General features: G+C 46.3%; 3 protein-coding genes across 4 annotated transcripts; 1 reads left to right on the top strand and 2 right to left on the bottom strand.

Moving 5' to 3' along the window:
- Positions 1-691: 691 nt before the first annotated feature.
- On the bottom strand, positions 692-48,280 carry smg1 (SMG1 nonsense mediated mRNA decay associated PI3K related kinase). Of its 2 annotated transcripts, none has more exons than XM_029123131.2 (65): positions 48,013-48,280; positions 46,340-46,518; positions 43,071-43,226; positions 42,721-42,857; positions 42,310-42,368; positions 40,987-41,200; positions 39,875-40,000; positions 39,116-39,188; positions 38,766-38,863; positions 38,511-38,684; positions 37,913-38,134; positions 36,846-36,947; positions 36,425-36,706; positions 36,093-36,223; positions 32,656-32,817; positions 32,321-32,439; positions 30,581-30,668; positions 30,356-30,457; positions 29,489-29,629; positions 29,177-29,400; positions 28,778-28,974; positions 27,996-28,157; positions 27,417-27,571; positions 26,649-26,794; positions 25,967-26,299; positions 25,700-25,844; positions 25,354-25,504; positions 24,287-24,407; positions 23,757-24,011; positions 23,449-23,550; positions 23,181-23,360; positions 21,926-22,070; positions 21,661-21,799; positions 21,326-21,565; positions 21,030-21,210; positions 20,695-20,856; positions 19,527-19,756; positions 18,011-18,165; positions 17,239-17,461; positions 16,875-17,121; positions 15,422-15,492; positions 15,184-15,342; positions 13,589-13,834; positions 13,178-13,316; positions 12,945-13,054; positions 12,047-12,265; positions 10,532-10,725; positions 9,948-10,120; positions 9,337-9,616; positions 8,883-9,155; positions 8,421-8,655; positions 7,365-7,591; positions 6,862-7,021; positions 6,443-6,632; positions 5,969-6,261; positions 5,430-5,639; positions 5,193-5,330; positions 4,860-5,012; positions 4,592-4,771; positions 4,246-4,473; positions 3,812-4,035; positions 3,597-3,697; positions 3,108-3,284; positions 2,831-2,937; positions 692-2,724 (listed from the first exon to the last, which is right to left on the bottom strand). In XM_029123131.2, the coding sequence occupies exons 1-65, from the start codon at positions 48,087-48,089 to the stop codon at positions 2,647-2,649; spliced, it is 11,100 nt and encodes a 3,699-aa protein (XP_028978964.2). In that variant the 5' UTR covers positions 48,090-48,280; the 3' UTR covers positions 692-2,646. The 2 variants fall into 2 exon arrangements, with proteins under 2 accessions (XP_028978964.2, XP_028978965.2); XM_029123132.2 differs by having other exon boundaries at positions 40,987-41,197.
- A 10,970-nt stretch (positions 48,281-59,250) lies between these two features.
- On the top strand, positions 59,251-65,282 carry clec19a (C-type lectin domain containing 19A). Its single transcript, XM_010904380.5, has 5 exons — positions 59,251-59,403; positions 60,465-60,642; positions 61,379-61,472; positions 62,834-62,966; positions 63,346-65,282. Exons 1-5 carry the CDS (start codon positions 59,316-59,318, stop codon positions 63,420-63,422), a joined length of 570 nt encoding a protein of 189 aa, XP_010902682.2. The 5' UTR covers positions 59,251-59,315; the 3' UTR covers positions 63,423-65,282.
- A 3,272-nt stretch (positions 65,283-68,554) lies between these two features.
- Positions 68,555-106,010, bottom strand: syt17 (synaptotagmin XVII). Its single transcript, XM_029123032.2, has 11 exons — positions 105,727-106,010; positions 99,989-100,006; positions 94,346-94,494; positions 89,844-89,989; positions 89,028-89,271; positions 86,568-86,721; positions 85,615-85,758; positions 85,199-85,273; positions 84,285-84,405; positions 82,898-83,053; positions 68,555-74,660 (listed from the first exon to the last, which is right to left on the bottom strand). The coding sequence occupies exons 1-11, from the start codon at positions 105,739-105,741 to the stop codon at positions 74,464-74,466; spliced, it is 1,419 nt and encodes a 472-aa protein (XP_028978865.2). The 5' UTR covers positions 105,742-106,010; the 3' UTR covers positions 68,555-74,463.
- Between the last annotated feature and the right edge of the window lie 15,886 nt (positions 106,011-121,896).

Here is a 121,896-nt window from a genome sequence, read left to right as displayed (position 1 = left end):
AGACAGAGTCGATCTCTCGGCTTATACAGCACTTGACTTGGCATAAAATAAGTGCAGCAATGGACACATTGCACATCAGACAATGCTCATGAAAATGTATGTTAATAATTATTGTTCCATTAAGGTAGCCTACAACCCAGACGGCTCTTTTGCCTAAAAAAAGGGAACCGGAACGCTATTCGCCTAAAATAAGGAATACCGGTACGCAATTCCAGACCAAGTCAAGCACTGGGCCGGTTAAAGAACAAGAGAGCAGACTCAGCTGCTTAAAGAAAATCCCATCAACCCCGCCCTGCGCTCTCCTGTGGACATCTTGTAGCGAAGATTAGCCAAAACGAGCAAAACAAGTGTTTAAAACAATTTCCAAAATTTAGATTTTGCAATACAGCATCTTAATTTTTTTTTTCCTTTAGTAATTCAGAAGAGCAGCAAGTGTCTTAATTTTTTTCTAAATTTCAATAAAAATATTACATGTACTTCCAGTCGAGGCATACATTGTCTAGGAACCTGTATTAACGTTACTCCTGAATAAAAATAACATTGAGATTGAACTACTACTGTCCATCAAATTGTTCAAAAAAACGTTCCAATTACATCACTGATGAAATTAAAAGAATGCTATTCTAACATTTTATACATACAGTTATTCACAACTACAAATGTGTATGTTCTGCAAAAAAGAGACACAGGATCTATTTAAATCTAAGTTTATTTCAAACAAAAACCAATAAAATCTTTTAAGAATGAACAGTTTGTTACCATCACCAAAAACATCTATTCTGTTTACCTATGTTATCCGTTCCTCTCACTAAAAAGGTAAAACTGGAAGGTAAGTAAAGACCAGTAAAATGCCAAGCTATACGGAGTTGTCTATACATATAGGGAGATAGAAACAATTGCTAGCATCAAACACGTCAAAAAAAGGGCAACAATCTAGCATAAATGTTTTTTTTTTGTTAATAAACAAGGGATAAGGAGAGAAACCTACAATACAACAGATGAATAAAGATGCACACTTGAGATTTTTTTTTAAATATTTCCCTCTCAGGTCAAAGTTTGTATCACAAACTGTGCAAGGTCCTCCATTTAGGGCTCTGCTTCTCCACGAACCAGCAAGGACGCTTGACCAAAGTAGTGAAGTGGATAGGAGACGGGGTGAGCAATCAGTCGCTTTTCAGATAATTATCCATCATTTTGCCCACTGTTGTCTTTTCAGTCAACCCTGAAAGAAAACCCATCCACCCACCCAGCCAATGAGATCAATGTGTGACATCACTAGTGCCGAAACACAGTAGGAAAAGAAACCAACAGTAAATCTTATCCAAAGAAAAAAAAAAAAAACCCATCTCCATTAGACAATCTATTTTTAATGACAAGTTTTTGCGACACGTTTTTTCAAAGGAGGTGTAAAATAAGCATACATTTTCATCTTAAGGTCATGATAAACGTGTATTATGAGACAACAAAGTCTGATTCACACGGTCCTAAATCCTGAAATAATACTTCCCTTCTCAGGGTTCAGATGGAGTCCATTACACGTATAGATTCTCCCCTGCCCATGTGACCCCTGCCCATGTGACCCCTGCCCATGTGACCCCTGCCCAAGCACAACGCACGCAGCTAAGCAGCTGGCCAATCAGAATAACCCCCATCCGGGAAGAGATTCCTTCAAAAACAAGAGCAGCCAATGAGCTCTGCAGACGACCCCGGGCAAATCTGACATCTCCCTGCACCCCTGAACGAGGTTACACCGGCTCAGCTGTTAAAGCGGGCGAGACTAGAGCGATGAATCCGTCGGGTGCCCGTGAACACCGCGCCGGCCCGTTTCCGGTGCACGCCTCTGCCAACCCCCCCCCCCCCACGTGAGCGAACCAATCAGGCAAGAGTTTTCTCAAATCAACAGTGGGGTGGGGGGGGGTTTCTCATCCGTGAAGAGGTCTGTGGAGGTCGGGTGATGTGGAGGGCAGGCGAGGATGTTTTGAAGACAGGGTAGAGATTGAGGGATTTATCATGACGCCGGCCCGATTCCACCGCCCCCCTCCCCGTTCCTAAACAGCTCCCGCCCCCATACAGACAGGACGGTCAGGTCGGGTTGCAGAACAACCGCGGAACAGAAGACTGCACAGTGACCCCCATGAAGGCCGCAGAGTGACCCCTTTGCCGGGTTGTGTTGAGCTAGCCGAGTCCATTGCCATGTGGCAGGTTGGGTTGGACTGGGGTTTCTGCCAGCCAATCAGCCGGTCAGGCTGAGACAGTTGGGTGGGATTGGGGATTCTGCCAGCCAATCAGCCGGTCGGGCTGAGACAGACCAGACAGCGCTAAAGCCGCCATTATTACAGGGGTACGGAGTCCCACGACGGGCCCCTGGGAGGTAATACAGGGGGGAGGGGGGTATCTAAATGGTCCCCCCCTCCCCTTCTCCCCCTCCCTTCCCTCCCCACCAGTGTGCAACACTGCCGTGGCCGCCGTCCTTCCTTCGCCAGCCAGCCAGGCCCAGACAGACACACCTAACCCCCGTGGGAACAGGTGAGCAGCGGGTCATGGAACGTGTCTGGGTGTCTGGTGGTCCGGTTGGATGTCTAACCCCTCCCTCAGCGAGGCTCTGTGTCCTGGGGACCAAAGAGGTGCACCTCAGGCCGACTCCGCTCACACCCAGGCCGTCCAGCCCTCGTACAGCTGGGACAGGTTGTCCACGCTGGTGGCCTCCTTGATCACGTAGTCCACCTGAGGGGGGGGGAGGGGGGGGGGGCAGAAGGACAAGGTTGTTTGACGGAGATGCGGGGGAACGAGTGTCGCTGTCAGCAGAGTATGGGAAAGCGCCTGCGCCCACCTGCTCAGTGACGCTCATTCTCCTGTTGGGGTCCACATCTCGTCCCTCCAACTTGGCCTTCACCCTCTTCCACACGCTCACCGCGTACGAGTTCCTCTCCTGGACCGCTGTAGTGCAGACACACAGACACACACACACATCAGAGAACAGCTACTGTACTTGGGAAATTTAAATGGAAACAGCGACTACATCTGCCCTTGCGCCCACAGGTCTAGAGGTCATCCGGACCGCAGTCTACACAAAGCTTTTGATGGAGGTTAAATGTAAAGGGTCACACCTCGTCCCGTCTTTGGGTCACGTACAGCACGTTTAGGGCTGGGATTCAGACCCTTGCTGTTCATCATCTGAGCACTGGGAGGCGTGTCCGCTGGGGTGGCAATGTTACGGGGGAGGGGCTTGCGTGCATTCTGGGACATGGAGTCAGGCTGAGTCTTCACACCGCTGCATCTTACTGCTGTAGAGAGGAGGGCGAAAAAGGTTGTAACTTCACAAGGAATGTTGGTAGTGAAAGAAACCTTAATTTACATCTGAATAACTGCGAAGTGGAGAAAGACTTCATACTCCAACATATTTAACATGAAAGTAGTTAAGAAGTTGAAGGGGGAAAAAAGCAGGTGTTTACTGACAGACTGAACAGAAATATTAATGTTACAAAATGAAGGAAAGGGCAGGTAATTCCGTGTTTAATGCAGTAGTTTCATCCAGGGCCTTCGGGAGCCCTCTGACCCCAAGCCCGGTAGAGAATAATGAGAGACAGGTTGTTTACCTGCAGCGAAGCTCGTCTGACCTGCAGAGGTGGGACTGGAACAGTCTCCGCCTCTTTCCGTCACCAACGGAGATGCAAAGCTCACCAGACCGTTATACACACTGCAGAGTGACACAACAGGAGGGTGGGGACAGTCAGTAAGGGTATGCATGCGCTGGTCTGTGTGTGTGTGTTTGTGTGTGTGTGTGTGTGTGTGCGCGCGCATATTCACACACTTCTGGCTCTGCGTGTGTAGCTCCTTAAGGGTGCCAGGTATTTCCTGCAGCAGCTCCACCCCCTCCTGATTGGCCCCTCCCCCTCGGAGCTGGCCAGTTGCCTGGACGACGGTGAACAGCACAATCTGCACGTTGTCCTGCCAAGCCTTGTATTCCGACAGAAACTGGCGCACGCTGCCCTCGTAGATCACGTCCTCCCCCTCGGCCAACGTGTTCTCTTCGTCCTACAGCACAGACGGATGAACAGAGTCCAGGTTAAGCCTTTGTCGTCGCGACACGGACATTCATTATTGGTTACAGGTGCAACTACCAAGTGACTTCAAGGGACTTGGTAGATTCATGAAAATAAATCAGGGCATCAACAGTTTTTCTAAATAAATGACCAGACTGGCCGTTCAGGGCAGCCATGTTGTCAGTGTGTTGGCGGGACTGACCTTGGCCATGGCCCTGAGCAGATGTTTGACGTCGGCCAGCTGGCGGTTGTGACTGGACAGGATTCCCTTGATGGCGTCCACCAACAGCTGCAGCGTCTCGGTGGCCGCATCCAGCTGCTGCTCGCGCTCCTCCTGCACAGCCCCCTGGGAGGCCAGCTCCTGCTCCAACAGCTTCTGGGCGCAGGCCAGCCAATCGGGGCTGCCGATGGGAAGCTCCAACGCCGGGCTCTGAAGGACAGACGTGGAGACTACTCAACGACTAGCACACCATTACAAGGTCCCGTAACGGTGTTACGACCAAGGCCCCGTAACGGTGTTACGACCAGGGCCCACAGTCGGGACTCACCAGTCTGTTCAGCAGCTGTAACTCTATGGGGGAGACGGTGGTGTTGAACTGGGCGGCGTAAGAGCAGGTCTGCTGGCACCTCTTCAGAAGGTCAAACAGGGCGGTGTCCATGCTCAGGGCCTCTGGGGTCCGTGTCCTCAGACCCTCGAAGTTCAGAATGGTGCTGCACAAGAAGGTCACCTGGCAAACGAGAGCCACAGCATTAGGTAACGGGGGCGGCGCCGGAGAGCGCTAACACAGAGGGGGATCGCAGCTCGGTGTGGAATACCTGGCTGGTGCGCTGGTTCTCCCTGGCAACGAGGGTGCGGCGCTCCGCCATGGTCAGCTCAAAGTCCTGCAGCACCGGGGCCAGGGCAGGGTTGGCCCCTCCGGCCCACTTCAGACGCTGCTCGATACTGCCCTCTAGAGACGCCAGCTTCTCCTGCAGGGAGGATAGGGAGGGTGAGGTTCAGGTTTAGATTACAGGACCATGTCAGGGAAAGATCAATATCTAGACAGTCATTTCCAACCGCTTAGTCTCTCAACATTCAAACGCTGGTGACTTAACCAACCAGGCCCTAGAACCAACCAGGCCCTAGAACCAACCATGAAATGTACTAACCTGTACAGCAGCAATGGCCGCCTCGTCCTGGCTGAGTTTGTAAAGCTTCTTCTTCATGCTGCTGAGGATGATGGAGCGAGGAGGAGGAGTCACACTCATAGGCTGGGTCCTGGGTCCTAGAACATCCTCATGCTGCCACTGGAACACACACACACAGTGTTAACGCACGCACACACACACAAGCGCACACTCACACGCACGCACGCCGGTTAGGACACATCAGCCCCTCCCTCTCACCTGGAACATGGCGATGTGTAGCTGGGTGCGTTGCAGGGACACCTTGGCAGCATCCAGGCTGGCCTCCAGGCGCTGGAGCATGTCCAGCTTCTTCCAGGCAGCGTCGTAGGAGGAGGCCAGCACCGTGGCCCTGTTCAGCAGCAGCTGAGACAGCCGGCCAGCAGCCAGACCCTGTTCCAAGGTCTTCTTACATAGCTCGTCTAACGACACCTGGAAGAATGCAATAAGTCCAATAGTAATGTAGTAGAAATAATAATGCAGTATTAACTGAAATAATAACGCATTCACAAGTCTTCTGACAACTCATCTATAGATAAGTGGCATTGATAATGATGACTATAAACATCGGAGACATTCGTAAGTACAGTTCTCTGGGTCCTACAATGGGAATAACAGAAACAACGTATTTGTAAGACGGGCTTGGCAGCTAACCAGACCACCACTAGCTAGCTTGGCGTGGGGAGCCAACGCTACAACACACTGACAGCGTAATTAACGAGGCCAGGGCGTCAACACATAAGGGGGTCCCCCCGTCCTACCTTGCCGTCCGCCCCGAAGTCCTTGGCCTCCACCTGCGCTATGAGGTCCAGCCCGAGGGCAGACAGGGTACTGCACAGCGCCAGGCCCAGAGCCTGGGTGGGCAGACCCATCAGCAACTGACGCACAAACTCGGCTGTGAACGCCTTGATGGGCCGTGTCATCTGCTCCTCGCTCACAACCACGCTGGGCGCCGCGCCCGCCGCAACCCGGAACAGGGGCTTCCCGGCCAGGCCGCCGACTGCCACGGGGCCATTGGAGGGAGGCTGGTCTTCGATGGCTGGGGGGCACGTCCCTGGTGAGGGGGTGAGGTGGGTGAGTCAAACTCGCCATTTACTATTATTATGCAGACACTTTTAAAAGTGCATTTAAAAACCCCCTTTCCTACATGAAGCCACAGTTCTATGTATTGCGTTTCTATGCACAGGCGACAACTTCCAGTCCGGTGAGACAGAAAACAGGCGTGTCTTTCTCACCGGAGAGCGTCTGGGCGTAGGACCCACAGAGCCTGAAGAACTCCCGGATGGTGTGGAGTCGGTTGAGGAAGAAGATCTCTTCCAGGACGTGCCTGTGAGGACCGCTGTCAAAGAAATGCGCCTGGGCAGACCGGGCCTCACGCATCACGTCCACCTTGCGCCAGGCCGACGGAATCTCCATGGAACCCAACTACAGACGGAGACGTGGGCGGGGCTTAGTAACAGCCACGCCATAGCACAGTTCCAGGAAATAATTGACAAACGACCACCTGAAAACATGCCTGCCACTCGGCCCGAATGTCTCACTGATTCCATCCAAAGCCAGGTCACATGGGAGCCTACACATTCACACTGGAATTGAACTGTGCCTCAGCAGGAGAGCGGCACATCCCTGGTGACACCCAGGGAGCCCGTTTTACCTTCTCGGTGAGCTGTCCAAAGGCCGTTTCCAGCTGGGCGAACATCCCGTCGAAAGCCACCAGCAGCATCTGACCAGCGGACATCTTGGGCGTGTCCCGCCCTGTCCCGTCCAGACTGCCCCGAGGCTGGATCAGCTCAGAGTACTGGGCCCGCAACATCCTACGAACAGAACGCACAGCAGGCACTGTAAGAGACCATGCCCGTTTCATCCTGGGTGCAGTGTGCGCAATGTGCCCTCGAGCAAGGAACACCACCCGGAGCAAATAACTGACATGAAATCTACTGGCTGGTTAGGTGATCTGGAATGCAGGCAACTGTTTAAAATGTCATGAAATGTGATGCTGCGAGCCCCCTCCATGTCCAATGGCCACAACACTAAGTTGACACATTAACACGCGGCTTTGGTTTTGCGACATCACAGTGGAACCGATGAGAAGCCAAATCACAGTGAGAACGGTCATTTTCTCGGGTGCCCCCCGCCACGCTCCCCAGCCCCCCTAACCTTGTGACGTGGAGGCAGTGCGTGTCCGCCTCATGGTCCAGGCCCATGGCAGCGCTGCCCAGGTGGGCGTGAAGGGCCTCGGCCAGCCCCTGGAGGGAGACCCCGTCCGCACACTGCTCCACCAGGAGGTCCAGCTCCGACAGCATGGCCTCCAGGGTGACCTCCCCCTTCAACATGCAGCGCAGGGCCTCGGGGAAGATGATCTGACGGAAGTTGGTGTTCAGCTCCTGGAGGGAGGGAGCAGGATGACAAATGGATGAGTACTGCAGGAGGGAATGACTGAAGGGATTGGGTCCCTCTCCGCCAAGCCCCACAGGAGAAACATGTAATGCTTTGACTTCCCATGTCAATAAATGATCACGAACAGGAAGCCCTTTTCAGGGTATCTGCAGGTTTCAGGACATTCAATTTAAGACTTAAGACATTCTTAATGCCACTTCGAATTCAATACAAAAACGTACAACATCTGTGAAGTATTTTTTGGACAACATTCCAAACCCAGCGTCACCAGAGAATTGTTGTTACTAGGGTAACCAACACAAACTCAGCCGCGGTAGCTATCGTGTGTAAACCCGGGTTCAGTTGTGGCTTATCACGGTCTGTCTGTAAGTGCCTGTACCCACAGGTGTTTGAGCATTAAGCCTACTTCTAACAATAACGTTACTGAATGTACTCTGTGAGACTGTCGTCTTTGATGCGATCCAAACAGAAATCCTGTGGCACCTGTGGGAAGTTGAACAGCCAATGTCTACTATGTTGCTAGCTAAATAACCTAGCTTGGTACTAGCTCCCCACAGTGTGGAGAAAAGCAGCCAACCGTCACGGGTCTGACATCTAACACGCTGACTGAAATCGTGGCTCCCCTCTGTGTGCACACATTTTCTGCATCACCTATTGACAGTTGTAACAGAACTTAATTTTCTGAGACCTTTAAAAGGATGAAGAATTTAAGACTTTAGGCCTTTTATTTAAGGACCAGCGGATACCCTGCTTTCTCCTCCATGGGCCTATAAATGCATAACATCATTGAGGAGAGTTCCCAGACCCCACACCCACCTGCAGACAGGTGTAGACGGCGTTGGCCAGGTAGACTGCCTGGGCGGTTTCCTGGGGCGACGGCAGGTCCAGGTCATGTGGGAGGAGCTGACAGCGGCCCAGCAGTTGGACCAATGAGGTGACGTTGCCACTCATGGAACACAGCTCCTCCAGGAACCAGGCCCCGTCGCGAGACGTCAGCTCCACCAGCTGCTCCCCCGCCGCGGCCGCCGCCCCCTCCATCACCAGGTTACGCCTACAGAGAGGAGGGGCCGACCGTTACACATTAACACATGTTCAAGTCGTTCAGAAGAAGCAGTTATCCAGAGAGACTGACTGCAGCGAGAACATTTTCAGACTGGTGCCTGTGGGAGTGGAACCCACAACCTTGGCGTTACGGGCGTCACGCTCTTATTGAGCTACACGGCAGCCAGGCAGGCAGGCAGGCAGAGACAGACACAGACCAACCCCTCCTGTACACACCTGGTCAGAGCACACAGGGCTGAGGCGATGATGGCTGCCAGGCCGAGGGAGCCCTGTTCGGGGTTCTCGTGGAGGAAGACGGCAATGCAGCGCTCGATCTCCTGCAGCTGCTCCTCACACGCGTGCGCCGTGGCCCCCTCGGCCTTGACCCGGTCCGCCTGGCGCAGGACACGCGTGTTGGTGTCAGCAGCCTGGTGCTGAAGGGCCAGCTCCACACTGGACAGGAACTGACACAGCACCGGGGAAGGCTGGGGGGCAAACTGGACCTCATACCTGGAGCAGGAAGAGGGGAGGTGGAGTAGAGTAGAACAGGAGGAGGTTAAACAGGAAACATCCACTAAAGAAACATCATGGATCAAAACATTCAAATGAGCAAATCAACTGAAGCAAAGGGACAGAGACCAGAGGAGCAGAGAGGAGGAGAGAGAGGGAGAAACATCACTCCAGAACTCACTGCCGGTAGATGAGCTGGCAGCGGTCCATGGTCATGTCACACAGGAGCTCCTCCATCCACTGTTTCCAGAGATGGGCCCTGTGGCGCAGCAGCACGGCCCGTGGGTACAGCAGGGCCACGGTGGCGTAGCTGTGCAGCTGCTCCAGGCAGCTCCGCAGGGCCCCACGGCGCTGCTGCAGCAGGGAGCTCACCTCTGCCTCCAGGCTTTCGCACTGGCTGATAAGGTGGGCCTGGCCGGCGTTCTGCAGGAAGGCGGTTGCCGGGACGTAGCTGGGAGGGCCTGGGGGGGGATTCGCTCTGTTTTATTCTCTGACTTTGGCTCGGGTTTCATTCTCATTTAACAGGTCTAGCTAAACCACACATGCTAATTTTAAAATCTAAGTGGTGACTGGCAATTTAGTACCCTTTAAATAACAACTTCCACGAACCTCAACAACTTAGCCGTTATGCCTAAAATTAACCCAACTGTAATACCAGACCTTTAATGGCTTAATGAACTTAATCCCAATCCTAATTCTAAACCTAAATTTAACCCCAAATAATGTACAGCGTCTTGTTAAAGTGAGGAGTGGCCAGACATTCTGGGTGGTTTTCCTGGTTCCCCCACTGACCCAGGTCGATGGGGCTGCTGATGTCCTGCAGCAGGCTGGCCAGCTGGGTGGCCTCCAGGCTGGAGAAGGCGGCCCGGTACTGGGACATCCACTGGTCCAGGTCGGCTTGTTTGCCCTGGATCAACTCCTGGACCGTCCGCTGACGAGACGCCAGCTGGGTGTGTTCAGAGTACCTGAGGGGAGAGAGACGGCGCTCAGCAAGTCGTTGAGCACCAGAACACAGAGGCAGAGAGGGGGGCGGTGCTTGAGAACAACCAATCACAGACGCAGCCAGGGGAAACCGTGGCCAATGGAATGATCTACAGATGAGTTTGTTTATTACATGAATGAGTCAATCTGTAGTTTTCTGCACTGTAAGGCTACAATGTTGATTACAGCTGGGGAGTCACACAGCTCCTTCAATAAGGCATAGGTTAGAGGTCAGAGGTAACCTGTGTTCCTGGGTGAGTGTAAGGGGAAACGTAGGGTCAAAAGTCAGCTACCTCTGCTCCAGGGTGAGTGTGAGGGGAAACGTAGGGTCAAAGGTCAGATACCAATGCTCCAGGGTGAGTGTGAGGGGAAACGTAGGGTCAGAGGTCAGCTACCTCTGCTCCAGGGTGAGTATGAGGTGGTCTGAGCGGCTTTCCGCCCCCTCCAGGAAGCTCTTCTCCTCCTGCAGCTTGGTGATCATCTGCTCCCCCTGGCAGAGCAGCTCCAGCAAGTTGAGGTACTCCTCCACCGCGGCCTCCACCTGGGGCAGGACCGCCAGCATCTCATCACGGTTCTTAAACCAGTTCACCTGAAGGGAGGGAGATGACAAGAGCCTTGTTACTTCAGCTCCACACTTTATATTATGAGGGGCCCCATTCCCTAGATCACTGTGGGATGTAGGGGCCCCCATTCCCTAGATCACTGTGGGATGTAGGGGCCCCCATTCCCTAGATCACTGTGGGATGTAGGGGCCCCCATTCCCTAGATCACTGTGGGATGTAGGGGCCCCCATTCCCTAGATCACTTGGGGATGTAGGGGCCCCCATTCCCTAGATCACTTGGGGATGTAGGGGCCCCCATTCCCTAGATCACTTGGGGATGTAGGGGCCCCCATTCCCTAGATCACTTGGGGATGTAGGGGCCCCCATTCCCTAGATCACTTGGGGATGTAGGGGCCCCCATTCCCTAGATCACTTGGGGATGTAGGGGCCCCCATTCCCTAGATCACTTGGGGATGTAGGGGCCCCCATTCCCTAGATCACTTGGGGATGTAGGGGCCCCCATTCCCTAGATCACTTGGGGATGTAGGGGCCCCCATTCCCTAGATCACTTGGGGATGTAGGGGCCCTATTCCCTAGATCACTTGGGGATGTAGGGGCCCTATTCCCTAGATCACTTGGGGATGTAGGGGCCCTATTCCCTAGATCACTTGGGGATGTAGGGGCCCTATTCCCTAGATCACTTGGGGATGTAGGGGCCCTATTCCCTAGATCACTTGGGGATGTAGGGGCCCTATTCCCTAGATCACTTGGGGATGTAGGGGCCCTATTCCCTAGATCACTTGGGGATGTAGGGGCCCTATTCCCTACATTACATCAGGGGTTGTCAAACCTCTCACCACAGACCGGCAGCCATGCCATGTTGCTGTTCTTTTTCAGAGCTAGGACAACCTGACTCAACATGCGAACTCATCACCACTCCTCCGATTATGGGCTACAAACAAAAATGTGAACCACCAGCCAGATGGTTCGAGACCCGCAGCACTATATAGTGTTCTGGTAACGCAGTGCAGTTGACACCCTCTCTGTGACTGGTTGTTTAATATCGACCATGTTCCCATCCAAACAGGAATACACACAACGAACCAGGTCAGTCTCGGCCGACTGTGTTGACAAAAAGCAATAATGGGAGACCACTGAGCCAAACATATGACATGTTGGGTGTGCCAATCAGTCGGTCAGGTTTTTAAATATTTGTGAAAACGTTCACCCCCAACCCAACAAGGTCACCACAAGAAACCCTACCAAGTGGACGGTCAACGGCAGAAATGCAGTCCCGACCCAGACCTGTGAATTCCTCTTTAGAAAACAGAGTGGCATTTTAACTGTGTGCGTCGGTGTCCCTCTAACCTTAATCTCAGCGACGCGGGAGGAGAACAGGGAGCGTGTGATGTCTCTCTCCATCTCTCTCTTGCTCTGCTTGTTCTCGGCCTGCTGACCTCCTCCTCCATACACAGCGCCGGCGAACCCCACCTCCCCTCCGGCTGTCCAGTCAACCAGCGGGTCGTACACAAAGGCCTCCAGCAGGGTCAGCAAGGTCTCCCGCCCACGACGCATCATCTGAACCACCTGGCCAATCAGAGAGGAGTTAGCGTCATCTAGACAATTTCCCCAAGTGAGAGATAGATTTGAATGTGATTAAAATGTTTCATAAACCTTTCAAAACATTTGAACAATTAAAAGATGTTTGTAAATTAGAGATCTTGTCAGTTATAAATGAGGGCAGCTCAAAGGCTGAAAACTCAAAAAAGCAAGGCTGTAAACGGGAAATCCATCCCGAACCTCACACACCGGTGACTGACACTGAAAACAAGATGTGAAAGTATACATGATTAGATTTGCATTTTCTACATCCAGATGTGTTACCAAGAAACCGAAACTAACATTATTTAAAATCAATTGAGCCAAAAAAAAAGAAAGAAAAAACAGTGTGGTTTATGGACTGGCGAGCTGGCCAGATTAGTTCATACCTTAACAACCAGGTCGCTGGAAACTCATCTCTTAAAAAGTCAGTATCAGCAAGTAGCGATGGGGAAGAGGCATCAGTCATTGAATGTGTCGCGACAAACAAACTGATTTATTTTAGGATTTCAGGGGTGTGGATTACTCCTTTAAGGCATTTCATCAGACAGCCAGCCAGTAGAGATTTAAACAACTATCTGACCAAGTGCTCGACCACCAACAAACACCCCAAATCCTCTCATTAACCTGACATACGCAATGTCAGCGGTCCAAATCCCGCCTTTACCTGTTCACAGGAGAGTCTGAAGACGCCCTCAACCCCGGTCACGCCGAGGGCTGCCTCGATGTTGTGAGTCATACGGAACGGAACCTTCTCCGGCACTCGCAGGCTTTTCCCTGGACACACAGAGAACCATCACACACGGGCGGGACAAAGACAGCACATCCACTGATCCACTTATCTAAACCGGGAGGTTGCTTGGTCGAATCCCCCAAATATCAAACCAACAAATGTTTTACCTTTCTCAAAGCACACGTTGTAGTCAATGTGCACCACCTCTCCTGTTGTCATGTCAATCAGCACGTTGTCAAGGTGGCGGTCGCCGAGGCCGATGATGTAACCCACCATGGACATCACGGCGGTGGACCTGGCGTAGGACTGATAAGGCAGACCGCTCGTTTACGGTTAGCTGGCAACCAAAGGTATCTGGCAACATTCCTCCCAAACAAGGTTTCCCCAACGTTTATTCAGACATTTAGACAAACCAAGCATGTCCTTTCTTTCACCGTGGTCCAGTCAGAAAGCCCTAGAAAGGTGGACCCATGGAGGTGGGTACACACCCACAGCATTATCCTCTGACCTCTACTCCCCTGGCTGACAAGCATATTTGGTCCCAATAAATCCTGCCCATGTGACCTTTGACCTCTCACCTGTGTGACCCTCCACCACTCGCTGGGTGTAGTGCAGGAACACCACAGCTCTTTGGCGAGAAGATTGGGGGGAGTGGCCTCCATCAGCTCCTTAAGCACGTCCCTCATCACACTGAGCGGCCAGTCACGTCGCGACACTTCCAGGCTGAGCCCCACCGCCTTCAGGGCGGGGCCAATCTTGCTGTAGTAGAGCTCACTGGGGCGTGGCACCAGAGGGAGTGGCTGAGGCTGGAACGAATCCTGAGCCTGGAAATGAAAGTAGAGAAGGAGTGGGATGGAGGAAGGGAGGAGAGAAGGTGACAGAGGAAGAAAATAAACCAAGTAATGTAAGGGCAGCAGGAAGAAGGCCTACGCACAGTGACAGAATATATACGGGTTGTGTTTACTGAAGAAGGCCTACACACGCTGACAGAATATATACGGGTTGTGTTTACTGAAGAAGGCCTACACACGCTGACAGAATATATACGGGTTGTGTTTGCTGAAGAAGGCCTACGCACGCTGACAGAATATATACGGGTTGTGTTTACTGAAGGCCTACGCACGCATACAGAATATATACGGGTTGTGTTTACTGAAGAAGGCCTACACACGCTGACATAATATATACGGGTTGTGTTCACTGAAGAAGGCCTACGCACGCTGACAGAATATATACGGGTTGTGTTTACTGAAGAAGGCCTACGCACAGTGACAGAATATATATACGGGTTGTGTTTACTGAAGAAGGCCTACGCACGCTGACAGAACATATACGGGTTGTGTTTACTGAAGAAGGCCTACGCACGCTGACAGAACATATACGGGTTGTGTTTACTGAAGAAGGCCTACGCACGCTGACAGAACATATACGGGTTGTGTTTACTGAAGAAGGCCTACGCACGCTGACAGAATATATACGGGTTGTGTTTGCTGAAGAAGGCCTACGCACGCTGACAGAATATATACGGGTTGTGTTTACTGAAGGCCTACGCACGCATACAGAATATATACGGGTTGTGTTTACTGAAGAAGGCCTACGCACGCTGACAGAATATATACGGGTTGTGTTTACTGAAGGCCTACGCACGCATACAGAATATATACGGGTTGTGTTTACTGAAGAAGGCCTACGCACGCTGACAGAATATATACAAGTTGTGTTTACTGAAGAAGGCCTACACACGCTGACATAATATATAGGGGTTGTGTTTACTGAAGAAGGCCTACGCACAGTGACAGAATATATACAGGTTGTGTTTACTGAAAAAGGCTTATGCATGGTGACAGAATATATATGGGTTGTGTTTACTGGTTTTATGAAAACACTAAACACAGCAGCCTTCCTCTACGGTTTTGGATGGTATACAGGCACAGCAATGTCCTCTAAGTTTCCTTTGCGCTGAAAGTAAAACAATATATATTGCAGCTTTAAGACAAACAGCAAAACTTCAAAATCGCAGCATGTAACGCAAATAGAAGTAAGGCCACTTTTAGAAAATGAAACAGAATGGCTGGTTAGACGGGTCCCAGTTAACCAAACACTGTCAGATTTTGATGTTAAATGACTGTATATTGGTTGTATATTCTACTCTGACGCACACAGACACACTCACCTTCTGCGCCTGCAGTACAGCCTCTCTCTGCTGCCAGCGCTTGTAGAGGCCAAACAGAGGAGTGGCCCCGTCCACCCACTGGATGAGGCCTGAGCGAGTGCCCAGTGGGGTGACGGAGTAGTGACGGGCGTGGAAGTGGGGGTACTCCTGTTGGTTGACCTGGAGACAGAAACACAATTACTTCAGATATGAACACTTGGAATGAAATTACAAGAACAATGAATCCAACGGGTCCTACCTTGGTGAACATGGTGTTGACTATAGACAGGAACTGCATGATGCGTTCATCTAGATGGAGGTCCTCCAGACCTGAGAGAGAGAGAGTCAAGGAGACAATTATATGTCTTCCTCTGTTCCTGTCATACGTGGTGTCCCGCAGGGTTGCATCCTGGGGCCAATCTTGTTGTCTGCATATGCTCCATTAGGTAGTATAATTCATCAGCATGACATTTCGTTGTTATGCAGATCATGAATTGAGCAAGTTGTGTTCTGGATAATTGCCTGGAAGACACTACAAACTGGACGTCCAATCATTTTCTTCAGTTAAACACTGATGAAACAGAGGTTTTAATTATTTGCCCCCTCATCTATAATAAGAAAATAAAATAAAAAATAAAAACTGGTAGTTTCTGTAGTAGATTCCATGAGGAGGCTACTGTATAAAAGCTGCAAGGCTAGACAGTGCGGTTAAGTTTAAATGCTTAGTCGGAGGCACGTGAAAAAAGTAGTGTTTTTAACCTGGATAAAATTTGGGGCACGTCTAAGATCTTCCGGTAGTTTTTTCCAGTTGTGTGCAGCATTAGTGCTAAATGCAGCTTTGCCATGTTAAGTTTGGACTCTGGCTCTGCTAGCTGACATGAGTTCATGGATCTAAGAGCCCTGCTCGGTTTATATTCTTCAAACATATCAGAAATGTAGTCAGGGCCTGAACCATTCAGCGATTTATAGACTAAAAGCACCAATTTAAAATCTATTCTATAACTGACTGGAAGCCAGTGCACAGATTTAAGAACCGGAGTGATGCGCTCTGAATGAGCTCCAGCTGTTTTACCCAATTAGTCAATACCCAGTAAGTCCCTAGGCAAACTCCAAGTTGTAGAGAATTCAGCAGCCAGACTTCTTCCAAGGACTATATCAAGGTCTCATATAACCCGTGTTGGCAGCGCTGCATCGGTGACTGCTGAATTTCAGAGTAGATTTTAAAATTCTACTTATCACTTTTAAGGCACTACATGGTCTGGCACCTGATTACATTAGTGACATGCTCCACCCATACTGCACCAGATCAGCTGTAAAAGGACTTCTGGCTGTCCAGGAGTCTAGACTGAAAACTAAAGGGAACAGGCCCCTAGACTCTGGAACAGACTACCACAGAATGTCAGAGATGCTACGTCAGTGAATTATTTTAAATCTTACCTAAAATCTCAATTTTATAAGATGCTTTCACTAATTTCATCATTGTGATTTTAGATTTTTACTTCCTACATTTTATTTAACTCTTTGTATATATTTTCATTATTATTTTAATGTATTTCTACTTCTACTGTGTGTAAAGCACTTTGTGAAATGGTACTAGAATAGCACTATACAAGTTATTTTTATTATTATGGACAGGCTAAAGTGGGGGACAGGCTAAAGTGGGGGACAGGCTAAAGTGGGGGGGGGGACACATGGAAGGAGTGACTTGGTACCTTTGAAGAGGTAGGGGTAGTTGCGTCCATCAGAGCCCAGGAAGTGGAGTTTCTTGGGCTTGGTCTTGGTGGGCAGGATGGAGATGGTGTTGCCCACGCTCTGGATGGTCAAGGCGTCGGTCGCAGACACCTCGCCCGGCAACGCCATCTCCGTGGCCGTCATGGCAGCTAGGCGGGGGCTGATCTCATCCAGGCGGAGCAGGTAGCTCGCCCTCTTCTGAGCTCTCTGCTGCAGACTCAACATTATCTGCGAGAGAGGCACGTGATTACCCCTCACAGTGTGACCAGGACTTTATTTAAACACCATTATCCCTCAGTGCCACCATTTAAATCCAATCTAATCGACACCCATTCACCCACCCACCTGTTTGAAAGGGATCCAGCTGCTGGCTGGGTTGGCCGGGTTGTGGGGGCTCTTCAGTCTCTCCAGCGCCGCGGTGATGGCGTCCCCGTAGGTCTGTTGGAACCAAGTCTCGTGTGGTGTCTCGGCCGTTGCCGCGGTGATGCTCCTCACGTGGTCCAGGGCAAACACCACGGGACGCATCAGTGCCGAGTGCTTCTCCCGCATGATGGCCACCTTCTCCTCCCTGACGGAAAGAAACCCGACAAAGACCCCTCCGGTCACTACATGTACACCGCATTTACAGGGAGGACCGCCAAGAGGAGACAGAACTGGAAGGACAGGCTGAGAGCTGGAGGGAGGGAGGGATGAGAGCTGGAGGGAGGGAGGGATGAGAGCTGGAGGGAGGGAGGGATGAGAGCTGGAGGGAGGGAGGGATGAGAGCTGGAGGGAGGGAGGGATGAGAGCTGGAGGGAGGGAGGGATGAGAGCTGGAGGGAGGGAGGGATGAGAGCTGGAGGGAGGGAGGGATGAGAGCTGGAGGGAGGGATGAGAGCTGGAGGGAGGGAGGGATGAGAGCTGGAGGGAGGGAGGGATGAGAGCTGGAGGTTTCAGGACAAATCCACCGGATGACTCAAAACACCACACCGTTATTCTGCTATTGATGTGGACAAGCTGTCATCCTGTGAGTAGTCACTCTTAACTTGCGTATGAGCTTCACAAAACCCAGCTCTGCACTTTGTGCAGTCTAGGAGAGCGTCCGCGTGCGTGCATGTGTGCGTGTGTAGAAGACTCACTTGCGTAGCGTGTTGTTGTTCTGAACCCTCTTGACCTCATCCTCCAGCTGCTGAATCCTGCGCAGGACGTGCATGTGCTGCTGCTGTAGGACGCCCAGCCACAACTCATCCCAGAGCAGAGTGACACGCCTCAGCTCCCCCACCAACATCTGGACCTGGAGAGGGGACAGATATCAGTGCATGTTCAAATCCCTGCAGCACAAAAAGAGCAGGAGATGTAGTCGTAACACCCATGGTGGAGGCAGGGTTAGGTAGGGGACTTTATAAATGTAATCCATTACAGTTACCTGTCAAAACTTCTAATCAGTAACTGAAAAACATTGGTTGTGTAAACTATTCCACCCTCTTGACTTTCTCCCCCTTTTATTACATCTTGGACTTTGATAATTCAATAAATAAAAATACATTACTTAAAAAGCCTTCATTCAAAACGCAATACCCCAAAATGACAAAGCCAAAAATAAATTAGTGCCAGTTTTTTTCCCTTAGATTTCTCTAGGACTGTGGCAAATTAAATTGGACATGTAGTAATTTCTGAAAAAGGGGTATTCACATCTAGGGCCGGCTCCAGGCGTAAGCATCACTGCTAGGGAGCCCCAAATTAAACCTTGCTTAGGGCCCCCAAAAGGCTAGAGCCGGCACTCTTCACATCATTGTGTACAAAGACCAAGACTATCCTTAAGAGTTTCAAGCATAAATCGAGTAGTCTGATGTTTTGACCCACAACCACCAACATTGTAAAAAGCCTTCAGAAATCTGTGGGGTCCACATGCACTAACAGGAGCACCGGCAATTAAATAGAGAACAGAACCTGCAATAATTAGGGCCAACAGCAATTCATTTCTAAACACAATATTCATGAATAAACTGAGATTGACTTTAAGATGAGAATGCAGGTGTTAATGTCATCAGCATCCAATGATAACCAATGATCTGACTGTTCTGAGGTCCAGAACAAGCAGAATCACAAGACCTACATGTATGCAGTTCATGGTGTTGGCATCAAATGGAAATGATGACAGGTTATCCCTGGGCTGAGTGCTTGTCAACACCTGTCCTCCTTAAATATAGTGATACATTCCATAAAATGTTTTGTCTTGAAGGCAGCGCCATGTTACAGCAAATAGTAGCCTACACCCCTAAATTCCAATCAGACATGAGAAAAATATAAAATAGCAGGTATAGCCTACTTTTGTTTTGAGAAATATGCGTTGGTAACAGATCACAATACCACATTATCTATGGGTATGCTAATGTTAACGCGAAGGCATACGCAGTTTTTTTAAACTACCAGAAGATCTTAGATTTACCTTTTTTAACTTTTTTTTTATTTAAAAGTTATCCAAGAAGTAATCATATATATTTTCAAAAAAAGTCTAATCTGATGCCAATATTTCTGTATTTTTGTTGAATCCATTACTCCTGAACCCTGGTTGGAGTAGGAATTTCACTGTAACACCCGAATGCAGGAGACAAAAGGGGAGGGGCTATTAAACTCGCCAGGGGACATATTTACCTGTAACACCATAGTGGGGTTGGCTGCAGACAGTTTGTCCACTATCTTGCTGTAGCAGTCGTGCATCATGGCCTGGTCCTGGCTAGAACACAGAGCAGGAAACTCCTCCCCCTGCCCATCCTCCTCCTGGGAGGTGGGGTTACTGCCCAATGGCTCCTCCCCTTCCTCACATAGTCCATCCTCCTGCATGCTGCCTAGGAAGGTGGGTAGGGCCGACGGGAGCTTGTTGCCTGGGGAACAAAGACATGAGGGTGACTTAAGAGCAGGATTTCTGCATGGTTTAATCAGTAAAATGACTTAAGACCTTTTTATGATCATTATGATTTGAATTTATGACCTACACGAATTACGAAAAATAACTATGAAATAAATTCCTTTCTAAAGTTTTTTTTTTATTAGTGATTTTTATTTTATTTTATCATTGAAAAGTAACATTGTAAATTAACAATTATTTTATGGCATTACTTTCCAAAATAACAAGTCAGTCAGTGTCTATCTACATTTTTCTCAGTACGTCCCCTTTAATGGTGATCTCCTCCTCAACCTTTTTCAGCTCAGCCAATTTCTCAAAACTGACGGATCGCCTGCACCTGCTGCAGGCCTTTAACAGCAACGATATGCTTTTCCGATTTAGCATGCGACTTCAAGGCTTTTAGGCCTAAACTAGACAGCTCCAATGCCTTCTTACACAGAGTGCAATAGGCTTGATAACGATTGTTTGAGACGGGCTTGAGCCAACTACTAAACGCTACGTCTTCGAGCCATAGATCGGTAAAGGTACATTTTCCCATTGTGATCGCAAGGATGATTTCAGTTAAACTAAGCAGTGACTCGGTATGATACAGTACGTTCGAGTTCGCGCTGGGTTTCTTTCGACAAGTCTGTTTGCTGCACTGCCGCATGGACCTTGTAGTTCTGGGACGCTGTGATACCACTTAGATTCCTCAGACAGAACTACAACAGGTGAAACCAATGAATGCCATTGCCGCCGCCAGCGCATTTTGATGGAAGAACAAATGAATGGACGAGCATATAAATTTAAGACGTGGCTAAATGTAATTTATGACCTTGTATGAAAAATCCGGACGTTTTTATGACTTTTTATGACCCAGCGGAAACCCTGCAAGAGTAATACAGCACAGTGAATACAGTGGGTGCGTGCGCGTACCTGCGTTTTGTGCCTCCCCTCCGAGGGAGAGCGACCCCACAATAGCGGGGTACAGGATGAGGTGCGGGGAGTCGTGCGCCACGCGACACAGCAGGCTGCAGATGCTCTGTCTGATGTAGGCCTCTGGGTGGTTCAGACGGGAAAACAACTGGGGGATGATGCCTGGAGGGGATGACAGAGGGAACGACAGTTCAAAGTCACAACTGCAGACGATCAAAACACTCCTGTCTGTCTGTCTCTCTCAGTCCGTCCGTCTGTGTGTGTGTGTCTCTGTGTCCGTGTCTCTCTGTCCGTCCGTCCATCTGTGTGTCTGTGTGTCAGTGGGCTCCTGTTACCTCTCCAGGGGGCGGTGGGGGTGGAGGCGAGGCCAAGCTCGAGCCCCTCCCTCAGCTCACCGGCATGCTTCACCAGCAGCCGCAGCAACCGCAGCGTTGCCATGACGATGACGTCATCGTTGCTCTGCTTGCTGCTCTGACTGGTCAGCAGCAGCTTGGGGTCGTCCTCATCCACAGGCACCTGGCAGAGGGGTCATGGAGGAGGGTGGATGTGGGGATGCAGGAAGAGGAGAGGCAGTGAGGGGCAGATCATCTGGAAGCATAGAAAACCCCTCAGAGGTCAGACAGACGCCCACCTGTCCCGCGTTGAGTTTGAGGAAGGTGAAGTAGGCCCGGCAGGAGACGCGGTACAGACTGAAGATCCGGTCCACCACCCTCCTCCAGACCCGGATCAGACCGTCCGTCACCCCACCCTGGGGCTCGGCGGGCCCCGGCTCCAGCTGGCCCAGCCAGGGACAGGCCGAAAGCAGTTGCCTCCAGATCACATCCACCATGTCATCCTCCTCATCGTCCTGCTGAAGGGCCAGGTCTTCATCCTGTGGGGTGGGGCACAAAAACGTTAAGCACGCGTGCACGATAAATATAACGTGGTCAGAAGTCAGACATCACCACCTGTCCTCAGACATGGTACCTGTATTCCTGCAGGTCTACACATGGCCTGACCCAGGATGCTGAAGATGCTCTCCTTATCCTCCTCACTGGTGCATTCTGGGAGAAGCTCCTCAATCTCCTTCTTCTCTCCTGGGAGAAGGGGCACCCCTTCTCCTTGACTGGAAGGAGGGAGACGGAGGGAGGAGGGGGGAGACGGAGGACAATGTTTTTATTGAAACGTCACCGGTGTGGTTGCCAACACAGAGGCGAGACCATGACAACCCCCTGTCGCCGGGGTAACGCACCTGGCGTTGTCGACCACCTTCCGCCCCCAGCGATAGGCCCAGCTGGCGAGGGCGGCCCAGGACTTGGCCACATCCGGAGCCTGACTGGTGGACAGCTGGTAGAGCTGGCCCAGGACGAAGTCCGCTTCGCCGACACCGACACTCACTACAGGGGAAGGGGGGGGGACTTGACAGTCATATCCATATCCACGTATCTATATCCACGTATCTATATCCACGTATCTATATCCACGTATCTATATCCACGTATCTATATCCAGGGTTTTTCCTGCCTCAAAATTAGGCAAAGGTGGTACGAAACCCCCATGCTCCACCCACTGTGATATATTTTATAATATATCTGGATACACTCTGATCTGCCCTGTTGTCCATGTCCACTTGAGCAGCTAATGCACACTACCATGTCCTCCCTAATAGAATAGCAACCAAAAGTCAAGCAATAAATCTACTCATTACATATTAACATGACAAATATTTGATCTTTTAAAAATGTATTTTCTAATGTTATTTTTGTACATATGTAGGTTTTTACCCTCAAGTTTTTCGTTCGCCTCTGCCTGTCCTGAAAACATTTAGCCATTGAGCATCAACTGTTTATTAGAAGATATAGGAATCACAAAATGAATGAAATCACTCAACAATCATAGACAATATTATTGCCGTCTATTTTCGTTGTTGTGCTGTAAAATTTGACTTGCATTAAAAACACATCAGATCTGTAGGTCTAGGTATTACAGCCTTTGTTTTTTCCTCCTTCCTAGCCTTGAAGCCACATCATTAATCTCCCTCTCTCAACCTTCTTCAGCTGTAGGCTACTTGGCTATGCTGCTTGCATCCAGCGTCTTCACGTTCATATATTTATATTGCTAGTGACTTAAATATGTTAACTGTATATTGCATATAAAACGTTGTTGGGGACAGTAGCCTACAAACCCAAATCTAATCGTCATTTCACCAGTCACCTTTGTCTCGTGAACTCTGGAAATAACAACAATCCTGACACGCCCAGTGCAAACAGGACCTGACCAGTCCGGCAAAGTTGACAGAACATGGTGAGTAAACTGCAAAATCTGCATTCTGAAGGGAAAATATTTTCTTTTTACGGTCAAATTCGCTGCAATATTTCGGCGGTAGGATAACTAGCATGAGCACAAATTCATGTTTTACCATGCCGACACACAGAGGCAATGCGAGATTTTGGGAAGGAGGGCGCCTATAAATGGTATACGCAGGAAAACCTGTGTGTGTGATGTACCTGTGGTCTCGGCAGTGATCCGGGTCATTCCCTGGTCCTCCAGGGGAAGCTCCAGGAGAGCTGTGATGTTACGACAGAGGGGGGGCAGGGCAGCAGTCGCTGGGGTCACAACTACTGACCTCTTCACCACCTGTTTGAGCTGCGGGGTCAGGTCCTTCCAGTCTGCCAGCAGCCACTTACCTAAACACACACCCCACGCACACGTTAAACAACAACAGTTACAGTCTGTGAGATTTCAACCGCTACGTCAGACGAAACCAGGACTCACAAAGAGTGAGGACGGAGCGACAGGCGGCGCGCTCACACTTCCCTGAGCGACAGTAAGACAGAGCACAGGAGCTCAGCATCTCCATGGCCGCCAGGGACTGACCTGGAGAAGGAGAACAGGAAGTGAAGAGAGGGTCAGGGGTCAGCAGCAGTTCTACAACCTTGCTGTTTTTCAGAATTTTCCACACACACGCACGCACGCACGCACGCACGCGCGCAACCTAAGCAGACACTTAGGGCCCCCGACCTCTGGGGTAGAGGGGACCCCAAAAGGCTCGAGCTGGCGGCGAACCAACACCACTCACTCACCAGCAGAGCAGAGAACTTTAGCCTTTTCTATTTGTAGTTCCGGCCCCCATTTCTCCCCCACAACTCCCTCAAGCGTTAAACGCCTGAAGGCTCGGTTCAGCCCTTCCTCTCCTCCTTCGTCATCGTTTTCATCCTCATCCTTGCTACACTGGCCCAGCAGCCGCGTTGCCAGGGCGATGTTGCCTTGTTTCCGGGCAAACTTGACAGCCGTCAGACACAGTTCCATTAGGTGACCGTCCACCAGGACAGAGGAGCCTGGGGGGGGGGCACAAACACACATTCAGGCTAAGCCCAACAGTGGCATGGAGGTTCTAGTAACGTTCTAGTGGACCAGTGCCACTGTACCATATGAACATGACGAGATGGAGCCAACTGTGAGTTCTGTGACACGCTACAGCCCTCGGACGCACAACACATAATGCGTCACATTCAGAGTACATAATGCGTCACATTCAGAGTACATAATGCGTCACATTCAGTGGGGCACCATTACTAAATGAAGAGGGAATCCCGGACTATCAGTTAGATACCTTTGAGCTTGAGCAGTAGCTGTCTCTGGTAGATGGTGTATCTGAGGGCGTGGAGCCACGGCTGGACATCCTGCTGTTTACACCTGCTGAGAGCCTCGCTGTACAGGGGGATCAGACAGTCCTGGGAAGGGGACCAGGGGTTAGGTCAGTGGTTCTCAGCCTTTTTGGGCCAGTGCCCCCTATCCATTAACCAGGTCCCTTACCAACCCCCATCAAATAGGATGTAGGCTAATTGCCCTGAATACTAAGGATTATTATTGTTGTTACTATTGTGAGCATCAAAAAAAGCACATAATTGAACAACAATCAGATGTATTAGTCTCCCAGGGAAAAAAAACAGCAGCTCATCAGAAACCGCTAGCAATTTAACATTCAAATCTTAATAGAACAACAGCCAATCAGAAATGTCAAATAATATCAAGGGGTAAAAGCAGAAGTATAATTTTTTTTAGGTTTTTAAATTATATCCTTTGAAAGTTAATCCTTCTGCTTTTCCTCTTGAGAAGTGTTAGCTTGTGATGCAGTCAGGTTTTGCGGTCATGTCAACTCAGCCACTTGTATTGAACAGTGTTTCAATGTGCGTCTGGATGCTGGACGCCAAGTTTCTCTCAGGGGAAGTCTGACAGCGGAATATCCCTCTTAAGAGAAATAAATTCTTCCACGGGTAATACCAAGGAGGAGAGCGTTCATTTCATAGTTGACACAGTAAACACCATGAGGTGAAATTTGATGGATGTCCGAGTATCATCTCTTTCCTGTGAAGGCAGCACGGAGCTGCGCCACAAGAAGCAGACAGAAACACTCAAGACAAGAAGAGTTACGATACACCGTCTCTGGCAGGTTTTAATGTTGCAGACCACAGTTATTTGCAAGTGGTTGAAACTTTGACCACGTATTGTTGTGAATCTACAGTATAAACTCTCCTTAAAACAACCAGAATAGCACCAATTAACTTATTCTATTGCGTTTAGGCTTTAGTTAAATAATGCCCAAATGGGAATCAAGTATTTCCAGGTCAGTTTGGGCCCAAAAGCTCCCTAGACGAGTAGTAACCCAAGGGTGTTCACCTCCTGGCCACTGACGGAGTTCTCCATGGCGGAGCAGCAGTGCAGCTGCAGGGAGGGCAGGGTGGGAAGCCCGTCCGAGAGGGCGAGCGTGGAGAGACGGAGCGGACCCAGGGAGATTCGACCCGTCTGCTTCAGGTACCGAACCAGCGTGCTGCAACACCCACACACACAATTCATGAATAGATTCTACATTACTCCTAATACTTATCGTACAGTACAGCATGTTTGTTCATCGAGCCGAACAATGCAGCTTTGTATCGCACTGAACGCAGCCCAGAATGTCAAAACCGTGTACGCCACGTGGCCGAAAACAGCTCTTTAACACATTAACCAATCAGGGACTCACTCGGATGTGGGCGTGACCTTCTGTTCCTGCTCGTGATTGGCTGCGGTGATTGTCGCTACGGCGCATCGGAGCAGCTGCACCTCGATGGCCTTTTGCAGTTCAGACGGGCCGGGGCTCAAGACGGCCGGGAGGAGACGCTTCAGGTCTGACGGAGACACACACACACACACACACACACACTCTCTCTCTAAACGCTGAATCAAAACTACCCGGGGGGGCAGGTCCGTCAGAAACACCCCACCTCTCCACACCTCCCCCACTACACACCTAGTTTATCCTTGGAGCCTGGAGTGGAGTTGGGGGGGCCAAAGTCCACCCGCTCTCCTGCCAGGAGCTCCAGCTGAGCACGGCATTCTGGGAAGTCGCCGTCCTCGAAGCGGCTCAGAGCACGCACGTAGTTGAAGTCGGTCTTCAGGTGCACGTTCGCCGTTGCTGGGTTACTGGAGTTCTTCTTGAGGGCTTGAATGCTAGCCTGCCACTCCTGCACTGAGGACCAATCACAGAGGGCCACATAGCACTGGCACGCCTTATTGGCCAGGAGGTTCAGAACATCTGGGGAACACTCGCTGGATTTGAGGAGAACAGTCCTCCTACCATCCCCTGAAGGAAGAGAGGACAGACCATTACTTGGGTTAACACCAATTAGCTTGCTGAAATAGATTGTTCATGTTCCTGCACACAGTCCAGACAACAAATGTTATGTTCTGTCGTAATAATAAAATATAGCTGAGCTTGTTGTTAATAATAAGAGGACAAGTGTTAAGCATCATAGTTCAGAGGAATCATGGTAAATCTAGTCTTGCTCAGGGACAGAATGATGAATATTTTTACTTGTTGGCTCTAGGGTTTGATAGAACTGGTCAGATGCTCTAACCACTAATCTATCTGCAGGCCTCTTCATAAGATGCATCATATCACAACACACAATCATGTGTTTGTTTTCACCCACCGTTGCTGGTGTGTTTAGGGCTGGCGGTGTTGGAGCTGGAGGCCCCGGCCAGTTTGAGGAGGGAGCGGTCAAAGCCCTTGATGGAACAGTCCATCCCCGTCACAGCACAGAGCTGCTCCTGGTACTCTACTGCGGCCTTCTCAAACCTGGAGAGAAGGGTGAGGAACGGGGGAGGGAATGGAGAGGGTTGAGAGACAGGGGAGACAGATGTCTTTGGTATTTGACATTCTGTATGTAATCATTTTTAAACATTGGAAAACAATCAGAAGTCAGACGGTCCCACAGCCAGTCGACCCCACGGCGGCCTCCAACAGCCAGACAGCCAGTCGACCCCACGGCGGCCTCCCACAGCCAGCCAGCCAGTCGACCCCACGGCGGCCTCCCACAGCCAGCCAGCCAGTCGACCCCACGGCGGCCTCCCACAGCCAGCCAGCCAGTCGACCCCACGGCGGCCTCCCACAGCCAGCCAGCCAGTCGACCCCACGGCGGCCTCCCACAGCCAGCCAGCCAGTCGACCCCACGGCGGCCTCCCACAGCCAGCCAGCCAGTCGACCCCACGGCGGCCTCCCACAGCCAGCCAGCCAGTCGACCCCACGGCGGCCTCCCACAGCCAGCCAGCCAGTCGACCCCACGGCGGCCTCCCACAGCCAGCCAGCCAGTCGACCCCACGGCGGCCTCCCACAGCCAGTCAGCCAGTCAGCCCCACGGCAGCCTCCCACAGCCAGTCAGCCAGTCGACCCCACGGCCACTGAGTCAGTGCATTCTTACCTTCCTTCTGCCTGCAGTGCTACAGAAGTGAGCCAGGCCAGACTCTTGCCAGTGTTGGTGAGACTCCAGGCTGCTAAACCCTGAATGGCCTCAGGGCAGCGCAGCTCACAGAGAGCCTCCACCAACATCATCAGGGGAACCTCCAGCTCTGGACCCTGTTGGAATATAAAGCACACTTCAACTGGGTCCTAACAGGCATCCAATCACATCAGAGCTAGCCAGAGTGTTGGTCAGTGGCCCTAGAATTAATATCATATGTAGTGTATGTATATATTATGTTATACAAGCTGTACACTCACTACTTTACAGTGTAGCAAAGTGTCATTTCTTCAGTGTTGTCACATGAAAAGATATAATCAAATATTTGCAAACATGTGAGGGGTGTACTCACTTTGGTGAGATAATGTGTGTGTGTGTGTGTGTGTGTGTAATATATATATATAAAAATAATCACATTATTCCCCATATATAATACACTTCTTTTATATATATCTCAATAGGGGCTCTGGTCAAAAGCAGTGTCCTATATACGGGGAATAAGGTGTTATGAGACACCACGCCTGTTATTGCTCCGGTTACCTGGGCGCTGCTGTTCTTGATCTCTGTGAGCAGATCGAAGCCATGGCGGACGGTGACCGCCGGTTGGCCAGACAGAAGCCCCACCCTCATCAGCGCCAGGCGAATACGAGTTAACCAATCCTGGCATGTCTGACGGTTAGTGTAGAAGAATGTTCTGATGCCCTGAACAGAGAGGGAGAGAACCGAGGGTGTGAAGAGACGGGCAACACTTGTCCCCTGTCACTCAGTCGGGAGAAAGGTGCACGCTCAGCACCAGGGTTGTGGGTTCAAATCCCATACGGGGCTAGCACAAAAAAAGTTCAAATGTCAGATGCTCAGCAAAACATTGCTGGGCCTTACAGGGGCCAATTCTAGGGGTTAAGAGGTAGGTTTAGAATTAGGGTTTGGGTAAAGTGTCAGGGACAAGGTTATATCAAACATGGGAAATACCTGTTATCAGAGGTATGGGGGAAAAAACTAAGTGTGTACACGTGTGTGTTGGGGGTATGTTTTACGCTCTGGGGACTAAAGGTACGCAAAACCAAATCTGACCACATGGGGACATCTCCACTAGTAAAAATGTGCTTTTCTGTCTTACAGGTCAGTTCTACGGGGAAACGTACAAGTATGGTTAGATTAAGTTAAGGTATAAAGGTAAGACTGAGGTAAAGTTTCAGGTTAAGGAACAAGTTCAGCGTCACCACCAGGCCGATTAGTGAGTGTACCTTGGGCGGGGCCACCAGGGCGCTGATTAGTGAGTGTACCTTGGGCGGGGCCGCCAGGGCGCTGATTAGTGAGCGTACCTTGGGCGGGGCCGTCAGGGCGTTCGCACAGCCCTCGTAGGCGTTGTACATCAGCTTCTCCAGGTTCTCCAGGAACTGCAGGAGCAACGCCAGGCGCAGCTGGTTGCTGTGGTGACCATCGTCCGTGTCTGCCGCGCTCCATTGGCTGAGCTCCTGGTCCGTGTTGAGACTGTGGGCAGCCAGGCTTCTGATTATGCCTACGGGGGGGGGAGAGAGGGAGGGAGGGGCCTATTAGATGACACGTTTGTCCGAAGAGGGGAGAGAAACGTGTTCAAAGTCTCTTGTGCTTGTGACCCTTGACCCGCTATAACAGACGGGCGCTCCATCCGCATCCTGATGGTCGTTCCGCACGCGGGGCCGCCGTTTACCTCCCCCGCGCCTGTCCGCGCCAACCCTTACCCTCGATGGTCTGGAAGGTGTCCTGTGCTCGGCCGAGCGGTGTGCGGAGTTTGGACAGCACAGTGAACTGGGCCGCCTCCCAAACCGCCCACTGCCACAGCACCGCCTCGTTCTTCAACAGGCCCCGCGGGACACACGTGCCCCCGCCGGACGAACCGGCTCCCCCCTCGCGTCGCTCCAGCCTCTGGCAGCTGTGGTACAGGCGCTCCAGCCAGGGCTCCTTCCTGCGTGGACACAGACACGCTGGCATGACACGGACAGGCTGGCAGACGCAGGCTGAATGCAGGGGCAGAGCCGGTCCGGGCAACCTACCCTCCGCGGTGCAGGGCACCGTACAAGATGAAGCTGATCAGGTCGCTGAAGTCCTGGGGGTGGAAGGTGCTGCCTGGGGGACGGCACATGTGACGTCGTACGGCCAGGGAGATCTCCCCAATCTCTGGGTGGCTGTGGTTACTACACACAAACACACGTTTGTATGGCTATCCTCAAGGAGGACGAGAAAATAGAAATTGCATTCTCCCTTGCCCTAATCTTAACCCTAACCTCAATAAAGTAACATTTATGCCTAAACTTAACCTAGATGTAATGCCTAAACTTAACCAACAACGCCTGGACCATAAAGAAACCCCAATAGACCCTAAAACCGGAAATTGACTTTTGCTTCATGGGGACCGGACATTTGGTCCCCATGAATATAGTTAGACCTAACACACACACACACACACACACACACACACACACACACCTTAACTTCACCAAAATAAAACAGTTTATGTTGCAGAATATATGACTTATATGAAGATTTGTCTCAAACTGGACAGAAACCAAGCTACAGCGCAACATTCTTCTAGGGGTCCCCCCCCGACCCCCACAAAAAAAAAAAATTGACCAGGCACGTTAAAATCTTAAAATTTTGTAAAAAGTTGACCACAAAACAAATGAGAATTCATACATTCCCGATGTAAAACACAGGACGTGTTTCAACCCACAGAGCGCTTTGGAGATTGGTGCTTTGTTAATGGGTTTCATGTTATAACGGTAAACAGCAGCTAAACTACCTGGAACAGACATGCCCTTGACATGTCAAGTGTGCTACGTGATTGGATTGAATGCCTAAGGGGCGGATAACACATTATTAACAAAAAAGTCAGCAGGTGGTGTGTGTGTGTGTGTTCTGACCTGAGTGATATGTCCAGAGGGATTGTCCTGAGCAGCTTTCCATAGGCCTGCCTCACCCTCACCACAGAGTGAACCAGCTGAACACGGCAGACATCCACACACCTGGGGAGTACAGGGACCGTTACACACACAGACACACACACACACACGAGGTAGAATGTTACACATGTTCAGGGAGGACAGGATATGGAACAGGCAGAGTGTGGGCGGGTGGGCGTTTGTTACCTCTGCAGTAGCTCCGTACTGAGTGATGAGGACAGAACTTGGAGGCTGTTACAGGTCTGGAGGCAGATGGCTGGGTCTTCATTCAGGGCTGCAGAGAGAGAGAGTTAACGAGGTGAAGACAGACAGACAGACAGAAGACTCCTCCAGGTCGGGTTCAATTCCATTTAATTTCAGAAGTACATGGAAATACACGTTCCCTCCCCGGCTGTTAATTGAGCAATTTGAATTAGAGTTTGGTTGCTTTTGACCACCGACACTTAACTAATCTCCCCAGGGGTCCCTCGTCTGGTGCTGAGCTACCCGCAGCTCAATAAGCGACAAGCAGGACAACACGCCAAACGGTTCCAGATTCTTTTATCCTCCTCTTTACTCCTAGTTTAAAACAGACAGTATGTGGTGGCTGGACTACTAAACACAACCAGGAGAACGACACGTACTGCAGAAAGAGGGGAGAGAGCTGCACGCAGTGGGAAATGCTTAAATGGGTGAATTTTTTTTTCCACTTCCATGATCAAACGTTGAATCCATTAATATAATTAGGGTAATGTTTTTTTTTTATTATTAATATAGTTAAAGGGTTAATTAACATTGCTGAATTGCGCTAGCTGCAAATGACCACCCCACATGAAACATTTCTGAGTTTTTCGAAGAGCAATGAAAGAAATTATTTAATTTATAATTAGGTCAAAAGTGAATAAGCCATTTGAATATAACAAGAAACCAGGCAAGCCTAATTCAGCCGGACTGCAATAGAAAGTACTGCCTTCTTGAGATTCGAACCCGGGTCCCTCACGTGAAAGGCTGTGTCACTAACCACTACACCACAGGACTCCACGTTCCACGGGTGTCAGTGTAGCCTCGTGTCTATGAACAAATCCTCTTTTGCCACTGGCTGTTTTAACAGCTAATTGGCCATTCGTGAATGATATTGATACAGTTAAACTGACTAACGTTTCTTACTAAGTTTACCTCCACCATAAATAGTGTCAATGAACTGTTAGCTTTTGCCACTGGCCGTTTGAACAGCTTATTAGCCAGTAATAAGCTTACTGGTATCTACTTACTTCTTAGGAATAATCAGAAGAATTGAGCTAGAAGAATTGCTAGCAAGACTGAAGATGAACTATTCCATGCCAGAAACAGTCGCAATATAACCGTATGCAGTTTTAGTTAAGGCTCACTGTAATGTAACTACTGTAGCCTATGTTGGAGCCAGCAAATGTGTTAGTCTGTCCTGACCCAAAACATTTGCACGGATGTGTACCTCGAAAATTCACCAGAAATAAACTGTTTTATTTCAGTCTTACTATAATGTAGTCACTGGAGGTTTTCGCCCAGCGAAGTTTCCGTCTATACGGAATAATACATAATACGAACCTCACGTCGGCTGCGAGGAGATACGAACTTGGGACCTATAGTTCGCAGGCCTGCTTCTCTAACCACTACGCTATTTAACAAGGGGCAGTCAGTCAGTAAGAGACATTTGCTTTTATTAGCCGGCTCCGCTTATGCGGTCCACCAAAAATAATAGTCTAAATAAAATAATGATTAATTGACCAATGGAATAAAACACTAGACTTATTCTTTATACCGCTTCAAAACAAAATCTGGTATTTTCGGCAACTCTTATTCAAGTCTATAGGTTCCGTAGGACACAGAAGAACTGAGTGTGGGTCCCAAGGAGAGGCTTGAGAACCACTGATCGGAGCCATCTGAACCTTGTGTGCCGGCGTGCCGTACCGTTGTGGAGCAGGCCCTTGCAGAACTTGCTGAAGGAGGCCAGGGAGAAGAGGGGGGCATAGGTGTCCGACCTCTTCATCATCAGACACACCTCCAGAGACCACGTCAGCAACAGCTTCCTGTGAGGAGGCACTTAATTTAACCCTTTACATAACCAAGAAAGGCACGCAGATTGGAAACACCTGATCCAAGAGAGCCCTGGCCAAGACTGACAATATCAAGTCAGGTGAGACACACACAATTATTACAAAATTAACAACAGACAACATAAGACATTTTTATTTCTCCATAATACCTGTGTGCGCATGTTTGTGTGTGTGCGCGTGCCTGTGTACCTGGCCTCCGTGTAGAGGTGCTCCTTGCTCAGCAGGGTCCCCAGCAGACAGAGCAGGGTGCTGAAGTGTTTCTTGGTTGCTGTGGTTACCGTGCTGATGACGGCGCCGTCGAAGAGGGACGGAGAAGAGGAGGACAAGCTGGAGGAGATGAAGTGATCGTGTCTGAGGAACGGAGGAGGAGGAGAGACAGTTATAATGAGTGGATCTACATACTCTACACATTTTTTAAAAAGACAGATTTTTATTGACGTGTGATACCTGGTACAGAGTACAATGTGTACAGGACAGCGTGTGTGTGTGTGTGTGTGTGTGTGTGTGTGTGTGTGTCACCTGGTACAGTGAGAGTACAATGTGTACAGGACAGCGTGTGTGTGTGTGTGTGTGTGTCACCTGGTACAGTGAGAGTACAATGTGTACAGGACAGCGTGTGTGTGTGTGTGTGTGTGTGTGTGTGTCACCTGGTACAGTGAGAGTACAATGTGTACAGGACAGCGTGTGTGTGTGTGTGTGTGTGTGTGTGTGTGTCACCTGGTACAGTGAGAGTACAATGTGTACAGGACAGCGTGTATGTGTGTGTGTGTGTGTCACCTGGTACAGTGAGAGTACAATGTGTACAGGACAGCGTGTGTGTGTGTGTGTGTGTGTGTGTGTGTGTGTGTGTGTGTGTGTCACCTGGTACAGTGAGAGTACAATGTGTACAGGACAGCGTGTGTGTGTGTGTGTGTCACCTGGTACAGTGAGAGTACAATGTGTACAGGACAGCGTGTGTGTGTGTGTGTGTCACCTGGTACAGTGAGAGTACAGTGTGTACAGGACAGCGTGTGTGTGTGTGTGTGTCACCTGGTACAGTGAGAGTACAGTGTGTACAGGACAGCGTGTGTGTGTGTGTGTGTGTCACCTGGTACAGTGAGAGTACAGTGTGTACAGGACAGCGTGTGTGTGTGTCACCTGGTACAGTGAGAGTACAGTGTGTACAGGACAGCGTGTGTGTGTGTGTCACCTGGTACAGTGAGAGTACAGTGTGTACAGGACAGCGTGTGTGTGTGTGTGTCACCTGGTACAGTGAGAGTACAGTGTGTACAGGACAGCGTGTGTGTGCCACCTGGTACAGTGAGAGTACAGTGTGTACAGGACAGCGTGTGTGTGCGTGTGTGTGTCACCTGGTACAGTGAGAGTACAGTGTGTACAGGACAGCGTGTGTGTGCGTGTGTGTGTCACCTGGTACAGTGAGAGTACAGTGTGTACAGGACAGCGTGTGTGTGCGCGTGTGTGTGTCACCTGGTACAGTGAGAGTACAGTGTGTACAGGACAGCGTGTGTGTGCGTGTGTGTGTCACCTGGTACAGTGAGAGTACAGTGTGTACAGGACAGCGTGTGTGTGTCACCTGGTACAATGAGAGTACAGTGTGTACAGGACAGCGTGTGTGTGCGCGTGTGTGTGTCACCTGGTACAGTGTGTACAGGACAGCGTGTGTGTGCGCGTGTGTGTGTCACCTGGTACAGTGAGAGTACAGTGTGTACAGGACAGCGTGTGTGTGCGCGTGTGTGTGTCACCTGGTACAGTGAGAGTACAGTGTGTACAGGACAGCGTGTGTGTGCGCGTGTGTGTGTCACCTGGTACAGTGAGAGTACAATGTGTACAGGACAGCGTGTGTGTGCGTGTGTGTGCCACCTGGTACAGTGAGAGTACAGTGTGTACAGGACAGCGTGTGTGTGTGTGTCACCTGGTACAGTGAGAGTACAGTGTGTACAGGACAGCGTGTGTGTGTGTGTCACCTGGTACAGTGAGAGTACAATGTGTACAGGACAGCGTGTGTGTGCGTGTGTGTGTCACCTGGTACAGTGAGAGTACAATGTGTACAGGACAGCGTGTGTGTGCGCATGTGTGTGTCACCTGGTACAGTGGGAGTACAATGTGTACAGGACAGCGTGTGTGTGTGTGTGTCACCTGGTACAGTGAGAGTACAGTGTGTACAGGACAGCGTGTGTGTGCGCGTGTGTGTGTCACCTGGTACAGTGAGAGTACAATGTGTACAGGACAGCGTGTGTGTCACCTGGTACAGTGAGAGTACAGTGTGTACAGGACAGCGTGTGTGCGTGTGTGTGTCACCTGGTACAGTGAGAGTACAGTGTGTACAGGACAGCGTGTGTGTGCGTGTGTGTCACCTGGTACAGTGAGAGTACAGTGTGTACAGGACAGCGTGTGTGTGCGTGTGTGTGTCACCTGGTACAGTGAGAGTACAGTGTGTACAGGACAGCGTGTGTGTGTGTCACCTGGTACAGTGAGAGTACAGTGTGTACAGGACAGCGTGTGTGTGTGTGTCACCTGGTACAGTGAGAGTACAGTGTGTACAGGACAGCGTGTGTGTGTGTGTCACCTGGTACAGTGAGAGTACAGTGTGTACAGGACAGCGTGTGTGTGTGTGTGTCACCTGGTACAGTGAGAGTACAGTGTGTACAGGACAGCGTGTGTGTGTGTGTGTGTGTGTGTGTGTGTCACCTGGTACAGTGAGAGTACAATGTGTACAGGACAGCGTGTGTGTCACCTGGTACAGTGAGAGTACAGTGTGTACAGGACAGCGTGTGTGTGTGTGTGTGTGTGTGTCACCTGGTACAGTGAGAGTACAGTGTGTACAGGACAGCGTGTGTGTGTGTGTCACCTGGTACAGTGAGAGTACAGTGTGTACAGGACAGCGTGTGTGTGTGTGTCACCTGGTACAGTGAGAGTACAGTGTGTACAGGACAGCGTGTGTGTGTGTGTGTGTGTGTGTCACCTGGTACAGTGAGAGTACAGTGTGTACAGGACAGCGTGTGTGTGTGTGTCACCTGGTACAGTGAGAGTACAGTGTGTACAGGACAGCGTGTGTGTGTGTGTCACCTGGTACAGTGAGAGTACAGTGTGTACAGGACAGCGTGTGTGTGTGTGTGTGTGTGTCACCTGGTACAGTGAGAGTACAGTGTGTACAGGACAGCGTGTGTGTGTGTGTGTGTGTCACCTGGTACAGTGAGAGTACAGTGTGTACAGGACAGCGTGTGTGTGTGTGTCACCTGGTACAGTGAGAGTACAGTGTGTACAGGACAGCGTGTGTGTGCGTGTGTGTGTCACCTGGTACAGTGAGAGTACAATGTGTACAGGACAGCGTGTGTGTGTCACCTGGTACAGTGAGAGTACAGTGTGTACAGGACAGCGTGTGTGTGTGTGTGTGTGTGTGTGTCACCTGGTACAGTGAGAGTACAGTGTGTACAGGACAGCGTGTGGGTGTGTGTCACCTGGTACAGTGAGAGTACAGTGTGTACAGGACAGCGTGTGGGTGTGTGTCACCTGGTACAGTGAGAGTACAGTGTGTACAGGACAGCGTGTGTGTGTGTGTGTCACCTGGTACAGTGAGAGTACAGTGTGTACAGGACAGCGTGTGTGTGTGTGTGTGTGTGTGTCACCTGGTACAGTGAGAGTACAGTGTGTACAGGACAGCGTATTGGACAGCAGGGTGGTGGACGGCCAGGTCAGAGTGGACAAACGTCAGGTTCTGGCTCAACAAGGCAAACACAGTCGGAGACAGAGCCCACATCTACAGGTAGAGACAGGAGACAATGAAAAACTCCCACTGAACCCACGGAACCTGTCTGTAGCTGGTGTTAGTGCAGTGTGTGAATGTGTGTGTGTGTGTGTGAATGTGAGTGAATGTGTGTGAATGTGTGTGTGTGTGAATGTGAGTGAATGTGAGTGAATGTGTGTGTGTGTGTATGCGAGTGTGTGTAACCTAACGCACCCCGATGAGCGAGTTCTTGGTGTTGCCAATGGTGGTAAGGGCCGAGAGGTCGAAGATGAGTGTGAACTCTGCCCTCTCGGGGGTCAGCATGACGGGGGCGAAGGCGGGGTGATGGATGCTGGAGGCGGGGGTCTCTGGGGGGGCGTGGAGGCCCAGGTGGGTCAGCAGGCTGGACAGGCCACAGGCCATCTCCCCCAGGACCAGTTTATAGGCCGCCTCTAGGACAGGGATGTTCTTCAGACTCAGGATGGACTGGTACACACCCAGCGCCGCAGACATCACCTGGAGCAGGGGTCAACACGGGGTCAACACGCAGTCCTATGTTCCACATGATTTTGCCGGCCCCACTCTTTGCCTCCAGCCCCCAAACCAGGGTAACGGCCTTCCCCTTCATAACTCATTGTCAAACACAGACATTCACCTCTTTGTCCCGGTTAAAGCGCAGCTCCAGCAGCTGAGATGTCGGGGCCAGCAGCTTCTCTATGAACGGGGCCGGAAGCTTCGTGTTGATCTGGTCCACTATCTGAGAGAACAGAAAGACCATTATGAGCACATGACCACAGACATGAGGCATTTATTCAAACACAAAGCATTTAATTACATAAAAACAAACCTGATTATTTACACCACAAGCAAGGCAGCAACCCCATTTGTCAGGAGATGAGGGGACAGTCAGTCATGTTTTTATACTTAAAAAAACATTTAGGAACGACAAAGAATGAACCTTCAAACATTGACACAATTTAGAGATGAGATGAGCTTATAAAAAAACGACAGGGGTAAACACCACAGGTCTTTTAAATCTGGGAACTAAGCCCAGATGAAACTGATTACATTTGAATGCCTTTGGCCAGACAGTCCTAAATAATGGTTAAATAAATGAATAAAACAGGGATAAACACTCAGTTATGCAAAAAAAGGGAAGGACAAAGTACTTATTAACTGGTGCTTGGCTGTCAATACTGTGGGAGAATTATACTCCAAACCAACTTCTGATTACATATTACACGAATTAAACATGATATTTACATATTATGATCAGTCTCTTTTATTGTTCTCGAAACCCATTAAAGTACATGTTAACCCTAAGAAAATAAATCAAGCTATACTTTTTAGGTGTCGTCGTAGACGTCCCACAACAACACGCATTATTAACTAGCGGGTGGATTCTGGGTAATGTCACTGAAGACGTAGCCACTGAAAAGCCATAGAACGGCCAGTTATTCGCAGAAAGTGGGACTTTTAATCACTTCCTTCGCTGAATTGCATTGACATTCAGTCTGCCTCTTGGGCACAGTACAGAAGACTAAGTATTTAGAACAGAAACATTACATTATCCTGAACCGTCGTTAGCTTCCAACCTGACGCCCATCAGACAATGAAGCGCTAACGGGAACCACACATTGACCTGCCTCATGCACAGGACAGCACCACCCATTAAATGCACCCGTCTAAACTGGTTGAAACCGGGCCGGAGCGAGTTCTCACCAGCGTGGTGAGGTTGAGGACGGCCAGGCTGTACTCGGAGCCGCAGGCCCGGCAAGCGTCCAGTTGGTCCAAGCCGTAGGCGACGACGGCGTCGGTCAGCTGTGCCGACGGCTCCAGGCTCACCAGGAGGACACACACACACTCGTTCCCCGCCGTCAGCACCGGCTCGGAGAACAACACCCGTTTGGCCGTCGACACGCACGCCAGAACCCGGTTCAGTACCTGGGAGGGGGATGAAGACACGCTGATTACCAGGGAGGCCTAGCGGCCTGTATTAAAAGTCCTGTCAGGGTTTGTTCAATGTTATTCTAATAGGTGAAGCAGCGCTACACCCTGTTACCGCAGCGCTACACCCTGTTACCGCAGCGCTACACCCTGTTACCTCTAGTCACCAGGCATTTCACCACAAGCTTATTTAACAGAGTGTATGGCCAGGACGTGGCAGCAGTCGGCCGTTTAGTTTGGAAGAGACCGGTAAGAAGTCGCCAGGGCAAGCCAGCGTGGGTGACGGGTGGGAGGGGCATAGAACAGATGGACCAATAAGACCGAGGCTGCATTTTGGCCTCACCCCCCCCCCCCCGTGTTGTGTTGTGTTTACATCGGTAACGTAGGCCTGGGTGATGGGCGGTCCTCTGCTCGGGCTGAACCGCTGGCCGATGCAGCGCACCACGGTGCTGAACACACGGAGCAGCGCAGCCAGTTTGGGCAGGGACACCGTGGGCGGGGGGATGTCCTCGTCTAGCGCCTCCCCTGAGGCCACGTGACCCAGGTCCTGCAGGCGACAACACAGCAGGACTTCAGAGACAGGAACCGCCTGGACGCCTGTGAGGTCTGTCCTCAGGGCGTTACTCACCTCAGCGTAGGCCTCCATGTCTTCTAGAAACTGACCCAGCAGAGTGGTGGAGAAGGTCAGGTCTGCTACCCAGAACTGTTCCAGGCTCTGCAACCAGCCTACACACACACACACACACACACACACACACACACACACACACACACACACACACACACACACACACACACACACACACACACACACACACACACACACACACACACACACACACACACACACACACACACACACACACACACACACACACACACACACACACACACACACACACACGTGTGTGTAAACGGACACAGATTTAAATGAGGGTTTGCTAAGAATCATCTGCCCCCATGACACATTCTACTCACCCGACACCTGTTGAGTTAGTGACTGTTTCTGTGTATGGTCAATATGCCAGCCCACCAGGATATCTACTGTGTCCTACAACAGAGGGAAGGGAGGGAGGGAGACAGGGGAGAGGGGGAGAAAGGGAGAGAGAGAGAGGCAGGGGAGGCAGGGAGAAACACAGACCGAGGAGAGAGGTAGAGAGACAGATGGGAGACCAACAGAGGGGGAGTGATGTCTTAAGGTTACTGTGCCAACCCACCAGGATATCCATGCTTTTAACAGACAAAACAGCAGACAACAGACAGCAGTATCGGGGCCAGCTAGCCCATCCTCAACACAGGACAGTATACTACGTCAGTTTGGGTTCAGGGGTTGTGTCAGGTTGGGTTTACGTCAGGTTGGGTTTACGTCAAGTTGGGTTTAGGGGTTACATCAGGTAGGGTTTACAAGTTGCGTCAGGTTGGATTTACGTCAGGTTGGGTTTAGGGGTTACATCAGGTTGGGTTTATGACAGGCTGGGTTTAGGGGTTACATCAGGTAGGGTTTACAAGTTGCGTCAGGTTGGATTTACGTCAGGTTGGGTTTACGTCAGGTTGGGTTTAGGGGTTACATCAGGTTGGATTTACGTCAGGTTGGGTTCAGGGGTTACGTCAGGTTGGGTTCAGGGGTAACATCAGGTTGGGTTCAGGGGTAACATCAGGTTGGGTTTACAAGTTGCGTCAGGTTGGATTTACGTCAGGTTGGGTTCAGGGGTTGCGTCCGATGTGAGCCTGACTTACTCTGAAGTTGGTGCTGAAGACGTGTGGGTAGCCTCGGGCCACCTGCAGGATACAGCGGACGCTGTGACACAGCAGCTCCGGAGTGTCCAGGTTCTCCAGGATCGACTGCAGGCTACTCATCACCAACTGACAGGAAACAGACGCCGGGCAGTTACCACACACCCAGATATCATCTAGGCAGGTCATGTCAGTAGCCCAAAATCAACCAAAAGGTTTGGGTGGTGTTGATTTTGACATGCTGCTGAATCACATGTCTAATTGACACCATTCCAACTCTGGCTAAGATCTAGAATGTGACCTGGTTGATACAATATGAAACATGTCAATACATATAAAAAGATACAGCAGAAAAACGCTATGATGCTACGAGCCTAACAACCCTCCATCACCCCCCCTCTTAGACCCGAGTCTAACCCCTCCCGTCCTAGACCCGAGTCTAACCCCTCCCGTCCTAGACCCGAGTCTAACCCCTCCCCTCCTAGACCCGAGTCTAACCCCTCCCCTCCTAGACCCGAGTCTAACCCCTCCCCTCCTAGACCCGAGTCTAACCCCTCCCCTCCTAGACCCGAGTCTAACCCCTCCCCTCCTAGACCCGAGTCTAACCCCTCCCTCTCTCCTCCCCTCCTAGACCCGAGTCTAACCCCTCCCTCTCCTCCCCTCCTAGACCCGAGTCAAACCCCTCCCCTCCTAAACCTGAGTCAAACCCCTCCCCTCCTAAACCTGAGTCAAACCCCTCCCCTCCTAAACCTGAGTCAAACCCCTCCCCTCCTAAACCTGAGTCAAACCCCTCCCCTCCTAAACCTGAGTCAAACCCCTCCCCTCCTAAACCTGAGTCAAACCCCTCCCTCTCTCCTCTCCTCCCTCTCTCCTCTCCTCCCTCTCTCCTCTCCTCCCTCTCTCTCTCATCCCCTCCTAAACCTGAGTCTAACCCCTCCCTCTCTCCTCTCCTCCCTCTCTCCTCTCCTCCCTCTCTCCTCCCCTCCCTCTCTCCTCCCCTCCCTCTCTCCTCCCCTCCCTCTCTCCTCCCCTCCCTCTCTCCTCCCCTCCCTCTCTCCTCCCCTCCCTCTCTCCTCCCCTCCTAAACCTGAGTCTAACCCCCCCCCTCTCCTAACCTGCATGACCGGGGCGAAGGACTTCCTCTCGCCCGCCATCTCCAGGGCACGGTACGCTGCCACCAGGTACAGCAGCTTCACCTCCTCCCTGCTGCTGGAGCTGAACTTGACAAACATCCACTTAAAGACGCGCTCGGCCTCGTAGCTCAGGGAGGTGCAAAGCATGCCCAGGCACATGGCTGCCTCCTGACGCAGCTCGGACAGCATCTTACTGCTACAGGAGGATGGGGGAGGAGACAGGGAAAGGAAGACGGGGGGACACAGGGGGGGAAGAGAGAAAGAGGGACAAAATTTGAAAACAATTAGGTGAAGGAGGACAATAGTACACCTGACATGGGACTGAATACAAACATCACATTAGATGTGAAGTGCATCTTACATTCACAGCACCTCTGCAGATCAAACCTGAAAACACTGGATACATAGTGACAATAAGAGGGAAAATGTAACTGTGTAACTGGTGCTGTTGAGAATTAAGAGAAAGCAAACTTGTAATTGCCTAGACGAGGGCTATTCAACTCTTCCCCTACCTTATCTTTAATTAAACCCACCTGGGGTACACAGGAACAATCAGTTTCCAAAAAAGTTGGGATGCTGCATAAAATGCTAATAAAAACAGAATGCATCGTTGTGCAAAATCATTTAAACCCTTGATTCAATATAAAATAGTACGAAGACAACATATCAAATGTTGAGACTGAGAACTGTTGTTTTCTAAAAAGTACGCTCACTTTGAATGTACAGGGATAAATGATCTGCACATCCCTGCATTCTGTTACGAGCTGCATCGTCTGCAGCATCCGAGTGTTTCTGTAACGGGTTGTATAAACAAGGTTGCATTGAAAAAACAATGGAAATGTCAGTCCAGAGTCAAGTTTAAAGGGGTCTAGCCAGCAATTCCCAACCCTGGTCCTCCAGTACCCCAAACAGCACACATTATCAGGCACTCATTGAGCTGAACTGGGTGTGCTTGTCCAGGGCTACAACAAAAATGTGTGCTGTTGGGGGAACTGAATGGCTGTGGTTGGGAATCACTAATTTAGACTGTGGAGAGACCGAAGACAGTGGATAGAGAAACGGCAGACTGTGGAGAAACGTGTAGACCACCAGAGAGAGACATACGAGAGACACAAAGAACTATGGAGACACACGACTGCGGGGGAGACTGCGGGGAGAGACACACAAGAGACTGCAGGGAGAAAAATAAAACCAGAGTGTAAGGAGAGAGACCAGACACTATAGAGACACAATGACCAGTGTATGAAAAGAGAGACCGGAGACTTGAGGGAGATACCAGAGTAGGGATTTAGAGCTTCGTCTTACCTCTCATTCAAAATATCATTCAGGGTACTGAGGATGGAATCCAACTGTTTCACCAGGGCCTGATAGAGAGAAAAACTGTCAGAGAGACACAACCGTCCAAGAGATCTACTGTCTACGCCACACACGGTAGAGAGATGTGTCTGTCTTAGTCCATGTTCCCCACCTGTGTTTAATCAGGTCAGGATTTAAAAAGAATCCCACCAAGCAAGGTAAACCAATAACATTTGTCTTGTGAGAAAGAGTACATTTCTTTTACCCTCAGTAAAAAGGCTGTAATGCCAGCTGAAAATGTAAGTTGGAAGTTACAATAGAGATGGGTGGTCAGGTTTGGGGGGACATTTTACTTTGAATGATAATGCAGATTCACCTAAACCCGGTGAGGGAGACCAACAGCCCGACAGAGAGACTCACCACTTTGCTGTCCGAGTGGGTGATGAACTCCCGGAGCTGTCTGACGGTGGCCAGCCGGCGGTCCCGGTCATCCTCACGGGACACGCGGCGCAGGAGGTTGGACAGCCGCGACTCCTCGGAGTGAGCCATGCTTCTGTCTGGAAGAGGAAGGGGGGGGGTGAGCGTTCTGTTGTCACATACATCCACCACACATCAGGCCATTCAGGAAAGCAGTTCACATACAGTATGGCCGTCACCTCTTCATACAGGTTGGAACACAGGCAAACAGGATGCAGTCTGTAAATACAGATGTCAGGGCTGACCCTCTCCGCTGTGTGGGAGCGGGCGGGGCCTTGGGTGTGTGCACTCACCCTGCGATTTCCTCATGTCCTTAGAAGCTAAAGCACGATTCCCATGCTGCTGAAAAGGGGTCAAATCGGCGGTCGCATCGTTGATCCTCAACTCTTGCCCCAACGACTTCCAACCAAAAGTATCATCACAGAACCCTCCTGTTGTTCCATATCCACCTGAGGATGGAAGAAAGCGTCAGAACACGTTCCGCCAGCGCCAGATTGCATTGTGCACAGCGAAATCATCCCTGGCCATTCTGTCGCCTTTCTGAATGGCTACACCTAAGCGGAGCAACTGGACAGGACACGTCCTCAGCGCTAGGGCAGGCGCCAAGACAGACGTCAAGGAGTTACTGACACGGTACTTTCCTAACGTCACCCAGCAGAAACCCAGGTCACTTTCTCTTTCACTTCCTCAACCGAAACTCAGCTAAGTGGAAGGCCTTGAATCCAGGAGGCCCAGAGGAACAGGTCGGGTCCTGAAGGCACCAGGGACTCTGGTTAACAAGCAGCATAAGCTTCTCTTAACAAGGCACAATAGTCCCTACCGTCACCCTGGTAACACGTAGAGACCAGTCCCTACCGTCACCCTGGTTAAACGTAGAGACCAGTCCCTACCGTCACCCTGGTTAAACGTAGAGACCAGTCCTTACCGTCACCCTGGTTACACGTAGAGACCAGTCCCTACCGTCACCCTGGTTACACGTAGAGACCAGTCCCTACCGTCACCCTGGTTACACGTAGAGACCAGTCCCTACCGTCACCCTGGTTACACGTAGAGACCAGTCCCTACCGTCACCCTGGTTACACGTAGAGACCAGTCCCTACCGTCACCCTGGTTACACGTAGAGACCAGTCCCTACCGTCACCCTGGTTACACGTAGAGACCAGTCCCTACCGTCACCCTGGTTACACGTAGAGACCAGTCCCTACCGTCACCCTGGTTACACGTAGAGACCAGTCCCTACCGTCACCCTGGTTACACGTAGAGACCAGTCCCTACCGTCACCCTGGTTACACGTAGAGACCAGTCCCTACCGTCACCCTGGTTACACGTAGAGACCAGTCCCTACCGTCACCCTGGTTACACGTAGAGACCAGTCCCTACCGTCACCCTGGTTACACGTAGAGACCAGTCCCTACAGTCACCCTGGTTACACGTAGAGACCAGTCCCTACAGTCACCCTGGTTACACGTAGAGACCAGTCCCTACCGTCACCCTGGTTACACGTAGAGACCAGTCCCTACCGTCACCCTGGTTTCACGTAGAGACCAGTCCCTACCGTCACCCTGGTTTCACGTAGAGACCAGTCCCTACCGTCACCCTGGTTTCACGTAGAGACCTGTATTATTAATATGACGCCATTTGGGACCCAGGTGCACCCAGATGTGTCACAGCCTCAACCTCTCCCTGACATCATAACGCTCGCCTGGTCTTAGGTCTGAGGAACACAACCTCTCCCTGACATCATAACCCTCGCCTGGTCTTAGGAACACAACCTCTCCCTGACATCATAACCCTCAACAGGTCCCAGGTCTGAGGAACACAATCTGCAGATTAAAATGATGTTGTGTCATTATAATTCAATTATGATTAGGTTTGAGACCCACTAAACAGTTTACTGAATAGACCACTGTACCAACTACAAGATGGAGACAAAACAGATATGCGCACGCATGGACAGAGACCGACACCTGCTGCACGAACAAGATGCAGAAAACGCCACACACACACCGGCAGACACACACACACACACACACACACACACACCGGCAGGCAGGCAGACACACACACACACACACACACACACACCGGCAGGCAGGCAGACACACACACACCGGCAGGCAGGCAGACACACACACACACACACCGGCAGGCACACACACACACCGGCAGACACACACACACACACACACACACCGGCAGACACACACACACACACACACACACCGGCAGACACACACACACACACACACACACCGGCAGACACACACACACACACACCGGCAGACACACACACACACACACACCGGCAGACACACACACACACACACCGGCACACACACCGGCAGACACACACACACCGGCACACACACCGGCAGACACACACACACCGGCACACACACCGGCAGACACACACACACACACACACCGGCAGACACACACACACACACACCGGCAGACACACACACACACACCGGCAGACACACACACACACACCGGCAGACACACACACACACACACACACCGGCAGACACACACACACACACACACACCGGCAGACACACACACACACACACACCGGCAGACACACACACACACACACCGGCAGACACACACACACACACACCGGCAGACACACACACACACACACACACACACCGGCAGACACACACACACACACCGGCAGACACACACACACACACACCGGCAGACACACACACACACACACACACACACACACCGGCAGACACACACACACACACACACCGGCAGACACACACACACACACACACCGGCAGACACACACACACACACACACACACACACCGGCAGACACACACACACACACCGGCAGACACACACACACACACCGGCAGACACACACACACACACCGGCAGACACACACACACACACACCGGCAGACACACACACACACACACCGGCAGACACACACACACACACCGGCAGAGACACACACACACACACACCGGCAGAGACACACACACACACACACCGGCAGACACACACACACACACACCGGCAGACACAGACACACACACACACACACACACACCGGCAGACACAGACACACACACACACACACCGGCAGACACAGACACACACACACACACACCGGCAGACACAGACACACACACACACACACACCGGCAGACACAGACACACACACACACACACCGGCAGACACACACACACACACCGGCAGACAACACACACACACACACCGGCAGACACACACACACACCGGCAGACACACACACACACCGGCAGACACACACACACACCGGCAGACACACACACACACCGGCAGACACACACACACACCGGCAGACACACACACACACCGGCAGACACACACACACCGGCAGACACACACACACCGGCAGACACACACACACACCGGCAGACACACACACACACACCGGCAGACACACACACACACCGGCAGACACACACACACCGGCAGACACACACACACCGGCAGACACACACACACACACACACACACACACACACACACACACACACACACAGAGAGGAACCCACCCCCTTCGTCCAGTGTGTCTGCGGAGGCTGGGAAGGCATCATTGTGCAGGTGAGGTGGGGAGCAAGGCTGGTCTGAGGCTGCTAACGCTGCTGGGGGGTCGTACCCTGCCGCTGGGCCCAGGTCTCTGGGGGCGATGCAATTCACACCGTCCTGGCTAGAAGCTGACACACTATCGCCTCTGGAGGGGTGGGGGGTAGATCCCACAGACACAGGGAAGGACAGAGCCATACAGTGAGGCAGGACAAAGTATTCCTGAAATGTACCCAGGAAGGCATCGAAATGCTAAATGTCATTGTCCATAAAACACATGGACTAACTACCTAACCACTTCCTGCTGTTGGAAACCTGACAATAGCAAACTCGCTAAAACGTCTAGCACAGGATTTCAGTTGCATACAAGGATAGATATGATGGTAACTCACAGCAATGTGAAAAAGTTTCCACGATGTGCTCAATGAACATTGCGGTTTGATAAAAGACTCAAAATGCAGGTCTCAACTAAAGTAATTTTTAACAACACCTTCCGTTAATTGTTTTATAATCAGTTAATACCCGTTTCCTCGGTCAAGAACTGATCACCCTGCACTGTCTAATTTCCCTTCCTGTGCAATTTCAATCAAGTTTTACAAGCGTTGACAGCTGGTTCATTCTCTTTCGTTTGACACTCACATTGCTAACGTTGCCTGTAGCTAACTAGGGTGGTGCCGCGCAAAGTGAAGCAGCAAGCAGGTTCCCTGGCTAGCGAATTGCTAGTTACCTACCGATTACTTTTAAACGATACTGGCTGCCTTCTACATAGATACTTATGTAGTGTAATGTTAGCCACCCAATGTCCAGGTATTTGATCTGTAGTATGTGTTACCGGCAAGATCAGATAACTTAGCTAACTACATAGATCAGGGAAGACAAACGTTTCCCACCAGTGGCCCATCATCGTTAGGTAGCTAAAGTAACTACCTACATTGACACTATTTTATTTATTCAAATCAGTTTAACTTTCCGGTTATCAAAACAGTAAACAAAAGCATAACGTTGCAGTAGTTTAGTTAGCGAATTCGTTCTGGGGACAAAGGTGAACAGAGCTCCAGTACTGTAGCTGGTTAATGAACACTAATGTAGTCATAGAAGGTTAGCTAATTTAGCTAGCTAATTAGCTTGCCACGACGCGCCAGATGTGCGTTACGCTAACAATTTAAGTCACCTCCAACGTGACTTTTAACTACAAAATAAACTGACTGATAATACAGCTATTATAATGGCACTTCCATGGTTACTAAAAATATGTCCAAGCAAAACGGCTTAGTTTGCTTAAGCAGAAAAGTTAGCTAGCTAGGTAGCTAACTCAGCTAGCTAGCCATGTTCAACGTTAGTTGGCTAGCTATGATCAAGGAAAGCATACAGTAGATAGGACGGTTGTGTGTTTTAAGTCCAAACACATTGTCAACATTAATGGCGTGACGTTAAGTAGTTTAGGCAGCTACTACTGTGCATAACTTTAATGTGGCTTGATAGATTGCTGGCTAATGTCAGATATGTAGCTAACGTTAGCAAGTCACTTCCCTCACATGTGGGACCAAGATTCCTAGCTTAGCTAGTTAGCTAAATAAAGAACGCTAGGCCCTGCGAATCCCCGATCTATTCTAACCGGTGTCCACCGTGGCGCGTTACCAACCTGGGCTGCCAATCATTCCAGTTTCGCTGCAGTTTGTGGGCGCTGCTAAGCCGAGACCCAAGTGCTTTACGGCTCATTACCTTTGCGAGAACAGCATGACCCGCTCTCAACGGGATTAAATTCCGCGAACAAGCGTTTTTGCTCTCATGTATTTATTTTATGTCCATGAATGAATTTGCTAATACCACTAGCTACCGCTATCAGTGTGCGTAATGTTTTGTGTCGGGTCGGACTTCTTTCTTTTCTCTGACTCCCAGTCCTTCTTCGATGTTTTGCTGAAGAGCCACTGCTCCTTCACTTTATATCAGCGCCATCTGTCGGACTTTATTTGAAAGCACCTCGCGTGACAGCTGTAAATCCAATGGGTGGTTCAAATTAACCCAGCGATTTACCTAGCTAACTTCACTGTCCCGCGAAAAATAATAATATCCGAGGTTTTCTTTCCCTCTCAATATCGTCACCTGCTGCTTCTAACAAATGTTACACTAGTCCCTTGTTTTTTTGCACATCCCTGGGAAAACGCGTTGCCAAGCGACAGCACGACGAGTGGGAGTGCAGAGAAAGTGCATGTATGCTGCAACACAAGGTTCTGCAAAACACATGGATCGTTGTACCTAGTAGCAGAGGATGCAGTGTAAAAACAGAATTCAAAGAATGTTGGTAAATGTAGCTAGTCCAAACAGTGGACCTATTGCTCCATGAATTGTTCACGCGCGCGCGAACACACACACACATTTAAAATCTTTCATTTGATGGCACAAATCAAATTTATAATGCGGTGTTAGAATGGGGGTAGCCTACAAATACAAGCTTTTCCACAACGGAAGGCTGTGAACATAAAATGGAACAATACCGATACAACATTTGAGGCTGCTCAACTCGGGAACCTCTCTTCCCTTCCATCCATAGTCCATGCACACCTGTCACTTTATATCATGCACACATGTCACTTTTACATTGCACTACGGTTGTATAGTTGTATAGTTATTATTATTTATGCATGTGTGCATGATATAATGTTATTACTGATTGATTGTGTTATCTAATTTATTTTCAAATTAAAAGTACTGTTACTTTACAACTTTTAACTGCACTCTGGGGAGTAAGAAAACCAAGCATTTCATTGCCGTAACTTGTTATTGCAAATGACAAATAAACCGTTGAACTTGAACATTTAATGGCCAGGCTTCAGAACATGGCTGGATCCCCAAACATCAGAACCCCAAGTTAGCACTGACAACCAGGGCTGTAGCCAGTAGGAGGGAAAGGTGGTTATGATTCACAGTGCCCATGGCTTGGGAGGGCCCACTGATCGTAACAATAGCAAAGTTGTGTATAAGTGATTGGGCCCAGGCATATATCTTTTCAGGGGGCTGTGGAAAACAAAGGCTGTTCAGGCATAATACGATGGGCTGATTAGGCAGCATGTCACTAAAAACCAATTCCATCTACTGGTCACACGACTGACCCATTTGCAGTATTTATTTTTTATTGCCTTTTTTATTTTTTATTTCACCTTCATTAGATTGAGTACCAATTATCATTTACAATGGTGGCCTGGCAATACCTGTTTACACATGAATATGATCAAAACACTCTGTACAAGGAAATAGGCCTCAAACTAGACCATATGAAGGGATACAACTAAACAGATTGATAAAGGTTCTTAAGCAGGCGCACTGGTCAGATGGGAACTCAACTTTGTTGTGAAGGAGTGATGAAAGCCTCTCAGATGTTTTAGAGTAGTATGAGCAGAGCGGGCTCCCTCTGATAGCCTCCCAGCACAACAACAACAGCATCAGACATCTTCAGAAGACCGAAGAATAAACCGTCATCAACTTTAAACCAACATCCCTCGCATAAGAAAGCTAATGTATGTGATGCAGGTGGTTATCGGGTTGACAAGTCGGTCCTTTGTCTTAATGTGCAACTGCTTGTAAGACAGCAGCCATATACAATAGAAGGAAAATGTTAATTACATTTGATTCATGTAGAACGGGAAATAGGTCATGGCTTTGAAAGTACCAGTCTGAGGTCAGTCCAGAACAGTGAGCTTCCCTGCATTCTGAGGTCAGTCCAGAACAGTGAGCTTCCCTGCATTCTGAGGTCAGTCCAGAACAGTGAGCTTCCCTGCATTCTGAGGTCAGTCCAGAACAGTGAGCTTCCCTGCATTCTGAGGTCTGTCTAGAACAGTGAGCTTCCCTGCATTCTGTGGTCTGTCTAGAACAGTGAGCTTCCCTGCATTCTGAGGTCTGTCTAGAACAGTGAGCTTCCCTGCATTCTGAGGTCTGTCTAGAACAGTGAGCTTCCCTGCATTCTGAGGTCTGTCTAGAACAGTGAGTTTCCCTGCATTCTGAGGTCTGTCTAGAACAGTGAGTTTCCCTGCAGTCTAAGACCAGTCTAGATCAGTGTTTCTTCTGCATTGCAAGGCCAGTCCAGAGCAGTTAGTTTCTCCTGCAGTCTGAGGATGATTTTCTTATCAATTAAACATCTAATTTAAAGTAGTTGTTCAATACAGTTTTAAGGAATTGTTATAAACAATCCAGTATATTTCATAGACTTTACTGAAGCCAAAATAACAACAAAAGCTCTTTGGATGCAGTGAGTTACTGCACACAAACACTTCACAGTGTAGGCGTTCCCCACAGGAAGAAATGCAAGTACATGCTACAGCAATAAGGCCAAAAGGATCATGCTTGCTTGTACTTGGCTCCGCCCACCTTCAACAGCTTTGTTGGCCTCCCATGGGAAGCATGTGGTCCCATCTTGTTTTGGTTATAAGAAGTATTTGGTGCAAGTGGACACTGGGAGAAGGAGGTTGAATTGAGGCTCAGAAAGAAAAAACTGTTACCCCCATAGTATGACTTATATCCCTGTCCTTGTCGACCGGGTTGTACAGCTGATGTGGATTATGCCCATGGACTCTGGAAACATTTACTCACCCCCCTGGTTGTCTGAACATGCAAAAACATTATCGAGGACCCAAAATTGTATGTACACTTCATTTTCTCCTGGCACACCCAGAAGCTGACTGGCCAGCTCTCAGAGTCTGGCTCTTCTCTAGGCTTCTTCCTAGGTTCTGAACATACTAGGGAGATTTCCCTAGCACCTGTCCATCAATTTTTGTTTTTACTTGCTCTTTGTTCTCAGACTAGGTGTCTTAAGACCCTTGCGAGCACTGGTGATGTAAAAAGGGCTTGACATTAGAACATTTAATATGACCGCTGTGGTGACCCCTGCCCCCTGCAGCCTCTAACCTCTCTCAGCCTATTGCAATATGCCCCCCCCCCCCCTCCCACAGTTTCTTCTGTGATTTTTATTAGGGCACATTGTAGTTAAACCATTTGCAAAGAATACAACAGCACCTTGTTGGAAAGGTTCAGGCAGTCCTTCTTCTTTTCAGTCTGTTTATTTTTTCTGTTGAGCAGGACTCTGAAGACATGCCATCACAATGTGTCACTAGATGGCAGCATAGAGAAAAAGTGATCTGAAACTATGGGCATATTACTGCACACTACAAATGATGTATTCCAACCACATCCAGCTGGTAGCACCTTCACTGGGAAGACAGGTTTATTTTCTTTATTTTCATTCACACAATTTAAAAATGTGACAGCATTCATAACAAATGGAAATGTGTATACAGACAATTTCAGGCATTAACATATACACACATACGCACAAACTACGGAGTCATCAGCAACGTGGTGACAGTTAAGTTTCTCAACCAATCATTTTCAATTCCTCTGGTCCAGAGTGAATTGCAATGGCTGGAATGGAACAATGAGAGGGTGAAAAACCCCATCACCCAAACTATTTCCATCTGTTTGATTTCAGCCCATTCACTGTCCCTTCACCACCGCCTGTGATTGCAACCCACGACCCATCCGTTACAATGGAATAGAGGTCTTTGCTGGCGCAGGTTCCTGACTGAACTACGACTTCCTATCTTTCAAGAAATGTTTCCATTCAGTCCAGTATTGCATTTAGTTAAGGCTTTGTTGGCACTGGGTGCAAGAGCCACTGTTGCCAGGCAATGAATAAGAAGTGTTGTCCCGGCAACTGGCATAGTGGACACACCCGTCGCTCCCAATAGGTGGGAGGGCTCTGGGGACCATGTTTATTATATATACAGTACAACCCCGTTTTCTAAAACGTTGGGATGCTGCGTAAAATGCGAATCAAAACAGAATGCAGCGAGGTACAAACCATTTATTCCTATATTTAATTGAACATAGTACAAAGAGAACATATCAAATGTTGAAACTAAGAAATGTTTTTGTTTTTGGAAAAGTACATGCCCATCTCGAATTTGATGCCGGCAACATGTTTCAAAAAAAGTTGGGACAGGGGCATGTTTACCACTGTGTTGCATCACCTCTTCTTTTAACAATATTCTGTGTTTGGGAACTGAGGAGACCAATTGCTGTAGTTTTGAAAGAGAAACATTTTCCCATTCTTACTTGATATAGGATTTCAGCTGCTCAACATTTCAGGGTGTCTTTGTCGTATGTTTCGTTTCATATTGCGCAAAATGTTTTCAATGGATGACAGGTCTGGACTGCAGGCAGGCCAGTTTAGCACCCAGACTCTTTTACTACAGAGCCATGCTGTTGTAATGCATTGTCTTGTGTAACTGCTGGAATAAATATCTGACTAGTGGCAAAGTATCCAATCCTTGAATGAAACACAATGTAAGAAGAGTCCTGTTACACTTGCTGAAAAAAGCAAGTCCTTCCGTGAAAAATATGTTGTCTGGATGGCAGCATATGTTGCTCCAAAATCTGTATATATAGTTCAGCATTAATGATGCCTTCACAGGTGTGCAAGTCACCCACTAATGCACCCCCATACCATCACAGATGCTGGCTTTAGAACTGTGTGCTGACAAGAAGCTGGATGGTCCCTATCCTCTTTAGTTCGGATGATGCGGCGTCTGTGATTCGTCAGAACACAAGACAGTTTTCCACTTCACCTCAGTCCATCTTAAATGAGATTGGGCCCAGAGAATGCGGCGGCGGTTCTGGATCTTGTTTATTTATTTATTAATTTGCATGGTACAGTGGAGTTCTAACTTACATTTGTTAATGCAGCTTTAACATGCGTGTGCAGTCGAAGCAAAAAGGCACCAGGAGCACAAAGTCGAACACTCAAGTTTATATAGATAATCAAAAGGGAGGGCACATACGTGGCTCATAGAAAAACACCCACGAGAGGTGAAAAGACAGGTGGCAACAAACGTAATCAACGTAACACGACACAGGTGCGGGGGAAAGATCTTGTTATTCTTAAATTGATGCACAATTTGCCTGTCCTCTTTCACAGTCTTTTACCACATTGTCACTTCTGAAAGACTCATCCTCTCTGGGATGCTCTTTTTCTATACCCAGTCATGTTATTAACCTGGTGTCTATTAACCAAATTGGTTGATATGTTTTTTTTAAGAGCATTATACAATTTTCCAGTCTTTTGTTGCCCCTGTCCCAGCTTTTTTGAAAGGTGTTGCTGGCATGATATTCAAAGTGGGCATATATTTTTCAAGAAACAATAACATTTCTCTGTTTAAACATTTGATATGTTGTCTTGGGACTATGTTCTATTGAATAGAGAGTTTAAATGATTTGAACATCATTGCTTTGTTTTTCTGTATACTTTACACATCGTCCCAACGTTTTGGAAAAAGGGGTTGATGTACATCAGTAATTCATTTCTGAGGCCTGATCTATTTTTCAGACACAGCTTAACCCTAGATTAACCCTAAATTAACCCTAGATTAACCTTAGTCTAGAATTATTAATGGACTTCTCCACCAACCTCGACTTTTTCAGTCACAGACTAAATTCAATCTGTGTCCGTGAAACTGGCATCGAAAACGTTTACCCTGTTTTTCTCCCCAATTTATCCAATTAGTGAGTTTCCTTGCTTCAATGTGGCAACTCCCAGAATACCAGAGGAAAGTCAATGTCAAGATGTGTCTTCTTCTGATGCACATCAGATGCTGTTCTGGTTCTTATTACGCTACTCAATCAACTAGAAAGTACAGACCAGAATCCTTGTTGGCCAGTTAGGGTTAGGGCACCGCCCCCTCAAAATCCCTGGGCTATCACACCGGTTCCTCATTTAATTGTCAATTAAGTAAACATTTTTTGAATTGAATCAGATTGGACTCGGGAAGAAGTCTGTGTCTGCTTTGACAGACAAAGAAAAACAATCAAGCAAAAACAAGATTATGAAACGGACAATTTTCTAAGTTGTTTGTCCAAGAAAAACCTGTCTAATGTAATTGCAGACATCACATCTAAGGCAAACCTAGAGATTTTAAAGGACATGATGAAAGGAAAGAGTAAAGATGTACCCAAACTCCAGGAAAGGACCAGGCCAAGATCATGCAGAACACAGAAGGACTTATTCTGAAACAGTCAGTGATGTATGGACAGACATGAACTAAACTGTCAAGGTAGGGCTAAATGGTTCCTCTACAATGTGTTGGTTAGGCTTGTGTCAATACAATACAGCACTACATTATCCCTTTTTACTCGGTACCTGTGGGGCACTCCGATTAACTCTGATACTCCAGTGGTCTGAGCAGCACTCTTGTAGCTGACATTCCACTCCTTGAAATTCATCGGCATTATGTTTTTCTATTCTCTTCTCTCACCTTTATCTCATTACCTCTCGGCTATACCTCTCTTTCGCCACCTGATTTTCATATGAGCTCATACACACACAGATATGCACAGACACATACTCTGTTGCCAGGCAACATTGCAGAACAATAAACAGTGTCCAAGCTAATGGGTTTATCTGACAGTGAAGGACATGGTGCACTCATGCTCTGTGCCCCCCCCCCCCTTTCTGTGATTCTGGTTTGGTATGTAGGATGGTCATTCATTTTCCCAATGCAAGTATTGGCAACATTGCTAGTTATAGTGGATCCCACCATTAATAAACACACAGATTGGCTAAACTCAGTTTCCCATGACATAGGAACGGCTTGATTGAAATGACTAGGCTACATTGCTAAGTGTCTCTTCCTTGTGAATATCAGCTGTTTTACTCTTCCATCACCTCACATTCTCTATTTCTCATTTTCAGCATCTTTTCTCTTGTCTCTTACCTTCCCGAGGTTGGACTTTTCCTCTGTCGGTCAAGAAAATAAACTCAGGTTATATAATTGACATAAAGGAAAGTATTTCACTGAAAGTAATTCTAACAGTGTTAAACTAACTTTACACAACAACTTGCTGCAGCTATGATTCTTCGTCACCCAAAACAAGACTGTCAAAGAAGGACTTGTGATGGTAATGTCTTTACTAAAAGAAAGATTTTATCAAGCCAAGATCTCTATCTGCGGGGCTTCACTTTATGACTTCATGACACTTCATGACACTTCATGACACTTCATGACACTTCATGACACTTCATGACACTTCATGACATTTCATGACACTTCATGACACCATGCAATGCTGGTCATGATTTCTACAAAATCTTTACTTTAGAATTTCCTCAATGAGTTCACAACTTCAATTCCCTGTGAGAAAACAACACAAAAAAATCCAATGTACATGGCCTTGGTGTCCTCAACCTGTAGATTCAGGCCTGTTTGTCAGATTACATTTTCTCCACGTCAACAAAAAATGATATTGTTGTATCAACTCAAAGTTTGGAAGCATGATAACTAGCAGTGTTGTAGAAATATCTAAAGCGAACAATGACTGGCCGTTAAATTTCCTAAACCATCAAGAGGGCGAATCATGGCATTGATGGTTGGCGTTGATAAGAACTTGATGACTAAAGAAGACTGGAATTTCATATAAATGTAATTGAATTGATAACGGAAAGTAATGCACTGAATAGGGAGAAAGGTGCATCCAGGAATCCTTAACATGAATCCCAGACACAGCCGGGACATTGGTCGTGTGTAAAACCCCACCCTCATGTTTGAAAACCATAGTAATCATCGTAGTCTTCATCATCTCATGGTCTGGGTGGCACCATATATATTACAGGCTCTGGTACGAAGTAGGAAGGTCAATGTGGAGGGAAAAGGGTTCCAATGTAGTCCACTATGTAAAAATAGGTTTGCATTTGGAACACAGTTATGGAACAGGGGTCCACCCTGTGAGATAGTCTCTGGAAAACACCACGCAATGGTTATAATGTTGGGTTGAAAAGTGTCGACTGGGTAGGGAAGGGAACAGAGTGGGTAGGAGAGGTAGGGAGGGAGGGAGGGAAATGCTGAGGGGGATGGGAGAGCAAAGGACAGGATAGCAATGAGAGAGACTTATTACGCTGGGATAAATCCATCAGCCACTTAGCAGACTAGAGTGAATGGCAACTTGTAACGTCAAAATAAGTTTCCCTCTCTAGGAAGATGTGTGGAAGATTCATCTGGGCCAATCAACCCCATTTGGGAGCCGTTCTGTTTAGCTGAGAATGTCAGTGGTTCAGTTCTTTGCTGTGTTAAACTAAACTAAATTTGCAAGCAAGATATTGCCTAATTTAGCTGATTGCTGTCAAAAACCTTAGTAAACCAAAGTTTCCAAAAGGATTATGGCATTTTCAATGTTATATTACTAGATCTATAATTTACCATGGGTCAGACATCCCAAATGTTTCAATAAAAGAGTTGAGCAGTACATTTTGACACTTTAAAAAAATATATTTGACAGTCTACATTGTGTATTTAAAATTTGCCAGGTCTCTCAACAGGTCACAAAATGCCCTATAAATATGTTTTTTTCCAGGTCATTCTAGCTTGACCAATGGATATGAACTCTCACCCCTCAACTCTCTCCTTCCCTAGGCTTAAGAAATTCCAGCCCTCTGCCAACATCAATCTTCATTCCCCCATATCGTCCACATACACACAAAGACACACACACAAGAACAAACACTCACACACACACACATAGAAACACACATTTGCCCTTCTGTACTCGTGGGGACCAGAGACTTAACCCTGATCCAGAAATCCATTTTCCCTAGCTCCTATCTCTAACCTTTATCCTAATAGGCCTGAATGTCATATAGCCCAAACACAACTCACCCTAACAGCTAATGGCTAAACCCACGAGTAACCCCAGTTCTAGCATTATGTTCTTCTGTAACTTTCAACCTAAACTCTTCAAGTGAAATTACATTTTCCATGGTGGGGGCCAACCAAAAATACCTTGTGTTTGTTTCGATTTTACTATCTATATACACATGGACCTGTATCACATGGGCACACACACACACACACACACACACACTTAAGTGCTGCTCCCTCCCAGAGAGTCTCCCCGTTTAAGATCTCCATGTCTGGGGCCTAGAGGGAACATTCCCAGCCAAAGGGGTCACGGTCTGGGATGAAACCAGGCTTAATCCCTTGACCCATAAACGCTCTGGTTAAAGTGGGATGGAGTTACACACATCAGGAGAACCCAGCAGCGTTACGCTGGAATGCCTTCTACACTCATTCAGGAGTAGGAAGATGTTTATTGATCACGTCACCTGACCTGCAGTAAATCTTACCAAATCAAATTGTTCTAACAATTTGTTGGTACCAGGTGTTGACTAACAGTGAAATGATTACTGACGGACCCTTTTTCCCAAGAAGTAATATAAATAAACAGTATGTGTTAAAATATATTAATAATATATTAACTGTGATATGAATAACAATAATAAGGAGTAAGCATTGTAAAAATTAACTACATTTACTTTTTGTTGTTGAGGCTGTAGACTCTAAGATACCGTCTTTGAGTGGCATTATTTCCATCTGCTCTCTAAATAGTTAAAGACCCAATTCACCTAAATTACAATGTTACATATGGGTTTTCTGTCACTACATGCATTTTATAGACAAGGTTGGTGGACAGGTAATCAAAAAACAAAAGCATAGGTACCAGTGATGCCTTTTCATAAGTATACCTTACAGTATGGAAAAGCACTTTTGTAGTTTGGGTGAAATATCCCTTTAAGCTAATCTACAAGAGGGCTCTTCACTTGATGGCCATGCCATATCTCTAGTAGGTTTCCGGAGTATGACATGGTTTACATCTTAAGATTCCCACTATCTGCGTGTGTGTGTTTCATTGACTCCTTAACATTTCAGTGAACTGCTGTTTTCTGCCATTATCCTGCTGGCTATTGTAAACACTGTTTAAGGTTTTCCACTAGGATTTTGCCTGTGCTCAGCTTCATACTCTTTCTGTTTGTCTAAAGGAATAGGGTGCTAAAGTAGGGGACTATATTGGGGAATAGTGTGCCACTGGTGATAAGGTAATATTTGGGAATAATCTGACCTTCAGAACTTACTTGAGATGTCACCTTCCCTCGCCAAATCCACCAGATTAATCCTGTGGTGACACACTTCTAATTCTGAAACGGGAAAGTGAAAAAAGAGCTTGCACTGGTTGCAGTTGTAGGTTTTAATACAGGACAAACCACCAGCCCGAGAGTTAATTTGAACGTTGGGAAAGAGTCGCTGCGTAAACATTACAATGTGGGGTTAATATAATTAAGCGCCGAGTTTTTGTTAGAACATTACTCATAGTTTTGGAATATACTAAACATGGTGGATGTGACGGCCAGGTGATGACAGAATACTCCTGGCTAGTCAAGGTCTCATCTGGTCCATTCAGGAAAGGGTTTGTGAATGATTTTTCGTGATCAGAAATATGAGGTGTCTTTCGTTAAACTGTCCCTGTCCCTCCTTCCCTTTCACTAGAGTGTTGGACATGTGGGAATGGGTGTGGGCCTCTCTCCTGCTCTCTCTCTTCCTCTCTTCCTCTCCCTCTATCTGACTCTCTCTCCCACACACACACAAACACACACAGACTCACACAAACACACACAGACTCACACAAACACACACAGACTCACACAAACACACACAGACTCACACAAACACACACAGACTCACACAAACACACACAGACTCACACAAACACATAGACAAACACTTAAGTCGGTGATATGACACTTCAGGTCTCCCCCAGCACAAAACTCAGACACACCATGTAATCTCCTGGAAACTACTACTCTTTCCCTCTCTTTCTCTCTCCCTCTCTCCCCCCACTCTCTCTCTCTTTCCTCTCTCTCTCTCCCCCCACTCTCTCTCTCTTTCCCTCTCTCTCTCTCTCTCTCTCTGTCTGTCTCCCCCCACTCTCTCCCTCTCTCTCTCTCTCTCCTCCCCTCTCCCCACCCCCCTCTTTCAGCCAAACAGACTCAGTACCACACCAACACCTTCACAGCAGGCACGCACATGAACGGGTTCTGAGTGGTTCTGGAGTCTTTCTCTGTTTGTGTTGAAGATGCTCTGCTGGGAGTTGTGTGTGGCCCTGCTCCTCCGGGCTCTTCCAGTGGGGACAATCCCATCCACCAACATCAAGATCACTCAAGGTGAGTCCAACCCTCTCGGGTGCCGAATAGCAAACATTTTGAGGGGAATATGGTGTCAATGAGCTGTAATGGGGTGTAAACGGAGTGCAATGGAATATAAATGGAATGTAATTGCTGTATAAATTGTGTAAGTAGAGTGTAATAAAGTGGAACAGGAGTGTAAATTAGGCATCAATTGAGTTTAAATGGGGTGTTAATGCATTTAAATTGAGTATAATGCAGTATACATGGGGTGTACATTCGATGTAAATGGGGCACAATACATATTACTATGTTGTGACACATACTGTACTGTCTTGATGTAAACTATTTTTTTAATAACTTCTATTTTTCTTGAATTGTTGTCTTGTCTGTGTTAAAGTCCCTCTGCCAGCATGTTTCTTTATTTCAGGTGATGCACATTTGACTATTGTCTTTTCTGTTAAATGTACATTTGCAAATAGTCAAAACCATTTAATGTAAGAGGTTTTGACTAAAGATAAAGAATTACACCAAAATTCTGGCAGCTAAATGTGACTCTCGTTTGGAGATCTGGATTGCCCTGGAAAAAAGTTGGGAACAAAGCTGTGTAGTACTTGATGTGGTTGGGGGAAGATGTTTTGACCAGGCGATGTTAACAATGTCTGAGTGCGTCGGGAGGCAACAGATCCAGAACGATCCAGACATAGAGAGTCTCGCCGACGGACAGGCGAATTGCATGCATGCATCGCATCGATAGCAGTCAACGCGATGCATGCATGTTTCAGCCACGCATCTCTCTGTAGGTTCTAGTGGGAGCACAGATAGAAGAACATACCAACCATTTGGAACCTTGTGTTTCAGCCACGCGTCTCTCTGTAGGTTCTAGTGGGAGTCCAGATAGAAGAACATACCAACCATTTGGAACCTTGTGTTTCAGCCACGCGTCTCTCTGTAGGTTCTAGTGGGAGTCCAGATAGAAGAACATACCAACCATTTGGAGGACTCTCCTGTGGCCTTTGGAAAAGGAGTACTGCGGTCTAAATTCTAACCATCCCTCGTTACTCCTTCTCCTCTTCCTTATTTAACATGGCCTCCCCCAGCCCTCCCCCTTCACTTCCCAGACTCAGGCCCACCAGTCACCTGTCCATTGTTCTGGACGGAGTTCGAAGGTCACTGCTACCGTTTCTTCCCACGGAACAGTACCTGGGCCGAGGCCGACCTGTACTGCTCTGAGTTCTCCAACGGCCACAGGTCCGCCAAACTCTCATCCATACACAGGTGAGAAGGCTACAGGTAAACACACACACTCCATGGGATGCCCTGACCTGGTCACCTGGGGCCTCATTTGTCAAAACTACGTAGACATGTTTGGGGAATTTCCAATAGATGAAAAAGGGATTCATTAAACAGGGGGATTCAATTCTCGTGCAGCTATTTTCATGTCGAAACGCCCAAATTAAGCATATATGGTCAAAATCACCCCTTCATGCCTGATGGAAACTCAATACCAACACATGAAATGCAACAATACACTATGAAAATAATGAAATTTTTGGTTTGCAAGTATACTGAAAGTGCTGTAGTGGTAAATGGGGAATGCACTGAATCAAAGGATGTGGTGAAACTACATGACACAATTTAGCCAGTTGTGAAGAGTGCATGAAATGTGCAATTGTGTGATTCACATATTTCGAAAATGACTTTTCAACTGGTCACAGGTTCAGAAGCAGTTCCTTCATTCAACCGCTTGGTGCTGTGTGTATGCATGGTCAAGGTTGAGCGTAAATGAACGATCATTCTCACGCAAATGTTTATATTGATAAATCCCACTCTCCCACAGTGCTTGGAAATGGTCGCCCGTGTGGTTCAAGCACAGACTTACACCACTTGTCTTTTCTATTTAAAACCATTCTTCAGTCTGAAAGCATCTCTTCTTTGTGTTCTTACTCTACCTCCATCCTTCTCTCCGTTCCTCCCACACTCTCTCCCTCTCTACTCCTGTCTGCGTTTCAAGCTGGGAGGAGAACATGTTTGTTTACGATCTCGTCAATAGCCGTATCCCAGGGATACCAACGGACATATGGATTGGCCTCCATGACAGGAGACAGGTATTGCCTTAGTTAAACCAATCAACACCAATGCCTTGGTTATACCAGTCAACACCAATGCCTTGGTTATGCCAGTCAACACCAATGCCTTGGTTATACCAATCAACACCAATGCCTTGGTTATGCCAGTCAACACCAATGCCTTGGTTATACCAGTCAACACAAATGCTTTAGTTATACCAATCAACAACAATGACTTGGTTACTGTATACCAGTCAACACCAATGCCTTAGTTACTGTATACCAGTCAACACCAATGCCTTAGTTATACCAGTCAACATCAATGCCTTAGTTATACCAGTCAACATCAATGCCTTAGTTATACTAGTCAACACCAATGCCTTAGTTATACCAATCAACACCAATGCCTTAGTTAAACCAATCAACACCAATGCCTTAGTTAAACCAATCAACACCAATGTCTTGGTTATGCCAGTCAACACCAATGCCTTAGTTAAACCAATCAACACCAATGCCTTAGTTAAACCAATCAACACCAATGTCTTGGTTATGCTAGTCAACACCAATGCCTTAGTTACTGTATACCAGTCATCACCAATGCTTTGGTTATACCAGTCAACACCAATGCCTTGGTTACGCCACTCAACACCAATGCTTTGTATATGGTAGAAACCCCTAACAGGTAAACTGAGTGGTTTAAGATCTATCAGTTTAGTCATAGGGGTATTCAACTCTGACCCTATGAGGGCTGGAGAAGGCTGGGGGTGGGTTACCTGATAATTAATTTCCATCACCTGGTGTCCCACCAGGAGCCTATCAGGTTAGTGGTTCTAGAGAGGCCAATCAGTCTAATGATTCTGATTTTAGACATCAGTCCTGTCCGCATTGCGGTGCCCCCCCCCATTCCATTGTGATGTGTGTTCACGACCACACCCCAACACTGGCTGGTCAGTCAGGTTCAATGTGACGGCGTCCCAGAAGGACGGGGTGCAACCGGATCTTTTACTGAGTGTTTTTATGGCAGCGGAGAGGTCCTGGCCGGGGGCTGCTTGAATCATTTTAACGAGGCATCATAAACTCACTGATGGCCGTGCAACTTATTTAATTGTCAAAATGGTTCAAATTAAGTTTGAGTTATGGGTTTGGGTTGGCGGAAGAGTTGGTATTATAGTAAAGGCCTGTACAACGCTGTCTAGTCCATTAAATGCCTGTCAAGCCTTTACCCAACTTCATAAAACTTGAAAAACATAGATGTTTAATGCAAAATAACATTTCAAATTGCAATAAATTTTTTTTTGCTAAAGTTGTTAAATTATTATAAATGTTCTATTGTTATTTTTCTCAAGCCATTGTCAAAAGGTTTTACCGTGGAATAAATGTAATACCTGTCCTGTCCACAGGAGGGCACTCTGGAGTGGAGCGATGGCAGCAGTTATGAATACAGCTACTGGGATGGCAACCAGCCTGATGATGGGATACACAGTCTCCCTGTAAAGGAGGACTGTGTCGAGATCTGGTACCGGCAACACAGTGGTAAGACAGACAGAAGACCACAGTCACACCCATGCTCAAACACATATACACCTATTCAAACATACACTCGCATACACACAAATGTTGCTGTTTAGGCTTGACCCCTCAAGTCGTTGCCGTGATACCAGACATCTTTAACTAGTCATGCCTTTATTATTGGGTAATACTCTGAGAAGGAGTGTGTGAACGGGTGTGTGTGAGTGTGCGTGAGTGTGAATGTGTGTCATTAGCACAAATGGGTATGTTAATAACACACACAAAAACACTCCACACACACACACACATACACTGTACAAAAACACATCAGATGAGTCAGTGAGTTATACTATTGTTTTGTTTGTAACAGCTCTGTGTGTGTGTGTGTGTGTGTGTGTAACAGCGCTGAGGTCCTGGAATGACAACAGCTGTGACAAGGCCTTTCCCTTCGTGTGCAAGATCCCCACACTGGACAACTAGAGTATTGGGCTCCATCCCACACACACACACACACACACACACACACACACACGTGATGCTAGGGGACTTGTGGCTGTTCTGTCCTCCCTCTCTCCTCTGTTAGAAGGATCTCCAGTGGTGTGTAACAGGCCTGCGCTCAATGCCTCAAATGCCACCAAATTCACTATTTGTTGCACTACTTCAGCACACTATTCCCTAGATAGTACACTACTTATGGTCAGAGATATGGGAATAGGGTTCAGTCGGAGTGCACACACATACACACACATACATGATCACACAGAAGCATACACAGGACTCTCATGTAAATGGGCAGTTTTTAATCTTCTCTCACACCGTCTTTGATTGCTTCCATTATCTATTCAGAGGAACTATGACTTTAGTAGTGATTTTAGATTAAAACATCTTGTAACAGGTTATAATGGTTTATGAAGTTAACATTATTAGAAAAGGTTTAGGGTCACGTGTGAGACGTGGCCTGTTGACGTTCTGGTCTGTGCTCGTCTCCTCTGCCTGTTACCAGGTCATTCCCTGTTTAGTGTTCAGCATTTACCCACAGCCTATGTGACTGTGATGAACGGTATTGTACTATAAAGGGAAGATGCTGCTGTTGTCTGAGTTCCATTGTAGGCATCTGTTTACATGTATTGTCGTGTTCAAAACGTGAGGTGAACTAAGAAGATCCTTTTATAATTCAAGAATACATTTAATGAAAACAAAACCTTCTTATTTCGTGTCCCAATGTCAGTACATCTGTTAAGTAACCTGAGGTTGGTAGGCTGGATAGTTACACACCATGCAAACAAAATCAGATTCCTGAGATTTCTCTGGAATACCGGGAGCTACTATATTCCCTGGAATGTCACCGGTTCACTGGGTAGGACCTACTGCTGTTTTATTTGTCTCGACTTCGTTGAGACCAGAACACGCTAGAGACCAGTACACGCTAGCCAGTGTCACATTTTTGTTGCACCAATCTGATCACTAGAATGGCTTGGCACAGATCCCTTTTATGGACGACTTGAAATGAACTTAATGGGATTTTTGGCAGTTAGACGGGGTTGGTTGGATACATTTGGGTGTTATGAAATTGATCAAGGGGAGATCAAGTGTTCATGTAACAATAGAGGAATCGAAGATCCCATCAGAGGATTGGTGGAGAAAGCACCTCAAGCAACTGCCATACTAACTCAAGCTGACCTTCCAAACCAGAAGTACCCCACTTCTGGAAAGATAACAAAGCCCGGCTGCCGAACACACCTGAACACGCCACAATCCTGCTAGAATGACCGGTGAGACCAAATGTGATATTTTTGGTGAAGCACACCCTCTCTATATTTACAGAAACAAAAAAATGCTTTAAAGAGATCAGAACACCTTCCTCACCGACAAACATGGAGGAGGAACCGTGATGTTGTGGGGCTGCTTTGCTGCCTCTGGCTCTGGGTGACTTGAACATGTGCATGACGTCATGACAACAAGAGAATAATATCAAGGCATTTTGAGAGAAATGTTTTGTAATATCAAATACCACAATACCGAAATTATATTTAGCAAATTTAAGATTTGTGACTACTGAGTAACAGGTTTTCATAGAATATTTCTATAGTGCACTACACTGTATTGCACAAAGGCCCAACACCATTCTCATTCACTCTGCTTTTCCACCTTTCCCCACCCTAGGAAAATGGTGACTCAGAGAAAGGTATTTTTCCATAAATGTTTTTCTTGGGCAAGTGGGGAGGTGACATTTGGTACACCAGAGCCATCACCTCTTTCTTTATCGCCCTCTTGCCCTCTCTCTCTTTTTTCTCAATAAAATTTCAGTTAAAAAACTTAAACCTTGCTTGACGAACTCATTCATCAGCCACACATTTCTATTAATTGTAGAAGAACTATATATGCTATATATGCTCACTTTCTAACCCAAATGAAAGCTGAGATCCTGTTGAAAAGAATGACATATGGCACATCTTCATATCTGAAAGACAGCCGGAGATATTTAATCTCAAACGCAGAGTGAACCTGGTCCCTCTAGTCTATCAATGTGCCTGCAAGTCAGTTACATCTTTCTGTCCATTTTTGCACAACCATATATGTTAGGAGCTCACTTTATTCACCAAATGAAAGCCGAGACTCTTACCCTGAACCTCCCATCCCTCCCATCCCCCCACCCCCCCCCCCACCCCCCCACTTCCCCCACCCCCCACTGTTCCACCTCTTGAACAGAGGAAATCTGTTGACAGTCACAGAGAGGTGACATTTCTTGGCAACTTGCAACTGCTTTAGAGTTTCTGGAATGAGGTATGATGTCTAACTGGAAAGAAACTGGTCACTTCTGCATGACTCTAGAATTGTATAGGTTATGAAAAAAACTTTGTTGTTTAGTTTTTTTTGCCATTATGTCACATTAAACCTCAAGTGGTAGAAAAGGTGAGTTTGTACTTCATTGTGCTTAATTGAGAGTCTGCAGAATCCACAAATGTAAAGCCTTTCATCCTACTCTACTGGAAGACCATTTGTAGCCAAAATGCCTAGATAGTGCCAAATGAAATAAAAAACCTTCAGTGGACATTGTGAAAGGTAATAAATATCAACATTCAAAACAGAAATGAAATTAAAATAGCATGCAAATATTATTATAATACTTCATAATCATTACACAAAAGCTATTTTTAGTTTTATATCATAAGTTACGTACAGTAGTCAACATCTGCAAATAGTAGGCCTACATATTATTAAGAGTACTACTGAAATATTTAAAAAACTAATTTGAGTTGCTTTCTGATCCTAAGCACCTTATTCCATCTGTGTAAATGTATGCTGATCTGTAAAGGAGTAACAGTATTATTTATCTCTCCAAGTGTAATAACAAGTGGTTTACTTAATTGGTGAAATTTTTTGATCTGGGCCCGGTTTCCCAAAGCGCTAAGAGGATCGTAAGATACACAGAAGTGCCTGGTTATCTTATCGATGCATTTCCAAAAGCATCGTTACTTAAGTGACACGTAACATCGCTCGTTATTTAACGAGTGTTCTGGACCACTCGTAAGTCCATCGTAACAGCACTTTACTGCTTTGTGAAATACTCCCTCAACATGCGAGGAGTGTTTTTGTGAAATACTCCCTCAACATGCCGTGAGTGTTTTTGTGAAATACTCCCTCAACATGCGAGGAGTGTTTTTGTGAAATACTCCCTCAACATGCCGTGAGTGTTTTTGTAAAATACTCCCTCAACATGCGAGGAGTGTTTTTGTGAAATACTCCCTCAACATGCCGTGAGTGTTTTTGTGAAATACTCCCTCAACATGCCGTGAGTGTTTTTGTGAAATACTCCCTCAACATGCCGTGAGTGTTTTTGTGAAATACTCCCTCAACATGCCGTGAGTGTTTTTGTGAAATACGTCCTCAACATGCGAGGAGTGTTTTTGTGAAATACTCCCTCAACATGCCGTGAGTGTTTTTGTGAAATACTCCCTCAACATGCGAGGAGTGTTTTTGTGAAATACTCCCTCAACATGCCGTGAGTGTTTTTGTGAAATACTCCCTCAACATGCGAGGAGTGTTTTTGTGAAATACTCCCTCAACATGCCGTGAGTGTTTTTGTGAAATACGCCCTCAACATGCGAGGAGTAATGCAAACAATTAATATTAAGGCAAGAGAACGAATAAAAATGATCAAAACAGTGATGATTTAGAACAATTTATTTAGACAAATTATATTATATATATCGAGTGCGTGAGTGGATCTAAATGTAACTGAATGTAATAGGTCAAATGAGGATGAACAAAAACATATGTAAAACAATAAACAGTTTATCTCCTGGGGCTCTGTTTGGGTTAGCATTATCAATCTATTGCGCAATCACAGAGAAAAGTTTAACTTACATTGCAAATTTCCACCCAGTTAGGTCCCACTCTGAGGGAAATATGCACTAACAGGGTGGAAATGTTAGACAAATTAAATGAATATCTAATATATATTGCTATTGAAATAATATATTTGCTTTTTACAATTGTTGTTGTTGCTTTTCACCTTATGCTTCATTCTACCCGGTTAGGTTGGTATTTTCAAATCCTAATATAACAATACCATGTTGAAGTCCAAATGGGAATACATAGTTGGAATACCCAATTGGAATGATATTTCAATTACAATCCCTAAAAAATATTGCTAATTAAATCTATATTTGACAATGGCTTAGGTTTGTATTGTTTATGGGGGATCAGGGTCAATGGATCCCATGATTTTCACTCTTTTCCAGGGGGTCACATTGACCTGTCATGACCTCTAAACTCCCCCTAGTTCCACACCCCTGAATTTGATCAGAAAATTGCTAAATAATTTCAAAATAAATAGAATAATTATTTTACATTTCTGGCAAACAAAAGGTTGGGAGCGTTGTCCACACTTTTCCAGAACAGTTTAACTTGTAATATTTCTATAGAAATCTTTGAAAAAGATATATAAAATGTATGCATATTTTCAAAATATTGCATAGAAAATAACATATATGACTTTGAATTGTAAAATCTCAATATAAATCCAAAAGTGTTTTGATCTATGTTGTGTGTGATGTAGTCTGTTTCAGAGAGAGGAGTCCAAGTTGGGAGAATCCAAGAGGTGGCTGTTTGTTATGGTTTGATCTGAGGGTTGCCAGTACAGACTGACCAGTCAGTGACCTGGAAGGTGTGAGGTTGGGATGGGGGACAGAGGATTATGGGGTTTGAACCCAATCAGGGGTTTGAACCCAATTTGGTAACCTAACCATTCATATCCTTGCACCCAAAACAAATCTGTTCGTTTGTGTGTACTCGTGTTTGGAGTGTGTGTGTGTGTGTGTGTCTGTGTGTGTATGTCCAGTCTCAGCAGGTTTCCATTTTTTTTTCTCAGTGAATTCCATAGCTCTGGGTGCTTGTGTGTTTTTGTGCAAGTGTCTGTGAATGGGTATTCAACTTCACTCAAACATCCAGGATATCTACAGAAACCCACACATACTACACACACAGAGACTCCATGGTCATGTTATGCTGACCTGAAGCTGTTACTCCCAGGGACCAGGTTAAGCTATTTATCTCATGTGTTCATTAAATCACTAATCCTTGTTTAGGAAACACACACAGACAGGGACTCATCGTTGTACAACCGCTGACTTTATTTGGTGCCTTGATACGAAACAACACAACTTTGATTTGAAAACATCACAAAGATCTGTCTGAGGTCTAAGAGGTAAGTAAACAGATTGCACGCTCTCGCATGTGCGTGTTTTCCTCATTGTCAACAAGCATTCAGTTTTTTCTACATCTACATTTTCACCACAGGCATGTGCCAGAACTTGCCCCCCACGATGGTGGTGTTACAACGATGACAGACTTTAGAAGTCAAACGGTTTGACCCAGGAATTATTGCTTGGGGTCACACAGAGCAACAACATAATATGGCGATGAGCAGGTGCCGTACTGTGCCAAGTTACAGGCGCCTCAGGGCAGGAGTGCTGATCTAGGATGTTATTCTAGCGTCGCTCATTTCGATCTAAAAGCGCAAAGTAATCCTTTATCAGCCCCGCTACCCTGAGAGATTGTTTAAGAATATTGGTCCTGGTCAAGTTCAGAACTCCAGGCCAGGACAACACCCTCCAGAACTGGACCCACACCTACAAATTGTCTCAGATCAGCAGTGCTGATCTAGAGTCCGATCTCCCAGTCAATGTTATGTTAATATGAATAACGGGTCCTAGATCAGCTCTGCTACTTAACAAGTCAGCACGGCTCCCAATTACCACCGTGGGCCTGGGAAGGACGAAGAGTGGAACCTGACAGTGACTTCACCACCGGAATACTAGTTTACCGTGAGACGGATGAGTTAAAAACACACAGATACAGGAATAAGCGGAGACAGCCTATTGTCAGTTCTACATCGCGGATCACTGAAACACTGGTACGCACAGAGAGTGAGACGGTTAAACACTGGTACGCACAGAGAGTGAGACGGTTAAACACTGGTACGCACAGAGAGTGAGACAGTTAAACACTGGTACACACTGAGAGTGAGACGGTTAAACACTGGTACACACTGAGAGTGAGACGGTTAAACACTGGTACACATTGAGAGTGATACAGTTAATCACTGGCACACGTTGAGGGGTGAGACGGTCATACACGGTGAAACACTTGAGAGAACACAACACAACCCGTGTGTCAGATCGTAGCCCAAGTTGTGCTCCAGTTGTGAACAGAACCAATCTGGTGTACCTCATAATAACGGAGTCATTGGGTACCCTGGCGTTCATGTTGTGACTGGACGTCTGCCGGGGGCCGTCGACGGATGACAGCTCGTAATAATGGAGCGATTGCTCAGAACCCATAGGAACCTGCTGTTTAAATGCGTCTGAGAGCATCCCACGTTTTCCAATAGGAGCCAATCCTCCATTTTAAACCAGGGATCGGAAACTGACATTGTTTTCCAATTGTTTTAGTATTGAGCAGAGCCTCTTTCTGAACAAGCTCTCCAACCACAAGAAGCATGTATGAAAAATGCTTCAGCCAAGCTGGGGGATCCCTGAAGTGCGTATGCGCTCTAGTACTCTGAAGTGTGGTTTTGTTCGGCCTAGAGGGGACACTGTTGGACGGGACAATCTCAGTGGCTCATTGCAGCCACACTGTCTTAGCTAAATTGACGGAAAATACTGCTTCTGTTTAAGTGGGCTGGATGAAATGGATGTTACTGAGAAGAAGAGATTTTATAGCATGGAACATTTTGAAAAACACATTAAAAACCTATTGCATTTTCTTTTGATTGTTTATTTGTGACGTCTGGTAAAGTGGGCTAAGGACTAAAGAAGATCTGATTATAGGGAAATGTCTAATTTGCCTTGATGGAGGCACAATGGGAACACTGCTGGAACCCTGGAAACACAGCATGCATCTTTCATTCTTTATTACCACAATCACTGCTGATAGAGCGGCTTCCTATAGAAAGAGTCAGCGAGCTGATCGTTGTTCACATCCTGGATGGAGGGACAAGTGTAGGGCAACCAACATTTTTGTTTTGGTTCCTTGAAACGGTTCCAACCCTGATTTAAAATCAGTCTAGCCACCACCTCAGTTCCTTCTGGGTGCCATGACCAATGGTGTACAGTGGATTTAGAGAAGGAAAGACAGACAGCTGATTAAATCACCACTTATTTGGTCCAAGATTAAAGCTGTGGAACTTTTGAGAAAAAGGGTGTTTAAAAACCAGTTTAAACAGCACACAATCCCTTTTTCTTTTTTACATTACCTAACTATGTTAACATCAATTTGTTCAGTTTTCCTTTTCCTTAATGGCAGAAAAGGACATGAATATATACACATACATTTGTTTCTGGGATAAATATAAATATCTAATATATTTCTATGCATACATTTACAGAAAAAATAAATAAATATCTTCACACTATTGTAGTATTTATACCTTTTTCTCACAATCTGTTATATAATCACTGTAAGGTTTGCTAAACTAGGCTTGACACAACAGTGGACAGAATCATTGACATTTTTTTCCAGATTTCACCCTATTTCAGAATAGTGCCCAGCTTTGGAACAGAGTCCCTCGGAAAGTACGGAACCCACAGGACCTATGGGAACTATGGGACCTATGGCTCCTACGGGACCTCGGCAGATCAACAGAAATTGCTATGCACTACAAAAGGACCAGAGAACCCAGAGTGATTGTGAGAACGGTAGAGACAGTTTAACCACTAGGCACGTAACGATACTGTAATGTAACAGGCGTAAGGGAAAAGCCTGAGCGATGTTTCCCGTCTGGGGTCCTGACAAGAAAAAAATTTAACTTTCTGTTCGGCACTGTTCAACCTATCAAGTAAATTAAGTTAAGTCTGAGGGTCCTCTTGATCAGAAGTCCATAAGATGTGGTGTAGTGTCACAAGCTCTCTCATAGCATTTCTCTCGAAAACCAGAACATCTGTGTGTCGGGCACCATGCAGAGGTGAATCCAACAGAAGACACAGGCCAGAAATCAATGGAAAGGCCATAGAGTCAACCAAGTGGCTTTGAAGGGAGTGTTGCCATGTTCCCAGGTATTGCATTAATAGTAAAACGCTGCAGATTGTCAGCTCAACTAAGAAATTACCTAAAACATGTAGGTACCGAAAGACAAAGCAGTGAGTTCCACAATCTGCTGTCCGTACAATCAATACTTGGAGGTCAGATTTCGCTGTGTAAATGTTGCCGTAGTTACAGCGTTTGCCATTATGGGGCTGTGACCGATCGAAAAACCCAGGTCCTGTGTAGCTCAGTTGGTGCTTACAATGCAAGAGGTTGTGGACTCACTTTCGACAAAGGACAAGTTGGAAACGTCTACATGCCCTGGATAAGACTGTTAAATTACTAAAATGGATTTGCAATATTCTCAACCCAAAAGAAATGCGACGTCTCTTTCACCCATCTCTTAAACTAAATTGTGTAATTTTATTTTGCAGATTTCACATTTTATCCTCTAATGTTAGTGACCCACTAATTTCCACTAAAGGCTTTTTGGCATGATGGTTAAACGCCAATGCTTTATTGGTGGGTATATCCAACTCAAACTAGAACCATGACAGAAACGGCAGCTGTATATTTTTCCCCATCGAGGTAGATCGACAGCTCTACCATCACAAAGCCATTTCAACAGGCGCAGAGCTCAGGACAATCACCCTTTTGAAGTATTCTACTGGACATGACACACTGTGAGTTAAGGAACGATAAAACAATTCTATTCAGTTTAACAGAAATTATCGACCAATTAGTAACATTCTTCAGTAAATGTGCTTTAACTGCAGGTGGCCCGCAACCAGCGATGTTGGCTCCGTGCTTGTTCACACGACAACCTCCAGGAGGCAGTAAGCAACCTTTTCAGTTTGTTTACTGACTTAAGAAGAAATTGACCACTTTCAAATTCTTCCTCTGCCAGAGAAGCCACTGTGGCTTAAATGCAAAGATGAGCTATCTATCCAACTCTATGATTTCCAAAAAAGGAAAATTTGAATTCACCTCTAACTACTTCAATAAACTGATTATCAGCAACAGTTGGTTAATCACTTCAGAGAACAAGACTGAGGTGATCAGTGAATGACTAGTCAGAATGGCTGCTCCCCACACATGCACTGGGTTCCACCTGTAGAACAAATGACAGTACTGTCCCACAGCTTTTCGACATGTGGAACAGAACAATATGTAGCTAGATATTTTCATAATTCTTTTTTTGCACTGTCTAGGGAATATAATGATTTCACTGTCTAGAGAATATAATGGTATCACTGTCTAGGGAATAGGATGATTTCACTGTCTAGGGAATGGGATGATTTCACTGTCTAGGGAATGGGATGATTTCACTGTCTAGGGAATAGGATGATTTCACTGTCTAGGGAATAGGATGATTTCACTGTCTAGGGAAAAGGATGCTTTCACTGTCTAGGTAATAGGATGATTTCACTGTCTAGGGAATAGGATGATTTCACTGTCTAGGGAATAGGATGATTCCACTGTCTAGGGAATAGGATGATTTCACTGTCTAGGGAATAGGATGATTTCACTGTCAAGGGAATAGGATGATTTCACTGTCAAGGGAATAGGATGATTTCACTGTCTAGGGAATAGGATGATTTCACTGTCAAGGGAATAGGATGATTTCACTGTCAAGGGAATAGGATGATTTCACTGTCTAGGGAATAGGATGATTTTACTGTCTAGGGAATAGGATGTCTCAACTGTGTTGAACAATGTACCAGCCCTTCATTAAGGCTTTACAAACATGCTAGCTCCACAAGTACCCAGTACAACTGTAACCCAAAACAGCTAAATCAGTACATCTGGTCACCAAAAACATACATCTGGATCAGGACACCTGGTCACCAAAAACATACATCTGGATCAGGACACCTGGTCACCAAAAACATACAACTGGATCAGGAAAACTGGTAACCCGATACAGCTGGATCAGGACACTTGCTATTTGGTAAGACAGTCAGTCAAAGTCTGTCAGTTATTTAGATCAGTCAGATATGAAGTCAGTACTGACTAGAGGACGGTTGTCTTCTCTTCTGTTTGAATGGAACTCTGTTCACTATGTTGTGTGTTACTGGGGCTCACAGGGCTTTGATCCAAAGTGCCCCATGTATGGAATAGGGTGTCATTTAGGACACATCCCGTCTCCTGTCAGGTTGGAGGCTGGGAGGACAGGTAAGAAGCTGGGAGGACAGGTAAGAAGCTAGGAGGACAGGTAGGAAGCTAGGAGGACACTTAGGAAGCTAGGAGGACAGTTAGGAAGCTAGGAGGACAGTTAGGAAGCTAGGAGGACAGTTAGGAAGCTAGGAGTTGAATTAGGAAGATACAATGTTCGTATGGAAGCTATGAGGTCTAGTAGAAAGCTAGGAGGTCAGTAAGGACGCAAGAACGTCAGGTAGGAAACTAGGAGGACAAGTAGGAAACTGGGGGCAGTCCGGAAGCTAGGAGGTTATTCAGGAAGCTAGGAGGTAATTTAGGAAGCTAGATCAAGTAGGAAGCTAGGATGCAGGTTAGAAATGTAGGAGGTCAGTTATGAAGTGGAAGAGGAGCAGCCATCTTGGGGAGTCTAAGGATTGATCATCCCAAGAACGCCGTCCTCACCTTGTTACTAAATCAAAACCTGTCTGCCTGCAGTGACCCTGCAGTGACCCTGCAGTGACCCCCCTCTTCATATTTTAGACAGTAACTAGAACTTGAACATTGACCTCCACCTCTAACTCCATTTCCCCTCAGTGTGCAACAGGAAGTGTCCAGATCCCTCATTTATTTTCTGTTTAAATGGAAGTCAGTGTACGAAGAAGACGATGTTAAACAGACCAAAACAAAATACTTTGTTTGTTTCATGATAAATGGCTTTGGACGTCCATCTTCCTAACTATCCACCATATCTGACCTCCACATCCCCTCCTAACCTTTGACATCTAACCCCTTTTCCTTTCTCCTTTAGTGCTCCGCAGAATCTCTCCCCCTCATCTCTGGCCTCAGTGGCGCTCCATCATGTGACCTCCAGTGAGGCAGGGGAGACGCGGTCGCACTCGGCCCGTGAGCGCAGACTGTGCCACTGTTCCACTGGAGTTCTCTGACTGGTCAGCAGGCGACGCCAGTGGGAGGTCTCCGGGGGACCCGTGGAGAACTGGCCAATCACGATCCTGCCCACAAAGTCATTGCTGCTCTTCATGTTGTGGCCGTAAACTGGGAAAAAAAGAGAGGAGGAGGCTGACGATGTTATTAACACTAACACGTGACATTACACTGACAATAACACATGACATGACATTAACGATAACACGAGACATTACATTGACAATAACACATGACCTTACACTGACAATAACATGTGACATGACACTAAGAGTATCATCTGACATTACATTGACAACAACATATAAACATGATATTGACAATAACACATGAAATTACACTGACAATAACATGTGACATGACACAAAGAGTAACAAGTGACATTACATTGCCAATAACACGTGACATTATATTGCCAATAACACATGATTTTACACTGACAATATCATGTGACATTACACTGACAATAACACATGACATTACACTGACACATTACAGTAACAATAACAGGTGACATTACATTGACAATAACACATGACTGTCTTAGAACTAGATAAAAACATTTGCTCTTCCTTTTCCTGAACGTACACACACGCACACATAGAGCAAGATATATTATTTTTGTATGTGAGAGATCTACCATTTCCCTCTGAGAGTGGGATCATGGTTTAGGGTTAGGTTTGTCAGAATAAGATTCCATGGACAGATCCTGGATCAGGTTTAGGGTTAGTTTTGTCAGAATAAGATTCCGTGGACACATCCTGGATCAGGTTTAAGGCTAGTTTTGTCAGAATAAGATTCCATGGACAGATCCTGGATCAGGTTTAGGGTTAGTTTTGTCAGAATAAGATTCCGTGGACAGATCCTGGATCAGGTTTAGGGTGAGTTTTGTCAGAATAAGATTCCATGGACAGACCCTGGATCAGGTTTAGGGCTAGGTTTGTCAGAATAGGATTCCGTGGACAGATCCTGGATCAGAACTTTGTGAAATACGTGCCCAGGTCCCAGTGAGGGGATTAACATTCATTTAAAAAGAACTGCTCTGTTTGAGACCCCCTCTTCTCTCCATCTTTCATCTCTTCTTGTCTTTCCATCCCCTCCTCCAGTCCTCCGTCTCTCTCCGGCACTCTCCCCTAAGCCTCTTCCCTTCATCCAGCTAATGCATCACAGATCAGAGTTTGATTAATTTAATTTGGCATTGTAGTCATTCAGCAGACGCTGTTATCTGGAGCCAGTAACATTCACTGCATTCATCTCACGACAGTCAGAGGAGGGAACCACGCAGACTGGTAGGAATCAATACATTTGTTGTCATCACTGTAGTGCTGATAGAATGTCATCAGGACAGAGGTGGAGATAGAATTCCCTCTTCAGCAGGCTGCTGTGCTATTCTCGGGGAGTTGGGACCACACACACACACACACACAGTGAATGGATCACCTCCAGGGGCAACTGTGGACAATGCTGTTGCTAGGTGACGCCAGGCCCTCTAACCTACGGTGTATGTGCGGTGGCGAGTCAAGGGCCCCTTCACATTGGCATCCCCCCCGGCTCCCTCCCACCCTCGACAGCCAAGGGCCCCTTTACATTGTAACCCTCTTCCTGGCTACCTCACACTTTCGACAGCCAAGGGCCCCTTTACATTGGAGCCCTCTTCCTGGCTACTTCATACTTTCAACAGCCAAGGGCCCCTTTATATTGGAGCTCTCTGCCCGGGCACTTCTCATTCTCCACAGCCAAGGGCTCCTTCACCTTGAGGTCCTCTAACCTGCTACCTCCCACTCCCTACAGCAGGCTTCTTGTGGCTGCTTTCTTTGAGAGGATGGGCTCATAGTAATGTCTGTAATGGAATACATGGAATAGTCCCAAACACATGGAACATATTGTGGTGGATTGCATTGCATTGTTATTATTTATATTGAAATTTGTTTCACGGGTTATACACACTTCTTCCAGGGGTTTTCAGGCCATCATGTGTATAAAGACAGTAGTTTTAGAATTCTAGAAGAATTCTAGGAGTTATAACATTCTAGAAGGAGTCTGCAGTAAAATTCATGACTAGTTCAGTCCAAGTGCAAGCTTTCAGAAAAGGATGGACGACCGATCTCCTTCACTCGATTTAGGCTTACATTCAGCTGAAGTAAAATCTGAAATGTGAAATAGATATTTTTCTATAAAACGTGCCAGAATTAGTGCCACACCTAGGAAATCTTATACAAAATTCTAACTAAAATGTCTTCCCATTCATATTTTACTTTGTTAAGTTCATCTGAGTGATTAGGAAACCTGTTTCACTGGGGTATAAATACAAGATGACACACAGGCCAAATTCCCATAGTCATCCGTCAATATGGGAAAGACATGAGAATGCAGTAATGATGTGCAACACAAGGTATCATGGACTCAGTGAAGCACCAGCAGATATTAAATCTAAACCCGACTGCCTTTGCCAGGAATCTGGACGTGATTGGATCTTACAGCAGGAAAATCATCCAAAGCACATCTTAGAATCAACACAAAAATGGTTCACTGACCACAGCGTCAAGACTTTGCCATGTCCATCCCAATCTCCTGACCTAAACCCCACAGAAAACCTGTGCTGAAGAGGAGAGTCCACAAGCATGAATCTTGTAATCTGAGGGTCTGGAGAGATTTGTATGGAGGAGTGATCTCAGATGCCTTGCCACGTGTTCTCCAACCTCATCACACATTATAGTTAGAGCTATAATCTTGAAAAAGGGTAAAAGTAAATACTTTTGATATATTTAAATGTTCGATTTCTGTTAATATTTTCAATGAAAGATGTGGATAAACAATACGGAATAATTTTCCGCAGCACGTTTTGCTCATACTTATCAAGGGTGCCAATATAAGTGGAGGGCCCTGTAATTGGGTGTAGTCTGACAACAGAAGAGGGAGGCAGGGAGGGAGATAGAAAGGTAAGGAAGGAAATAAGGAAGGAAGGAAGGAAGGAAGGAAGGAGGGAGGGAGGGAGGGAGGGAGGGAGGGAGGAAAGGAGGGAGGGAAGGAGGGAAAGACATTTTGCTGTGTGAGTTCTATGACATCATAGTAGTTCGTTTTAGCCTCTCAACTGGCTGAGGAAAGCCTCCCCTCTGCCCGCTCTTCTCTCACTCTCTATTTTTCTTTCCCCTCCCTATCTGTTTTTTTGTTAAGATTTTGAATGAAAGATATGGATAAACAATAAATGTTTTTTTTCACAGCACGTTTTGCTCAAATTTACCAAGGGTGCCAATATTAGTGGCGAGCCCTGTAGTTGGGTGTGGTCTGAGTTTACAGTACACTTTTTAAACTGCTGCTATTGTTATGTACAATATATTATTGCCTTATCCTCTTGCTATATTTTTGCTGTGTGTAAATTTTTCTTTTCAAGTTCTCACTATGTAGTTGTAGTGTGCTATGCCACCAATCATAAGGTTATAACACTCATATGTATCTAATACTTCAATAACTCTGACAATTACTGCTAGTTTAAACTGTTATGTATATGCCATACTTGCCATATGTTAATGTTCAATAATACTACCCAGATTGCTGCTAGTTTACAGTACTCTATTTGTTCTAGACTGCTGCTAGTTTAGTGTTATGTATATGGTTGCTTTATTTTATTATTATTTTATGTTTAGCTATATTTTTGCTTATATACTCTTCTTCTTAACTCTCAATACGTAGATGTTGGGTGCCATGTCACAAGAATTTCATTGTGCAGGATGAAATTCTGAACTGGCTTCACTTTTTCTTTACTTTTCTTTCCCCTCCCTATCTGTTTCCTGTTTCTCTGCAGGTCTCATTTATGTTTGATGATTGGTGACTCAGACAGGAATTCAAATGTGTTTGGAAGCGTAACATGGCATACATTTAAAACCCAACAGTAAAAATATTCATCTCTCGGAATACATTAACCTTTGTATTTTGTGTGTGTGTGTGTGTGTGTGTGAGTGAGTGAGAGAGAGAGAGAGAGAGAGACAGAGACTTTACTAATTATTGGTAGAAAGAAATACATACAAAATTATGAATAAATACATAAAAACAATTAAAGTCATGCAGTTGTGCTCATAAGTTTGCCTACCCTGGCAGAAACTGTGACATTTTGTCATTGATTTTGAAAATATGACTGATCATGAAAAAAAAAGTATTTTATTTAAGGATAGTGATCATATGAAGCCATTTATTATCACAGTTGTTTGGCTCCTTTTTAAATCATAATGATAACAGAAATCACCCAAATAGATCAAAAGTTCAAATACCCTTGAATGTTTGGCCTTGTTACAGACACACAATGTGACACACACAGGTGAAAATGGCAATTAAAGGTGAATTTCCCACACCTGTAGCTTTTTAAATTGCAGTTAGTGTCTGTGTATAAATAGTCAATTAGTTTGTTAGCTCTCACATGGATGCACTGAGCAGGCTAGATACTGAGCCATGGGGAGCAGAAAAGAACTGTCAAAAGACCTGCGTAAAAAGGTAATGGAACTTTATAAAGATGGAAAAGGATATAAAAAGCTGTCCAAAGCCTTGCAAATGCCAGTCAGTACTGTTCAATCACTTATTAAAATTGGAAAATTCTGGGATCTCTTGATACCAAGCTACGGTCAGGTAGACCAAGAAAGATTTCAGCCAAAACTGCCAGAATATTTCGGGATACAAAGAAAACCCCACAGGTAACTCAGAAGAAATACAGGCTGCTCTAGAAAAAGACGGTGTGGTTGTTTCAAGGAGTACAATAGGACGATACTTGAACAAAAATGAGCTGCATAGTTGAGTTTCCAGAAAGAAACCTTTACTGCGCCAATGCCACAAAAAAGCCTAGTTACAATATGCTCGACAACACCTTGACACAACTGAGCTTCTGGCACACTGTAATTTGGAGTGACGAGACCAGAATAAAGCTATATGGTCACAACCATAAGCCCTATGTTTGGAGAGGAGTCAACAAGGCCTATAGTGAACAGAATACCATCCCCACTGTGAAGCATGGTGGAGGCTCACTGATGTTTTGGGGGTGTGTGAGCTCTAAAGGCACGGTGAATCTTGATGGCAAGATGAATGCAGCATGTATTCAGAAAATACTGACAGACAATTTTCATTCTTCTGCACAAAAGCTGCGTATGGGATGCCCTTGGACTTTCCAGCATGACAATGATCCTAAGCACAAGGCCAAGTTGACCCTCCAGTGGTTACAGCAGTAAAAGGTGAAGGTTCTGGAGTGGCCATCACAGTCTCCTGACCTTAATATCACCAAGCCACTTTAGGGAGATCTCAAACATGCGCTTCATGCAAGATGACCAAAGACTTTGCATGACCTGGAGGCATTTTGTTAAGACGAATGGGCAACTATACCACCTGCAAGAATTTGGGGTCTCATGGACAACTAAAACAAAAGACTGCATGATGTCATTGATGCTAAAGTGGGCAATACTCAGTATTAAGAACTAAGGGTATGCAGACTTTTGAACAGGGGTCCGTTTATTATTTTATTTGTTGCCATGTTTTGTTTTATGATTGTGCCATTCTGTTATGACCTACAGTTGAATGTGAATCCCATAAGCAATAAAAGACATATGTTTTGCCTGCTCACTCATGTTTTCTTTACAAATGGTACACCGTACATCCATTCTAAGTTGCTGCGTCGACTTCACAGCCCCACGTCACACGATATCGTGCACTTATCGGTGGCAGAAGTGAGTGTTTACTCGTTCAACGGAGTGACCGTCTAGCTGCTTCTGTTTCGGACACTTTAGACTCATCACAACATCGTCTCTCAAAGTCTTCCCAGTGGACGAGTCTACAAACCACACCGTCGCATCGACAAGCCGGGGCAGGTCTCGCTGAACATGGGCATCAGCTGTCAGAACAATGAAAGAATCACGGGGCGGAAAGAGGCGTAGAACCTGAACAGTTCCAGGAGAAAACAGACTTTTGACATGAGCACGCTCAACCAATAATATGTCAGTGTAACTATCTGTTGTCAAATGGCCCCGCTCAGGCACTGGGTCTGAAGACTTTCTCTGACTTACTGAATCAATTCAGTTGGTACTGAAATTCTGAGTTAGTTGAGTTAAGCGTTTATGAAAGACCACTTAACCCTATTGATCGAATACCCTCCCAAGTTCGGAAGAGGCCTGCTAAACATTCCTGTCGCTAACAAGCAACTCTGTGTCCATGGTTGAGTTCATGAACTAGAAGTTAGGCCAATATGGTGTATTCAATCGCCACTCTAAAGCTGTTGTAATATATAACATTTTTGACGATGTAAATCCAGGGCTAAACAGAGATTCACTAAGTGAGTTTCAAGAAAATGGATCCATACTAGTGTAAGACCGATTGAAGGATGAATGAACAGAACAAGGCAATTTGAACCAAGAATTCAAGATGTGTGTACCACACAATATGGAAAAGAAAGTTATTAAAAACACTTTTTCCAAAAATAACTCCCCCCCCCCCGATCATTCCCACAATCGCTCCATTTTCCAATAACTGTTTTAGGTTTATCTATAACCCTCAAACTCAACAGATCAAGACTTGATCAGAATTAACTATAAAATCCCATGGAGATTTTCCATTGAGCTTGATTTTTAGTCCAAGACCAGGTTTAATCCGTGTCTGGGAAACTATGGGACAGTATATACAAATAAAAAGACAGCATGACTCAACTTGTTTTCTGCCTAACAACTCGAGTGGAAGCCTTCCAATCCTTCATAAAAACTTCTTCAAAGCATCTTTTATGACTTTAGACTTTGTCTTTGGTACTTATCTGACAAAGACTCCTTTCTTCAAGTTATGTGTGGGTGGCAGCTGACTAAGCCAATGCCTCTACATGCTGAACTTCACTTCATCCTAGCTTCAACCCGTTGTTTAAATGGCAGACGGACAATGGAATCCTAAAGGTCCAAGCTAAGTACTGTTGCTGTAAATGCCCATGGAAGCCCACTCACACCAGAAAGAAATGGTCAAACCATTGGTCAAGATATAGGAGGTTCCCTATAGAAATCCCATTCAGTGAACTAGGCTTAATCATGTGACTCTTCCAGCTGGAGCAGAGGAGAGATGACAGCATGTCTGATCAGAGGGAGATAGAACACAGAGACACGTGTCTGTTTCCATTCAACACACAGACAGACACAGAGAGAGAGGGAGAGAGACAAAGGGAGAGAGAGAGAGAGAGAGAGAGAGGGAGAGAGACAAAGGGAGAGAGAGAGGGAGAGAGAGAGAGGGGGAGATGGAAGCTGCCATCTTGGCATTCTTCCTATATTGTAAAAAATATAAAATTTCTATATTTTGTAAGCTACAGAAAATGTATTTATTTAGGTCAATATTTTTTTACACATTTATTCCATTACCGAAATCTACTGACAAGCGAAACATGAAAAAGTGTCATTTTAAAAAGATGAGTAATGTTAATGTACCAGCCACAAAAACAACATTTTTACTGGAAACTACATTAACTCTTATACAGGACTGCTCCTACTAGGGGTGCCAAAATGTCTTCACTGCCAACGGCCAGTACACAGAATCAGCAATCCAGAGTTTAAACCATAAAACTTTCAAAAACCACATACAGACAGAAAAGAAGATAAAGCAACATCACTATTGCTTTAAGAGAGAGAAAGAGAGGGCCTAATGAGTGTTTCTAAAATCTAACACTGGATTGCAATTTTAAGTGAGCTCAAGCTGGTGAGTGCCTTGGTGAGACTCCATTACAGTAAATTATCATCACTAACCAATGGAACTCAATGTATGGATGTTAAGCCCTCTGGGATACACACCTCCCAAAAAAACATGTTGTAGCTCAGCAGCATGGTTGGTATATGGATGCAGAACTCTGCATATTATATTATAGGTCTGATAGATATTATAGCAGTATGTGTAAATTATACAACAAGTTAGTGGGACTCAAAGGGTTTAAAATTGAACACATTGTAAGTAAACATTTTCAGGAATGTTGAATTTACGACACAGCATCTGCACTCAGAAAAGCCTCTTCATGTCCTCTTTACTATGTCCTTGCTCAGCTGTGGCTTGGTTAGAGTAAAGCCCGGTCTATTCCTGTGTGCGTTTGCGTGACTGGGTGTGTCCCTCTATCCACTTTTATTTACTTTCTATCCATCAGCTCAGTACGACATGACACACACACACACACACACACACACGCATTCACCTTAGGAGGTATGTTCTCATCATCTCCCCCATGGAGGGAAGGAGTATATAAAGTATTAGAGCCTAACCAGGGGACTACAGAGGTTACAGAGCTAATAGTAATGACTCTTCTCTCCCTCTCTCCCCCTTTCCCTCCCCTGTCCCTAGCCCTCTCCCTCTCAGGGCTGTACCTGTGAACACGAGACTGACTTCGTTGAGGTCTTCGTTGGGGACCCTGAAACTGAACGACTCGTTGTAGAAGGGATCAATGGTTCCTTTCATGCATGACGTCTTCTTGGTCTTGACGAGCTTCAGCCCCGTCACCAGCTGGACCTTCACGAACGGATCTGGGGGAGGAGACGAAGAGGGGGACAGAGGAGAAGCAGGAGAAGGACAGAGAGAGGAGAGGAGAGAGAGGAGCGGCAGGAGACAGAGGGAGAGAGGGTCTGAAACTCAGACACTTTTTGATATGATGGTACGTTAGGTGTGTATATCAGTCGTTGTGCTCCAGATACAGCAACACTCTTCAGGCATAGCAGTGGGAGGACTTGTCGATCAGGTGCTGGGGGGTTGCTGAGCCGATATTTCAACAGTGCTTGTTTAGCGAGTGACCGAGGGTGGGGGGAGTGGGGGGGGGGGTGTCGGTGGGATGCTGTAGACATGCTGTGAGTCAGTGGTTGTGCCGACAGCCCATAGTGGCTGGTGATCTTTGTGGCCTCTCTGCGCTACCGTGTGTGTGTGTGTGTGTGTGTGTGGACGAAGGGTCCTCACCACCCTCTGAGTGGCCTCGCGGTCGTGGGCAGAGCCGTCGCTGTACGAGCCGATGAGGCAGCCTGGGTTCACATTCTCCGAGGCGCTGCCGTATGCATTCGTGAGGAACCTCCGAAATGTCCTGAGCCGCCTCAGGTGTGTGAGTGGGTAGTTCGAACATCCTCCGCGATATTTCGTGCTGAAGGACTTTTAAACTGCTATAAGGCAACCCTGTCGATCAGTCGGGGCGGTACGGGGGGGCGTGCTCTCGCATCTATCTCCCAACATTTTCTTAAACCAACAACCGCTCTGAGATGGACCCCTGAGATGAGGGCGTGTCTACTGTAGCTCTGTTGGGGTAATATGCAGGTGTAGACACGGGGCGGGGTTTGGGGGCGTGTCTACTGTAGCTCTGTTGGGGTAGTATGCAGGTGCAGACACGGGGCGGGGTTTGGGGGCGTGTCTACTGTAGCTCTGTTGGGGTAATATGCAGGTGCAGACACGGGGCGGGGGAAATGTGTTACCTGATCCCTGGACTGCCTCTTTAAGATATGGGGTAAAGTGTTACCTGATCCCTGGACTGCCTCTTTAAGATATGGGGTAAGTGTTACCTGATCCCTGGACTGCCTCTTTAAGATATGGGGTAAGTGTTACCTGATCCCTGGACTGCCTCTTTAAGATATGGGGTAAAGTGTTACCTGATCCCTGGACTGCCTCTTTAAGATATGGGGTAAGTGTTACCTGATCCCTGGACTGCCTCTTTAAGATATGGGGTAAGTGTTACCTGATCCCTGGACTGCCTCTTTAAGATATGGGGTAAAGTGTTACCTGATCCCTGGCACATGTCAGTCTGTAGTAGCTGTTTGGCTCTGATGATGTCAACGTTGAGTCTCCCAGCGGAGGGGAGATAGTTGAGAGACAACAGAAGCTCTCCTAGCTCCACTTCATTCTGTATGGAATCAAGAAACACATACAATGTCTGTCCGTATCCTGGAGATATTCAGATCCAGGCCTACTGTGGATACAAAACAAACATCTGTGGCAAGAGTTCATTCTGGTGAAGTATTGATTACAACACAAAAGCTATTTAGGAGGCATCCACAGCACAGCCCATAAAATTATATTTCCTGTTAAGTCGCTTTGCAGATACTAGTATACAGAAGGGCTCCCAGTTGTAGACACATACATTTCCATGTATTCTCCTTACTGGTCCCCTGTGAGAATCAAACCTGCAACCCTGGCATTACAAGCACTTAATTATCAAGTATTTCAAACACGATCCAATCACATTTGCCTCCATCTAATTGATTCATCCCTCTCCCATACATGTTAACTGCCACACCAGGTGGAGACGGGCAAACTATCCAACTGGCACACCAGGTGGAGACGGGCAAACTATCTAGTTTTCTTTGTGAAGTTTGGAAGACACATTAACGGATGTTCACCAGCTCTGGGCCTCATGTCCTGCCTCATCTCCACCGTAACACTGTTGACCTCTTTTATAAGGTTTTTCTTACAATCCACTGAAGTGTGATCTATTTCACATTTTAAAATGTATGTCTTAAGTGAAATTTAAGTGGCTGATTATGGCTTAGTTGCTGAAACATAATAATCTGCATTAAGGTTAATTCTACCAGGTTGGCTTTTGTGAAAAGCTAACAACTAGCCAATTCAGATCAATTATTTAATCTAATAGTTTTAGCAAATGTTGATGATTAGGTGTGAGCGTGCGTTTCTCACACCTGTGAACTTGGAACCAGAGCCTTCCACCAGTGTCCCCCCTTCACCAGATCCACCTCATTCAGACGCAGAGCTACCTGCCAATGAAAATACATGGTTAGGCATTTTTGTAAAGCGTCTTTGGGTCCTTGAAGAGTGCTGTAAAAAATAATTGCTTTATTCACATTATTCAACTCCCAATGAAAACACATGTTAAGACATCTGGACTAACAACAGCCAATGAGAGAGGAGGAGTAGGAAGGAGACGCATGTGAATTTGTGTGTCTGTCTGTCTGTCTGTCTGACTCACTGTCAGTCTCTATGCCTGTCAATCTGTCTGTCTGACTGTCTATCTGTGTGTCTGTCTATCTGTCTGTCTTTCTGACTGCCTATCTGTGTGTCTGTTGTCCCGTCTGTCAGTGTCAGTGTCTTTGATCACCTTGCCGATGACACAGTGACGTGAGAACTTGTCGAAGTCGACCACAGAGAGCAGCAGGGTGCGACGCTGGGCCTCCAGGAACGGAAGGTCAAAGGTGAAGCGCTCCTCAAACACTGGGTTCTGTGTTTTCCTCTTTACTCCGGTCTGAAGAAGAGAAAGAAGAAGACAGAACATCACATGAATAATTAATTATCCAGTATTTATATGCATCGGAAATGTCTTCCTGTTCACAACCAAACTCAACACAGACACACAAACACAGCCTGATTGGAAGATACTAGACATAATGCATAGCAAGGTTCAGGAGCAACGATCAGCAGCACATCATGCACAAATCCTTAGCAGTTTAAATGCCAGCCATGAACCAAATAATTAGACGCAATCAGCCGTATTAACCCTTCGACCAAGCATGGTTTCCAAACACACAGTCATTACACGGCAGCCGGATCCTGCGGGCATGCATCTAAACGCTACACCGTTATCAGTGTGGTTGTCAGCCAGCTACCATTTAACCGGGCCAATCAGTGCACTTTGAGGAATTATGGGTGTGGTCTAGGGGATGAAGAGTATTAATCCAAATAGATTTTTCAGGAATGCTCAGCAACGTTAAACCTCATGCTATTAGTCTTTTGTAATTTGCTGCTTTTGTTCTTTCAAATATTTTCTTGATATTCATTTCTTGATACTCGCAATAATTGTTTCCCGACACATTAATAAGCTACAGCTTCTGATCTTCATGTTGATTGCTGTTGCTCGATGTATAGTAGGCTGCTGTTTGTTGTTGTGAATTATGGAGCTTTGTTACTGTGTCATGCCACCGGAAATGCCCCATGCCCAAAAGATGTGAACCATAACCCGATCACGCTAACCTCAGTTCAGTATTTAAATGTAACCTGGCTGGATCAGGTGGCTGTGCCAGGGTTTGGATTTGAACCGACAACCCTCTAGCCTACCTGCCGGGAGTTCTTGTGGTCCGGTAGCAGGCTCATCTTGACATAGGGATTGGAGTGGGCCATGTCCTGACGAGAGCTGTCACAGGCCAGGGGAGGGGCCAGGTCACGAGCCTCGATGACCCGAACACCCAGGTGTCCGTTGATTAGGTCATACCTGCAAGGAGAGGGGGGTCAAAGGTGAGGGATGAGAAGAGGTAGATGGAGCCAGAAAAGGAAAATGTGGGAAACAAGAGGAGCAGGAAAGAAGGAAGAGGCAGATTGTGACAAGAGAACAACAAGTTCACTCCAGGATCGGACATATTTTTATTCTGGTCCCCAGCAGCAGATACTTTTCCTCCAAACAGAAAACAAATGAAGCACAAAACATGATGATATAACGTATAAGAGTCTATAGCTTAATATGAATTTATAAGGACAACCAATAAAATACCAGAATACATAAATATACAGTAAATAACGAATGTCTCTCCACAGTTATTGTTGGGCAGCATGGTGATCAGATGTGTGCGTGTGTTTATATATATATACACTCACCTAAAGGATTATTAGGAACACCTGTTCAATTTCTCATTAATGCAATTATCTAATCAACCAATCACATGGCAGTTGCTTCAATGCATTTAGGGGTGTGGTCCTGGTCCAGACAATCTCCTGAACTCCAAACTAAATGTCAGAATGGGAAAGAAAGGTAATTTAAGCAATTTTGAGCGTGGCATGGTTGTTGGTGCCAGACGGGCCAGTCTGAGTATTTCACAATCTGCTCAGTTACTGGGATTTTCACGCACAACCATTTCTAGGGTTTACAAAGAATGGTGTGAAAAGGGAAAAACATCCAGTATGCGGCAGTCCTGTGGGCGAAAATGCCTAGTTGATGCTAGAGGTCAGAGGAGAATGGGCCGAATGATTCAAGCTGATAGTAGAGCAACTTTGACTGAAATAACCACTCGTTACAACCGAGGTATGCAGCAAAGCATTTGTGAAGCCACAACACGCACAACCTTGAGGCGGATGGGCTACAACAACAGAAGACCCCACCGGGTACCACTCATCTCCACTACAAATAGGAAAAAGAGACTACAATTTGCACGAGCTCACCAAAATTGGACAGTTGAAGACTGGAAGAATGTTGCCTGGTCTGATGAGTCTCAATTTCTGTTGAGCCATTCAGATAGTAGAGTCAGAATTTGGCATACACAGAATGAGAACATGGATCCATCATGCCTTGTTACCACTGTGCAGGCTGGTGGTGGTGGTGTAATGGTGTGGGGGATGTTTTCTTGGCACACTTTCTTGGCCCCTTAGTGCCAATTGGGCGTCGTTTAAATGCCACGGCCTGCCTGAGCATTGTTTCTGACCATGTCCATCCCTTTATGACCACCATGTACCCATCCTCTGATGGCTACTTCCAGCAGGATAATGCACCATGTCACAAAGCTCGAATCATTTCAAATTGGTTTCTTGAACATGACAATGAGTTCACTGTACTGAAATGGCCCCCACAGTCACCAGATCTCAACCCAATAGAGCATCTATGGGATGTGGTGGAATGGGAGCTTCGTGCCCTGGATGTGCATCCCACAAATCTCCATCAACTGCAAGATGCTATCCTATCAATATGGGCCAACATTTCTAAAGAATGCTTTCAGCACCTTGTTGAATCAATGCCACGTAGAATTAAGGCAGTTCTGAAGGCGAAAGGGGGTCAAACACAGTATTAGTATGGTGTTCCTAATAATCCTTTAGGTGAGTGTATATATATATATCAGTGTTCAATGTGGTCACAGATGTATTTAGTGGCTCAGGCTTCTGTTCTGGACTTGGGGACTGTGAAGAGACAAGAGACAGAGGTTCCAGCACTTGTGTGGTTCCCATGTGTATCTGAACTACGTACAAACTGTATGAAGTAAAAGCCAGCACATTTAAACCCCGCACAGAAATCAGCAACGACCCAGTCCATTGCTTTTCCACTCTGAGGAAGGAGAGACTGACATGTACTGTATATTGCTGACGTTTCCCCTCTGTGTATTTCTAAATGCTATACATGCTGCTCTGTTTTGTGCCGACCGAGATCGTCCTTTGTTTTCTTCTTCGCCACCCCTGACCACACCAGCTGGCAGTCGTCAAGGTGTGACCCAACAAGGTGTGGTGTTGACTCCAATCAGAAAGAAAATAGAGCGCCTCCCTAAAACAGAAAGCCATTCTCCCATCAGAGCTATTTGGATTTGTATGTTTTGATCATGTTTTCTTGCCCGATTTTCCACCCCTGTTTCTCTCCTAGTGTCATTGCCAAATCGAGCGACCACCCACATGGGTTTTTGAACTTGAATTCGGCAAACTCTGAAGAATAGCAATAAGATATCCACAATTCAAGACAACACGCGTTTAGCATTATACAAAGAGATTAAACGTAAACAACACAAAAGCCTTCAGAAACAAAACAAATGAAGGACAAAACATTACTGTGTGCTGAAGTGGAGCATGCCGAGCTGGTAACGGAGCAGAATCTCATCGTCTGTCAGCAGGTCGACGTCATCCCTGGACGAGTCCAGCGGGTAGAGGCGGGGCTCCAGTTTCCTAAAGTAGTCGTCTGGTGGGGTCTGGGGTCGACGCAGGGGCTGGATCACCTCTTTCCTGGGCCCCATGGCCCAGAACTCTATAGGCTTTAGGTCAACCAAAGGTGAACTGGGCCTCCGTGCATCTAGACCTACATGGAGGGAGAAGCAGAGGACGGGGGGGTGGGGGGGGTACAAGAACATGGTCAAGTACGGCGTCAGGAATCTCGTCAGAGATGATTCTTCTTCCTCTTCCTTCTTAGCCACCTACTCTGATTGTTATTTCTGATTGTTCTCTGATTGTTCTCTGATTGTTCTCTGATTCTTCTCTGATTCTTCTCTGATTCTTACTCTCTCTCTTTCTCTGTGATGTCGTCGTCCATTCTCTCCAAGCACAGGTGAGGTTTCCTGTGGCCCTTTTAATTCATGCCAAAATCCTGATTGTATGAGGGCTGACTGTGCTTGTTAGTGTTTATACTTTGACAACTGTCCGTTGAGAGTTTAAGAATTGTGTCGATCTGAGTTTGTGCTTTAATGTGCAATTATGCTTTCATTTTGTATTATCTATATGGTTCATAGAACCAGTTTTAGTGTGTCATTTTTCAGCGTTTAATTCTATTGTTCAGTATTTGATTCAACGGTTCAGTGTTTGATTCAGTGACTCAGAGGTTATTAACAGACTGTTATTTCACGAGAATAACATTTTGATTAATTTGATTCTTACTAGAAAGTTGTCGGACGAGGCTGAAGGTGGAACGGGACATCTCAGAGCTGGAACGTCTCCGGTTTGAAATGGTGTCCTGTGGTATTGGCATGGCGTCAGCCTGCTGGACCGCAGGGTTAATGACCTCATCCACACACTCATCCACACTGACAGAAAGGGACAGAGAGAATGGGATGGAGAGGGAGGGGAAACGGATGAGAAGGGAGTAGTTATTTAAATATTTATCAGGGTTGTGGCCACACACAGCTCCAACGTTTTCCTTAGGTTTGCAGACGACAACAACACCCTGGTTCACATCTCCAACAACCATGAGACCGAATACAGAGAGGAAGTAAGTGACTTGGCAACATGGTGCCAGGACAACAACTTCTCTTAACGTCCGCAAGACTAAGGAGATGATCGTGGACTTCAGGAAGTGGCGGAGGGGGGGGGGGGGGGGGGTCATGCCCCCATAAACATCGATGGAGCTGAATTGGAGATTCTCCGAATTCAAGTGTGTGTTTATCAGATGTCCTCATCTGGTCCAGGAAAGCAGACTCTGCAGTAAAAACTGCTGATCTCCACTGCTGATCGTAAGGCCCTCCAGAGAGTGGTGAAGTTAGCAGAGCGCATCATCCTCTGCCATCTCCTCTCCGTGCAAGGCACACACCACACACAATGCCTTAGGAAAGCACAGAACTTCATCAAAGATCACAGCCACGCAGACTGTTGTCTGAGACTATGGTCTGTTCACACTGCTGTCATCTGGCAGATGCTATCGGCATGCACTTCCAGACTCACAAACAGTTTTTACCCCCAGACCATAAGGCTCCTCAACCAGCAACATTGATCTATTGATCACATGAACATTTCATATACTCTGGTCACTTTCTATGTACATTCAGTGTATATTAACAAATTTTAATGTATCCATTTATAGGCATTACAACACTTATATTTATAATATTTAAGATTTCTATTCATACTGTCCATATTTCCATTTCTACATTATTGAAATTGCTTCTAGTCAATATTGTCATGTATAGTTTGTGTTTTCTGTCATTATTTTTGCTTTGTATTCCTTAATTACTTATGTAGATGTCGCATGCCATGTCACAAGAGTGCCATGCCACAACAATTATTCGGTGCACTTCACAAAAAAAGTTGACTTTGACCCTCATCCGAAACCCTGTTGTGTCAGGTATCGCAGTCCCCTACGGGTTTGAATCCCCTCCTGTTGTGTCAGGTATCGCAGTCCCCTACGGGTTCGAATCCCCTCCTGTTGTGTCAGGTATCGCAGTCCCCTACGGGTTCGAATCCCCTCCTGTTGTGTCAGGTATCGCAGTCCCCTACGGGTTCGAATCCCCTCCTGTTGTGTCAGGTATCGCAGTCCCCTACGGGTTCGAATCCCCTCCTGTTGTGTCAGGTATCGCAGTCCCCTACGGGTTCGAATCCCCTCCTGTTGTGTCAGGTATCGCAGTCCCCTACGGGTTCGAATCCCCTCCTGTTGTGTCAGGTATCGCAGTCCCCTACGGGTTCGAATCCCCTCGTGATGAATAGTGTTGCGCCAATGGATAATTTGGTTGCAATGTTCCTTCTCGTTTGCTCTGGGAAAATCAGCCAGCTAATCAGAAAGAACAACATCATCATCACCACAACGGGCTCACGACTCCCTCTGTCCCTGTATCGGATAACGAGCCTCTGAGTGACCAGTTGTTTCCATGTACTGTAGTCCTTTGAACACAGCAGCCTGCCACAGGGCCCTGGTTGAAGCTGAACACGACGCAGCATGTAGCTTCATTTAGAGTATGTCCAGGGACTACTGACACATTAGGTCTGTTTGAACAGACACATCTACTGACACGTTAGGTTAGTGAGAATTCTGTTGGAACAGACACATCTATTAACACATTAGGTTAGTGAGAACTATGTTGGAACAGACACATCTACTGACACATTAGGTTAGTGAGAATTCTGTTGGAACAGACACATCTACTGACACATTAGGTTAGTGAGAACTCTGTTGGAACAGACACATCTACTGACACATTAGGTTAGTGAGAATTCTGTTGGAACAGACACATCTACTGACACATTAGGTTTGTTGGAACAGACACATCTACTGACACATTAGGTTAGTGAGAATTCTGTTGGAACAGACACATCTACTGACACATTAGGTTAGTGAGAATTCTGTTGGAACAGACACATCTACTGACACATTAGGTTAGTGAGAATTCTGTTGGAACAGACACATCTACTGACACATTAGGTTAGTGAGAATTCTGTTGGAACAGACACATCTACTGACAGTAGATGAGTGAGACTTCTCTTGGCTATTATAGTATGCTGTATATTATTTGTCCACAATGCCGCTGATGTAATAATAATGATTGATTCAGTTTGTCAGTTTGTTGTCCACTCCTGGTTTTATGTTTCTGTCCTGATTATTGTATTATCTCAATGCATTTCAATGCCCCAGCTGCCACCTCCCATGACATGTATCCAACCAAGAAAATGTTAAAACTTCAATTTTGAGAAACCCACATGCATTTGTGTAACTCAGCAACCTAACAGTGATGCCAAAACTGAACTCAGACCTACTGTCTAACCCTAAACTTAACCTGAAATACCTTAACATTAAAGTAACCTAATTTCTGACCCTAGCACCAAGTCTGACCCCAAACGTCTCAGCTAAGTGGGAAACTGACGTTGTCCTTGTATAGTCTGTCAAGACATTTATACATATACACACACACACATTCTCACACACACACACACGTATACACACACACACGTACTCACACACATACGTATACACACACACACACATTTCTCACACACACACACTCACAGCTCTGGAAAAAATGAAGAGACAACTGCACCTTTTTCTTTCCTTTCCAAAAAAGTCAGAGAGGAAGGTTTTTGGAGTGAGGAATAGAAGGGTTAAAATCAAGAGACCACATCAAATTGAATGCTTCTGTTCCTCACTCAAAACTTTCCTTTTCAGCTTTTTATGTTCTTTTTCAGGAAAGAAAAATGTGCAGTGGTCTCTTAATTTTTTCCAGAGCTGTATATTTTTATATATATATAGACAGAGACAGACAGAGCTGTATGTATGTGCGTCCTCACAAGGACATTAAAACCAGAAAACCTGCCATTATTATAATGGCAGGTTTTCTGGTTTTAATGTCCTTGTGAGGACACACATACATACAGCTCTGTCTGTCTCTGTCTGTCTCTTTCTATCTGTCTCTCTCTGTCTGTCTGCATCTGTCGTTTGGTCTGTCTCTGTCTGTCTGTCTGTCTCTGTCCGTCTGTCTCTCTCTCGCTCTCTCTGTGGGTCTGGCTGTCTGTGTTTGTCTGTCTCTGTCTGTCCGTCAGGGTATGTAATTCTAGTCAGGACTTCGTACTGGACCCTCAGGGATCATCAAGGACCCTTTGTGTCCATGACAACATCTCGCAGGGAAGATAGTTGTCACGGCAACAGGGAAATCTAAAACACATGGCTTCAGGAGAGTGGGATAAGAGGGAAGGTAGAGGTAGAACGGAGAGGAAAGGAAAGGAGAGACGAAAGGTGAGGAGGAGAGAAGAGGAGAAGAGAGGAAAAGAGGAGAGAAGAGAAGAGAAAAGGAGAGGAAAGAAGACTAGAGAAGGAAAGAGGGAAGGAGAGGGAAGGAGAGGGTTCTTCTGTTGTAAACTGTCTAATGAGGACAGGGAATAGTGCTCCATTTAGGATACCTGGCTGATAGTAAATAGCTAAACAAGTCTGTATCGTATCACTTCTTTTTTCACTATTGCCCCTAAGAGGTAAGAGGATTAGACCTTGGCGCCTGTGTGTGTGTGTGTGTGTCTCCAACATGACCATGGGAAAATGTGTCAATCTTAACAATTAGAGCAATATTTCAGCCAGACTGTTGGTTTCACAACGCACACATGTACATGCAAGCATACACACTCCCACAACAACACACACATACACATTCAACGGACAACACACATAGACACAACAAATTTCAACCAGAGAAGCTGACATCCTCATCATGTCCCTAGACAGATCAACAGCAGATCCGTCCATTACAAAAGGCAGGCTCATAACCGATGATGATGACCGTCTACAGTATTCATGCTACTAATCATTGTTTGTTTGTTTTCATGGACAAAAACAAGATAGTGCATCACAAGAAATATTCTATAATGACACAACCATGACACACCCATCAAAAAACCATGACACGACCATCACATAACCATGATGCAACATCTCTCAACCATCACACAAGCGTGATACAACCATTACAGAACCATGAATACAACCATCACAGAACCATGACACAACCATCACATAACCATGACACAACAAAGACACAACTTTCACACAACCAAAACACAACCATCACATAACCATGACACAAACATCACATCACACAACCATCACACAACCATCAAACAAGTTGTATGCATGTGGATGTGTGTATTTGTACTTGTGTGTGTGTGTTGTGCGTGTGTGTGTCCTAACTCACAGCCAGGATGGGGTCTGAGCAGGGAAGGGTCCCAGTATTTCCACCTCTTCATCGCTGGTAGGACAGTAGATACACTCCCAGCACCACAACAGACATGAGCGGCAGGACTTCCGACACAACAGACAGTCAGTTAGTCTGGCCAGCACTCCCTAGAGGGAGATAGAGAGAGACACCCAGCAGTCTATAAAACAAATATAACAATCAAACTGCCTGAACCATGTTCAAAGTTGTAATGTTTATTTGGTTTATAGTGTTCTTCTTTTCCACCTGCTTTGGCAAGTTGCTTAAGGGGACTCTACCCCCTTGATGTGACAATACTGAAGGGGACTCTACCCCCTTGATGTGACAATACTGAAGGGGACTATACCCCCTTGATGTGACAATACTGAAGGGGACTCTACCCCCTTGATGTGACAATACTGAAGGGGACTCTACCCCCTTGATGTGACAATACTGAAGGGGACTCTACCCCCTTGATGTGACAATACTGAAGGGGACTCTACCCCCTTGATGTGACAATACTGAAGGGGACTCTACCCCCTTGATGTGACAATACTGAAGGGGACTCTACCCCCTTGATGTGACAATACTGAAGGGGACTCTACCCCCTTGATGTGACAATACTGAAGGGGACTCTACCCCCTTAATGTGACAATACTTAAGGGGACTCTACCCCCTTGATGTGACAATACTGAAGGGGACTCTACCCCCTTGATGTGACAAAACTGAAGGGGACTATACCCCTTGATGTGACGATACTGAAGGGGACTCTACCCCCTTGATGTGACGATACTGAAGGGGACTCTACCCCCTTGATGTGACGATACTGAAGGGGACTCTACCCCCTTGATGTGACAATACTGAAGGGGACTCTACCCCCTTGATGTGACGATACTGAAGGGGACTCTACCCCCTTGATGTGACGATACTGAAGGGGACTCTACCCCCTTGATGTGACGATACTGAAGGGGACTCTACCCCCTTGATGTGACAACACTGAAGGGGACTCTACCCCCTTGATGTGACAAAACTGAAGGGGACTATACCCCCTTGATGTGATTATACTGAAGGGGACTCTACCCCCTTGATGTGATGATACTGAAGGGGACTCTACCCCCTTGATGTGACGATACTGAAGGGGACTCTACCCCCTTGATGTGACAATACTGAAGGGGACTCTACCCCCTTGATGTGACAATACTGAAGGGGACTCTACCCCCTTGATGTGACAATACTGAAGGGGACTCTACCCCCTTGATGTGACAATACTGAAGGGGACTCTACCCCCTTGATGTGACAAAACTGAAGGGGACTATACCCCCTTGATGTGACGATACTGAAGGGGACTATACCCCCTTGATGTGACGATACTGAAGGGGACTCTACCCCCTTGATGTGACGATACTGAAGGGGACTCTACCCCCTTGATGTGACGATACTGAAGGGGACTCTACCCCCTTGATGTGACAATACTGAAGGGGACTCTACCCCCTTGATGTGACAATACTGAAGGGGACTCTACCCCCTTGATGTGACAATACTGAAGGGGACTCTACCCCCTTGATGTGACAATACTGATGGGGACTCTACCCCCTTGATGTGACAATACTGAAGGGGACTCTACACCCTTGATGTGACAATACTGAAGGGGACTCTACCCCCTTGATGTGACAATACTTAAGGGGACTCTACCCCCTTGATGTGACAATACTGAAGGGGACTCTACCCCCTTGATGTGACAATACTGAAGGGGACTCTACCCCCTTGATGTGACAATACTGAAGGGGACTCTACCCCCTTGATGTGACAATACTGAAGGGGACTCTACCCCCTTGATGTGACAATACTGAAGGGGACTCTACCCCCTTGATGTGACAATACTGAAGGGGACTCTACCCCCTTAATGTGACAATACTGAAGGGGACTCTACCCCCTTGATGTGACAATACTGAAGGGGACTCTACCCCCTTGATGTGACAATACTGAAGGGGACTCTACCCCCTTGATGTGACAATACTGAAGGGGACTCTACCCCCTTGATGTGACAAAACTGAAGGGGACTCTACCCCCTTGATGTGACAATACTGAAGGAAACGGCCTCAGATCACTGGACCCCACAGGCCACTCATTAATTATTGCCAGGAATTTGGGAAACAAAGCCAGTGCTTTATGTGAAGAGACAGAGAGAAATGTTGTGAATTTTTATTGTATTTTTAAAAGGCGTATTTGAAATACTGGGAAGACAGAAGTTACCTAAAGCGCAGTGGGCTGGATTCTAACCCTTGCTGTGACAATAAAGGCCAGCCTAGGTGGGTTCAGTGATCTTAGTATTATTACCAGGCATTTAGGAAACAAAGCCAATGTGTATATCTGATGCATCCTGTAACGCTCTGCCTAATATGCATTCTTCTGTAATGCCTAGGCAGCATTTTCAATGTGTGTATCTGATGCATCCTGTAACGCTCTGCCTAGTATGCATGCTTCTGTAATGCCTCGGCAGCATTTTCAATGTGTGTATCTGATGCATCCTGTAACGCTCTGCCTAGTATGCATGCTTCTGTAACGCCTAGGCAGCATTTTCATGTCCCCTGACCTCTCAGAGAGGATCGCAGTGATGTGGGACTTTCACTTGCAGCACGTGAACCGGGTCACTAAGTTTCACAGAGAGGAGGCACAGCCACACATTAGCGCAAACACCCAACAATAACATGATACGTATCGTCATGCTAGCTTCTAAAAATAATTGCTAGCTAGCTAAAAACATTAGTGGTCAATACAGAACCTTTGGAAACACTGCTGTATTTAGGTTACACGAATTAGCATGAATTAGCGTTGCGCTACTGTAGGCTTGTTCTGTTAACCAACTGGCTACTAGTTAGACTAGCAAATAACATTTCAAATGTCCTCATGCTTTCACAAAGTGGATGGGAATTGTGCCATCCACAGTGCTGCCACTGTAAATGTATGAACGTCTACACTATGATATTAACTGCTCACATTCAGGACCTAAACGGAAAGAGAGAAAGCACGTAGTGAAGAAAGGAGGCAGATGGATGAGAGGTAGAGGACAGAAAGAGGGAGAGACAGGGAGGGAGAAAGCTGTGTACTGTAGTTTAAATAATATTATGGCTGTCAAAGTTAATGAGTAAATCAGATTAGGTCTCTTTTATAATTTGACAGTTAAGAACATGGAGACAGTTGATGCGCAATACGGCCAGGATTCACAGAGGGAGAATTGAAGTCCCCACCCACTGAGATCTCCCATGACACCCTGTTCTCCATGCAGTTTATGACTTGTCACCAGGGCCCAGAGACAGAAATGGAACAAAAAGCCTCTGACCTCAATTGATTTTCATTGAAGAGCCTGGACTAGTCAACAAGGGAGTGGAACCACTTATGTTATAAATGCACCCTGTTCCCTACACAGTCCAATACATTTATGTTATAAATGTACCCTGTTCCCAACACAGTCCAATACATTTATGTTATAAATGTACCCTGTTCCCTACACAGTCCAATACATTTATGTTATAAATGTACCCTGTTCCCTACACAGTCCAATACATTTATGTTATAAATGTACCCTGTTCCCAACACAGTCCAATACATTTATGTTATAAATGTACCCTGTTCCCAACACAGTCCAATACATTTATGTTATAAATGCACCCTGTTCCCTACACAGTCCAATACATTTATGTTATAAATGCACCCTGTTCCCAACACAGTCCAATACATTTATGTTATAAATGTACCCTGTTCCCTACACAGTCCAATACATTTATGTTATAAATGTACCCTGGTCCCTACACAGTCCAATACATTTATGTTATAAATGTACCCTGTTCCCTACACAGTCCAATACATTTATGTTATAAATGTACCCTGTTCCCTACACAATCCAATACATTTATGTTATAAATGTACCCTGTTCCCTACACAGTCCAATACATTTATGTTATAAATGTACCCTGTTCCCTACACAGTCCAATACATTTATGTTATAAATGTACCCTGTTCCCTACACAGTCCAATACATTTATGTTATAAATGTACCCTGTTCCCTACACAGTCCAGTACATTTATGTTATAAATGTACCCTGTTCCCTACACAGTCCAATACATTTATGTTATAAATGCACCCTGTTCCCTACACATTCCAATACATTTTACCAGAGACAATGGTGCACTAACTAGGGAATAGGTTTCTATTTGAAATGCATGTGTTCTTCTGTGAAACACTTTATGTACACTCTTGGCTAGAAGTGTACATGTTTTACTAACCTTGAGGATCAAGAATGAAGAAAAATAATACATTTCCCTTTTGCTAGAATCACAAAATGCTTCTAACAAAAAACCAAAGGGCCAAATACATTATTAAAAGACAAAAACAAACAAAATATACATATTTCTCTTTTTCTGAAAATGAACATAGTTTATCATTAAGAACCTAAGAAAAAGTTACAGGGAAAAGAAGAATTCGGCTTATTAAAAACAACAAAAAAGAAACACATTTTCTTTAAATGTAGCCAGAAAAGGTCTTAGGGGGATCCTTTTAGACAGTTAGTGTATGTACTAAAGACAACCTGTCTATTTATTAAACTAATATGTTAGGTGTAGTTAGCCTGTGACAGTAGAACTAATTATCCCAGAAGCACAAAACATTCTTCCCCTCCTCTCACCCTCTTTCACCTCCTTCATCCTCATCCCCCTCCTCCCCACTCCTTCACCCTCCTCCCCACTTCTCCTCCCTGCTTCACTCTCCTGCAACCCCCCCCCCCACCCACTCTCCTCCATGTCCGTCACCCTCCTTCCACATGTCTTGCTCCCATTTAAAGTCTGATCAACATAACACTTCCATTCCAAATGAATAAGCAATAACACTTAGTTTCCTTCCCCCTTATTGCTATTTCAATATTTAATGCAAGGCTACAGCAGGCCTAGCCACTAGACACACTGCCTATGAATACATAAACGAACGCAAAAGGAAATCATATAAGATTAATGGAAGTCAAGCTGGAGGAGGGACGGGGGGACGGGGGGGGGGGGGTAGACATAGAATCTCCCCCCTTCTCTTACATTCTCCCACTCACTCCAGGCTCCAGGTGAATCTCAGCCACAGGACCACACCTCAGGACTACCTGGCCTGATGGCACCCAGCTGTCCTTGCCCACCTCATTGTGTTTCTGTTTTTTTCCCTCAGACTCTAAGCCAGGGGTTCCCAAAACTTTTTGGCCGATGACCCTAATTTCGATATCTAAAAATTCTCACAACCCCAACTATGAGAAGATTTAAAAAAAAAAAAAAAAAAAAAAAAAAATATATATATATATATATATATATATATATATATATATATATATATATATATATATATATATATATATATATCGTTATTTTAAGTATACAAACACAGCTACACAAAGAGATGTATTATACACACACACACACACACATACACACACGTATACAAACCCAGCCACACAGAGATATATTATACACACACACACACACACATACGTATACAAACCCAGCCACACAGAGATATATTATACACACACACACATACACACACGTATTCAAACCCAGCCACACAGAGATGCATTATACACACACACACACATACTTTAGAGGATAACATACCTCGTTGATGGGTTCCAACTGTCCTTTTTCACAGGTGAGGAGAAGAGGGTTTTGGTTCGTTGGAGGACCAGCGTGGAGAGGAAAAGGTGTTTTAGTAAACATCTCTAGGTCAAATAGCTCCTGTCCACATTCACTGTTTAGAATTCAGACAAACATTTGCTCAAAGCAATCAGCTTGCAGCAGGTGCATGTGAATGTTTTGATATTTAACAATGTCTTCAAAAGGAATGAACAGTTTGTTTGTTTGGACTCCATGCCTCTGTCGGAGCTTGTATACTGGCAGTTATCAAAAAACTGCCACTCCATCCTGTTCCCATCGCTTCCTATTATCTATTTCACCTGGGGGAATCTATTGTCTGTTTCACCTGGAGGAGTTGAATGTCTGTTTCACCTGGAGGAATCCAATGTCTGTTTCACCTGGAGGAATCTAATGTCCGTTTCACCTGGAGGAATCTAATGTCTGTTTCACCTGGACGAATCTAATGTCTGTTTCACCTGGAGGAATCTAATGTCTGTTTCACCTGGAGGAGTTGAATGTCTGTTTCACCTGGAGGAATCCAATGTCTGTTTCACCTGGAGGAATCTAATGTCCGTTTCACCTGGAGGAATCTAATGTCCGTTTCACCTGGAGGAATCTAATGTCTGTTTCACCTGGACGAATCTAATGTCTGTTTCACCTGGAGGAATCTAATGTCTGTTTCACCTGGAGGAGTTGAGTGTCTGTTTCACCTGGACGAATCTAATGTCTGTTTCACCTGGAGGAATCTAATGTCTGTTTCACCTGAACGAATCTAATGTCCGTTTCACCTGGAGGAATCTAATGTCAGTTTCACCTGAAGGAATCTAATGTCTGTTTCACCTGGACGAATCTAATGTCCATTTCACCTCGAGGAGTTGAATGTCTGTTTCACCTGGAGGAATCTAATGTCTGTTTCACCTGAAGGAATCTAATGTCTGTTTCACCTGGACGAATCTAATGTCCGTTTCACCTCGAGGATTGGAATGTCTGTTTCACCTGGAGGAATCTAATGTCCGTTTCACCTGGAGGGATCTAATGTCTGTTTCTCTCACTGGAACCGTCTAATGTCTGTTTGATTCTGTCTACAGTGGGGACTGAAGCAAAAGGCATATTTCGACACTGTGGATAATAAAGTTTTTGTAATTATAATAAAATGTAATCATTCATTTTTAGTTTAAGTAATTAAGTATTATTGCAGAATGATTAGGTTTTTCAATACTCTTGCAAGCCAGACACTATATATATATATAAAAAAAATCTAAATATAATGGTATAAAAGATACTTAATTCGATAGTTTCTTGCTCTGAAACCAGGAATGTCTGCCAGCAAGAATTCAAGCTACTGTCTCTCATCTCTAAATCAACCATTTAATTTTTCTGACCAGGGTTGTCTACTAATGTTTTTACAACATTAAATTCTTGCTCTTGGATAAAAGAAAAGACAAGTTGAATGAATGGACAGTCCAGAAAATCTAAATGCAGAACTGATGCTTAGGGATAACATGCCTTTTCAAAGATCTCTCCATCCGCATCTCTCCATCCACATCCAGAAGCTACCAGCTTTGAGTCTACTTGGGTTTGCCTCTCCAGGACTCCCCACAGATGTTCAATGGGGTTTAAGTGCAGACTTATTTTCAAATTTTTCCCCTCAAAGATTTCAGTTTGGTTTTCAATTGAATTGTTCACGTTATTGGTCACATTAAAGCTGGAAAACGTTCTGATATGATTTATCTTTGTCTCGTTTTTTTACATCACAAGAACCTGGCATTTCTCCATTTCTTGTGTTCTTCGGTTTGATGTCATATGGAAATGCAAATCTTTGCACCCAGTCTGAGGTCCTACTCTCTGGATGTCTTCCTCAACTAGCTCTCCATATTTTGCTCTGTTCATCTTTCCCTCAATCCGGACCAGTCTCCCAGTCCCTGCCGCTGAGAAGCATCCCCATAGCATGATGCTGCCACCACCACACTTCACCATAGGGATTGGCTATTTTGCTATCACGTCAAATAGCTACATTTTGGTCCCATCAGTCCAGAGAATCTTTTCCTCATGCTCACAGAGTCCTTTAGGCAGCATGCAATATGCTTTTTACTCAGGAGTGGCTTCCATCTAGCCATTCTTAAAAGTATGATTGATGGAGTGCTGCAAAGATCGTTGTCCTTCTGGCAGGTTTTCCTACAGTATCTCTGCAGAGAAAAAACTCGGTTAGAGAGGCCATTGGGCTCTCAGTCACTTACCTGACCAAGTCCCTTCTTGCCTGCTTACCTAGTTTGGTTGGACAGTCAGCTCTAGGAAGAGTCTTAGTGGCTAAAAACGTCTTCCAGTTCCCAATGGAGTCCACTGTTCTCCTGGGAAATTTCAATTCTGATGGTACCCTTCCCTATATAGTGCACTATTTTCACCAGGTAAAAAAGGGCTGAAACTTTATAAGGAAACATTCAATGTTTTCCATACGCGTCCTGGTCAGAAGAAGGTTCCCTACGCGTCCTAGTCAGAATAAGGTTCCCTACGCGTCCTAGTCAGAAGAAGGTTCCCTACGCGTCCTGGTCAGAAGAAGGTTCCCTACGCGTCCTAGTCACAATAAGGTTCCCTACGCGTCCTAGTCAGAATAAGGTTCCCTACACGTCCTGGTCAGAATAAGGTTCCATACGCGTCCTAGTCAGAAGAAGGTTCCATACGCGTCCTAGTCAGAAGAAGGTTCCCTACGCGTCCTGGTCAGAATAAGGTTCCATACGCGTCCTGGTCAGAAGAAGGTTCCCTACGCGTCCTGGTCAGAATAAGGTTCCATACGCGTCCTAGTCAGAAGAAGGTTCCCTACGCGTCCTGGTCAGAATAAGGTTCCCTACGCGTCCTGGTCAGAAGAAGGTTCCATACGCGTCCTGGTCAGAAGAAGGTTCCCTACGCGTCCTAGTCAGAAGAAGGTTCCCTACGCGTCCTAGTCAGAAGAAGGTTCCCTACGCGTCCTAGTCAGAAGAAGGTTCCCTACGCGTCCTGGTCAGAATAAGGTTCCATACGCGTCCTGGTCAGAAGAAGGTGGATACATGGGGAATAGGGAGCCATTGCTGATACACTAAATCGCATCTGAAATCTTAGAGGTCTGCATCTCATAGTATTGACTGGACAACTGGACAACACACACACACACACAGACATGCACAAACACAAACACACACACACAGACACACAGACATGCACAAACACACACACACACACACACACACACACACTTGCACACAGAGAACAGAGACAGACAGGCACACACACACACACACACACACACTTGCACACAGAGAACAGAGACAGACAGGCACAAACACACACACACACACACACACACACACACACACACACAGAGAACAGAGACAGACAGGCACAAACACTGTCGCTTTTTCAGTCTCCCTCTTGCTGTTTCTCTCTTTCGATCCCTCCTGTCTCTCTCCTCTCTCCTTTATGTTCCTTCTATTTTCTTCTTGTCTTTTCCTGATGTTGTCTTTGCAATTAGCAGTGACTGTATCCATGGTGACAGCAACAGGAGTAAACACCCATTCTATACTTTTCCCCTCTCAAGTCCAGAGCATTGTGAAGAGACTGAAGACGTGTTTAAATGAGTCCAGAGCATTGTGAAGAGACTGAAGACGTGTTTAAATGAGTCCAGAGCATTGTGAAGAGACAGAATACATGTTTAAATGAGTCCAGAGCATTGTGAAGAGACTAAAGACGTGTTTAAATGAGTCCAGAGCATTGTGAAGAGACTGAAGACATGTTTAAATGAGTCCAGAGCATTGTGAAGAGACTGAAGACGTGTTTAAATGAGTCCAGAGCATTGTGAAGAGACTGAAGACGTGTTTAAATGAGTCCAGAGCATTGTGAAGAGACTGAAGACGTGTTTAAATGAGTCCAGAGCATTGTGAAGAGACTGAAGATGTGTTTAAATGAGTCCAGAGCATTGTGAAGAGACTGAAGACATGTTTAAATGAGTCCAGAGCATTGTGAAGAGACTGAAGACATGTTTAAATGAGTCCAGAGCATTGTGAAGAGACTGAAGACGTGTTTAAATGAGTCCAGAGCATTATGAAGAGACTGAAGACGTGTTTAAATGAGTCCAGAGCATTGTGAAGAGACTGAAGATGTGTTTAAATGAGTCCAGAGCATTGTGAAGAGACTGAAGACGTGTTTAAATGAGTCCAGAGCATTGTGAAGAGACTGAAGATGTGTTTAAATGAGTCCAGAGCATTGTGAAGAGACTGAAGACATGTTTAAATGAGTCCAGAGCATTGTGAAGAGACTGAAGACATGTTTAAATGAGTCCAGAGCATTGTGAAGAGACTGAAGACATGTTTAAATGAGTCCAGAGCATTGTGAAGAGACTGAAGACATGTTTAAATGAGTCCAGAGCATTGTGAAGAGACTGAAGACGTGCACATGTCTGATGGTTGTATCTAGCTAACTAGGATGGGGTCATATATTGTAGCTCAAACCATTCAAAAGTTGGAGATATTTTACTCGGTTTCTTTGGCAATTGTATTATCTAATGAAGCAACCCAACATAGTTTGGGAAATTGACCTAACGTAGGCACCAAAGCACTTTTTACTCATTATAACCATCTAAAAAAAAAACATTTCATAAAATAATAACCGATAATACAATAATCATTAATATTCAACAGGTCAACATTTCACCATACCCATTAACAATGGAACAGAGACAATGGAGATTCTGCTGCAACAAAGATAAACTCATAACATGAATGGTACTGTACTATTTACATCAAGCCCAGACTGACACAATATCATATACCACATCAAAACCAAATCACTGCTATTAATATCAAGACCAGACTGACACAATATCATATACCACATCAAAACCTAATCAACGCTATTAATATCAAGACCTGGCTGACACCATGTCAGGTACCACATCAAAACCTAATCAATGCTATTAATATCAAGACCTGGCTGACACAATATCATATACCACATCAAAACCTAATCAATGCTATTAATATCAAGGCCTGGCTGACACAATATCATATATCACATCAAAACCTAATCAATGCTATTAATATCAAGACCTGGCTGACACAATATCATATATCACATCAAAACCTAATCAATGCTATTAATATCAAGACCTGGCTGACACCATGTCAGGTACCACATCAAAACCTAATCAATGCTATTAATATCAAGGCCTGGCTGACACAATATCATATACCACATCAAAACCTAATCAATGCTATTAATATCAAGGCCTGGCTGACACAATATCATATACCACATCAAAACCTAATCAATGCTATTAATATCAAGGCCTGGCTGACACAATATCATATACCACATCAAAACCTAATCAATGCTATTAATATCAAGGCCTGGCTGACACCATGTCAGGTACCACATCAAAACCTAATCAATGCTATTAATATCAAGGCCTGGCTGACACCATGTCAGGTACCACATCAAAACCTAATCAATGCTATTTTACAAACGTCTACACACAATGACATGCCAAAGCAGACATGAGAGGAGAGAGAAGACAGCGAAGAAAGGTGCTAGGAGAGAGAAAGTGTGGGGGGGGGAGAAAAAAAACAAGAGATGGTCGAAAGAGAGGGATGGAAAAAGAGAGAGAGGGAGGAGGGAGACAAAGCAACAACAGGTGTTGATAGTGTGTGTGTGTGTGTGTGTGTTTACAAGAGGACATAGTCACAGGGTCCTACCTGTGTGTATGCCATTCTCCTCTACTCCTCTCCTTCTCTATTTTCCACCTCTCCTCAGTCCCTCTCTTCTTCACCTCTCTTTTAAGCAGCTGCTCATCCCTCCATCCAATATCCACTCTGGAAAACAGACCGCGGGAAAGTAAGAAAGAGAGAAAGAGAGAAAGAAAGAGAGAGGGAGAGACACAGAGAATCTCTCAAGGTGACAGGAGTGAGTAATGATGTCTCTTCTTCATTCTCACTGTCACTATCTCATCCCCCCTCACACAAAAACAACAACACAGACCCTCCTCTCCTCCTCCTATCTCCTCCCCCGTCTCTCGCTCTCCCTCTCGCGCCTCCTGCTCTCCATCCTCGACCCCACCCACCCAGACACTCTCCCTCTCTTCCTGTCCATCTCTCCCTCCCTCTTCAGACTCGCAAAACCCTGGTCCCATGAGCTTGAGTCCCCCCCCCATTCCCCGTATCTCTTTACCCCCCATCCCCAGCTTTCTCATCTCCTTCTCTCCTCGCCTCCTTTCTCCTGTGCACTAGTGAGTCACCACAGGTTTGTAGTAGCACACTGATGGATAATGAATAAAACCTGTTGTCTGGTTCTGTCTGTGTGTGTGTGTGTGTGTGTGTGTGTCTGGTTTGTGTCTCGGGGCAGCCCTCACAACATCTGTCTGTTTTGCTCTCAGTTTCTTTCCATGATAAGTGTCCAAAACCGCACGAAAAGAGAGGGAGAGGAGTAAGAGGAAGAGCGAGAGAGGATACAGAGCAGTTGTATAAGGTTATGGCAGAGTTATCATGTGTGTGTGTGTGTGTGTGTTTGTGACATCAAAGGGTGCATTGCCAGGTTACTTCAGGAGAGTTACCGTGGAAACCAAAGTGGCAAATGACCTGTTGCCGTGTCATCTGAGATCTCTTGTCGGCTCCTCCTCCTCTGCTGTGTGAGTGTAGAGCTCTCCTGGTGGCCCCGCCTCCTCCTCTGCTGTGTGAGTGTAGAGTTCTCCTGGTGGCCCCGCCTCCTCCTCTGCTGTGTGAGTGTAGAGTTCTCCTGGTGGCCCCGCCTCCTCCTCCACTGTGTGAGTGTAGAGTTCTCATGGTGGCCCCGCCTCCTCCTCTGCTGTGTGAGTCTGGGTGTTTCTGTGTGTAGATGTGTGTGTGTAGGTGTATGTTTGTGTGTGTGTGTCTGTTCCAGCATGCGTGGCATATCTGTGTGTGTGTATATCTGTGTACGTGTGTAAGTATGTCTGTATGTGTGTGTGTCTGTGTTTATATGTGTGTGTGTGTGTGTGTGTGTGTGAGATTCAGGTCTATTCGTACATGCAGGGACTGTTCAAATATAATAAAACCTGACAAATCTGTCCCTGCAAGGTATTTTGTCAGCTCCTCAAATGGAAAAGTCTAATTTTGGCTTAGTGGTAAGGTTTGGAGTGAAAATTATAATTGGCCATAGAATTAGGGTTACTTATCAGTTTAGGCATTACTGGTTAGGTGTAAGGAACAAGGATCATGGATTTCATGGACTGAAAGACAAGCGTGTGTGTGTGTTTGTGTGTGTGTATGTATATGTGTTGTAATAATGTCAGAGTAGATACAGTGCATGGTTAAAGAATAAGAGACCCCTTCACTTTCCTACATTTTGTTTGTACATTACAGCCTTATTCTTTTAGAAATAGCACATTTGTATAAGTAATAAGACCCCTTTACTCTGTACTTCCTTGAACTTTACCTTTGGCTGCAATTACAGCCTTGAGTCTTCTTGGAAATTCACCAATTAAAACTCTTTCTAAGGCCGGTAAGACAGAGATCAAAATACTCTTGAACAAAGTGATTAAACCAAGTCAACAAACATTGTCTGGACAGATTTGTCAGATTTTACTATTTCTGTTCGGACTTGGAAATTGGATCTAAAAATGAGAAATAACAGTTTTTTTTTTTTATCGTGGTACTATTTTCACAAGTGGTAATGCTTCACAAAGAAAGAACACAACAGTTTCAGATAATAAAAAAAGTTTTTTCTTTCAAAACTGTAAGCACATTTTACATTTACAAATTTAGAGTACAACACACAAGTTCAAATGATCAGTGTACCATCCATAAAACCTCAAAACCCCTTATTGTGGTTTCATTTGGCATGTAAAACTCTTTCACACAAGATCATTAATTCAACCACTACAGTTCCTGCAAACCACTCAATTTAGTCTTTATACCACCCGGTCAATTCATAAGCAAACAATGTGAGACACACTGTCTCAAAATGTCCCTTTGAAGTGATACCATACCATACCATCTTCTTCCGCTTATCCGGGGCCGGGTCGCGGGGGCAGCAGTCTAAGCAGGGATGCCCAGACTTCCCTCTCCCCAGACACTTCCTCTAGCTCTTCCGGGGGGACACCGAGGCGTTCCCAGGCCAGCCGGGAGACATAGTCCCTCCAGCGAGTCCTAGGTCTTCCCCGGGGTCTCCTCCCGGTGGGACGGGACCGGAACACCTTCCCAGGAAGGCGTTCCGGAGGCATCCGAAAAAGATGCCCAAGCCACCTCAGCTGACCCCTCTCAATGTGGAGGAGCAGGGGCTCTACTCTGAGCTCCTCCCGGGTGACCGAGCTTCTCACCCTATCTCTAAGGGATCGCCCGGCCACCCTGCGGAGAAAGCTCATTTCGGCCGCCTGTATCCGGGATCTTGTCCTTTCGGTCATGACCCAAAGCTCATGACCATAGGTGAGAGTAGGAACGTAGATTGACTGGTAAATCGAGAGCTTCGCCTTGCGGCTCAGCTCTTTCTTCACCACGACAGACCGATACATCGACTGCATTACTGCAGAAGCTGCACCGATCCGTCTGTCAATCTCCCGTTCCATCCTTCCCTCACTCGTGAACAAGACCCCTAGATACTTAAACTCCTCCACTTGAGGCAGGCACTCTCCACCAACCTGAAGCGGGCAAGCCACCCTTTTCCGACTGAGGACCATGGCCTCGGATTTGGAGGTACTGATTTTCATCCCCACCGCTTCACACTCGGCTGCAAACCGTCCCAGCGCATGCTGAAGGTCCTGGTTAGAAGGGGCCAACACGACAACATCATCTGCAAAAAGCAGAGACGAAATTGTGTGGTCCCCAAACCTGACACCCTCCGGCCCCTGGCTGCGCCTAGAAATTCTGTCCATAAAAATTACGAACAGAACCGGTGACAAAGGGCAGCCCTGCCGGAGTCCAACATGCACTGGGAACAAGTCTGACTTACTGCCGGCAATGCGGACCAAGCTCCTGCTTCGGTTGTACAGGGACCTGACAGCCCTTAGCAAAGGACCCAGGACCCCATATTCCCCAAGCACCCTCCACAAGATGCCGCGAGGGACACAGTCGAATGCCTTCTCCAAATCCACAAAACACATGTGGATTGGTTGGGCAAACTCCCATGAACCCTCCAACACCCCGTAGAGGGTATAGAGCTGGTCCAGTGTTCCACGGCCCGGACGAAAACCACACTGTTCCTCCTGAATCCGAGGTTCTACTATCGGCCGTATTCTCCTCTCCAGTACCCTGGCATAGACTTTCCCGGGGAGGCTGAGAAGTGTGATCCCCCTATAGTTGGAACACACCCTCCGGTCCCCCTTCTTAAAAAGAGGGACCACCACCCCGGTCTGCCATCCCAGAGGCACTGTCCCCGACCGCCACGCGATGTTGCACAGGCGTGTCAACCAAGACAGCCCCACAACATCCAGAGACTTGAGGTACTCAGGGCGGATCTCATCCACCCCCGGTGCCTTGCCACCGAGGAGTTTCTTGACCACCTCAGTGACTTCAGCCCGGGTGATGGACGAGTCCACCTCTGAGCCCTCATCCTCTGCTTCCTCAATGGAAGAAGTGACAGCGGGATTGAGGAGATCCTCGAAGTATTCCTTCCACCGCCCGACGACATCCTCAGTTGAGGTCAACAGCTGCCCACCTCTACTGTAAACAGCGTTGGTAGGGCACTGTTTCCCTCTCCTGAGGCGCCGGATGGTTTGCCAGAATCTCTTCGAGGCCAGCCGATAGTCCTTCTCCATGGCCTCACTGAACTCCTCCCAGGCCCGAGTTTTTGCCTCCACAACCACCCGGGCTGCAGCCCGCTTGGCCTGTCGGTACCCGTCAGCTGCGTCAGGAGTCCCATAAGCCAACCAGGCCTGATAGGACTCCTTCTTCAGCTTGACGGCATCCCTTACTTCCGGTGTCCACCACCGGGTTTGGGGATTGCCGCCTCGACAGGCACCGGAGACCTTACGACCACAGCTCCGAGCGGCCGCTTCGACAATGGCGGTGGAGAACATGGTCCACTCGGACTCAATATCTCCAACCTCCCTCGGGATCCAGTCGAAGCTCTGCCGGAGGTGGGAGTTAAAGATCTCTCTGACAGGAGACTCGGCCAGACGTTCCCAGCAGACCCTTACAGTTCGCTTGGGCCTGCCGAGTCTGTCCAGCTTTCTCCCCCGCCATCGGATCCAACTCACCACCAGGTGGTGATCAGTTGACAGCTCCGCCCCTCTCTTCACCCGAGTGTCCAAGACATACGGCCGCAGGTCAGATGAGACGACAACAAAGTCGATCATCGACCTGCGGCCTAGGGTGTCCTGGTGCCACGTGCACTGATGGACACCCTTATGCTTGAACATGGTGTTCGTTATGGACAAACTGTGACTAGCACAGAAGTCCAATAACTGAACACCACTCGGGTTCAGATCAGGGGGGCCGTTCCTCCCAATCACGCCCCTCCAGGTGTCACTGTCGTTGCCCACGTGGGCGTTGAAGTCCCCCAGTAGAACAATAGAGTCCCCAGTCGGAGCACTTTCCAGCACCCCTCCCAGAGACTCCAAGAAGGTCGGGTACTCTGCACTGCCGTTCGGCCCGTAGGCACAAACAACAGTGAGAGACCTATCCCCGACCCGTAGGCGCAGGGAAACGACCCTCTCGTTCACCGGGGTAAACTCCAACACATGGCGGCAGAGCTGGGGAGCTATAAGCAAACCCACACCAGCCCGCCGCCTCTCACCATGGGCAACTCCAGAGTGGTGAAGAGTCCATCCTCTCTCAAGGAGTGTGGTTCCAGAGCCCAAGCCGTGCGTAGAGGTGATCCCGAATACCTCTAATCGGAACCTCTCAACCTCACGCACTAGCTCAGGCTCCTTCCCCGCCAGCGAGGTGACATTCCACGTCCCTAGAGCTAGTTTCTGTGTCCAGAGATCGGGTTGTCTAGGCCCCTGCCTTCGACTGCCGCCCGATCCTCTTCGCACCGGCCCCTTATGGTCCCTCCTGTGGGTGGTGAGCCCACGGGAGGGCGGCCCCACGTCACCCGTTTGGGCTGAACCCGGCCGGGCCCCATGGGGGAAGGCCCAGCCACCAGGCGCTCGCATACGAGCCCCAACCCCGGGCCTGGCTCCAGGGTGGGGCCCCGGCTGCGCCATACCGGGCGACGTCACGTTACTCATAATGTTGTTCTTCATTAAGGGGGGTTTGAACCGCTCTTAGTCTGACCCGTCGCCTAAGACCTGTTTGCCTTGGGAGACCCTACCAGGGGCATATAGCCCCAGACAACATAGCTCCTAGGTGATGTGAAGTGATGTAATATAAAATCGTTTTCACATTAGGCAAAACACTTACTGTACGTTACCGATAAAAATAAATTCCCTAATGACTTAGAATCGAAAGAGCGCTCAATGAAGACATTTTCTAACAGAGGTGTACCTGTGTATGTGCTAGGGTACGTGTGTACCTGTGTATGTGTGTACCTGTGTACGTGTGTACCTGTGTATGTGTGTACCTGTGTATGTGCTAGGGTACGTGTGTACCTGTGTATGTGCTAGGGTACGTGTGTACCTGTGTATGTGCTAGGGTACGTGTGTACCTGTGTATGTGCTAGGGTACGTGTGTACCTGTGTATGTGCTAGGGTACGTGTGTACCTGTGTATGTGCTAGGGTACGTGTGTACCTGTGTATGTGCTAGGGTACGTGTGTACCTGTGTATGTGTGTGTGCTAGTGCATACATTTGTAACATTAGTCACTAGAGTGGACACACCACCCAGGAGCAAGTGACCCCTGTGTCTCCATGGAAACTGGCAGCAGAGGTGCATCCAGACATATCCTGTGTGTGAGTGTGTGTGTGCGTAAGTGAGAGATGTATGTCTGTGTGAGTGTGTGTGTGCGTAAGTGAGAGAGAAATGTATGTCTGTGTGTGTGTGTGTGTAACACACTGTGACAAGGAGACATCAGGGATTGTAGACAATATACAAAGTGACGCATCGGCCACAGCACGCAAACACGTCACGTAACATGCACTCACATACACATTCACACACACTCTATCTACACTCATTGTATATCTGTGAATTTATACAGAAACAGTGGCAGTGTTTGGGGTCCCTGGCCAAGTTGTATATCTGTAAATCAATACAGAAACAGTGGCAGTGTTTGGGGTCCCTGGCCAAGTTGTATATCTGTAAATCAATACAGAAACAGTGGCAGTGTTTGGGGTCCCTGGCCAAGTTGTATATCTGTAAATCAATACAGAAACAGTGGCAGTGTTTGGGGTCCCTGGCCAAGTTGTATATCTGTAAATCAATACAGAAACAGTGGCAGTGTTTGGGGTCCCTGGCCAAGTTGTATATCTGTAAATCAATACAGAAACAGTGGCAGTGTTTGGGGTCCCTGGCCAAGTTGTATATCTGTAAATCGATACAGAAACAGTGGCAGTGTTTGGGGTCCCTGGCCAAGTTGTATATCTGTAAATCGATACAGAAACAGTGGCAGTGTTTGGGGTCCCTGGCCAAGTTGTTTATCTGTAAATCTATACAGAAACAGTGGCAGTGTTTGGGGTCCCTGGCCAAGTTGTATATCTGTAAATCGATACAGAAACAGTGGCAGTGTTTGGGGTCCCTGGCCAAGTTGTTTATCTGTAAATCTATACAGAAACAGTGGCAGTGTTTGGGGTCCCTGGACAAGTCACCGGGGCTGTAGTCGGTGGGGCTTAGGGAAAAGAACGTCTTTACTTCTGTCACTTAACAAAAGATACAGAGAGCCAGTAAAAGACTGTTGGACCATGTCTCTCCCGATCCATGTCATGTTTACTAATCACCAGTTTAAGGTCCTATTCAGAACACAACACCCTCCAACGGACACCTCACCAGCCCTGGGACCTGGCTAATGTACAGTTAGGTCCGGAAATATTTGGACACTGACACAATTTCCATAATTGTGGCTCTGTACGCCACCGCAATGGGTTTGAAATGAAACAACCGAGATGCAATTGAAGTGCGAACTTTCCGCTTTAATAAAGGGGTTGAACAAAAATATTGTATGACATTTTTAAGAATTTCAACCATTTTCATACACACTCCCCATATTTCAGGGGCTCAAATGTAATTGGACAAAATTAACATAATTTACATTTTTAATACTTTGTCGAGAATCCTTTGCAGGCAATGAGTGCTTGAAGTCTGGAACACATGAACACAAGACCAAACATTGGGTTTCCTCTTTTGTGATGCTTTGCCAGGCATTTACTTCAGCTGTCTTCAGTTGTTGTTTGTTTGTGGGTCTTTCTGCCTTAGGTTTTGTCTTCAGCAAGTGAAATGCATGCTTGATCGGGTTGAGATCAAGTAATTGACTCTGCCATTGCAGAATATTCCACTTCATTGCCATAAAAACCTCATGGGTTGCTTTCGCAGTATGTTTTGGGTCATTGTCCATCTGTAAAGTGAATCGCCGTCCAATCAACTGCACTGAATTTGGCTGAATCTGAGCAGACAGTATATCCCTATACACTTCAGAATTCATCTGGCTGTTTCTGTCTTCTGTCACATCACCAATAAACACTAGTGACCCAGTGCCATTGGAAGCCATGCATGCCCATGCCATCACACTGCCTCCACCGTGTTTTACAGATGATGTGGTATGCTTTGGATCTTGATCTGTTCCACGCCTTCTCCATACTTTTATCATTCCATCATTCTGGTACAGGTTGATCTTAGTTTCATCTGTGCAAAGAAGGCTGTACCACAACTGGGCTGGCTTTTTTAGATGTTTTTGGCAAAGTCTAATCTGGCTTTTCCATTCTTGTGGCTAATGAATGGTTTGCACCTTGTGGTGAACCCTCTGTATTTGACCTTTTACCTGCTTAAATAGTGAAGAAACAACAAAGGAATACCTGTACATGAAACAGCTTTGAAACAGAGTAAATTGTCCAGTTACTTGTGGTCCTTAGAAAAATAGGGGACTACCTATGAAAGAGCTGTAATTCCTAAATCCTTTCCTCCAATTTGAATGTGAACAGCCTCAGAATTACAGCTGAGAGACTGCACTTTAAGCCCATATTCATTAATTAACTGGAACTTGAATATATTTTGGTAAACAGCCAAAAACTTGTGTCAGTGTCCAATTATTTCCGGACCTAACTTTATATTTAGACCAGAAGGAAGAGTTTCCTCTCTTGGCCCTTCAACACCACTTACAGCATCATGGGGTCTCCTATCCGAGGACAACCCTGCTTGGCTGCTAACGCTGTGATGTGGTAGATGCTGCCCTCTAGTGGTAAAACTCTACAATGATTATGTAGAAAACAATGTCTACATTCTGATCACACTGGTGATCACTGACAGAAAGTAGCAATGCACATTATACTTCAACTGACAGAAACTCCCGTATCACGATACATCATACTACAACTGACAGAAACTCTAGTACCACTGACTGTAAATCAAACTACATCTGACAGAAACTGTAGTAACACTGTACATCATATTACAACTGACAGAAACTTTAGTACCACTGACTGTAAATCAAACTACAACTGACAGAAACTGTACTATCAATGTATATAATACTACAACTGACAGAAACTCTAGTAACACTGTATATAATACTACAACTGACAGAAACTCTAGTAACACTGTACATCATACTACAACTGACTGAAACTCTAGTAACACTGTATGTTATACAACAACTGACAGAAACCTTAGTTGCACTGTACATCATATCAATTGATATTTTGGATCGGAAATATGCTGTTCAATAAATGTTTACCTCAGTCTTTTGCAGGGTTGAACCCCTGGATGGGCCACTGTGGCATCTCCTCCAGTCAGTCACTGAACACTCATGTTATCTGACATAAATCAGGTCTTATCTGCTTTCTGGTATCTGACATAAATCAGGTCTTAACTGCTTTCTGGTATCTGACATACATCAGGTCTTATCTGACCACTGAAAACCTTAAGATCCTATTTATACTCCTCTCTTTCTGTGATCTTTCTCTTCTTATCTCGATCTCCTCTCTCATCACTCTTTTTCTTTTCTCTCTTCCTTTCCTTCATCCCTCGCATGTTTCTCCTCTTCCTCTGTGCTGTTCCTCTGTCTCTGGGCTGCAGTCCTCCTGGTCTTCAGGGAACCCTGGTCTCTTCTCCTGGTCTTCAGGTTCACAGTGATCAGAACACAGAACATCCCCAGCAGAGCACAGCCCATCAGTGAAGAGTAAACTCTGTAGAACATGGAGTTGATGCCAAAGGGGTCCCACTCCAGCAAGACTGTCTTAGTTACTGAAACACAGTCTTTTTTATAGAAGACAGCACACCAGTACTCCCCACTGTCAGTCAGTGAGAGGTTAGAAAGAACCAGAAATGAGAGAGGGTCCGAAACATTTATTCTGCCATCCAGGTCTTCAGGGTAACTTGCTAGTTGGTATTCTGTGTCCAGAATGACATTGTCCACCTGAGCAGTCTGTCTGTACCACACCACCCTGTCAGACTTAATGAGATCAGAGTTACAGCTGAGAACAACCTCCTGTCCCTCTGAGAAGAACTCTGTGAGTTGTTTAGACTTGAAACACACCAGGAGTTTATAGCCTTTTATAAATGTTTCCCTTCCTTGTAACTGGTCACAGCAGAAATACAACCCAGAGTGGCTGGACTTCAGTGATGGCATGACCAGGGAGTAGCTTCCTGACTTTCTTCCATCTGACACAAACGTATGCTTCTTTCCCCTAGTGAGATGATTGGGGTCCCATTTGAGGTATCCAAAGGGGCTGGTGCGCCACCCTGTCTTCATCCCAGTGTGGTCGTCAGGGTTAAAGCAGGGCAGTACAGCCTCCTCTCCCACCGACAAAGCTACATACTGTCTTTGAAGTTGTGGATTAAAGATCTGTCTGGAGACACAAAGCTGTCCATCCAGAATGACACAGATGTAGTAGAAATACCATATGTCATCTATTGTGATGTTTGCGATGTGATGGGAGCTGTTCTTAGACAACTGTACTATTTTCCTGCTTTTCGTGTCCTTCTGGAACCATCTGACTGTTAAGTTGCCTCCATCCAGTGTACTCTCACACTGTACCTCTAATGTCTCTCCTGGATTTGCATACAGAGCCGTTGTTTCACTTTGCTTACTGCAGACAGAGAGATCAGTATTGTTCTGGTATGAAACCCTGTCGTCTTTCCAACACTCCATCAAGTAGAGTCCAGAGTCTGACTGAATGAGACTGTTGATCTGGAGAGATGAATTATTCACGTCCAGTCGATCCTGAATCTCTCCAACCAGGGTGGAAGTCTCAAGTAGGTGAGAAGTGTTCCACAGCAGAAGGTTCCCCTTATCTGCGGATCTGGATAGGAGACAGTAGTCTGCATCAGCACTGAGGTCAAACCTATAGGACTCCCCTTCTGTCTTGATCTCCAGGTCTGTATGGATGGTTCTGATTAGAACACTCAGTAAAACAATAAGCTTTCTGTACCAAGCCATTCTACTCACAGAGTCTGTCTGGTATGTTTTACTGCCGACTTGGTTGCTGAACCCCTGACTCGTCCAACACACAACTTATAATGTGAGTCATGGCTGTTATCTTTTCACATTCAGGATGTCATTGCATCATATCTATTAATTTGAGTTGTGAAGTGACAGGGCTTTTGGATGTGAAAAATCACCAAAAAGCAACATGATACCAATGATACTGTCATGGGAAATGTTTTGAATTTCTGCATCTTACCATATTTGTGGTGGAAATACTAAGATGAGAACAGGTTTCTGTTACTGGTTTTTCTATTGTACCATATAATATACTGTAAGTAGTTTCTAATTTAATGTGTATGAATAGCAGGAAGGGGAGTGGACTTGAGTACAGTATGCACGTTTTTACCATATGAGGAAATGAATGCATAACTAGAGTCACACAGGCACATAGAACCAGCATATTGCATCCACATAATTTGAGAACTCGATTTTAAGTTTTTGTATTACCCTTATTTCAACTTGTGAACTCATACAAAAATGTAACCATCCAAATACACACAGTATCAGTCAAACGTTTGTCCACACCACTGTGTGGGTCATTGTTTATGCCTTTTCTTATGGTTGTACCATGCCTTTGTTTTGAGGTTTTTGCAAGCCTACATTAAAAGTGAATGTCTTGCCACCACTCAGTGCCTGTGTCCTGCCTCCTCAACTGAGACAGTTTTTTGTGAGGTGGTGATCTTTGCATGTATGGTTTCAACTGTGAAGCATGGAGGAGGTGTTAAGATGGTGTGGGGGTGCTTTGCTGGTGACACTGTGAAACATTGAGGAGATGGTGAGATGGCGTGGGTGTGCTTTGTTGATGACACTGTCAGTAATTTATTGAGAATTCAAGGCAGACTCAACAAGGACGGCTACCAAAGCATTCTGCAGTGAAATACCTAGCCATCTGGTTTGTCCTTAGTTGGACTCTCATTTATAGATGGGGCCTGGACCCAAAACACTCCCCAAGGCTGTGTAAGGGCTATTCGACCAAGGAGAGTGATGGTGTTGCATCAGATGACCTAGCCTCAACAATAACCCAACCTCAACCACACTAAGATGACTTAAGTTGGACCGCAGTGAAGGATCTAAAACTCAGTTTTTGTTTGAATCTCCTGTGTCTGGCTCCTTCCTACCCACATTTGAGACAAGCTGGTTGAAAGAATGCCAAGTGTGTGCAAAGCTATCATCAAGGCAAAAGGGGACCTGTCTTCACTATAATACTGCAATGTGGCAAATGGTAAAAAAAAAGAAATAACTTTGAATGAGTAGGTGTGTCCAAAGATTGGACTGGTATTGAATATTCTGATTAAGATTTAAAATGTTTAAGTTAATCAGAGTCTTTGGGAACTCTTAAGTTGTCAACCATCATGCTCTGTGTCACTGGTGTAAAATATGAGGTGACTTACAGGCTAAACTACCATAGAAATCAATTAACATAGATGAACACAAATGAAATGAGACTAAAAGAATTTGAACTTCACAACTCAGCCAATGTCCAAAAAATCTCCAAAATTAGAGCAATAATTTAGAAATGCAAAGAAACTGTGGTTGTGACAAAGCTCGCCAGAACAGGACACGTGTAATTCGCCGTCACACGCAGTGGGAAGGATAACTTAAGTAGCAAAAAATGGATGTGATGTTTCTGAAACTATAATGTCTAGAGCCAGATATGGATTTGGAGAACCAGAACCAGTATGTTAACAAAGTCGATCCTTAATCTCTCCAGCCAGGGTGGAATTCTCAAGTGGGTTGGAATGTTCCACGGCAGCAGGTTCTCTAGCTGGCCTCCGGTCAGAAAGATTTAGACTCAGACTTGCTCACTGGCCAGCTGTCGCGACCGGGGCATCTCCCTGACAATCTTTATGGCTAGATCCTGAGGGGCTCGGCTTCATAGATAAACCACACCTTAAGTCAAGAAGTATGTGAGCGTTTCTGTAATTGTTTGAACCAGGCAATACTCACAATGCTCCTCACAGCATCTTCACCACTCCAACAATTCTGCTCAAAACACCTCGCTTTCTTTTATATATTTTTTCTTTGGTCAGGTCTATGTAAAGACATCACAATCGCAGTAACTCTACTTGACCTCTGTTTCTATATTGCTATCATTTGAGTAAATAATTCCTCATACCCATAAAAGGTTGTTCCAGGGTCCCTGGTTACTAGGAAAATCCTCTGAAATGTAGGCTATGAGTTATCCTGCCTTTATAGATGATAATTGGGCAGTTGCCAGAGTAATTTCTTTACCACTTTCCAGAACACATGAAAGGGTCTAAGGTGGGTGGTTGGGTACAGATGATCACAGGTAGATGATGTCATCACATAATGATGTTCAGCTGGATGGTGGGGGTAGATGATGTCATCACATAATGATGTTCAGCAGGATGGTGGGGGTAGGAGAACACGCTAATCCAGGAAATCCAATATACTGAAACGTCTAAATCCTTTGAACTACAGGAAAATGTGTGTGTGTGTGTTTGTTTGTTTATTACAATTGTTGTGGGCTACATTAGGCCTCTCTACAGCCCAACAAACCCAACATTACCAGCCACCAGTTTCTGACTTTTCCTGGCCAAGTTGTCGTCAGTACCATTGTGCATGCATAAGCTGAGATCATGGATCAGGATAACATGATTAAGAACGTTCATACTAGAAACGACTATCATCAGCATCTTGTTTTTATCTGTGGTATTTCACCATGTGTGCTAACTCTACTCTCACACTTTATCTGACAGCAACTCAGAGAAAAACAGATGAACAGATACAGTGCCAGGAAAACATTATCGCTAGTGGGGCGGAGTTTAGCTTTCACTCATATGGGTGCAAGACATACAGTGGGGTGGACAAGTATTTGATACACTGCCAATTTTGCAGGTTTTCTCACTTACAAAGCATGTAGAGGTCTGTAATTCTTATTATACGTACACTTCAACTGTGAGAGACAGAATCTAAAACAAAAATACAGAAAATCACATGGTATGATTTTCAAATAATTAATTTGCATTTTATTGCATGACTTAAGTATTTGATCACCTACCAACCAGTAAGAATTCCAGCTCTCACAGACCTGTTACTTTTTCTTTAAGAAGCCCTCCTGTTCTCCACTCATTACCTATATTAAGTGCACCTGTTTAAAAGACCTGTATCGTTACCTGTATAAAAGACCTCCAACCTCTCCACAATGGCCAAGACCAGAGAGCTGTGTAAGGACATCAGGGATAAAATTGTAGACCTGCACAAGGCTGGGATGAGCTACAGGACAATAGACAAGCAGCTTGGTGAGAAGGCAACAACTGTTGGCGCAATTATTAGAAAAAATAAGAAGTTCAAGATGACGTCAATCTCCCTCGGTCTGGGGCTCCATGCATGATCTCACCTCGTGGGGCATCAATGATCATGAGGAAGGTGAGGGATCAGCCCAGAACTACACAGCAGGACCTGGTCAATGACCTGAAGAGCGCTAGGACCACAGTCTCAAAGAAAACCATTAGTTACACACTACGCCGTCATGGATTAAAATCCTGCAGCGCACGCAAGATCCCCCTGCTCAAGCCAGAGCATGTCCAGGCCCGTCTGAAGTTTGCCAATGACCATCTGGATGATCCAGAGGAGGAATGGGAGAAGGTCATGTGGTCTGATGAGACATAAATAGTGCTTTTTGGTCTAAACTCCACTCGCTGTGTTTGGAGGAAGAAGGATGAGTACAACCCCAAGAAAACCATCCCAACCATGAAGCATCTCAAGGTCCTGGAGTGGCCTAGCCACTCTCCAGACCTGAACCAAATAGATAAATCTTTGGAGGGAGCTGAAAGTCCATATTGCCCAGCGACAGCCCCGAAACCTGAAGGATCTGGAGAAGGTCTGTATGGAGGAGTGGGCCAAAATCCCTGCTGCAGTGTGTGCAAACCTGGTCTAGAACTACAGGAAACGTATGATCTCTGTAATTGCAAACAAAGGTTTCTGTACCAAATATTAAGTTCTGCTTTTCTGATGTATCAAATACTTATGTCATGCAATAAAATGTAAATGAATTACTTAAAAATCATACAATGTGATTGTCTGGATTTTTGTTTTAGATTCCAACACTCACAGTTGAAGAGTACCTATGACAGACCTCTACATGCTTTGTAAGTGGGAAAACCTGCAAAATCAGCAGTGTATCAAATACTTGTTCTCCCCTCTGAATCCCACTCACTGACGGGTGCCATGATAGCAAGATTATCAGTGTTAATCACTTCACCTGTCAGTGGTCATAATGCTTTGGCTGATCGGTGTACGTTTTTTAACTGTGATCAGGTAAAGAAAAATAAAAATTTTTTAAAGGTACATCTACCTCATAACATTCATGGACTGCGGTGGTTTAGTGTGCCTCTCAATCAAACATCAGAAAGTATGGGGCATATCATGTTGTTAATAGTTTTTTGGTCCTAAGCCCAAAGACAACTGCATCCAGATAATTGTCCCAGGTCTCTCTGGCTTCTGCTAGCAATGTTTGTGGACTGCCCTGAAAGCCTTTAAAGTGTCATAAATTTTACATGGAAAAATACAACTTTGTAAGCGCAATGGATCCCATTAAACATGTTTAGGACAGGGTAAACAATAAAATGATCAAAATCCGATATCTGGAAAACTGAAGAACATTTTTGAGAAAGATTATTCTTATAATTGATCATTTTAAATTGATGGAGGAAATTGTTGTTAAATGTGTGTTAAATGTAATGATTCTTAATCAACATTTTAAATGTGTAATAGCTCTGTATGGTATCATTCATTCTTTCAACCAGCCCTTGAGGGGAGCAAAGGCTCTGTTTTGTGATCAGTATTTCACACACTTTGATGATCTTTTGATACGATGTGGGGGTGTCAGTGATTTATAAGATTGTACAAGGAAATATCCACTGTTTAAACATCCACATTCTAACAGACTGAAAAGTATTATAGCAGGTGAAATTATAAAACTAAAACAAGAAACCAGGCATGCCTAGTTCAGCCGGCCCGCAATCTACTGGTTGGGCTGGAGATGCCAGTCTCTACTGGTTGGGCTGGAGATGCCAGTCTCTACTGGTTGGGCTGGAGATGCCAGTCTCTACTGGTTGGGCTGGAGAAGCCGGTCTCTACTGGTTGTGCTGGAGAAGCCGGTCTCTACTGGTTGTGCTGGAGAAGCCGGTCTCTACTGGTTGTGCTGGAGAAGCCGGTCTCTACTGGTTGGGCTGGAGATGCCAGTCTCTACTGGTTGTGCTGGAGAAGCCGGTCTCTACTGGTTGTGCTGGAGAAGCCGGTCTCTACTGGTTGGGCTGGAGATGCCAGTCTCTACTGGTTGTGCTGGAGATGCCAGTCTCTACTGGTTGTGCTGGAGAAGCCGGTCTCTACTGGTTGGCCTGGGGATGCCGGTC

The sequence above is a fragment of the Esox lucius genome, chromosome 11, assembly GCF_011004845.1.
Source record: "Esox lucius isolate fEsoLuc1 chromosome 11, fEsoLuc1.pri, whole genome shotgun sequence".
NCBI classification, from domain to species: Eukaryota; Metazoa; Chordata; class Actinopteri; order Esociformes; family Esocidae; genus Esox; species Esox lucius.
The sequence above is the reverse complement of the archived record's forward strand: the minus strand, read 5'-3'. Positions and strand labels throughout refer to the sequence as shown.

Bases quoted from the DNA above. Each gene is read 5' to 3' on its own strand.
- syt17 (XM_029123032.2), bottom strand. The intron at 89,990-94,345 runs GTGAGTTAGGAC...CCTTTCTGTCAG, and splicing joins GCTCAGACCCCATCCTGGCT to TGTGGATGAGTGTGTGGATG. The intron at 83,054-84,284 runs GTAACACTTTAC...CTCCTCCCCCAG, and splicing joins TGACATGTGCCAGGGATCAG to ATCCGTTCGTGAAGGTCCAG.
- clec19a (XM_010904380.5), top strand. From the start codon at position 59,316: ATGCTCTGCTGGGAGTTGTGTGTGGCCCTGCTCCTCCGGGCTCTTCCA. The intron at 59,404-60,464 runs GTGAGTCCAACC...GGCCTCCCCCAG, and splicing joins CAACATCAAGATCACTCAAG to CCCTCCCCCTTCACTTCCCA. The intron at 60,643-61,378 runs GTGAGAAGGCTA...CTGCGTTTCAAG, and splicing joins AAACTCTCATCCATACACAG to CTGGGAGGAGAACATGTTTG.
- smg1 (XM_029123131.2), bottom strand. From the start codon at position 48,089: ATGAGCCGTAAAGCACTTGGGTCTCGGCTTAGCAGCGCCCACAAACTG. The intron at 43,227-46,339 runs GTGGGTTCCTCT...TTCCATCCTCAG, and splicing joins AGACACACTGGACGAAGGGG to GTGGATATGGAACAACAGGA. The intron at 13,835-15,183 runs GTGAGTGTGTCT...TTTCATTTCCAG, and splicing joins CTGTACTGCAGGCGCAGAAG to GCTCAGGATTCGTTCCAGCC.